This window comes from Calypte anna, chromosome 4B (assembly GCF_003957555.1).
Source record: "Calypte anna isolate BGI_N300 chromosome 4B, bCalAnn1_v1.p, whole genome shotgun sequence".
Lineage (NCBI taxonomy): Eukaryota > Metazoa > Chordata > Aves > Apodiformes > Trochilidae > Calypte > Calypte anna.
Genome location: NC_044249.1, coordinates 21,148,491 through 21,289,361, shown reverse-complemented (window position 1 = coordinate 21,289,361; position 140,871 = coordinate 21,148,491). Strand labels below are relative to the sequence as shown.

General features: G+C 46.4%; 2 protein-coding genes across 2 annotated transcripts; both read left to right on the top strand.

Moving 5' to 3' along the window:
* The first annotated feature begins 26,122 nt into the window (after positions 1–26,122).
* SLC4A11 (solute carrier family 4 member 11) lies at positions 26,123–126,546 on the top strand. The gene is given in 22 exon segments (XM_030450641.1): positions 26,123–26,152; positions 26,154–26,349; positions 39,863–39,913; positions 52,769–52,921; positions 63,470–63,516; positions 67,938–68,169; positions 68,764–68,826; positions 69,376–69,457; positions 77,673–77,796; positions 80,861–81,067; positions 87,219–87,303; positions 95,186–95,311; positions 96,040–96,153; positions 97,007–97,139; positions 97,444–97,517; positions 101,821–102,070; positions 102,782–102,888; positions 104,025–104,193; positions 107,870–108,043; positions 112,810–113,005; positions 115,291–115,460; positions 118,875–126,546. Coding segments are annotated over 22 exon segments (2,847 nt in total). The 3' UTR covers positions 118,939–126,546.
* A 7,565-nt stretch (positions 126,547–134,111) lies between these two features.
* Positions 134,112–138,855, top strand: LOC103526069 (5-hydroxytryptamine receptor 7). The gene is made up of 2 exons (XM_008491087.2): positions 134,112–134,615; positions 138,069–138,855. Exons 1-2 carry the CDS (start codon positions 134,113–134,115, stop codon positions 138,841–138,843), a joined length of 1,278 nt encoding a protein of 425 aa, XP_008489309.1. The 5' UTR covers position 134,112; the 3' UTR covers positions 138,844–138,855.
* Positions 138,856–140,871: the final 2,016 nt, after the last annotated feature.

The window sequence follows — 140,871 nt, the reverse complement described above, 5'->3', positions numbered from 1 at the left end:
ATCTCCCCTGACATCTCTGGGTGATAAGATCTGACAGGAAGGCTCCAGGAACCCAACAGCAAGTCCTAGCAGCTCTTGCTGGCATCCCCTGCAGTGCTAGGACATTGATGTCCCAGAGATCAGCTGAGTGTGGCTCCAGGACAGAAAACAAACCCCAGTCCAGCCTTGCTTAACACTTTTCTCTTTCATGTCTGCCTTCAAAGTGGTCTGCAACTGGGCTTGTGGTCTTGGATCTGAGGCTGTGACACTCCTGGGGTGACCATACACAGCTCTTTGGAGGCCAGAAACAAGCCACATCTGGGTTTCATCAGGGTTTTGGGGCTTTATTTTCAAATTCTCCCTTGCTCAATGGCTTGAGGTGAGACAGAGGACACTTGGTGGAAGGAGGATGACACAGTAGGGAAGTGTCAGGTCTTTTCCTCATCCATCCTGCAACTGAAAGCCCCAAACTCCACCCCAGCATCCCTGTGCTCCTGTTCTGCACAAAAATACCTGGCTTGAGGTCACTCCAGGTGAACTCCCAGGCTTGTTTTTCAGTTTCCTCCAAGGAAAGGTTCTGTTGTTTGGTCTCACTCTGTGCCGTGACTCACCAGGGCATTCAGCAGCAAGAATGGCAGAAATAAGCAGCATTTCTTCCACTGTGATTATTGTTAATTTGGGCAGGATAGAGAAGTCTGGAGTGGAATTGTACTCAGCTTCTGTGGCTGCTGACCTGAAAGGCCAAGTGCCTTTAATTTCTTGAGGAATAAATAAAAAAACCAGAGACTGGCACTCTTGCATTGGTAAAAATGTTCAATTTGAATTGTAGAATAAGTGAGGTTGGTAAGGAAGGTCTGGAGGTCTCTAGTTCAACTCTTTTCTCCAAAATCAGTGGCTTTTAAAGGTTAGGCAGGCCCCAAAGAGCTCTGCTCAGTCAAGCTGTGAATGATTCCAAGGATGGGAGACTCTCCCACCTCCCTGAAATCCTGATCCAATGCTTGAATGCTGCTTAATTCCCTCCTAGTCAAGGTAACAGCATAAAACCTTCAATCTTACTATGAATTTACAAAGGGGTGGGAGTGACACTCCTCTGCCTTGACCTCAACACCATGGGCTCTTGGTTGTCTGGAAGGTAATTCTGCCCTTACCTGGCTCATGTGGTCCAGAAATGTCCCCTAGGGAATACCCCTCATCCATGATCAGCAAATCCCAACCTTTATTTCTCTTGGATCTTCCTGGAGCAAGAAAATGGCTGATGGCATCTTCTGAGGTGGCTTTTGGGGCTGGTTGGTGGCTTTTGGGGCTGGTTGGTGGCTTTCACCTGTAAGACAGAGAAACCAGAGGACTCCTAAGGTGATTTTCTGGATCCCATTGGATGTGTCCAGGCTTGTTAATGTGGCAACTCTGCCTTGTTTCCTAATCTGGTGATGACATTGCCATGACAGATCCTTCTTTCAGCTACAAGTCTCTGCAACTTGACATCTCATTAGGATTTCCACAGCCTCAGGCAAAAGTTTGGTGTTGTCCCAGCAAGACATCTGAACTAACTCCATAAGATTCAGTGGATGCAACGCTCTCTCTTGATGTCCTCAGGTCCAGAAGGTGTCCTTTTAACCTTTCTGCTAGGCTTGTTGTTGCTTTTTTAACTCCAGGAGGCAGATTTTCAAAGGACTTTGCTGTGCCCAGCAGTTCTAAGGATAATTTTGCAGGAGAAGTCAAAGCTCCTTGATGGGTTTGGGTCACCACTTGGCTTGGCAGGGCTTGGGAGGATGACAATCCAACCTAGCTCATCCTTGAAGCCTGGCTCTACAAAGCACAAAAGGATTATAAAATTGCTAATGAGGACTCTGCATGGCTTTGGGGATAAAAAAAACCTCTTTTTCAAAGCAATCTCGTTGTAAACAAGATTTTTTTTAGCCTCAGTAAACGGGCATTAAGTGTTGTGAACTTGGAAATGGTGAAACTGAAGTGTAAGGGGTAAGATTTAGGGTAAACTCCTGTCCTGGCCAAGCTTCATTACCTTTGTGCAAGCCATTAATTCAATAAAGCAATGTAGCAGATCCATTTCTGCCTCATTTTCAGATGCTATCATATGTTTTCCTTGTATGCTGAATAAGGTATGAGAAATGTTGAGTGGATGGAAAGCTGGCAAGGGCTGAGAAAAAAAAACCCAATATTTAAAAAAAATGACATATAAAATTGACCTTCTTAAGAGTGTGGGTTGATGGAAGGGGAAGAGCTGCTGGGATCAGATGGGAGGTTAAATTTGCATTATTCTGGCAAACCTGACAGCATTCAAAGCTGGACATTCTCCTTCAAAACTGAGCCTGAATAAACTGAGGAAATGTGGTCTCTATAGAGAGAAATGGTGTTGCTCTTGGTCTGGGGTAGATGTTCTGCTCTGAGGATCTGGTATGGCAGTGATTAGAAGCAGGGTAACCTGGTTTTGCCCCACAAATGGGTGATTAATGGGTGAGCTGTCAAATCTGGCAACAGCCTCTGCAGCTTCATGAGAAGGTTTTCATTTTAAGCACAGAATGCCATAGCTGGGTGGTAGCAGGCTTTGGCTAAAGCTTCTTGGAAGAAGATAAGATCAGAGTTCTGATTTTACAGCCTCTACAAGTGATAGCTGACTTCTTGAAAGTGGTGGATGTGCCATTGATTGAAGCTTAGGACTGGAGATGCCTCCTCCATCTGAAGGCTCCTTGGTACCAGCTGGCCAGGCCCTTCACTGGATTTTTTTATACCCTTTTTTTCATGCACTTTACTGGATTTATTTAGTTTGCTTCATGCATGGCTGGGGTACAACTGATATGCATCTTTAGTTGTGGTGTAGAACCCCTCACTAGAGCTGGAAGCCCCTGGAGCCACCTGTACCCTTGGTGGTGGAATTCTTGTTGAGTTGATGTGGGGAGATGAAGCCATGGGCAATGCTTTTCCATCTCTGCTGCAAGCCACCAAGGCAAAGCAAATAATAAGCAGATCTAAAGCTATACAAATGTTAAGCTGAGGTCTAGCAGGCACTGCTGCTTTGGATGTGTCCCTGGAGCATCATGCCCAACACTCAGCTTCACGCCAAATTGTTAACAACACCCAGGCCACAAAAGCAGAGAATAATGGAACTACTGCTGTATGTTTTATGGGTGAGTAATTAAAAGCTGGCTTATGCTCTTGGCCTCACAAGTAAGAATAACTTGCAGCAGCTTAAGCCCTGCCTGCTACTGTGAAAGTTTTTCTCAGTGCTCCTTTGGTGCCAGTGATGTCCATCAGAAGGTTTGGGTTTCCAGAGCTGCTGGGCAGGCTTTGCTCCTTCAAATCAACCACCTCCCAACAGCAAAGAGCTTTTCCAGTTGAACAGCACGGGACTTACCAAATGTACTTTGGCCAGCTGAGTGTTCCTGAGGAGGGGAATGGGTGAAATGAAGATTCCTGTATGATGCAGAAAGGCAGGAGCTGTGCTGGAGCTTCTTGTCTCATCTGTCTTGACACTGTCCCTTGGTATAACTCTTGGCTTCCCAAGCTGCTCTTCTGGCCTCATGGCTTCAAACCTGAGTTTTGGATCTCCTTCAGTCCTTCTATCTCCTGCTGCTTCATATCTTTCCTTTTTTTTTTTTTTTTTCCCCTACTAGCTCCTATTCCTCATTACCTTCTCCTTGCCCCATCCCCGCTTCCAATTTTACTCAGCAAAACCAAACCCCTCAAGTCTTAAATTCTAAAATCGAAGGGTTGTTGAGCATATGCAATTTAGCTTTTTTTCCCCATTATTATTATTCCTTCTCCTCTCAAAAGGCTTATAATTTGCCTGGATTTTCAGCGATGACAAAAATGAAATTTTTTGTCACACAAAAAGCTCTCCCCTGCTCATTAATGTCCCAGTCCTAAACCCTGAGTCCAAGGCTTTAAGAAAATAAAATAAAATAAAGAAGCCACCAGAAACTGAACAAAACAATGTGTTTATTCCCATGCTGCTTTCTGAGAAGCAGTTGAGTTCCCATGTTCCAAAACAGCTCTGCCCGAGGCAGCCCTGGCTGGCTGGGATGCAAACTCCTATCTTGAACAGCCAGGACTTGGTGAATTTATAAGGAACTGAAAACAGCCCTGAGAAGGGTTAGTTATAGTTAGTTATATTGTCTAAAGATGGAGTCTTGGAAGGGAGATGCTCAAAAGTCTCCTAAAAAATATAAATTGAAATAATCATCATGATAATAAAAACCCCAAGTCGTGCCCAATTCCCCTAAGAACACCAAGAATTAACTCTGACACAGCCCCTACATCATTCCTCTTGAGTAGATTCCCCCCTTCTTCTTGCCTCCACCACAAGGAGCCAACTGGAACCAGTCTGAGTCTCTTTTCTCCCATGGGTGCATCTCGGGGGTCAGGGGCCGTGTGGTCCTCCCTGAGATCCCAATCAGAACCCTGGGAGAACATTGGCAGCTGGAGAACATCCCCTGACACCACCACCCTCTGGAAGCAGCAGGACAACAAGCCCTGCTTGATTTTTTCCAAGAGCTGCCTTCAGCCCACTTTGTAATTAGGACAATGAGGAGTTTGTATCTCCAAAGCTTTTAATTGTTGATTTATTTTTAAGAATGGGTGTGATTCAATAATTAAGTTTTTTTTTTTCCAAAACTTCATCTCCTACTGGCTGTACCTTAAGGAATAAGCTTGGTGTTGACCTAGTGGTTCTTTCAATGGAAGGCTGGAGTTGGCTGGCTTGGGTTTGAATGTATTTTTAGTGATGTTCTACCAGTGTCTGGGTTCTCCAGACTTATTCCTTGGCCTCTCTGTCCAGCTCATGGTGTCTTCTCCTCATCACCCAATGATCCATCCCTTCTGTTCAACTCTTCCAGGATTTCCTGGCCACCACAGATCTCTCATATTTTGCCTACAGCCTCTGAGGTCCAGCTTTTGTCTGCTCCACTATCCACCTCCTAGATAAGAAGATTGCTTCCTGATCTAGATGTGGATTTTGGTTTTCCACATGGTGAGCTCCTTGTGGGGTTTCACTGGGCCAGTGCTCAGGCAAACTGGCAAATGATGCTCTGAAAAAGAAAGTTGGAAGCTGAGCCTCTTAGGAGAGCCTCATGGCTTCGAAATGGGGGTAGCTTTGCTTTCACCTCCAAAATTCAATAGATGGAAGAAACCAAATGACCTGGTCCTGCAGTGCCTTGAGGAGCAGCTCTTAGATTGGGTACCAGCACTTGGTACCATCTGTGTCATGGGTGCTGCTTGATGCTCTCCAGAATCTCTGGAGAGGATGGGGGTCTGTGCAGCACAAATATTTCCCCATGAGACAGAGAAAGGGAATTCCCATGGCAAAATGTGATTGCCAAACATCTAGAAGGAGTTCCTGAGGCTTGGTCCAGGAGATGGGTGGCTTTGTCCCCTGCTCAAATTCCAGCTCAGTTCTGCCTGCTTGAAGCTGTGAGGTCTTGGGTAGAATTTGGTGACCCTGGGCTGTATGAATGGTGATCTGGATCCTGCTGTGCTGATGTTGGACTCTTCCCTTCTGCCAAAACTGGTGGCAGGTGGGATGCAGGTGCTGTTTGAGGCCTCTGGGAGGAGATGATGTCTGTGCCTGTAACCCTGCCCCTGCCTCCCAGTTGCCATCCAGATAAAAATGAACTGGAGAGGCTTCAAATGGCACGAAGGCACCAGAGTCCCTCAGCCTCCCCAGCTTTGCAGATGGGAGAATGTGAGGCTGACGTGGGTTTGGAGGAGTCTGAAAGGAGAAGGCTGCTTTGATATTGAAATATGCATCCAGGGAGGGGGTGGGAGGTGCTGTGTGTCTTGGAGGAGAATACAAGTTTGTTTTCCTTGCTTGGGTGATGGCTCGACCACCACTTGTGGCGTGAAATGTGAATTTTGGAGAGCCAAGAACAGAAGTGGCTCCAGTGACTGGAGGCAGATGTGGGGTGGGGTGTGCAGTCTCCAGGCTCTGGTTAAGGAGCTCTGTGTTAGGGCTTGGACATAAAAACCCCAACGAGGGATGCACATCTTCAAACATTTACAAGAAAAACGTTTGAGGGGCTGCAGAGTGTTCAGAGAAGGGAATGGAGCTGGGGCAGGGTCTGGAGCACAAGGAGAAGGTTCTGTAGAACTTCTGAGGAGCAGCTGAAGGACCTGGGGGGGTTCATCCTGGAGTGATGGGATGAGGGGAGAGCTTCTGGCTCTCTGCAACCCCCTGAGAGGAGGTTGGAGCCAGGGGTGGTCAGGCTCTGCTCCCAAGGAACAAGGGATGGGACAAGAGGAACTTTTGGCCTCAAGTTGTGCCAGGGGAGGTTTAGGTTGGAATTTAGGAACAATTTTTCGCTGGAAAGGGTTGTCAGGGCCTGTCCCAGGCTGCCCAGAGAGTCCCCATCATCCCTGGAGGGATTCCCAAGCCCTGGAGATGTGGTGCTGAGGGCCATGGGGCAGTGGTGGCCTTGGCAGTGCTGGGGGAAGGGCTGGAGCTGTTGATCTGAAAGGTTGGATGGGGCTTGGAGCACCCTGGGCTGGTGGGAGGTGTCCCTGCCCATGGCAGGGGGTTGGAACTGGATGGTCTTGATGGTCCCTTCCAACCCAAACCAGTCTGGGATTGTATTGTGATAATTCTGTGATTTACGAGTCAACTTTCAGGGCAGATGAAAGTGGAGGGGAAGAAAAAACAGCTTTATCTCTCATGAAGGTAAATTACCTGTAATAAGGGTATTATGTGACCATGTCTGATGGTCCTGTTGAGTGTTTGGAAATTTCTGGTGGAAATATGAGGTATTTGGTGTTTGAAACAACTTTCTGAGACGTGGCTATGTTACCAGGGAATTGTCTCAATATCAAGATAGTGGTTTCATCTGAGCACTTGAAATTGAATTTCACTTCAGGCCTCCCCCCCAGGGAAAGGTCTTGTATCTATTGCACAGCACATGGAACAACTTCTCTGATACCTGACATTCCCAGAGGGCAGCTGAGCCTTTGGCTCAACCCCATGGATTATTCCAGCAAGAATCTTCCAACCAAACCCAGCCTGATCCATTGAAATCAGCTTTTCCTTCATGCATTTGGGGCTCTTCTCTTGAATGCTTCCCCCAGCCTTCTGGTCCCTCGTCTCCTGAGGATGATGAAGGGCTCAGCATTGTGCATCCTGGGTCCTGCAGTGTTGCAGACCAGAGGTGTTCCTTGTTTTCTGCCTCCTCCATCAGTGCTGGCACGGCTTTGGGATGCTCATCCCTGACTGTCAGTGCTCCTCACCTGCAAAATGAGGGACAATGACTGCATTAAAGGAGGTTTTTAATTTTTTTTTCCATAGCAGGGCATCCCCATGGTTGAGTACAGGAGGGTTGAGCTGTCTGGGGTTGGACATCTTGCAGGAATGAGCCTGGAGTCACCTAACACACTCAGAATGTGTCAGCCTGAACCTTTCCTTCCATCTTTGGTGGTGATGGTTCTCTCAATCCAAATGAACTTTGGGATGAAATGCTAAATGAGGCTTCAAAAGCCAATTTCTTAAGCTTAAAGCACTGCAGAAGTCATGCTGGCTTATGAGAGAGGTCTGTATCTGCAAACATCCCCCCACCAAGTCTTCTCCCACATGGAGTAAAAAAAAAAAAATCCAAAGTTAACCCTTGGGATAAACGCCCCTTGTCACAACTGGAGGAGGGATTTCTCTCTCTCCAAGGCACTGAGTGGTTTATCCCTACAGATGCTCTCCCTGGGGAGGCAACTTGGTGATTTGGAGCAGATTTTGAGAGCCATTTGAACGTGGGCTAAAATGTCCAGCCTCAGATCTGATAAACTTTTAGCTGGGAGCACGAGAAAACAAACTCAGAACTTCTCCATCGGCCATCTGAGAGGGCAGGAGTTCAGGACCACTTCAGAGGGGTTTTTTCTCCTTTCTTTTTCTTTTTTTTTTTTTTTTTTTTTTTCTTTTTGTCAAGCTGTCCTGCTTAGGGCTTGGATGGCCAAATGGTTCTGCAAGCCTGTAGGCTAAGGTGGTGGTGCAGAGGAGGGATGAGAAGGAGGCTGCGATAATGATGTGTGAGGTTGGCAAGGCTGCAAGGGCTAAATGGTGTGTGTAATCTCACAGGAGGCTTTGCTATGAAACAACAGATGTCCTAGCAAGGCCAAGAGAGGAACCTGAGCCAGAACTGAGCAGAGCAAGACCAGAAGTACCTATCTTGGACTTGGGTTTCTTGGCTTCCAAAAGCGTGGTGCTTGGGGTCCCTTCCTCAACGCTCTTCTGGCTGGACGAGCATGACACCCCCAGAAAAAACCATGAAAACCCCAGAAAAAAGCCTCTGACACTCCAGGGAACTTGTGCTGGGAGATGTCAGCTCTTTTTATTTTTTTTTTTTATTATTATTTATGGGGGAAGCAGAACTCAGCTGCAATTAAACTCAGTCAAATTCAAGATGTGCAGACCAGGGATCCTATGGTGCAGGACAAAGCAGGGCATGCTGTGCCATGTGTTCTGCTGGGCTTGCCTTTCTTATTAAATGATTTAACAGAAGGAAGACATCACCCTCTCAGCATTCCCCTCTTTTGTCTGGAAGAGTTAAATGTGCAGCACAAAACCAATCCAGCCCAGCAGAATGACTGCCTTGAGTGCAAAGGAGAAATCCATTTGCTTAAATGGTGGCTTTCTAGGTGGTTTTGCAGAATGCCTCTTTCTCTCTCAAAAAAAGACACTTTTGTGTTGCTGAAGGGTTTTTTTAGATGTGGCAAAGCCAGTCTGGACAAATTCAAGGTGTTAATAGTGTGTGACCTTGCTATAGACTGTATTAAAGTGGAGCTTTGGCAGGGGGGTTGGACTGGGTGATCTTGAAGGTCCCTTCCAACCTCAAACCAGTTTGGGATTCTGGGAGAGGAGGAAGGGTCCCACAGACATGGCTGGGACTGAAGACACCCTCGTTTTGCTCCTGTTACTCTATTCCCCTCTTGAATGTGAATAGGTAAAGCCAAGTGGCTTTATTTCTGCCTCGGTTTCCTCCAACCCTTTTTGGGGGTCACCTCCTCAGGAGCTGCTGAAAGGACAAACCCTTTGGGGACACATTTCTGCTCTCGTGGCCTCATTCCCAATAACCAAGTGCAGCCTTTGGGGATGTCCTTGGACTTGGGTGATTTGATTTTATTTTTTTTCTCCAAGCTGAGACAAAAAGAGGTGGCATTCCCTCTCCAAGAGCTGCCAGGACAAACATCTTCCCTGGCTGACAGAGCCAGGAAGCTGCCGAGTGAGCGCTTCCCCTCAGAGCTCCTTCCGGAGCCACAGGGTCATCCTGCTTGGGGACTCCAGGTCCTTTCCCAGTTCTGTTTTGGAGAATCCATGAGGCACAACCCTGGGGAACTCTTGCAGCATTGGGCTGCTGTGGTGGAAGAAGAAAAACCTCTTTTGGGTTAGGATGAAGCACGGTCTGCTGGAGGTGAGGGGGTTGCGTGGTGGTGGAGTGGAGCGTGGTCATGGTCTGCCTGCTCTTGGGAGAGGTGGTGATGGCACTGGTTTGGGATGGGGAGGCTGGAAAATTGCTCAGCTTGTGTCTTTCTGCCTCCCCAGTTTGGGTACAGAGGTGCCAAGCAGGCTGGGAAGCAGATGGTGGGAGCTTGTCCTTGTGGGAGTTGACTCTTGTTGCTTTGGAACTCGTTATCCAAAGCCAGGTTGGATGGGGCTTGGAGAAACCTGGTCTAGGGGAAGGTGTCCCTGGCCATGGTAGAAGGTTGGAACTGGATGAGGACAAAGGTAGCTTCCAACCCTGTGGTTTTATTAACCTCATGAAGATAAAATTGCAAACACAGGGTAGTTGGGCATGAGGTCCCTCAGCCCTGAAGCTTGTGGGATGGATGGAAGAGGAAAGGCTTTGGGAATTCCCTGGGTAGCTCCAGCAGCTGGTCCTGCAAATCCCTTCATGCTCTTAGCACATGTATGTAGGCAGCAATCCTAAGTGATCATGCCTGGGTTTCTCAGCCCTCCCCAGCTCTTGGGAGCTTGGGTTGGCAAGGAACTGCTTTGTGAAAAGTGCTTGGAACCCACCCAAAAATTGCTGGTGTTGAACTCCTGGAGAGCTCCCAGCTCTGAGGAGCTGGCTTCAAAAGGATGAAGGTAGAAGAAGGTTGCTTTCATGTCTTCCTTTGCCAACAAACCATGTTCCAAAGCTCTAATGGTGTCAAGAGGAGGTTTTGGCAGCCTTGAGGGCTCTCCTGGATATTGAGGGTTACCTGGACATCTTGGATGTGGAGCTCCCTGTTCTCTTCTCCTGGGCTACCATGCTTTGTGCCTTCTTAAAAAAAAACCCAAACACTTCCAGGTGGGTGTTCAAATCCCCTCCTTTAGGAGCAGGGCTGCTCCTGCTTCATCAGCACCCAACTTTGGGAAGCCTTTGGTTTAGCAGCAATTGTCCAGTCAGGGTAATAAGTGGAAAATTGTTTCAGTCGTGGCTTGGATTCTGTGGTGCTCTCTGTTGCAGTGTTAATCAACTCTTTGTTTCACAGCTCCTGTGTTGTTACTGGGGCACAATTCACAGGGGGAATTGGAACATAAACTTGTGTTCCTGAGCCAAATTTTCTTAACCTACCTAAAATAGTCTGTGATATTCCTCCAGGGCACCACTGACTATCTCTGCTGCTGGAGATCAAAATATCACAGTAGGATCTCATCTTCCTTTGATTTAATGCCTCTTGCTTACTGGAATTGCAGCAAGTTTTCTGCCTCACTCAGATAATAATAGGAGGGAGGGAAGCATTGTCAGCTCTGGTGGGCAAGGAGAGGTGTCCTCAGGTGTCTTTGCTCCAATATTCCTTGAAATGTGGTTTGTCTTCCTTTGAAATGCTGTGATTCAAAATGCAGAGGGGTCTGTGATGCATCACTGGAGGGGTCAGAGAGGCCACAGGGAGGGTTGAGGTCAAAAACCCCCCAAATCTCCTGAAAATAAATAATAAAAAGATTCCAGTGAACCTGGGAAAGGACACCAGGAAAGAGACTGAGTGCAGCCCAAGGTGGGAAGTGAAGGGACATGATGTGTGGGTTTTATTCTGAAAGCTCTAGGAGAAGGAAACTGGGGCAGAGTGAGGAGGTGTGGAACTCCCTGCTGCAGGATTTTGGAGATGCTGAAATGCAGGTGACCTGAATGAAGACGTGAAGCCTCCTGTAGAAGGCAGGTGTGGTGCAGGTTATGGAGCAGAGAGGCTCAGCTCTAACTCTGAAGGTCTTTGGTGTCCTGGAGGATGCCCCAGCAGGACTCCCTATGGGCTGGGCTGGAGCCAGATCTCTGGTTTAGGTATTTTTTGGTAGCTCTTCTCTAGTCCAGGACACCAGGCTGGAGCCAGACTTTGCTGAGCAATGGAAGGAGCTGTTCTTAAGCTCTTGAAGTCCTTTCTTTGCACCATCACCAGCAATTCCCAGGATTTTCAGAGCTCATGTCCTGCCAGCAGCAGTGTCCCAGGCCCCAGCTTTCCCTGCAGGACCAGCACCTTGTGGGATGTTGGTGTGGGAAGTGTGGATGTTGTAAGGAGCTGGGTTGTGTCTTCAGCTGTCTGCATCCTCCTTTACATCCTCCTTTCTTCCTCAGTTCTTATCAACCTCTTCCTTCTGTTTTCCACGGGACTTGCTAAACTCTTTCCTCATGTTTTCCAACCCTTGTTGATGATGTTCCTAACTCTTCTCAAAGAGGAAATGTACCAGGTGAACTTCTCAGTCTCTCAGAAAGTCAAATAATAACCTTGAACCTGGCCTTGTGGGGTTGGGACACTGCTAGTTAAGGGCTTTTTTATCAGTGGGCTTGAAAGCACCCTGGTGACTCAACCCACAGCAGATGTAGGCAGTGATAAGTTGGATACAGACTGAAATAAACCACTAATTGTGCTAAACTGTGCTGAGCTGGAGCATCTACCTTCACCAAGAAGGGATGAGTTCTTTGCACTTGGCCAGGGCTTTCAGCTCTCTCCCATGGCTTGGGTCAGAGCTTGACTGAATTGGTTCTGGTGTTGGGATAGAAAGAGCCTTGTCCTTGGTGAGGACCCAAACTGGTTTTCCAGTCTGGTGCTGGGTGAGACTCAACTCAGATGTCACATCCAGGGCATTTTCCTGGGGGAGGGTTTGCTCCTGGGGAAGATACTCAAATTTAAATGAATGTTTCTTGCTAAGCCTCAGAGCACTGAATTTATCAGTGTGAGCTGAGACATGGGGATCTTCATCCCAATCTGTTGGGCTCCTTGTGTCCTGAGGAGGTGACAAAAGGACATGGTCTTCATCAACATGACCACAACTGGCTTTTAGTGCTTAGTTATCCACATAGCAGCTGCTTCCCAGTAGGGTCATGGGATAGTTCAGGTAGGAAACATCAGCCTCCCTCAGTTGTTCCCTTCAAATACTCTCATTACTTTTTCTTTTTTTTTTTTTTTCCTGTCAGTACACAGCCCGTGGGTAGCTTGGTCTGAAAGAAAGAATAAAATTGAATATCAGTTATCACCCAGGTTGGGGAGAGATGGACAACTCTTTTGAAAGAGATGCATGGCCAAGGAGGTCAAATATATGTGATGAAACTTTTACCTAAATATATCTAAATGTTTTAGGGAAGAGCTGTGCTGGCTCCTTACTGGGTAACATGAGGGCTTGGCATGTTCTTGGATAAATATAACAGATATACTACTGGGTTTTGACAAGGTATGGGGAGCTGGAAGGGGATGGAAGGTCAGAGTCTCAGGAATTTTGCTCTGGGAAAGGAATCATTGGATTTCTCCTTCCTTAAAGCTCAGAACATTGTGGAGTGGCACATCTTGAGGCCATCCCCCCCCTCAGCAGCATCATGCTTTGGTTGATTTAATAATATCAACTCTGTGACCCCAATTCCAGGTGCTTTTCTGGTTCCCTGCAGGTCTCGAGGTCTCAGTGCTCAGAAGCAAAAGGATCTGAGGCTGAGCAGGCTGTGAATAGTGGAGGTGTTGCTGGCTCTGAACTTCCAGTGTTCCCAAAAACCCAACTGCTGTCTGGCTTCCCGGGGGGTCAAAATATTCTCTTGTGGGAAAAGCAATTTCAGACCATTCTGAGCTTGAACCCTCTTCTCACCTCAGCCTCTTGGAGGTTTTCAGACACTGGAGGTTTTCAGAAGATTCATGATTTTTCTCAGTCTCTTTTTTGTTCCATCAGGGGAGAGGAGCAAAACCTTTAATTCCCAAGAAAATCTGACTTCATTTAGAGGCCAAGGGGTTGTTCTTTAGAGGGTGTTAAACCCACACAAAGGAATATTCCCTTTCAGCAGAAGCAGCCCCAGTTTTTTTGGCTGTTCTGGAGCTGTGAGATCAGAAGTGGCATCCAGGCTCCTTCTACCAACCCATCCTTGTGGCAACTTCCAACTGGTTGAACCCTTGTGAGACTCTGACAACTCCTTCCCCAAAAAAAACCCAAACAAGAAAACCAATGCAAAGGAAGGTGCAAACAGGGTGCAAACAGGGTGTTGTAACAAAGGAGCTGTGCTCCTGACATGTTTTACTTACTTTTTGGGTGTAATCCCTTGCCACATCCCAGGACTTCTTGCTCACTGGAAGGCTGGGAAAAGGGCAGGGCACATGGGAGCTCCCCAGAGGAGGAAATTGCTGTCAAATTACTCTCTGCCTTAATTTCAGCCTTTTCTACCTACTTCCTCAGGATTCCTAGCCAGGAGCCAGCCTGTCTGCACAAGGCAACCCTCTGAATGGATGGTACCATGCCAGCCCTTCTGGAGGTGGCTTTTTGAAGTCTACTTGTTATCTTCAGCTAGGACACCCAAAAAGAAAAAAAAATAAAAATCAAAATCTAGATGTGAAGGACAAGGGGGGAGGTGTTGCAATGCAGCTGCCTGCAGAACAGGATCTGCAGCTTGGCATAACCCAAGCCTGGCGTGGAGAACAGCTTTGAATGCAGCTCCCAAACTGGCAAATAATTTTCCTTTTGGTGTATCCAGCACGTTTCTGCTCGTTCTTGGTAAAAGCCCCTCCAAAGAGATTGATGCTTAAGTATTTCGTGTATTTCTGCAGCCTCAGGTGGAGAAGAGGGAAGGGCAGAACCCATGAAGTGTGGCTGTGCTGTCTCAAACATAAATTAAATTTTAATGGAGTCCCAAAATCTTTTAATTGAGGCTTCCAAGCTTGGTTGGACACTTTGTGGGTTCAGGGTTGTGCCTGAATGTGCCCGTTTAGATCTGTGTGAGCTGCAGGTACCTGGCTGGGTGACTGATTCTTGGTTAGAAAAACTTGGAGGTGCCTTGGGGTGTTTGTGTCTGAGCTTTGTTATTCAGAAATAACAGAAATAATTCAGAAATTAACCCAATGCTGAGCATCTTGCATCCCTTCACACATAGGAAATCTTCCCTGTGAAGAAGGAATCTTCTTCTGGCACAGGACTTATGGTAAGACACTGAATTTGGAGATGAAAAACAACTTTTCTCTCCCAGCTCTGCTATAAAAAAAACCAAAACAAATCCACCAAATAAACCCCTTGCTGGCTGTATGGCAACCTTTGGGTTTTTCCCAGTTTGTGGAGGAATAACCTTGTCCTGGGAGAGGATGATGGGCTGGTTCCATGCAGGAAGCTTTGAGTTGATGGCACCTAAGATGCAGCTTCACAGCATGAAGTTGTGTCACCCATGAGGGGTGATGGGCACAAGTTGCTCCTGGGGAGGCTCAGATTGGGCACAAGAGGAAAATTTTTCACTCTGAGGACATCCAGACATGGGAATGGTCTCCCAGGGGAAGTGGTGGATCTCCTCACTCTGGAAAGTTTGAAGTCTCAGCTCCTGGGGTGCTGGGACATCTCATAGGGACAATTATATGGGAAGGGTTGGAGCAGAGGATCCTTGAGGTCCCTTCCAACCTGAAACTCTGATTCTCTGATTATTTCCATGAGCCAAGAGAAGAGAAACTTGGGTGTGTGCTTGAAGGTTTCTTGTGGTGCCATCAGACTCTTTCCAACTTGATTTTTCTCCTTCCCCACTAGGAGCAGTGAGCAGACAAGGTGACACCAATACTCTGCCATTTAATGGGAAAATCTCATTACATGAGTCCTGAGCTGCTTCAGCAAGGGCTTGATGTACCCAGTTCTCCAAGGTGGGGATGCTGCTGGTCCAGACCAGTTTGAAAGGCCAAGTGGTGTCTAATAGCTTGCAGAATGAAGTCAGGTTTTTTTTTAACATCAAAAAAACTTGGGTTTTGTTTAATCTGACAGTGGGATGGGTAACTCAGGATTCCAACCCCCTGAATTTGCTGCTAAGAGGTGCTCCCAATGCTTGTGCTGGAGTGATGGGCAGCACTGTGGACCAGCAGCCTAAACCACAGGGGTGATGATGATGATGATGATGATGATGAAGAACCCTCTGCAACCACTTTGCCCCCCTCTGTGTGGACAGGAGGGAAAGCTGGGGCTGTGTCTTCAGGCTGTGGCTCCTGCAGTTTGTTCTGCCACTGGCTGTCAAGCAGCTGATTAAGCTTTTGATTAATGAGAGCTCATTTAATGGCCTGTGCTTCAGTATGTGCATCCCCAGCTACTGCTTTCATGCTCTAATTAGCTCTGAAAGGTTTGCTTGGAAATGGGAGCATTTCCATCCCATATCTTCAGGGGTGAAATGGAAATCAAAACCCAGATCACCTCTAAGTTAGTGACTTTATAAAGGAAGGAAATGCTCTGTGCTAGAGTCTCTCTTACAAAGAAAAGTGATGAAGGTGGCAAATAGCTCCTGGCAGCTCTACACTTGTCCCTTAGGGTCCCCAACCACACTGACACAGGTGTGCAAAGGGTTTTGTCCTCCCTGTGCCACTGAACTGTGTTGATGATGGTTGGACTTGATGATCTTGATGAGGTTCCTTTGATCATGGGGGCTTGGGGTAAATATTTACATCCTAGGATGTTGTGTGATCCAAGTGGTTGTGTTGGGCAAGGGACTTTGCAGGTGTGTGCTGTGAAGGTTGAAGGTTTTTCCTCATTGCATCTCTAGATGTTGCTGAGTGTTCCTGGTTTTTATCCCTCGCCCTCAGTTGTGTAATTCTTGATTGCTCTGTTCCATGGCATAGCTCTGGTGTTGGCTGAGGAGAAGGACTTGGGGGTGCTGGTGGATGAGAAGTTCAACACGAGCCATCAGCAGCCCAGAAAGCCAACAGGATCCTTGGCTGCATCAGGAGAAATGTGGGCAGGAGGTTGAGGGAAGTGATTCTCCCCTCTACTCTGCTCTGCTGAGACCAAACCTGGAGTACTGGGTCCAGTTCTGGAGCCCATATTCCAAGAAAGCCATGACGTGCTGGAGTGTGTCCAGGGAAGAGCCATGAGGATGATCAGAGGGCTGGAGCATCTCTCCTGTGAAGACACTGAGAGAGTTGGGGTTGTTCAGTCTGGAGAGGAGAAGGCTCCAAGGAGACCTTATTGTGGCTTTCCAGTGTCTGAAGGGGCTACAGGAAAGCTGGGGAGGGACTTTTTAGGATGTCAGGGGGAATGGATTCAAAATAAAGGTGGGTAAATTTAGATTAGATATTAGGAAGAAGTTCTTCACCATGAGGGTGGTGAGACCCTGGCACAGGGTGCCCAGAGAGGTGTTTGGAAGCCCCATCCATCCCTGGAAGGTTTTAGGGCCAGGCTGGATGGGGCTCTGAGCAACCTGATTTAATGGGAGGTGTTGGCAGGACCTGGATGATCTTCAAGGTCCCTTCCAACCCTGAAAATTCTGGGGTAATTTGATGACATCACCTGGATCTGCTGCTCCAGTCTGTCCTCAATGTCATAACAAGTTCAGCTGAGGCTTGGGTAAGGACCATCATCTATTTCTCCATCCATTAGTGCTCTGACAAGAACCAAATAAGCACCAGGTTGAACTCCTGGTTGTCAGCAGGTTGCCTCCAGCAGCAGTTAAAATACTGATATTGAGTTGTGGCAAGCTGGAGGAGGGGGAGATGCTGGGCTTGCAAGTGGCTGAAGGAGTCACTAAGATTTTTTGGGGTTGGTTTGCTTTATTTTTTTCTTTAAATTGTACTCTTGCACACACACACACAAAAAAAAAAAAAAGTCTGGCAAGTGTTTTCTCTACTGAAATCAATAATCTGTGCTCTGAGGCTGAACTGTGGCTCTGTGCAAATCTGTTGTGCCTCTCTCTGGATACTTCATAGAGCTCCAACATCATTTATGAGTAGTTTTGGTGTTTTGGGTTTTTTTGTTTGTTTTTTTTTTCCCAGGATGTTCTCTCCATAGAAACCAAAGCAGTGGGAAAACCATCTGGTGCTCAATGTCACCTCTTGGGTGACTTCAGGCCTTGGCAATCCTGCTGTGATGTCCCTGTTGATGTTGGTGCTCAGGCATCTGCTGGTAGGAGGGAGATGAAGCCCAAGCTCTTGGGTCCTTGGTTGACCAGAGCTAAAGGGTCCAGGGAGCAATGATCCAGGCAGAGACACAGAGTCCTGCTGCTAATGAGCCATGAAATAGAGATGAGCTCCATGGAGATCTCCTCTGTTTAATTGCTGCAGGAAGGTAAACTGACACTGGGCTGGTAAAGTTGCAGGCTAGAGCTTAAGCTACTCTTGGGAGGTGGATTTCAATCCCCTGCTCCCTTAAGAGTTTTCCTTTATAGGAAAATAGCCAGGAGCAATGTTCCTTCAAATCCTGGTTGGAATCTGGGTGGAGCATCCTCAGGAGGTTCAAGAGTAAGAAGTCCCCATGGGGTTGCTGCTCTCTCCACCATCTCCTTTGGCTCTCTTCAGCTCTCCGACCTTATTTAGGTTTGATGCACCTCTCCTACAAGAGGTTGAAAGTCTTGAGAGGGCATTTGGTGCATTATAGGTCTCCAAGGAGCATCCCTTGCTCCTGGGCACACAGGAAGGGGATGGCTTTCTCACCCTGTGGTCCTGGTGCCTTCCAGGGATGGCCAAGTAGGCTCTAAGCAAGTTTTGGCCCTCAGGGTCTTGGAGAAGAACAGGATTCCCTGCTGACCAATGGGGTCAAGAGAAAAAAACCCGGGTGGTGTCAATGTCCAACACATAAACCCTTCATCACACCTTGGTGTTCAACCCTTCTGGCTCCTGCCCCACTCTCAGGTGTGGGATCTTCCCATGGACAAGACCTTCCAGGTTTTGTTAGGGAATTCTTGTTCCTGCTGCTCCTCTAGAGGCAAGACACACTTGGAAATCCTTTCCAAGGAGCAAAAGGCTTATTCCTGCTGCTACCCCCTGCTCTTTAGAAAGGCTGGAATGGGAACTTAGCTGTCAGATCCCCTCCAAGCTGCCATTCCCTCAGCTCCTCTCCAAGAAGATGATGTCTGGGTGAGAGCTGCCCCCTTTAAATACCCCCTGGAGGTGACACCACCTTTGTCCCAGGGAAAATAAATGATGTTTTGGGGCATGGAGAGTCGATGTGTCCAGGGTAAGGACTGTCCAGCAAACACAGCCATGATGTTGGAGCCCTTGGTCCAACTTGCACCTCCCTGTCCCAGCCAGTGGTAACACAAGTGTTGTCCTGGTAGAACCTTGATGCTGATGTGACTTTGGCCAGGGAGTTTTTTTCTGCCTTCAGCTCTGGCAGAGCAAGCTGGAGAGCCTGCCTGCCTTCCCCACCTCCTACCAGAGCCAGGACATCACCATCTGGGTGCCATCTGACCTCAGCAGCCCTTGGGTTTGGGCCCCAGCTCTGGTCCTTGCTGGCCCTGTGGAGCTCCAAGCATCTGCAGGAGGGAGGTCTGGGAAGGAAGGAGACAAAGGAATGAGTATTTATGTATTTCTTTATCAAATATAACTTTTGTTTGTGGCTTTGCTGGGGGTTGGAGCTGGGAAAAGGTGATAACTGCTGGACTCACCCCAAGGTCTCCATCTGCAGCTGCTCAGCCTGCAAGGTGATTGGTTAAAATATGGATATATAATAGTATTCTGAATAATAATACTCTTCCAGAGAATTCCTTGAATCTGGTGTCTCCAACCAACCTGGCTCAGATGATTGTACCCAAACAACTTCCAATGTTCTCTGGACCAGGGTCCTGGGTGCTGCAGGGAGAGTAAAGATCCCTGAGGCAGCTGCTGGTGATGGGCTCAGCACTCCCAAGCCCCTTCCAAATGACACAGAATTCCAACTGGAGCTGCTCCCCAGTGGTTCCCTGCCCTTGGAAAGGGGGGGTTCCCACCAGGACTCTGTGCTCCCTCTGCTGTGCTGCAGCATTTATTGCAATGGTCCTCCTGCAGCTCCTGGTTCCGAGTGGACCAAACCATGGGAGATGGGATTGGGAAGCTAAAGAACCTTTGGCTGGAGTTGCAGGCAAGGCAGCAAGGAGGTAGGAGAGGATTTAAAGAGTTCAGGACATGATTAAGATAAAAAAAACCCAACTGACTGCAGGTATGGTGGTGCTTGATCTTGTTTTTAAATCCCATCAGCATCCTTTTGGCTTTTTGTTTAGAATTTTTGTGTAAAGAGTCCTTGGTTTGGAACACTGCAGGGGGCTTCTCTTGGGTCCTGAGGGAGATGGCACTTAGCATTTGAGGCTGGAAAATAAGTATTATCTCAAATCAATCTCTATAAAAGTAAATTAAAATAACCTAGGTATTAAATAAGGATGAAAACTCTCTTCTCCAGGATCTGCTGGATCTCAAGCCTTCAGATTTTGCCAGGGGGTTTCCCACTTCCACTTGTAGTGCTATCAAAGTCTTCCTATATGTTGTGGTGTTTGGGGTTTTTTTTCTGGACGTGGTTTGCTGATTTTTGAGGGTGCAGAAGGATTGCTCTGGACCTGCTGCCTTGACCCCTTAGCACAAAGTCTTGATGATTTCTTCCCTAAGATGGATTTAGCTTTCTTTAACCCCCTCTTTGCCCTTAAAATCTGAATTTCCCAAGTTGTTTGCAGCACCTCAGACACTTTGGGGGAAGAAAAGATGGGGAAATGTTGAAGCAAAGCAGCCTGAGCCCAACCTTTATGCACTAGAGCAATTTATCCACACCCTGCAGGCCATGCAGATGTCCTCTTGCCACCCTCCACTTGTCACCTTGCTTTTCTTTCAGCAGAGGAGAGTGAAGTTTTATTCATTCACCACTTCCCCAGCTCCTCCTTGGTCAGAGCTCCTGGGGGGGAGCACTTGCATCCTTCTGGGAGAGGGATTTTGAGCAGGGAGGTAAAAAAAAAAAGCAACACCAAAGCTTGTTGGGGCTTTGAGTGAAACAAGAGTGGCTGGGGAACCCCCACTATTAAAAAAAAAAAAGCAGCTAAGTCTCTATGAACTTAAAAAAAAAACCAAACCAAACAAACCCCCAAAAAACCAAACAAAAAAACCCAAAACAAACAAAAAAAACCCCCCAAAAACCCCAAAACAAAGCCCAAAAACCCCACAAACCAGGCACATTTCTGGTTTTTTCCTTTGTTTTTTTTTTTTTAAAGCAAAGGCTGTAGGTTGGAGACCTCCACCCTAAACCTGCTTTTAAACACTTCATGGTCGTTGCTGCTTGGTTTTTGTAAAGGAACTCGAGGTCCTTGGCTCTGCTGTGCCCCAGGGATTTATCCTGCATCCCAGCTGCCTGCTTGCCACCCAAATTTAATCACCCAGCCCTGGTTATTTCAGAGGAAGCTTGGAAGAGGACAAGAAAACCTCTATGGGTAGTGGGACCCCACGATGTACAAGGTGTTTTACTGGGAGAAAAAAAAAGCTTTCCCAGCCCTGATGCTCTGAAGTTAGCAGGAAAGTTGGCAGGTGAGATGCTGCAGGAGCTTCGTACCCTTAGGACAGGGAAGGATGATTTTTATTTATATTAATTGGAAGCCAAGCTCCTCAAAATAAGTGGGAGAAGAGGGAGAAATAACTTGAAATATTTAGCGTGTACCTGGGGTTGTGCCGGGGGTGCCCGGGGCGGGCACTAGGACCCGGGCGGGGTGTGACACCGCCCCCCCTCCCCCCCTTCTCCTCCACTTTCGGTATTTTTTTATTATTAATTTCAATTTTTTAATTTATTCTAAACCCTCTTTTTTTTTTTTTTTTCCCCTCTCTATGGCGAACGGGGGTGGAGGGGGGGGAAATAAATAAAGAACCCCCGACCTCCTCCTTTCGAAACCGCAAGAAAGCTCCGAAAAGTGCGGAGATGGAGCAGAGGGGATGAGAGGGAAAAGCCGGGCAGCCATGGCAGCCAGACGGGTGTTTCACCTCCAGCCATGCGGTGAGGGGTACAGCTGGGTTGGGGGGACACAAATATCAGGAGTTTTAGGGGACCCCTTCCCCTAATCCTTTTTTTTTTTCCCTTTTTTTTTCTTTTTTGGCCGGGATGTGCGGGCTGGATGGGATGGGGTGGTTGATGGGGGGATGCTGCATCCCCCTTTTTCCTCTTGGCAATGTGCTTAGGGGAGGTTAGAGATTTGGGAAAGCTTCGGTTTGAGTCGTTCTTTAATTTATTTCTTTTAATTATTATTATTATTTTGTGGTGGGGAGGTTGGGGACGCCCCGGAAATTTTGGGTTCCTTGGGATGTTCGCGCAGATGCAGCGTGAAAAGAAGACCCGAGGGTGAGGAGGAGGGGGGGTAAAGGAGGGATGTGAAGCTCGGTGGGTTGGTTTTGGGGTTGGTTTTTTATTTTTTCCTTTTTCTTGCAACTTGTTGATCCCGAAGTTGGGGCAGCGAGCGGTGTCCGCTCCGCAGCTTTGCTGGCGGCTGCCTGACTTTGGGTGGGTAATGGTGTAAAAACCCTAATAAAAAAGGCAGAAAAACCCCCAAAAGTGCAGCTACAGCCTTAAACTAAACCGGTGTGATGGGTTTGGGATATGGAGTGCGTTGGCAAAACCCCGAGCGATGTGGTTTTTGGGTGGTTTTTTTTTTTATTTTTTTTCTTTTGAAAGCGTGGGTTTAAAAGTGCTTTGAAAAGGGTGATTTACACTAAAATGTTGGGTTTTAAAGTTATTTTTCTGAAGTGCCTCCGCCTTTAGCAAAGGAAGCACTTCCTTAATCAGCATGGCTGCGACCGAGCTGCTTTAACATGAAATTAAATGACAGGGACTTGAGGGGGGGGGGAAGGAAAGTTTGGTTGGTTGGGGAGTAAAAGCAACTGTAGGTGGCACAACAGCTTTGCTGCCTAAGGAAAGCCTGGTCCTGAAACTTCTCCTCAAGATCTTCTCTTCGGGACGATTCTGCCTTTTTTTCCTTTTTTTTTTTTCTTTTTTTCTGCCCCTTTTCTTGCCCCCTTTTCTTGCCCCCTTTTCTTGCCCCCTTTTCTTGCCCCCTTTTCTTGCCCCTTTTCTTGCCCCTTTCTTGCCCCCTTTTCTCGCCCCCTTTTCTCGCCCCCTTTTCTCGCCCCCTTTTCTCGCCCCCTTTTCTCGCCCCCTTTTCTCGCCCCCTTTTCTCGGCCCCTTTTCTTGCCCCCTTCTTGCCCCCCTTCTTGCCCCCCTTCTTGCCCCCCCTTCTTGCCCCCCCTTCTTGCCCCCCCCTTCTTGCCCCCCCTTCTTGCCCCCCCTTCTTGCCCCCCCTCCTTGCCCCCCCCTCCTTGCCCCCCCTCCTTGCCCCCCCCTCCTTGCCCCCCCTCCTTGCCCCCCCTCCTTGCCCCCCCCTCCTTGCCCCCCCTTTCTTGCCCCCCCTTTTTCTGCCCCCCCTTTTTCTGCCCCCCTTTTTCTGCCCCCCCTTTTTCTGCCCCCCCTTTTTCTGCCCCCCCTTTTTCTGCCCCCCCTTTTTCTGCCCCCCCTTTTTCTGCCCCCCCTTTTTCTGCCCCCCCTTTTTCTGCCCCCCCCTTTTTCTGCCCCCCCTTTTTCTGCCCCCCCCTTTTCTGCCCCCCTTTTTCTGCCCCCCCCTTTTTGCCCCCCCTTTTCACCCCTTTTTTTTTTTTTCTTTTTTTTCCCCCCTTCCTCTCAATTTTTAAGCCTTTCTTTGAGGTTGCTGAGACATCTCCTAACATTACCCAGAAGGGTTGGACCAGATGACCCTTGAGGTCCTTTCCAACCTGGCATTCTGTGATTATATTTTAATTTAGATTATAAATTTTCCTTCTGCTCTGATGCTCCTCAAAGCTTCCGTGCTGCTGGTTGTCCTCTCCAGGACTCTCCTCTTGCTCTGCTTCTCCCTCAGCCTGTGAACAATCTATGGGGAACAGACAACTTTTACCCTAACGTGGGATGTTTGCAGAGTTTCTGGGGTTTCTCCTCTTGGTGTCAATACACCCTGCTCCCTCCTTGCCTGGATTATTGTCCCCCAAAAGCTGTAGAAATGCTTGGAAGTTTATCCAGGGCTGGATAAATCAGAGCTGCTTCAGCTTTCTCACCTGGAGGGGTGTAGGGAGTTCAGTTTTGCAGCTGGGTTGGGTTTGTTTTTTTTTGGGGGGGGGAGGTTGGATGGAAGAAGTGATGCAAGGTTTTAGTCCTGGTCTATCTTGCTCAGCCAGAGCCTCCTTGCTTTGAAGTTTCTGTGGCTTTTTAGGCAGTTGCCACTCTGGAAGAGTTCTGCACCACAGAAGGTCCCTCTCTGGTGGCTCCCCTGCCTTTCCTTGGCAATGTGAACACTTTGGTTCTGTGTGAATCAACCCAGGAGTTGGGATTTTTAGATAGGATTTGATGCCATCCCGTTGGTGTAGGGTATCTGGGAACTTGGAGTGCCTGTAGTAAAGCTGTAGTAAATCATTGCAAGGCTCTGAACAGTTCCTAAAGCAAGATTTCTTCTTCTGTGGAGGCAGTGGGAATACAAAGATGGCTTTGGTTTTAAAAGCCAAATGATCCTAAAGAGCAGCTTTCCATATTATCCTAAGAGAAAAAGGAAAGTGGCAGTGGAAAGGCTGAAGTTTCTTGCAGAAGGGAGCGTGAGGTTAGCTGCAAAGTTGGATTTTACTCCAGAGTTAGCAGGCTTAGCCTGACGCTGGTTTGTTGGTTGTTTTGGGTTTTTTTGTTTCCTTGATAAGACTAAAAATTGAAACCTTTCTATTGCAGAACTGTGGGGATGCTTATAATTAATTCCTGAAGACAGCTGCTGAATCCCATTACCTAGGGACAAAGTTGTTGGGCTGAATCCCATTACCTAGGGATAAAGTTGTTGGCTTTGTTGTTGTGGGGTTTTTTGTTTGTTTGGGTTTTTTGGGTTTTTTTGGTGGGTTTTTTTGGTGTGTTTTTTGGTTTTGGGGGGTTTCTTATTAGTATTTCTCCCACCATGCTGGAATCTTCAGGTGGCATTGCTATCCATCAGCTCTCCACCACTCTCCCTTGGGTGGCTCTTGAGTTCCCTCTTTGTAACCCCTCACTTGCCTCTTCCTAATGTGAAACCACTTCTAGAAAAGCCCCGTTGCCTTCTGTCAGCTTTCTCAGGGAGCAAACAACCCCCTGGGACACTTTAATGACTTTTCATCCTTCTGAAACTCTCATCTACCCTCAAAATATGGAAGTTATCACCAAGCATGTGAAACCCCAGGTACCTCTGGTGCTTGCTGAGGGATGGTGTGATGCTGAGGCTGCCAAACAGTGGTTGAGAAGTCTGCTGAGAAGGATGTAGAGCTGGAAGTATTAAAAAGTGGGAATGCTGAGGCAGTTCCTTGAGTTCCTCCAGTTCCTGGAGGCTGAGGAGGGTTTTGGGGTGAAGTCTGCAAGAGCAGCTCCTGCAGGAGTTGGTGCTGGGACCTGCTGAAAGGGAGCAAAGTCTTCCCTTTGGTTTTGAATAATGCAATGTCACTGTCTCAACATGACCTAGGAGAAGGTCCCCATAAAGCCTGGCCCCATAAAGCATCTGCCAGGGTTGGCTTTGATATCAAAGCACTCAGCTGCCACTCAGAACTCCCTGGGTTTATCTGTTCTCCCTTTCTAAATTAAGCCTGGGCTCTGATTTGTAATTAAAAACAACAACAGGGGAGAAAAAAAAAAAAAAAAAGCAATATTAAGGGCTTCAACCTGTTAGTGAAGAAGGGTCTGCAAGCTCTGATGGGGCAGTGGGAGCTGTGAGCTGGGTAGGGCATGGAGGGAGCAGAGTCCAGGTTATTTACTCCTAAATATCCTGCTGAGAAACTGCATGAAGATGGGGAAGGAAAGTGGGGAAATCTGGTCCAAGCCACTGGAGTGGGTAACCCTGACTTGTGTTTCTCTTTATTCCCCACGGGTGCTGTTTTGTTTTATTAGGATTGAAGGAGCTGCTGGAAGTGGCAGCAGAAGGGTTGGTGGGGTTGTGGCTGCCCTGGGGACATCCCTGCATCCACGTCATGGTGGGATGGGTGATAGCAGGCTCTGGCAGGGGGGGGGAAACCTCAGATTTGAAGCTGATGGGGAGAAGATCTCTGCAGGTTGGTGCTTGGAGCTGGGAAGCCTTTGGCTTGAGATGCTGTGGGTGGGTTTGGAACAGTGGAGGTGATGGAGTGAGGTGGTGTGGGGTGCTCCCCACTCTTCGGGGCCAATTAGGAGGGGGACAATCTGGGGCTGAGGATGAGGTGACCATCCTCCCTTGTTTGTTTGTTTGTTTTTTGATGGTGGGGTAGATGCTGGTAGGAGTGGAAGGAGCTGCCACTTGGGGGGAAGAAGCATCCCAGGAGGACAATCTGGGGATCTGGGGATGAGGTGACCATCCTCTTTTTTTTTTTTTTTTTTTTTTTTTTTGATGGTGGGGCAGATGCTGGTACCTTCAGTGGAAGGAGCAGCCACTTGGGAGAAAGAAGCATCCAGGGGGCACCAAGTTGGGCGTGGGGTTGATTCTTTTTCCTTTTCCTTTTCCCTGCTGCCATCTCCTTCAGGAGCTAACTGCCTCTTCCCCCTGCCCCGAGCCTAATTGCATCCCCAGGGTTTACCACACGTGTGTTTGTTTTATCCAACGTGTTGGCTGTTCCCACCGGAACAGTCTGAATTATTTTTTTTTTTTTTTAGAGATTGGGCTTTTTTTTTTTTTTTTTTTGCTTATTGTGCACAACAAGCTACTGCCCAAGATATTCATGGGGCGGGGGGGGTGGTGGTGGCAGGGGAGGAGGGAGGAGGAACTGTAGTAATGCCAATACTTCTTGAATATTATAAACCTGGCTTATCAGGCTGACGCAGGGCTGGAATTTGTCTCTTCCTGTGCTGCATCTCTGCTCTCTGAGAGGGGCGTTTAAATACAGGCTGGAGACACAGCCTTTCCAGTGTGCTCTGCTGGGCTGGGACAGCAGCAGCAAGGCTGCTTGAGCAGCTCTTCTTTTAAAAAAAAATATTTTTTTTTAAATTTTTTTTTGCACTAAATCCCCCCTTCTCCAAAAAAGGAACTTGTTGGAAAGAAGGCTCTGAAGCTGCATGTCCCAACAGTATCCGCTGAAGGAGGTGAAAGGGAGACGTGGTTTGCTTTGTACCTGCCTCTCCTCTCTTCTCAGTCCTGATGGAGCCAGGTTCTTTTTGCTACCCCAGGCTCACTTTTCTCCGCTCACCCTACGGCCAGTTTGGGGCAAGTTCTGGCTCTTCCCAAGATTTGGCCCCGTGGCCACAACGTTTGGTGACCCAGAGATGGACCGGGCCGGTGGACGGTGCGTGACCAGGGGTGAAAGGGTTTGGGAGTGGAGAGAGAGAGAGGGGTGGGTTTTGGGGTAGCAAAGGAGCCCACCAAGATTTAGGGAGGCTTTGGAGGTGTTTGGGATGCTTTGGTGTGGTTGTGTTGAGGGATTCTTCTCTTGGACCTCTCCTGGTGGAGCACAGTTGGCTGCTGTCATCTCCAGCGAGGAGCAGCTTGGCTCTGGCTGACCAGGGAGAGCCAGATCAGGACCCTCAGCACGGAAAAAAAAATAAAAATAGCAACTGATCTTAGCCAGTCTTTTGTTTCATGAGGTTGTTCACTTGCTGAAATGAATCCGGCAGTGTTTGAAACCTGAAATACCTGCTGGAGGCTGGGCAGGCTCCTCTCACCTCTGAGGTTGTGATGCTGTCACCTGCCCTTTCAACTTAGCAGAGGTATCAAGTGTGGCTTTAGGGGGAGGTCTGAAGATCCTCTTAATTATTACAGGTTTGTCTGGCTGCAAGGAAACCCCTTAGAAGTATCAGCTTGGCTCAAAACTGTACATGCTGCTTGAGTGCAGACATGGGGGGAACTTGGTAGTATCTTAGGTGAGCTGCATGGGCTGATCCTGAGGCTGCCAAACTTTTTTGGGGGGGAAGGGATGGGACTTGTTGAGTTCTTCAGCCACCTTATGGAGTTGTGAAGGTGATCCTGCCTGGAGCAAGGAGCAAGGCTTGAGATCTCTGAGGGTCTTTTCTGCTCTTGGATGCTTTATGAAACATGGTATCCTGCCTTTACATCTTGGTTATCCTTTCTTTATATTTCAGCTCTCCTTTCTTTACATCTTGGTCACCCTTTCTTTACATCTTGGTCACCCTTTCTTTACATCTCAGCTCTTCTTTCTTTATGTCTTGGTCACCCTGCCTTTACATCTTGGTCACCCTTTCTTTACATCTTGGCCACCCTTTCTTTACATCTCAGCTCTTCTTTCTTTACATCTTGGTCATCCTTTACATCTTGGTCATCCTTTACATCTTGGTCATCCTTTACATCTTGGTCATCCTTTACATCTTGGTCATCCTTCCTTTACATCTCAGCTCTTCTTTCTTCACATCTTGGTCACCCTGCCTTTACATCTTGGTCACCCTGCCTTTACATCTTGGTCACCCTGCCTTTACATCTTGGTTATCCTTTCTTTACATCTCAGCTCTTCTTTCTTTATGTCTTGGTCGCCCTGCCTTTACATCTTGGTCACCCTGCCTTTACATCTTGGTCACCCTGCCTTTACATCTCAGCTCTTCTTCCTTTACATCTTGGTTATCCTTCCTTTACATCTCAGCTCTTCTTCCTTTACATCTTGGTTATCCTTCCTTTACATCTTGGTTATCCTTCCTTTACATCCTGGTTATCCTTCCTCTCCATTTCAGCCTGGATCTGATGCACCTTACCTGGAAAATCTGGTCAGGTGGCATGCAAATAAAACAAAAAGCCAAATAATGGAGGAGACAGATGAGCAGTCTCGGCAGGGAAAACCGCGTGGGAGGTGTTTAAAAACACGACTTGCCTGTGGGTTTCGTGCAGCGGAAACAAGTCTGCAGCAGGGACTGTGAAAGGGGGGGGATGTGGCTCTGAATCCCTCTGCTAAAGCCGATGCCTCCTCCCCAAGTCCTGCCCTGCTCGGCTTTGGGCTGGGAAACGTTTGCTGCCTCCTGGGAAAGATGGATCACCAGCAATTTTTATTTGTTTTTTCCCTCAAGTCATCCCAGGAAACAGCAGAGTTACTGTAGGGGACTCGGAGGTGGAAGTGCCCTGGTCTTGTCAGCATTTGGATGATTTGCTGTTTATTCTTTTTTCTTTTTTTTTAGGGATTTTTGCCTCTTCTAAGGCTGACTCGGTGTTGCTTTGAGGAGTTAGGGGGTTGGAGAATTTCTGTTTATTTCTTTTTTTCCCCTCTTTTTATATTTTTTGGACCGTTCCTCCGGGCTTTAAATATCCAGCTGGGGGAGACTCGTCTGATTGTTAGGAAAATCTGGAATTGTAAGGAAAAGTGAAGCAGGAGGATGGGCTGGAGGGAGAGGGGGGCAGAGGATGTGGCATCTTCCCTTTGGAGCTCTTCGGGAGCTGCTCAGTGAGCACCGGGCAGGGGGGTTTGGGCCAGCCGAACTCCTGGGATGAGGTGAGGTCTCCTTCAGCTTTCTTTGCTCTAACTTTCCCGTTCAGATCCCAGCCTTGCTGCCCTGTTTCTCCTTCCCTTAGGCGGGCTCCTCATGTGCGCCTTAACTCTTGCCCTGCCGCTGCCCTTGCAGCTCGGCTGTCGTGATGGGGAGCAGGATTTTTTTTTTAAAAAAAACCAAAACCAAACCTATTTTAATCGTGTCGTCTCGCTGAGTACAGCAACTACATCTTTAAGACATCGGTATCTACCTCTCAGCAGCGTTTTAGGGTTTTTTTATTATTTTTTTTTTTTTACTCCCCCACCCCCTCCTCTTCCCTGTGATTTTCCTGCATCTTGGCATCCTCTGCTTTTCCCTGTACTTCTGTAAGGTACAGAAGCATCTTCTCACTTCACCTGAGCCTGCCTGCCACAAAGCTTCTATTTTTTTTTTAAATTTTATTTTATTCTTTTTTCTTTTTTTTTCTTTTTAAGGAGGCACAAGAGCTTTCTCCATAACAGCATCCAGCAAAAAAAAACCCCACCAGCTCCGGAGCGCGGGGTCACTTTAATTATTCTAAGGGGAGGGGGAAGGGGGGCTTAATTATTTATTTAGTATTTATTTATTTTATTCCCACCCCCTCCTTGTTACCTGAGAGCTCCGGGAAGCAGCACCGGGAGGGGGGGGAGGCTGGAGGAGCCGAGGTTGCGCTGTGGCGTGCGGAGCGGTGCGAAGTTGTCGACTCCTTCCTTCCTGATATCGCTGCAGGGATTTCGGGAGAGGTTTTTTTTTTGTTTGTTTTGTTTTTTTTTTAATTTCTGGGGATCGGAGGTGTCCATCTGGGAGCTAATGGGTCAGGTTCTCACTCCACCCATCCGCCTCTCGCCAATTGGAAGTGAGGGAGAAAGATGCTCTGGCTGGATTAAGATTGGAGCTGCTGAAAAAACCCGAGCCATTGCCACCTCGGCCACCTGAGCAAGTGGTGTTTTCTTTATTTTTTTTCTTTTTTCTGGGGTGGGGGGAACCAAGTGGTGGTTGGGAGCAGAGGCTGGTTTTGCACAGCATCTCCGTTAAAGTAGTGCAGGTAAGTTGTGGTTTTTAAAGAAAAAAGCAAGCAAACCCAAACTGAAGCACTACTGTTGCTGGGCGATGTGTTTCAGAGAGGAAATCTAGCAAAGCAGCCCTGCCAGCTCTTTAATTATTTAATTCACTTAAGTAAGGCAGGACTTGATGTATTTGCAGTGGGCTTTGCTGCTTAGTGATGAAATCTCTTGCCTGTGCTGGATGTCTCTGTGCTGTTGTGTTTAAAGGATGGAGAATACCTTTTTGAATTGGATTTACATTAAGCAGAGTGCTGCCTTGCAGGGCTTGGATGTTGGTTGCAAGATGTGCATGGGGGAGATGAGCATAAAGAGAGAGAGAGAGCTTGAACCTGTGCTGGATTTTCTCTAATTAATGCTAAAACATTTCACCAGCCTGTCTGCCAGGCTTTCCATACTGATGTTTCACATGGGGAGGGAGGGAAAAAAAAGTGCAGAGCTGAGTGAAAGCAAAATGTATGTCTGTAATCTGTCTAAAATGCTCTTGAACATCCCCCCTGTTGCTGTAGCCATGGAAGCCATGTAGACGAACCATAAACAATCTTCTAATGAATAACACTTTATCCTGGATTGTCAGGCTGCAATTATTTCCCTACTAGACCCAGGGCATTTTGATTTTTTTATAATATTTTTTGGGGGGGTTGCAGATAGTGGAAAGCTGATCTGGTGCTGCTGGGTCTCCCCTTGCTCATGGTGGTGGTGGCAGGGCTGCTGTTTGGTGGCTCCTGGAGAAGAACTGCATGAGGTTGTTTGTGTTATCCTGCTGAGGCTGTTGTGATGTGGAATCTCTGGGGTTTTTCTTATGGAGGAGGGAAGGTTGAGGCTGCAGAGGCAGCTGGGCTGCTGTTTGGGTTTCCTTTGGGTTGTGTTTAATGGTAGGGAGAGGTTTTTCATTGGTGTGTGGAGAGGAAGAACCAACCTGGAGCCACAGCTGAAAATGTGTTTGGTGATCAGGTGGCTGGGCTTGCTGCTCTTCTTCTGTGTCTTTCCATGTTTCCAGTATAGACTTGATTTTTTTCTGATGGAATTTGTGGTCTTAGGTGAGTTAGAGCTGTTCCCTTGTTTCATCTGGATGCTTTTTGGGTGGTGGTGGCAAAGGGTGGGCAGGAAAAAGTTTGCTGCAGAGCTTGGCCCAACCACTGCTTCCTCCTGAGCAGCTTCTTGTCATGGATAAAATAGATAAAAACTTTCTGGTCATGCATTTTGCCCTCTAAATCCTGCTCCTGAGGAGATGCTGGAGTGTGGGACTGGTGGTGCTGGAGCATCTCATCCATGTAACCCCAAACAAGAGTCTGTAGCTGGTTTGTACCATGCAGCTCTTTATTGTTTTCCAGTATTTAACCCAACTGAACCACTTCAAGGAACAGCTCCTTCCTCTGGCTAGCCCCAAGCAAGTGAAAAGGTGATAGAGTGTCTTTTAACCATTTTTGCAGGTTTTACACTGTACCACTGCAGCTAAGTGGCAGGTGGTGGCCTCTGGAAGACCTGATTGTACAATGAAAATATTTCAGCAAAAAAAAAAAAATCTCCTGGGCCCCTTTTCTTTTTTTTTTTTATATCCACATTTAACCCTGATCAAGATTTGGGGCCATTGCAGTTATCTTTTTATTTTATGAAGAGTTAGGAGGGTTTTTTGATAGAGCCCTGCAAGTGAAAGAGATGTCTGAAAAGCTGTCAGTAAGAGTTAATGCTTTCTAAATTATTTAAATGGATCAGGAAAAGTCTACTGAAAAGCCTCAACTGGTCTGTTCTTGGGCTTTTGCCAGCTTGTGGGATCTCTGGAGGTATTTGCTTTCTTTCCTTTATATGTAGCACTTATGCAAGAAATCCTTGCAAGTCTTAAATCACTTTTTTTTTTTTCTTTTTTGAGGGCCCAACAGCATGAAACCTCCCCCTTCAAACTGGGGGAAAATAGAAAAAAAAAGGGGGGGAAATAGCCCAAATTTTCTGTCTACCAGCCAAATCCCAAAGTGTCTTGGTTCCTCTACTTCTCAGCTTGTCCTGCTCACCTACAAAATGCTGGCCAAGAAACCTGGTGGAGAAAAAAAAATGCAACCCAAAACCTGGTTAGCAAAGCAGCTGCAGGGTTCTCAGTTTACAGGGTTTTGCAGCTCACCTCTGGGAGGCACCCTTGGATGTTTTGAAGTTATTAATTAATTAGGTGGGCTAAATTGGGATGAACCAACCTGGCCAAGCCTGGTGCTGCTGGTGAATCCGAGCATCACTGAGCCCAAACTTTCAAGTGCATGGGGTTGGTTTTTGGTTGGGTTTTTTTTTTTTTTTTTTTTTTTTTTTGTGGAGGGGAGATGTCTGGGAATTGTCACTGCTGGAACCAGGGATGTTTGGATTTGGATGGTTTTCTCTGGAGGAAGCTGAGGAGGAATTGTTCAAGGCAGTGAGGAGAATGGTTGGCAAGCAGAGAGATGTCTGATCCCTGAGCTGGTGTGTGTATGGGGTGTTTTCCTGGGAATTAGCAGGCCAGGAGGATGTTTTCCTACTTTATCCTTCAAATGGGATGCTTCCCATTCCCCCAGCCAGCAACTGTGAATATGAGTTCTGGGGTTTTGTTTGCCAGAGTGCCTGTGACATGATTTAAGACCCCCTTGTACCATCTGCCTCCGGCAGAAGGCTGTCCAGCTCCTTGCATCAAATCCCTGCTTTGATACTTGATGGTTTCGTGGTTCAGGAGGCACTAAAGTTGTGTTTTTCACCCCAGGATGGCAGTGTCCTGCTCCAGGTGGTTGTGCTGTGGTGGAGGACATTATTGGGATAAATCCATGGAGCAAAGGTTCATGTCCAGCTGAGTGGTGAACCATGGGGTAGCTGAGGAGATGTCAGGGGGTTGATGATGTGTCCTTCAAACATCAGAGAAATGGGACACTTTCCAGGATACTTTGGGAATTCAGACCTCTTTGTACCCAAAATGGGGAAACCTTTGCTTCTTTTATGGGAAGTGAAAAGTCCTGAGAGACACAACTTCAGGTGGGGGAGCAGGGCAGACAAGTGACACATCCATGCAATTCTGTGGAAGCAGAGCATGTGCAACATACCTAAGTTCTTCAGGGTGTTTTTTACTAAAAAACCTCTCCAAAGGATTGCTGGAGGTTTGGTGTATCTACACATAAGCTGCTGTCCCTCCAGGTCTGAATCCCTTGCCTAAAGCAGGAATTTACCATTGGATTGGGCTCCTTCAAAGCATCTCCCTTCTGAGTATCTGCTCAGGCCAAGCCTTTGCCATCTAAAAATCAAGGTGAGGAGTTTGGAGCAGACTTCAACTTTGTGGCTGTCTCCCAGGCTGGTTGAGACCTGGTGAGCTGGGTTCTTATAGGAGTTTAACCCATTTAGGTGAAGGTCTCCAGCCCAACTCTCTGCTTTAGTCCAAAGTGGTGCCAGTGCCTGCCTACATGGGACCTGGAGGATGCCATGGGGGCTGCTGCTGAGCTCCTCATCCATCCTTCAGTGTCCAGCTGGGTTTTTTTTCCAAAGGCTTGAGAGCTTCATGAGGAGGAGAAGAAACCAAGAGCAGGGCAGCAGGGCAGAAGGTGGGGTGTGAGCAGAGCCTGGAGTGTGCCCAGAGGCATCACCAGCATGCTGCTAACTCTTGGGAGGATATTTAGGTGTGTGTGATGGGTATAACTGGGGAGGAGGAACCCAGCTGGTCCTTTTTGGAGCTGGATAGGTTGTAAGGCTCAGCTTTTAGCCCCTTGCCATTGCTACAGCACTGGAGATGAATGAAGGATAAGTTGAAGAGCAATAGGGCTCTGATGTGCCTCATAAAAAAGGGTTTATTCTCTTCTTCTTCTGCTGGGCATGAAATGGGGATGGATATGGACAGGGAAGCCACGTGTGGTCCTTGAAGGGGAGCAAGGCTGTGATGCTGCAGTGGAGAGGAGTCCTTTGATCAATTTTATCCCTTCAAGATAAAACTCTGAAAGGCAGCAGAGTGCTGCTGTTTCCCATCTGATGGTTTACAAAAGGTCCTTTTATCCCTCGAGTCTTTTCTGTCATGTTTCCCTTTGCCTTTATCAATCCAAACGGGGGGGATTTCTACATCTTAGTTTGCCACAAGGCAGCAGTGCTCAGACATTGTAAAAAAGTGCCCCATAAATAACAAACCTAACTCATCTTGTACCTCTTGGTGATCAGTTTGGAAACCCTGACTGGTGTGGTTTAGTGTGTTTTGTGCTTTTTTTTTTTTTTTTTACCTTTTGTCACTCCTTCCTAGGTGTAGGGAAAAAAAAAAATCCCCAACAGGTAATATCTGAAGTTCTTGTCCTGTGTGTTAATTATTACTGCCCAGAACAGCAGCACAAGGGGCATCCCTCTCATCTCTGTGCCAGTACGAGCTGTGCTTTCACCAGTGTTCCCCAGCTGGAGTGTGCAGTGGGAAGGCATCAGCTGCTTAAGGTGGAGACAGAAATGGGAACTTGAGGCAAAAGAGCTTTTTACATGCTGCTGTCTGTTTGTTCTTGCTGACTCAAATGGATTTAAATGATTCGCAGCAAATGTCTCCACCAGGAGACCTCACTGCTTCGTTTTTTCCCTGAAAACTGCCAAAATCTGGTGCTTTATGAGCACGAGCAGTGCTGTGTGAAAGATTCCTGCGATATTGGTATGTTTGAATCCAACCAGCTAGTCGCTGGGATCAGATTTGCTGCTGTCAAACTCTTCCTTTTCCTCTCTGGTGCTGCTGTTTTGTGGTGTGAAAGGAGCCAGAATATGTTGGAGGCTTCCTCATCCTCCTGCTGTTGAGCTCTGGCTGCATGGAGATTAATTTTTAAACTCTCAGTTGCAAGCTCCTTTCAGTCAATGCTCCACGTAATTAAAAAGTCCTCTCCTGCAGGTTTCCCTTGGGATATTATTCCTTGTCTCTGTGGTTTTTCTCTTAAGCTTCTCTGCTTTTCTGCTGACTTTGGGAGGAGGAGAGGAGCAGCATCCCTTGGTTATTAAGGATGTGAAGCATGGAAATTGGGGTTTCCCCCTGTCCCAAATTACATGGACCTGGTTGCAGCTCCCTGGTCACCTGGACAGCTGGAAACCACCTTCTCCTGTGCTCTTAAACTCATGGAGGGGGTGGAGAAACCAAAGAATGAGAGGTGAATTGGAGAGTTTAAATACCAGGTCTGCTGTGAGCCCTGGTTAGGGTTTGTTTTGTCATTTTTTCCCAGATCTGAATCTTGGATGAGACAATACACTGGTTCAAGCTGGACTTGCTGTTTGAGGTACTGCAATGTTCCCCATCATGTGGGGAAGATGCTGCCCAATTATTTAATGGTAGTGATGGAAGCTTTTAGCCTTGCCTGAGAAACTCCTGGAAGTCAACATGAAGTAGCCAAAACCTGGCTTCAGAGCTGAAGCCCTGTGTGTCTTCTGGAAAGTAGATTTCTTTCCAGAAAATTCAGTTTGTCATGCTGAGAACTGCTACTTCCAGAAACTGGGACAGTCTAAAGGCTTTTTCAGTTGAACAAGTGGTATTTTAATTGTTGTTGTTGTTGTAACTTCTTGCTCAGAGACTCATCTCCCCTAGCTTATAAGAGATGATGTTGGATTTGTTGATGAGTTTCTGAAACATCCTCAGAGCCTCAGTGTTGAGGAAGGTGGTGGAAAGTGGAGCACACCATGAGTAAAAGCTGTTGAAGGTGCCTGGTATTTTCTGATCAGTACTTCCAGAGGTCCAGGATGATGGTGTTCAGAGACAACCCAAGAGCAGCCCACATGAGAAGGCCTCTAACTGCAGAAGTTATCTTCCCCATAACTTTTTCCAAGTGCTGTCATCTCAAATTAAAGGGCTCTGAAACCTCAAGATGCCAGAATTTGGAGAGAGGTCCTAAAAGGCTGTGGTACCACTTTTAGAAAGCTTGTTGGAGAGCTGTGCCTTGCTTCAATATAAGGCTTGTGCTGCAGAGAGCTGTTTATGGGGGAGATGCCAGCAGCTGAACATCATAATCGAGTTACTGAAGTATCCAGAGAATGTGTTTTTATTTGTAATCCACTAATATTGCAAGGCTCAAGGGAACTTATTACTGACTTTAAAACAAAAGGGTTTGTAATGGTTATTAGATCTGAGCTGCGTTTCCCACAGGAATTTAATAATGGGGGATGGCATGGTGGGGTTTGGTCTGTTTGTTGTCTTAAATGCAAATGTAAAAATGGGAAGAATGTCAGAAAGCAGGAGGCATGCCCACTTCTGATCTGCTGCTTCCCACTGCCCATCATCTGATTTCTCCTGGCTCTAAGACTCAGCACCTGAAACTACAGCAAACTTGGCTGTCCTGCTAGCTAAAAAGTATATTTCCCAGCTTTTCCCCTTTGGTGGCTTTTGGGGTCCCTGCAGCAGCTTCAAGTCAAAGGGCAGTGACTTGGGAAAGCTTCAGGTATATCCCTGAGCCTCGAGCAGGAGGCTTTGTTTTTCATTTTGCAGGGCTTTACTTTTGCCTTTGAATTCAGTGCTCATGAAGGAATCAGAAACTTGTCAGAGCTGCTCTGTGAAAAATCAAGTGAGTGGTGGCACTTCCAAGGCCTGTCCAATTTAGTCTCATCTAATAGGCATCCCTGTAGGGAAGCAGCTGGGGTGGCAGTAGGAACTTATTTGCTGGAGTAAATTAACTCTTAAAAATGAAGAGCACTGCCTCGGTTGTCAGAAGAGCTGTGGCACATGTTTTCTGGCAGATAAGGGGAGATTTGGACAAGGAGAGCAATTAGAAAGTCCAGATGTCCTTGGAGGTGTTGGATGAGATGTCCCCAGAGTCTGGAGAGTGAGGATGGGGACATTTCAGTGAGAGACCAGAGGCATGAGACTGAAGTTTTGGCTCCTGGGGACAATGGTCCCCAGCTTTGTCCATGGAAGCTTGAAACTATACAATAAATTATAAAATATTATATATTTTTTTTTTAATTGCTGAAATCTGACTGAAAAAACCTGGGGGGAAAGGAACTGACAGTCTGGGTTTGGTGGAACTGTGGGAAGTGGTGAGCTGGTGTGGAGCAGGGGAACTCCCATCCTGTGGTCCTGAGGTGCTCCCCAGCCTGTGGGTCTTTTCCTCCAGCCTGCCAAGGCTCATGCAGGCTCTGATTTATGGAATCTCTTCATGGAAACACTTCTGCAGTTTCAGATAAACCCTGGAGTGTCATAATGTTAATCTCTAATGGATTTGAAGACTCTTATTCCTGCTCAGGCTTCCCTAAGCTCACCAGTTGCATTGATAAAGCAGCCTCTTGGTTGAGCTCTTCTTTTTATTATTTTTTTTTCCAAGGTTTGAGATGAGGAGAGGAGATGCAGGTTGATGTCTGTGTATGTACTTTCTTGCTAGAGGAAAGAAGACTTTGTGTCAGTCCTCTACAACCTTCCTGCTGTCTTCTGCAAACCATGACCAAGGAGCTAAGAGCTTGGATATTAAAATCCCCTCAGCTTTGTGGAAGGAGGCACACATGGAGCTTGCTGATGTGTTTGTCTTGCTGACTGGTCCTGAGCATGCACTTCAGCACAGCCAACTTGTCCTCTGCTTCTGTTTGAGCCCATTTGAGGCTTGAGCTAAATTAAGGGGGGAATTATGGAGAAAGAGTTGATGCATAAAGAGGAAAGCTTGGAGTTGCCCTCTGATTTTGCTGTGGTCAAAGTTAGGTGAGTGGCACTTTCAGAGATGGAGATGATGGAGCCCCCAATTTACCCTTTTTCCCTCCATTCCTGCTGACACCTTGACCTTTCAGCTAGTCCCATAGTGTCTGTCTGGGCATGTGGAAACACCCCAGCTCACCTTTTCCCTCCTGGGCATGCCACAACCTGATGTTAATGGTCCAACCAGCACGGAAGGGGCTACGCACAACTTTGCAAAAGGCTCCAAGGAGGTTGTTTGGGAAGTCTGAATCCCATTGGTGCCATGAGGACAGCATTATGTTGGGAGAAGGCAAATTACCAGGGCTGGACTTTAGCCAGGACATAGTAGGGTGAACGCCTGATTTTTTTTTAATTATTTTTTTTTTCCCCAAACGTGCCACTGCATCTTTAATTACAAGGTTAAGACCTCTGTTTCATGACTCATCTGAAAAAACAGCACCTCCAAGATAATTGCCTGAGCACGTTGCCAAGGGGACTGTCGCTCATTAGTGACTCAGAGGAGCAAGTGCCACCTAATGAACTGGCACTGCCTCTTTTTAATACCCCCAACCTTGCCCTTTTCATGCCTGGTCCAAGCAGCCACCAAAGTGGAGTCTTCCCAGAAAGGGGCAATGTCAACCCAGGCAACGCTGGAGTTGGGAGCTCTAATGAAGGAAGCGACCAAGTGAGGATTCATTAGGCACCATCAGCCTGGAAATAGGTGTGCTCAGCTCCAGGAAAACAAACACTGGCTCATTGTGCCTACTGAAGGATGAACGTGTTGCTTCAGGCTCCCCTCAGAAGCTGGAAGAGAAATGAGAAATTGATATCCCATCCTGGTGGGAATGGCAGTTCCTTGGGTAATCCATCAGCTTAGGCGGATTTTGTTTGTTTCCCTGAAAGACGTAAATGCAATCATTACACAATGAGAGGCTCTTGAAAAACTTTCCTTTGATCATTAGCATGCTAATCAGCCGGGATGGATCTTCTCCTTCCCTTCCAGGTGGAGGGAAACAATTGACTCGTGTAATGGGTGCCCCTTGGCCACGGTGCCTTTGTTCCTCCAGCCCATTGTTCTGGGATGAACTTTGGAACATTGTGTTTCTCTCTTGGACCTGACACTTGAATTGCCCTCATTTTTTTTTTTCTTTGTGGTGTCTTGTTGGTTTTTGTTGTTTTTTTTTTAATGCTCATCAGGGTGTTCCTCCAGGAACCTGTGCAGCCAAATGCTGTCTGCATTGAAAGGTCTGGAGCCATCCTGGGCTGTAAGAAGCTTTAGGGCTGGAAGGTGCTGCCATCAGAGATGTGACTTGTATCCATCTGGCAAACAGCAGCTCCCAGTGGCCCAGGAGGAGTTATGATGCTCAAACGTGGCACACTGTAAAGGGAAAAAAAAATAATTAAAAACCAACCCCCAAGCCACATAACCTGTTAGCCAAAAAGTTATGGGGTAGGGAAAGGGTCTTTGGGAAACAATCTGATAGCTCAGAGGAAAAGCAGGAAGCCTAATCTGTAGAACAATAAAGCAGGCAAAACCTCTTTCCTTGTTGGCCCAAATTCATCTCAGGCTTGCGTAGGTACTGTTTGATTAGCCTAATGAAGTGGGGAAAGACAGAGCAGATCTATTCCTCTTTCTGATTGCATTTTGGCTGGGAAGAAGAATTACAGAGAGGCAGCATCCAGCAGCAGCTTTCTGAGGGACTGCTTGGGTGACTCTTGCTCAAAACTTGAAATCAAGATCTCTGTTAGCTCCCCAGAAAATGGGCTGAGCACCTGTACAGCAAAGCTGGGGCTTCTAGCACATGGTCTGACCTGTCAAATACTGTTAAAGTAAAATCAGCCTGGCTGGGTTTGGGTACCAGGCTTCAATGACACCTGAAAGCAGGTGCTCTGATGCTGTTTGAATATCTCTTTGCATGGTAAATAACCCCATTTGCCAGCAGTTAATTGCAGAACTGAATCACTGGCAAATAAAGGATGTTTCAGAATGAATCGTGGGGGGTTCAGTCCTGGTGCTGCTGTGTTTCTGGGGTTGCTCTTGGTCAGCATCATTTTTCATTTGTGGCTTCCTCTTCAGCCCCTGTTGGGGCAGATGGTGTTTGCTGCAAGACCCCAGCTCAGGAAGTGGGCCAAGGAAAGCTCCAGTGTTCTGGTGCTTATCTTCCCATGCCAAGCACTGTTTTGGGATATCCTAATGATTAGGAGCAGTAGAATAGGATGTGAAGCCCTGTTCTCACCCAGTTCTTTTTCTAACTTAAACTGTGGAGTTTTTAGCTGAGCAGAAGCTACAGCCTGGAATTCATTATTGCCTGTGCTGTTTATAAAAGCTTTGTAGGTGCTTAGTTTATATTTATTTGGGATGCACTTGATCAAATTTAATAGGTGACTGAGATTATCAGGCTTGTCCTGATCTTGAGTCTTCCAGTTTTGTGGTCCCAGGCCAGGATGTCTCAGACTGCTGAACTTTTTTTTTTTTTCAAGCAGTGACTGTATAGGATGTTCTGGTAAATACTCAAGTCAATAAACAAAAGGTTAAAGTGGCCACATTTCAGGGAAATCTGATGCCTGCACTATTCTGGGGCTGGCTTTCAGCTCTAATCCAGGTTTACAGTGAGGTTAGCAGTGAGATGAAGGCATTTGACATCTTGATGAATTCTTATGGTTCCTTTTTTTTTTTTTTTTTCCCCTCTGTCTTTTTAGAGTCTCCGCCAGCAGCCATGTCAAGAAATGGATACTTCTTTGAAGAGAGTGGCAAGTATTATTTGACTTTATCTCCTTGTTGGAGGGAGAGCTGTGCTACAGGGTTAGCTGAGAACTTGGAAAGGGCAATAAAAAAAAACCCTCTTTTTATCCTAAGCAGCATGTGAAGGCAGCCTTGCATGGTGGTTGTGTAATCTTGTACTGGAAGCAGACTCTGCATTTTTAAATCCTGTAGATGTTCCAGATAGTCAAAGCAGTAAATAATCATCTTCAGGTTGTCATCAGTGACTATTCTGGGTGGCTCCTTGTTTGTCAAGTTCTTTCAGGATGTTTTCCTGTAATGCAGGCTGGCAGGTGTAGTTGCTGGTGCCTTTCTGGAGTGGAGATGATGTGGAGGTGTCAGATCCCTTTGGAGACATCCTGCCAAGGAGCATCAGGAAAGTTCTGGTTGGTTCTGGTAGTCACATCTCTTAGTGCAAAGAGTGCTCTCTTAATCTTGTCTCGAAGAAAAATCTTAAATTGTGGCATTTGGAAGCTTTTTTTTTCCTCTTAAGGTGGCTGAGGCCTCAGATGCTGTACAAAGGGCCAAGGGGTCATGGAGTAGAAGTCAAAGTGCAGCAAAACCCCAACTTTTGTACTGGTTCTGGAAACACAGCATGTGGGGGGCTTATTAGGGAGAGATCATCTTCAGAGTTCAGCTCAAGAGCAGACCCTAGGATGTAATCTTACAGGGCTGCTTGCCCTTGAGAGGGTGCAGTGCTTGGAGTACTCAGGACTTCCCAGTGATGAGAGCAGATGACTTAAATGCTGGAGTTCTTTAGGTCTGTAAATGCTTGTATCTGTCACAATTATCATCTTTCTTCTTCCAGGCCAAGTTTTAGGTTAACATCTGGGGAGGGGAAGCTGAATGTCTGCCAGATGTCAGCTGCAGGTTGTTATTGACAGCACTCCCTTGGGCAGGGGCTTTTTTGCCTTCTCTGGAAGGGTTGCACAGGGTTTCCACGAGCAAGAGGATAAAACTGGAAGTACTCTTATCTCTAGGAAGAAGTCATGGCTGAAGGGTGGTTTGAGGAGCAGAAGGGCAGAAATTGATGCTTAGCCTCAGGGAGGTTGTTTTTCTGTAGTATTTCCAGGTTTTCTAGGGCCAGGTTGGCTGAGTCCATGTGGAACTTGGTCTAATGGCAGGGGGGTTGAATCTTGATGACCTCTAAGGTCCCTTCCAACCCAAACCATTTTATGGCCTGCATGGCAAGAGGTCTGGGTAGTCCTACTCCTTACCTGGTTTGCTTCTGGCCTTGGGATGGGGTTGGTGCTTCCTTGGGGGCTGGGAATGTAAGGGGATAGTCCAGGTTGGGACCTGGAGAGATAACTAAGAGCAGTGTAAGGGCTTGGGGAGGAATGCTGCTGGTTTTGGAGTGTTCTGGAGCTGCCCATATCATCCCAAGCCCTCCTTCCCCAGGGAACACAGGGCAGTTGTCTGTCCTAACATTTGATGTGGAAAGGTTCTCCATGCCCTCTTCCAGGACTTGATGTCCTCAGACTGTCCAAACAAACAGAAAAAACAGATCTCTGGATGTTGTTAGTTTTGTAGTTGTGGCATTCCCTGTGCAAAGCTCTCCTGTGAGATATGCAGCTTGGTGCCATGGCAGTGAGCTTTTATTTCTGCCCTGTTTGTGTTATTCAACAGCTTCCTCTTTTGTCTTAAGGAGCCACTACCTTAGAGCTACCATAAAGGACCTCAGGAAACTGTGGGTGCTGCTTTTCCTGTTACCCTTTAGGGTGGTTTTGGAGGGCAGGTTGCTTGCAGGTTCCTCTTGAAGGCTGCATGTGGTTGGGGCTGCTCCGTTTAATTGTGATTGCAGCTACAGTGGATTTCTCGGTTGTTTCATGCTCCAATCTGCTGTCGTTCTTGTTCCTCATTACAAACTGACCTTTTACAAAAGTTCAGTTGCTGTTGAGTGATGAGTCACCTTCTGCTGCCTGGTTTAGCTCCTGCCTTGTGTATTTCTGCACAAAATACAGGGTCAGAAAACCTCGTGTGAATATTCTCCTCCTTCCACGAGGCAAAGCTTTGGCTTCGTGTGGGTACAGAAGTTTCAGGCACTCAGATTCTTGAAGACTTGACCCCCAGAAAGTTGATCAAGGCATGGAGGAAACCACAGAGAAAGAGGTTAACATCTTGCAGAGTTTCAAAACTGCTGGTTTGGAAATGGTTTGTAGGGCATCACTTGGTTGGATCTTGATAGTCCTCTATGGAGACCAAGAGATGGTCCTGGCTCACCTTGAGAACAATAAAATTGCCCTAAGATGTGTATTGGGGAAACAAAGAAAAAAAACAAAAAAAAAACCCCAACCAAGCCTTCTTCCTTTGATTCCCCCCTTAAATTTTTCCTCTTTCTGACTAGAGAAACATTTTTTGATACTCTGCAGTGGAGCTTTTTTCCTTATCTCCCCCTGAGATCTTGCATATACATATGGTTTTCTCTGTCCTTAGTAATTAGAATGTTTTTGTTTCTGACCATATCCAAGGCTCTGCACACAGTCTGTGTCTGTCTTTTGCCAACTAACTTTTTTTTCTTGCCCTTGTTGTGTTCTCAACAGCAGCTGCAGCAATGTTAAAACTGAAGGGTTGGTTTTAGTTGAAACCATTGCAGTGGGCATAGTTTTGGCTGCAGTGCTTTGTAAGAATTTCCTGGATATTTATTTATTCATAAAAATCTACTGAACTGTTTAATTTGTGGCTCTGACAGTTGCTGAGGAAAGACCAGGAAGGTTTTGGGGTTTTTTTTAGTGCATGGATGTTAATATGATATTCTGCAAGTTCAGAGTTGTTATGGTCCCAACCATGAACCAACCTATTTGATAACTTCTTAACTGGATAAAAATCTGGGAATTTACCCAAAAGCTCACATGTCACCATCTCTGGTGCTGTCTGAAGATATGTAGAGGTGTTTAAGGACATGGTTTAGTGGGGGACTTGGCAGTTGGACTTGGTGATCTTAAAGGTCTTTTCCAACCAAAACAACTCTGTGATTCTATTTAGCTCCAAGTTCCAGTTTCCAGCATTCTCTGGTTTTCCCCTGTTGCTGAAAGAACTTGACTAAAAGCCATTTTTGTGGCCTTTGATGCATTACAGAAGGTAGATTGCATACAATGTGGATTTGGGGGGGAAATGTGTTCAGTAGCTTCCTCTCTAGAGGCAGCAAGAAGAGGAAGAGTAAGGAAATAAAAATGTCTGGAGAGCGTGGTGGCAGCAGGGACCTTGGCAGCTCTTGGCCATGTTCTGTTTTCAACCCGTGTGTGTTGTCAGTTTTGATCCTTGTCCTCTGACCCATCCTGCTGATGAAAATCCTTGGTGTTACTCAGCCTTTGGAGTCTGCAGAACAGGATTTGGGCATGAGCAAATGCATGGAATCTGAGCTGGCCCAATAGTATTTGGTGTCCCCCTACCCACCCCGTGAGGCTGTGTGTTTAAAGTCACTTCCATCTTCAGCAAGGTGGTTCTGTCAAATGAGTTTTCTTCCTGGGTAATTTAAGTGACTAAATGAGATGATTGTGTAGACCCAATCCAAACCTGAAGATAATTGGAGGCCTGATGAAATGCAGCTCAGCAATCAGTGTTCAGAGTAACTTCTCATCAAGCCCTGGCTCTCAGCCTCCTTGGTGGCAGTGGCATCCAGTGCCTGCTGCAAGTGGATTATAGCTCCAAAGGCACTGGTGTGAGCTGCAAGTGACTAAACCCTACCAATGTATGGTGAGCTTTTTTTTTTTTTAATTGACCCAAGAACTTTCCCTGATAAGACCCAAAGCCAGAGGCTTTCTAGTTCCTCTTGCAGAATCCCAAGGAAGGAGTCCCAGCATAGTGTGGGGATGTCAGAGTTGTTGCCTTCTTTTGAAGCTGGCTCTACAGATAATTTATTTTTCTTTTTTTGCTTGCCAGAGCAAATCCCTCACTACTTGGTCTTTTCTGACTTATTAATTGGCTTTGCTGGCATAAGAAATTGCAGTTGTGTTGAAGGGCCCCAAGGCTCCAGTCTGGCTTGGGATGTTTGGCTATATTTTATCTGCTTGTTTTTGTTTTTCACTTTGGTATGTGTGCTGTGGGCTTTTTCTTTTTTCAATTTCTCTCTCTTGGCATTGTTTGCCTAACTAGGAGATTAATCTGATTGTCGTTCTGAAACAAATCCTTTTGCAATGGGTTTCCCCCAATGAGATGGCCAGTTAACCAACAGGAGCTTCCCTGCTGCTACCTATGGAGAGCCTAAGGGGGTGGCAGCTCTCTTGCAGCTTTTTGAGAAGTGTCTTACGAGGAGGTTTCTAATAAAATAAGCACTCCTGATTTCTGTGGGTGCTGGTACAGTACTGAAATTCCATGTGCTGCTGTGTGTTTTGTGAAAACAAAATATAAAAACAAAGCCCCATGGAATTACTTGGATTATTCACAGTAGTTCCTAGAAATCTGGCTGCAAAATAACAGTACTGGAATTGATTCAAAAGTGCCTGAGTGTTGTTGGGTTGTTTGTTTGGGTTTTTTATTATTATTTTGTACCAGATCTGGTTTTTTTTTTTTCAGTTCTGTTATGAATTATTACTGGAGTGGCAGGGGAAACTTTATGCTTCCCTTTGGCTCTTCATGGCAAAAGGCTGACTTGTAGTAGGGTTAGGAACACTTGACTCAGCTTATGGCTGGCCAGTAGTAGAGGGATCTGGGCTTGGCGACTTATTGATAGACACTTTCTACCTCTTCTGTTAAAAAGAGGAGGCTGTGGTTTGATTTGTGGTTTCATCTGTGGTTTTGGGTGCACTGAAAGGATTGACATATCCACTGTCATCTTCATTGACATCTCCATTACTCCAAAAGGCTGTAAGCTTTTGGGCTCCCACTGACTGCTCAAGAGCCCAGAAGCATCACCCAGCATTTCCTTAGCTCTCCTTCCCCTGAAGCTACCCGTGGAGAAGCTGAGATTGGAGGAGACTTCCCTAAATCCCAGCTAGCTAACCCAGAGAATTCATGAGTCTACCTGTGCCTACCCATAATACTTGGCCTGGTAGGAGGTCTTCCAACAAAAGCAGGGCAAATAACTTCTGGAGCCCTCTTGCCAATCAGTTGTCAGCAACAAATCCTCTGTAGCTCAGCAATGGACAACTCCTACCTCTGGTTGTCTTCTTCTGGGTTGGCATCAAGGATGTTTCTTGCATGCTTCCTAATGGCTACATCTCCTCCTTAGGACAAGAAGAGTCAAGCCTTGCCAGGTAGTCTCTCAACTGGGAAGCAAAGGAAAAGCTTAAAGTTCTAGCCTGCATCCAGCTGCATGCAGAACTGCTTTCTTTAATCAGCGTGGCTGAAATCTTTAGGTTTGTGGGAGACAGCTTTGCAAAATGGGATTTTTGGAGTGGCTGCGGCGCTGCCGTCGTTCTTGGTGGTGCCATGGAGTAATTTGTTAGGAAGGAAAGAAGTTTTCAGGTCTGCTTTGGACACCTGGGATTCAAAACAGTCAGTAACCCCCTCACTTTGAAGTTTAACCTCAGGAGGAACGTGTAGAATTTGGGCAAATATTTAAAGATGCTGATCTAGTGATACAGCCACTCTCTTTTTGTCTGGAAAAGCAGAGTTGTTTGGGTAAGCAGGTGGTTATCTTGAAATCAACATAAAAGATGTGACGAGAAGCTTCCCTTGGTTAGTGTGTGAGTAGAATGCTGTTTAAACCTTTTTTTCTCTTGTTCTATCATCTTGTGTAGGTTGGAGAACTGATAACACTCGCACAAAAATCTCCCTGGTCTCTCCTGATTCCTTTGATTGCTTTCTCCCTGCCAATATTAACCAAGTGTAGGTTATCTAACCTTTGGAGGCAGCACGTGGCTGTGTTTCTGTGCAGAGTGTAAAGGTCACCCTGGAGGTGGAGGCTCCATGATTAATTTCCTTTTGCACCCATTGTTGGGGATTTGGGGATTTCCCGAGTGACGCAGTGAAGCTGCAGCCCTGCAGGACTTGGGGAACAAGGAGAGCCCTCTCCTAGCTGAAAGCTTGGGCTGATTATTTTAGCTAAAGTTAAAGAAAACCTCCTGCCTTTCTTGGAAATGAGTGGCTGTTGTTGGTTAGAGCATGGGGAAAATCCATGAGTGGCAAAACTGGATGAATCTGATTTCTTTTAACTCTGAATGTTTGTATCATGATGAGGGTTTGGGTAGATATAGAGCTTAATTTCCCTCTTCTGAGTTGCTTAACATTGTATTAACCTCAAGACCCAGATCCTCAAAGAGCCAGACCTGATTTTAGGGTACTGCCCATGTCCTGTTTGGTAGCCCCTTGGCTTTGGGGATTTCCCGAGTGACGCAGTGAAGCTGCAGCCCTGCAGGACTTGGGGAACAAGGAGAGCCCTCTCCTAGCTGAAAGCTCAGGCTGATCATTTTAGCTAAAGTTAAAGAAAACCTCCTACCTTTCTTGGAAATGAGTTACTGTTGTTGGTTAGAGCATGGGGAAAATCCACGAGTGGCAAAACTGTATGAAGCTGACTTCTTTTAACTGAATGTCAGAATCATGATGAGGGTTTGGGTAGATTCAGAGCTTAATTTGCCTCTTCTGAGTTGCTTAACATTGTATTAACTGCTGAGCACTGGGATCCTCCAAGACCCAGACCTGATTTTAGGGTACTGCCCCTGTCCTGTTTGGTAGCCCCTTGGCTTTGGGGATTTCCCGAGTGACGCAGTGAAGCTGGAGCCCTGCAGGACTTGGGGAACAAGGAGAGCCCTCTCCTAGCTGAAAGCTTGGGCTGATTATTTTAGCTAAAGTTAAAGAAAACCTCCTGCCTTTCTTGGAAATGAGTGGCTGTTGTTGGTTAGAGCGTGTGGAAAGTCCACGAGTGGCAAAACTGGATGAAGCTGACTATAACTGAATGTCAGAATCATGATGAGGGTTTGGGTAGATTCAGAGCTTGATTTCCCTCTTCTGAGTTACTTAACATTGTGTTCACTGCTGAGCACTGGGATCCTCAAAGAGCCAGACCTGATTTTAGGGTACTGCCCATGTCCTGTTTGGTAGCCCCTTGGCTTTAGAAGCTATTGAAACGAATGATATATTTTATATAATCGAATATATAATTATTATTGCTTCTGCTGCCCTTCTGTACATGACCTGTAATTCTTCTGAGAAAGTGGGTGCAAGTAGCTCCCAGGCTCCTCCAAAACAAGAACTTGCAAAATCTTTCCCTTGACTGACTGCTGGCTGCTTGGCTGTGTGAGGTTTGCAGTTTGAGCTGCTACGAGTGCAGCCAGCTGTTGGATTTCAGTGCTGAACAAATCAAGATCAGTGACCAAAAAAAAATACCTAAAGCAGTGATGTTAGAAGGAAAACCTTTTGCTTTTCCCCAGGGCAGAGATGTCTGAGGCTGCTGACCCCAGCAGGAGCCCAGTGCATTCCATTGCTCCCATGTTCTGCTGGGGTTGACCACAAGTGCTGTTTTGCAAAACCAGTAAAAAGGTCTGGCCTGGAAATTTACTGCCTTCTGCACCTAAAAACTCATTTGAGAAACCTGAGATGGCTTTTAGAGTGGGTGGCTGGTAGTGCTGGATTGCCAGTCACATCAGCACAAAGGAAGGAACTCTTCGCTGTCACTTTCTGGTTTTGTTTGTTTGGGGTTTTTTGGGTTTTTTTTTGTTAGTTTTTGGATTTTTGCTTTTTTTTTTTTTTTTAGATTTCATGGAAGGGGGCAAGTACCATCATTTCTGGAAGCTGGAGCTTGGATTTGGCTGAGGGAATAGGCATTGCTGTGCAACAGGTGCTATCCATGACAACATTTTCCAGACTTGTCGTGTATAGACTTACCTTGGAAGTTGAGGGTAAAATCAATGATTTCCACAAACTTTTTTTGGGGTATTCAGTGTTAACATAGTGCATGTTGTCCTCCAGAAATAAGGTCCCCAGTTCTAGTGGGTGCTTGGCAGAGGATGATCGTTTTGACAAGCTTTGATCTTAGCTTTCCAATTTTGCCCTGCTACTCAAGCTATCATGTGCATGTGCCTTAATCTCATCCATGTAATTGTTGCAGTAACAGTAGCAGCAATCTATCAGCCTAAATAAAAACTTTGCAGCATGTAAAGCCAAAGGGAAAATTGCTCAGTCTGACCCCCAAGTCCCCTTCTTAAATGATTTTCCTGGCTTGCTGTGCTGAACTGAGTTTTCAGCAACGTGTGGATAGATGCTTTTCACTCTTAACCTCCTGGGCAGTGTGAATACCTGCAGATCCTGATTAAAATACCATGGAATAATTTGGGTTGGAAGGCACATCAAGTAGATGAGGCTTCTCAGACCCCTGTCCAACCTGACCTAGGAGGTTTCCAGGGATTTGGGACATCTCCCACCTCTCTGGGCAGCCTGGGCCAGGGTTTCCCCCACGCTCGTTCTGTTTCAGATTATCTCTTGTACCTACTGCAAATCTCCCCTCTTTCAGTTTAAAACCCTTGTCCTGTTGCTGAAAAATCTGTCCAGAGCTTTCTTGTAAAATAAAGGATTGGAAGGCAGCTCCCCAGAGCCTTCTCCTTTCCAGGCTGAACACCCCCAACTCTAAGCCTGCCTCCAGAGCAGAGCTGCTCCAGCTCTCTGGTCATTTTTGTGGCCTCCTCTGGACCTTCTCCAGCAGCTCCATCTCTGTCTTGTGCTGAAGGCTCCAGAGCTGGATCTCCTCTGAGCCCCTTGGAGAGGTGATGCTGGGGCTGCCTCTGGCATGAGGCTCCTAACCTGGGATGTGAGATGATGATGTTAGTGACAGAGCTGCTTTTCTCCCAGGAAATTGAGTTTGGTGATAAAGATTTTGGCTTTCTTGGAGAAGCCTGCAGCCCCTGGGCTCTGAGTGCTGCTCTCATGGAGCAATTAAGCTTTTTCTAGGCAGCATAAATGGTGTGGTTGAAGTTGTGCTTCCTGCTAACTACTACTCTGCTGATTTTATTACCCCAGCTGCAGCTGCCAGGTGCCACTAAGGCAGCAAAGGGAGAGGTAATGTCACCTCTGATTGCTGCAGCTCAGTTCCCTGCTTTTAAGAGCCCTGGGCTCTTGAAACTCAGCTCAAAATCAAAATAGCTGCAGGGCAAGCACCTTGTCAGAGTTGTGAGAGGGTTGGTAGCAGCAGAACCAGGGTGATGAAGTGGATCTGAGGAGGTGATGAGAGTAAGGAGGGATGGGGATGGCTATTGAGATGTTAGAACAAGGCAGGCTTGGGCCAGGCATGAATTACAGGGGCAGGGGTGATGTTTTTTGATGGGAATGGCTGGAGAAAATGCATATTTCTTTCCCAGCACCTGTGTAAAATGGGGGGAGAACTTGTTTTCATGTTGCATGAGATGGGCTGAGGTAGAGGAAGATTTAGGATCAAGGCATCTGCTACTTAGGGCAGATTTGATTCCTGCTGTCCTTGGCTTTGTGTGCTTTTCCTGCTTTTCCATTTCTCTTTCCTAAGAGATGATTCCTGCTGGATGGTCTGAGGGATATTGTCCTGGCCACAAGGTGTTCAAGGTGCAGCTTTCATCTTCTCAGCTGACCTTGACTCAGTTCCTGACCCTGACCTCCTCCTATTCAGCACAATCTCTCTTTCTCTAGTGCTTTCAGACCAGATTTCAGGCTGAAGTGGCATTTTCTCTGCTCAAGATCTGACTCCTCCTGTCATGTGCCTCGTGGCACTTCAGCAAACACTGCGGTCATAGGGAATTGTAGGTATTTCCAAATGTAGGAAATTGTGGAGGGGCATTATTTTGGGGACTTTAAACTCATCCTCAAGGCAGCCTGCAGAGGTGTCTGACCCTCTCCTCCATCTCCCTGAATTACTTGCTCATAGCACAGGCTCTAGAGGGTTCCAGAGACTGTGCTTCCATAGGGCAACCTGCTTTGATATTTACACACCTTCTGCAGCTGCCACATCAGATCCTGCTCTGGACTTGTGCAAAACACCAACCAAACTTCCTGAGGAGCTGAGCAGCTTCTGCTGTCATTTGGGGCATCTTCAGCTCTTTGAGTATTGGGAGAGCATCAGGGATGGAGGGGGGGAAACAGCTGCTGTGGCTGGAGGCAGCTCTGGAGCTGTGCTCAGAAGGAAGGGATTGGTGCATCTGCCATGCACAGAGCTCTTCTTCTCACCTCCAGATGACCCTGCCTTGTGACAGCAGTGAGTTGCTGGCATTTTAAAATGCCTGGCAGAGCAATAAGCTGCCAGATTCAAAACAGGAGTGGTTTGAAGCCCGAGAGGTGGTTCAGTGACAAAGCAGACACCTGCTTGGGAGTGCAGTTCCTGCACGGCCCAGGTTGGGGATTATTTGCAAGCTGAGTGTTTTGTCAGTCTCTTGCCCAAGGGACAGGAGGCTGGGCTGCCTTTTGTTCTGCTCTTTCCTCCCCTAAAGAGGGAGGAACAGAGGATGCTTCCCTTGCCAGAGTCCTCGCTGACCTCTGCCCAACCCTCTGATCTTACTCCACCCTTGCCCTTCTCCCAGCTCCTCTGCTGCTTCTCTCCATTCTCCAGCCCTCTCCACTTCCAGGGCTGCTCCCCTCGTGCCAACCGAGTTCCAGTAGGATTGGGAAGTGAATAAAGGAGGCTCCCTTGCTTGGCTTTTACCCATCTGTGTCTTTAATTGCATTAGGGCAGTGGGGAAGAGCTCAGCCATGTGTCCTCGAGCCATCTTGTCCCCATGTGCTGCCCATCCCTCTCCCCAAGTGGGAAAGGATGGTGAAGTTGTGCCAGCTTCCCCGAAGGTGCAATGGTCAAGATGGAAAAGCCAAGATCATGGATTTGAGGCTACCCCAGGATGGTTTTTCCTCTGCTGGCCCCAAAGGGGCTGTGAGCATTGGTGGGGCAAGGTTATAGTGTCCATCGTGTACTGTCCAAGGGATGAACCCCAAGTTTGGCACTTTGGGATTAAATTGGGGGTTTTATAGTACTTTGAATGCCAGCAGGCTTTTGTCCACCCCTCCAGGACGCAGGGCTGCCCCTCAACCCCAGTAACCTCCAGTAACCAGATGTCACTGGTCATGCCCCAGTGTTGCTTACCATGTTCAGGTTTTTTTCTACACTCTTTCTTCACTTATTTCTGGCTGTTTTGGGCAAGTTTTCATCGTGCAGGGATGGAAACAGCTGACTAAGCTCCTCCAGCAGCAGAGGATGGCAACCTGGCAGGCTGGGTGGGGACAGAAGCATCCCTGGAGATGCTTTTTGAAGCCTTCAGAGCAGTGCTGGCAGGGCGTATTTGTATTTATTCCTATCAAGTGGGGAGATGAAGGAGACAGAGATCAGGGAAAGGGATTAATCAGAGTGTGGGGGGGGGTTGGTGTTTTGGCTTTTTTTTTTTTGGTTTTGTTTTTTTTCTCTTGGGCTTCTTATTTCTCAAATAAGCAGCTCCTGTCCTATGTCACAGAGTTCCTGGTGGTGACCTCCCTTTTTAGGGTTTCTTGTCTGCCATGGTGAGCTCTGGGCTTCAGCTCCCTCTGAGCTGTGGCCACCTCTCCATCTCCTTGAAGGAGGCTTTAAAAAAACCCCAACTCATCAATATTTTAGTTTCCATTCAAACCTCTTCCTTGCAGCTCCCCCTTTTCATTTTCCTCCAGTGCCCAAAGCCAGCTCATGGAACGCATCCCTCCTGCTTCCAACGAGGCACAAAAGACTTGTCAGAAGATGAGTAGGAGCTGCTGAATAATACTGGAAATGTAAAAACTGATGTTCTACAATGTCCCTAATTCTCCTAATTAAACAAGACACCCGAGACCTCCAACTGCTTTGTAATAATACATTGCTCAGAACCAGCCTGGTGCTGAAGGAGGTTAAACTTGAATTAAAGCACTGAGAAAGACCAAGGGGTTGTCCCCTGGAATTAACAAACTTATGGCTCTTCCTCTGGCCCCCGGGGAGCTGTGGGTCTCTCCCTTGGGGTTTGATGTTCTCCTTGGAAACCTTTTTTTCCATCTTTTTTCCCCCCTCAGTCTCAAATCGCTGAATCCCAAGCGAAGCGGCCGCACACTCGCCCTGGGTTGGGTTTGGGCTTGGGCTGTGGTCCAAACCCTCGGTCCAAACCCCTGCGGATCCTCGGTCCAAACCCCTGCTTGGGTTTTTTTATCACTTCTAATCCAAGTTTTTTTGGGTTTATCTGAGAGGAGAGAGGGGGTGGCCCCTTGAATCTGCTGCCTGCACCCTTAGCAGCAGCCAGGCCTGCAAAGCCCATCGTGTCCATGGCTACGCCACGCACCTGAGGCCCTGGAACAGGCCTGAGCCCTCGGCTTTTAAAATTAAACTTTAATTTGATTTTAATTTTTTATTTTACTTTTAGTTTTATTTTGTAATTTTTGATTTTATTTTTAATTTTACTTTTAAACTTTAAGTTCTAGCTTTAAGTTTTGACCTGGTTTTGGCTTGGTTTTTGACTCTGTTTTTTTGACTCTGTTTTTTTGACTCTGTTTTTTTGACTCTGTTTTTTTGACTCTGTTTTTTTGACTGCTTTTGGCTGGGTTTTGGCTGGTTTTTGGCTGGTTTTTGGCTGGTTTTTGGCTGGTTTTTGGCTGGGTTTTAGCTGGGTTTTAGCTGGGTTTTGGCTGGTTTTTGGCTGGTTTTTGGCTGGTTTTTGGCTGCTTTTTGGCTGCTTTTTGACTCTGTCTTTTTGACTCTGTCTTTTTGACTCTGTCTTTTTGACTCTGTCTTTTTGACTCTGTCTTTTTGACTCTGTCTTTTTGACTCTGTCTTTTTGACTCTGTCTTTTTGACTCTGTCTTTTTGACTCTGTCTTTTTGACTCTGTCTTTTTGACTCTTTTTTTTATGTCAGTTTTCCATTTCCACGAGTGTACGGGTGCTGCCGGGTCCTGGTGGCCACATGGAAGCCCAGGCTGTGCGGGTCATGGCGGCCCCCAGGTCCCTCTGACCCCTTTCCCTTTGTCCTTTCCAGGGTACCTCAAGTGTGACACGGACGATGGCTGCGAGGCCAAGGAGGAGACGGGGGGTGAGGAGCTCTTTGATGCAGTGAACTCCTCCATAGTCTCTGGGGACAGCATCCGCTTCTTCGTCAACGTCAACCTGGAGGTGCCACCAAATGCCACCAGTGAGTGACACCATCACCCCCCTCCCCAAACCCACCTTTATCCCTCCTGGCAGTCATTATTCCTTGGGGAAAACCCAGTCAGAATCAGGCTGCTGGGATCTGTGTGAAACATTCTAAATTTGGTTGGGTGTTTTTTTTTTCCCCGCCATCCTTTTATGTTTTCAAGAAGGTCTCAAGGTTTGGGCTCTGGGGTTTTGCTGTCCCTCTCCCCATTGTGGCCTGGTGGTCATTTTTAGGGAGAAATAGGGTTTTTTGGGTTTTTTCATGGTAGACAGCTTAAATGTGGCTCTGGGGCTTCCCAAGGTGTATTTGATCGTGTTTTTTATTGCAATATTCTGTGTTTTTATTGCAATATTCTGGTTTTTATTGCAATATGCCGAGTTGAAGCTGTTGGATCCACCCAGGTCAGTTGCTTCAGCTTGTAAAGGAAGGCAGAGTGTGGAAGGGATTTTTGGGGCTGGACACGTGCTTTTTGGGGTCAGCAATCCCTACACCTACTGTGCCGAGGCAGGCAGCAAAAATGAGGAGAAAACCAACTTGTTCAGTGTCTCTGATGGAGGTGAAACCCCTACAGGTACATCTGCAGAACAGGGAGATGCTGGGGTGTGCCAGGCTCTGTTTGTAAAAAACCAGCTCCTATAGGAAAGGGTTCAAGTGCTCAACTCCCCCCAAAGTTTTCTCAACTCCCCCCAAAGTTTTCTCAACTCCCCCCAAAGTTTTCTCAACTCCCCCCAAAGTTTTGCTGAACCTGGGCAGCAAGGTGAAGGGGACTTCCAGCACAAACTCTGAAGATATTCCTTGATTTTTTAGGTTTTCTTGGTTTCAAATCTTTTGGGTTTCAGTCTTTTGGGTTTCAGTCTTTTGGGTTTCAGTCTTTTGGGTTTCAGTCTTTTGGGTTTCAATCTTTTGGGTTTCAATCTTTTGGGTTTCAATCTTTTGGGTTTCAATCTTTTGGGTTTCAATCTTTTGGGTTTCAATCTTTTGGGTTTCAGTCTTTTGGGTTTCAATCTTTTGGGTTTCAATCTTTTGGGTTTCAATCTTTTGGGTTTCAATCTTTTGGGTTTCAATCTTTTGGGTTTCAATCTTTTGGGTTTCAATCTTTTGGGTTTCAATCTTTTGGGTTTCAATCTTTTGGGTTTCAATCTTTTGGGTTTCAATCTTTTTACCTTTTTTTTAGTTTACTTTTTTTAGCTTCAACTTTTTTTTTAGCTCCAATCCCTAGCCTGCTCTTTTTGCCTCTAGCAGGCTAAGGCTGTTTTACCATTCTCTGTGCTGCCCATGGCAAATGTTGGAGGAGGAGGAGGACTGGCAAACCTTGCTCTCCTGCTGTGTGCTTAGGAAACTGCAGCTTTGGGACATGGCAGCAGCTTGGGTTTTGTCCTGCCAGCCTGGAGCCTGCCTTGTGTGGGCACTGACTAATTTGGAGATTAAATGTGAGAGCTCTGGATTATCCCTGGCGTCAGAGGATGGGAGAGCCCCAAAGTTGGCTGGAAGTTATTTTTGGAGATCAATTGGGATTTGATTGGAGTTACTGGGAACAGTCGTGCAGCATAGGGCAGGAGCCTGACCTCTGCTTCACCATCTTGAGAGGCACTTTCAGAATCAGAGCAGTGACTTGGATTTAAGGAATAACAGTGAGCAATTTTCGAGCCTGCAATTTCCCAAATGCCATCTTAATTGAAAGATTTAGGGGGAGCTGTGCTCTGCTATGACAAGTCTGGGCTTAATGCCTTGGGGTGCATTGTTTGGGGGTGAGGAATGCAAGTGCTGTGGATTCTTCTGTGTCTGAAGGAGCTGACTTTCTTTCTGTGTCCTCCTGGGCTTTTCATAAGTGCTTTTCCCTTCCATTCAAAACAGGACAAAAAAAAAAGGCTTCCTTATTTTCCCCCAAGCACTGATGGTTATGATGGTGGTATTAGTTGCATCCTTTTTCTTCAGCTGAGATGTTTAGGATTTTTCAGGAAAAGTGCATTTCTGATGTCCTTTCAAATGCAAGGATGGTGCTTTTAAAAACAGGCTCCAGGCACAACAAAAACTTTCAGTGAGGGCAGGTTTAAAGTGAATTTTTTTTTTTCTCTCTATAACAACATGGAGGTGGTCCAGGTGGCCAAAATGCAATTTCTCCTCTATCAGGCATAGAATTTCTCCAGGTGTTTAATTTAGCAGGACTCTTAACTCATTCTCAGAGCTGGTTTGGCTGCAGCATCCTCCAGATTGGGTTTATATAAACTAAATCAGTGTTTGGCTGTAGAGGGCATAGCTGATCCTCCTGCAAAGCTGACTTCTCAGGTGGCTGAAGGAGCTGAGATGAGCTCCTTAAGATCATCTAACAAAAGTAGCCTGAACTGCTGAGAAATAATAATAAAAAAAAAATAAATTTACCCACTTCACAAGTTTCTTAAACCTCATTTCTGGAAGGACCTTGGCTGAGGTCTGTTTGGGAGGAGACTGTTCCTTGTCCAGCCCTGCAAGGGGACACTTTTCCAAAATGCTCTTGCATAGCTGCTGCTCTCTGGGAATCTTGTTTTATGTTCAGACTTTGCATTCCTGGAGAAAAAAAATGTGGAGTTGAACACTTGCAGTGCTTGTCTCCAGCAAGACAAGCTCAAAAGAGGAGAAAACCCAAACCAACCAAAAAAAAAGCCATTTTTTTTACCCAATCAGTGCAAGTTCCTCCAAACACCCCATTTTGACTCCCTAAGGCACCTGGAGCACCAGGATTCCTGCAAGGTCCTCTGGAGCTCTTTAAACCCAGTGGAAAAACAAGTGTAGGAATGAGTTCTTTTTATCCCTACCTTTTTATTTTTCTTGCTTTCTCCTAGCTGGGGGAAACCTCTGAGCTGGGAGGCTTGAGGCCAAGGGCTCTGTTGCCCTCTTGTGTTATGGAACCCATTGCAACACTTTCTGGGACTTGGGCAGTTGCTGCCTGGCCAGAGAGGGACTGACCACAAGCCATGGGCCATCTCATGCAGAGAGGGTTCTCCAGGGCTGCCTGTGTTGATTTGCTCCCTTGTGGCAGCTGAATTTGCTGTGTGGAATAAATCTGCTTCATCTCCAGCAGTAAAAAAATTAAAAAAGAATTCCCAAGGTGACTTGACAGGAGATAAATTGCTGCTCTGTGACACCTGTGAGCCTCTTGTGGTCATCAGAGTTTGGATTGTTGGCTCAAGGTGGTGTCCAAGTTCTCTCCTGCTGGAGACCTTTCCTGGCGAGCTGCTCTGAGGTTAATTCTCACCTCAACACAGGGCTAAAAGATCCAAAAAATCCCATCTGGGGAGGGGATGAGTTGATACCCCAGGGTCTGGGTGGTGGCAGGCAACCAAAGTGGAATTACAGAGGTGGTGACAGCTCTGCCGTCATCCTGTCGAGCTGTTAATCTCTGCATGATGGATGCAGAGTTTGCTGGGAGAATAATTGGATGCACTTTGCTGTAATTCTGGTTTTAAAAAGATCACTGCATGGGATTAAGTGTTGAGCCAACAAAACATGGCACGGCCCATAAAACTCCAACAATTCCCCATTGTCATCAAGCCCTGGGCTGTGTGCACAGATGTGGGTAAAGCAGGATAAGCTTGGAGAAATCTGGGCTTTCAGGTATTGCCCATTTCATTTTTAATTAATACTGTCTGCTGCTGTGTGGAATATTGAGCCCAAACCAGTGCAGGTGCTCAGGCACTAAAATACTTTGCAGCTTTGCCACTTGGGTCCTTTCTCCTTGGTGTTTTGTTGCTGATGAAAAGCAGTTTTATTTCCTCTCACCTTTCCAGCTTGGGTTTTGGTGGCGAGGCTTCTGTTTGCAGCACATGTTAGTAGCTCCTACATGAAGATGAATGGTTTTGATGGAAGGTGGGTGGAAGGACTGGATGGTTTTGAACCTGGAATCTTTTGGGGGGAAAGATCAGGATGCTTTGGGGACACTCAGACTTGTTTTGAAGTCCCCATCAACATGGACAAGGTGTCCTGCTGCATCTACTTTTCCAGGAGTCAGGACTGCATTCCTGCCCCAAATAAAATCCCTTTTCCCTGACACCTTTGCCTCAGGCTGGAGAAGGATTCCCTACCCCAGGAGTAGTGCTGATGCCTTTCCTGTGCTGGAAAATCCAGCGTGATGCTTTCTTCCTTGGGAATTTCTCCCAGAGAAGGGGAACACCAGTGAGTTTGGTGTGCAGGGAGGGGATCTCTTTCTTCTCCAGACCAAGGTGCTACAAATCTGGCTTGTTTCATAGCTCCCAGCTTGGCTGTCTTGGTGCCTTGCAGGCTCTTACATGGCTTTACAACCATTTCCCAATTCTCTCACCTTGCTACAAGTGTTTTAACCCTTCCTAACCTTACCTGGATGTTAATTTTTTCTCCTTTTTGATATTTTTTTATTTTATACATAAGCTTTTTCCATAAATTCCTTTGGAGCCTGGATTGCAGGTGTACCTTACCTCCAGCTTGTTGCAGAAGCATCAAACTAGGGGAGCAAACCCCTCTCTGCTTTGCCAGCAACACACTTGGAAATAAATCCCTGCCAAGTAACCCAGCAGTGTGGTTTAGGTTGAGCATCCAAGTTGGTGTTCAAGCATTAAAACCTCACTTATTGGAGAGGGGCTGTGAAGTGTGTAGGGCCACAACCTTGCTGTGGCTCAAGGTGTTCTTCTTGGCAACTCCCTGAAATCAGCCAGGCAAATATTTTCATCATTTGGACCTTTTTCTTGCAGCCTGGGGGTTAAAAATGATTCTTTAAGCCTCGTTCTTGCAGCTCTGGTTTTTAAACTAATTCATCTTCTCTTCCATTCCCCAGCCTGCAGTTTGAGGGGTTTGCACAGGATTTTTTTTTTTATTTTTTAAATTTATTTATCAGGAGTTTTTGGAGCTGTAGGTGCTCAACTTGTGCAGTGTGCATTGGTACTTAGAGGTGATGCTGGCACCAGGGGCTTTCAGCTGCAGAAAGGTTCCTGAAGCAGGGTTTTTTTTTGGGGGGGGGAAGCAAAAAAAAAAAAAAGCCTTATGGCAACTAAAAGCCAATCAGAAAGGAGGATGTAGCTTTGTGTGTGTGGGGGGGAAATAACGGAACACGATTTAGGCTTGATGAGAAATTAAAGGCAGTTCCACCCTCTGGACAATTGATCATTCCTAGATAGGGAGAATGAAGGGTTTCCTGTAATCTGCTCCAGAGACACGTGCACACCCGTTGCTGCTGCTGGGAGCAAAACACCCTCCTCTTAATTCATGGCCCAGCCCCTTGCTGAGATGACTTGTGGTTGGGTTTTGGGTTTATTTTTTTTTATTTATTTTGTTGTGGATTTTTTTTCCCTTTTTTTCTTTTTTTTTTTTTTTTTTTTTTTTCCTCTTGAAGGGGGACGAGGAGAAATGCTGGATGCTGGCGCCAAGGATATTCCAGAGAGAGTAGTGTCCAGAGACAAGTGGTCTGGGCCTGAATGGGTATCATTCTGCACACAATAGTCACATTTCCTCACATTAATACCAAGGTCCTTTTTATGTCTCGAGGCACAATGCTGACCCACGCGTTCCATCTGATAACTCCTGTTTTAGCAGTTTGATGTCAGCGTGGGATGTTGGGCTCCCAAAGCTTCCTATCCTCTAATGGAAAGTGGATACACCAATTGTGTGGCAGGCAGGGTGTAGGGGGGGGGATGGCCTCCCTCTGAATTTCCTGGGGAGGGTGTTTTCAAAGCAGAGCCAAGGGAGGTGCAGGGTGTGTGCTGGGGGGGTTCCAGACAAAGGCAGTGTTCTCCTTAGGGTAGCTTCCCTTTGGGGGGGTTTTGGGTGCTTTGTCCCTCTGGTAGGCATGGTAAAAAAGACACCTTTTTGCCCTGAATTTAATGACAAAATCTTGTTTTTTAAAAAGTTATGTATTTAGTTTTGTGGTGTATGCTTATCCGAGGGGCTGGGGGGTGTGATGGGTGATGCAGTGCTCAGCACTCTTGTCTCTGACTCTATTAAAGAGCCCTGGTTTGTCTGGCTGTCATTTTCCAATTCCTCAGCAATAACCAGAAAGAAGAACAAGGTGATAGCCCTTCAGCTGCCCCTCTGTTCTGAGGGTTCCTCAGATGAGGTTTTTCCTGCCCACCCTTGCTGCTCCTTTCCAACTTGCTCCAAACACTTGCAGCTTGGTGCTTATTCCCAACCTGCCTTTAACCTGGGTGCTGGTTTAAGAGGGATAAATCAGCTCACTGCCTCATCTTGGGAATGTAGGATTGCTGGGGCACAATTATTGATAATATTTATCCAGTATTACTCAAATCCCTGGGGAAGAGGCCAGGCTTGGCACAACCACAGTGGAACAGCAAAGCAAAGGATCCCCTTGGGGTCCTGCCTGTGCAATCCTCTTGCCTTTGAGTTAGAGGCATCTCCACTGCTTCTAACAAGTTCCTCTTGTGCCATGTGCTGCTGGGGCTTTATTTGTATTTTTTAAACCAACACAGTCTAAGAGCAGAACAGATTTTGCTGCTCACAGTGGGATTCAGCACCAGTGCTTGAGGCTTAGATTTGCATAGAAGCCTGAAGAAATCACCAATGCCCAGATAAAATAGTCTTTTTTTGTTGGTTTTTTTTAGGTTTTTTTGGTAATAAAATCCCCCTCCAAACCTTAAATACTTCCTCTGACCCTTGATATTTTTCTGAGACAAGCATGGAAGTGCTAACTTAGTATTCTGCTGATTTATTACCCTGTTTGTCATGCAGATGTTCTGGGGAGTCTACATAGACTCAAGTGTGCACTGACACCTGCACAGCTATAAAGTTGCTGCTCTCTGATTTCCATTCCTCTATCCAAAGAAAACATCTCCTTAGGATGCTCTGGACATCCTCTGCTGAGTTGTTTCCCTCCAAAGGTTTTGGTGTCTTCTCAGGTGTTCAGGGCACCACTGGGGAACCTGTAGCAGGGAAGGGACCTTCAGTGAAAGGAGATCTCATAAGGCAAGAAGGTGAAAAACCTTAAACTTTGGGCATTTGTCCTGGCTGGGTTTGTTTTTCAGGGCTGCTTTTGCATAGAAGATGTCATTATCTCAATGGGAGGTGTGGGGGGGAAGCAAGTAGAGGATTTAATTCCTCCAGATTGCTATCAGGGATGTTGTGGAAAGGGCAACTGGGATAAAACTGCTTTGGAATACAGCAAATCAATTTCCTGCTGCATTTTTTATTTATTTTTTTTTTTACTTCCCAACTATAAAATCTCCTTAATCATTTCAACTGTTCTTCTCCAAATGGTGAGAATAAAAAAAATAAAAATAAAGGCATGTCCCAGTGCCCTGGAAAAGCTCAGGAGGTGCCAAGATGAGGCCACAAGTGTAAGGCTGAGGTGTCCTCAGTGTCCCTGCGTGCTGCTGTGCGTGCAGCCTCCAAGCTGGGGATGTGACTTTTGCCTTGATGTGGCTGCCAGGGGATGTTAGAGATGAGTTGCTGGCTTTTTGGTTTTCCCTTGGGCAGGACCTGGAGCACAGCCTAACAGATAAGGTCAGGCACCCCTGGCAGCTCTCCTTAAACTGGGGGTGAGGCTGGAGACAACAATGCCCATCACTAGCTAGCTTGCCTAAAATAGACTTTTGCAGCCTGCTTTTTTGTCCAGCAAAGGAGGACCACAAAAATAGATGTGAAAATTCAACGTGGCCCTGACCTCTTCTTGCTGTTGAAGTTTCCTTAATCTTGATATTCAGGTGAGAAATCCAGTTGTTGGTCCTGGTAGTGAGAGATGATGGGTGATTGATGGGTGTTTTGATGGGTGACCCTGCTCTGTCGGGGGGGGAGGTTGGACAAGATGATCTTTTGAGGTCTGTTCCAACCCCAAACTTTCCCTGATTCTGTGATTTTCTTCCTCTAGAGGGTGAATCCATGGTTTTCTGTATCCATTTTGTCTTCATGAAGGTCTCCTCCATTGGGGTGCAAGGATCAAAAGTGCTGCTCCTCCTTCCAGGGTGCTGCTCCTCCTTCCAGGGTGCTGCTCCTCCTTCCAGGGTGCTGCACCTCCTTCCAGGGTGCTGCACCTCCTTCCAGGGTGCTGCACCTCTTTCCAGGGTGCTGCACCTCTTTCCAGGGTGCTGCACCTCTTTCCAGGGTGCTGCACCTCTTTCCAGGGTGCTGCACCTCTTTCCAGGGTGCTGCACCTCTTTCCAGCTTCCCAGAACTGGAGGGAAGCAGTGAAAGTGCCATGAAGGGGGAGAAACATTCTGGCAAGGCTGGTGGTGGTTGGTCTGGAGCTTTAGCTGAGCCATCTCCTGGTGGCTGTGTCATGTCCAGCTTCTTGCATGGTTTTTATCCCACATTTCCTCATGGATTCCCTCCCAGTAAATAAATGGCTGGTTCATAAGCCAGGCAGAGGTGCCTGTGGGAAATCTGGGCATTTTTCTCCCTGTTTTTCCAGTGGGCCTGGAAGATAAGAGCCCAGAACCATGATGGCTTTATCAGTCTCTTTTCCTTGAGTCCAATCTTGAGTGTTGCTTGGCTGAAATGATCAATGAGGTTCTGGGCTTTCCAAAGCATCATGTCCATGCCTCAAACAGGTTATTTTGGGAAGTTAAAAAGACTCTGGTCCAGCAGATCTAATTATAGGTTTTTGCTTGTGTTGAAAAAGCTGCTAAGATTGATACACACCTGAAATTGATAAGAGGAACCAAGAATTGCTGCCTATTAAAGGCCAACATCAAATCCTGCTGCATTTGTGTCTGTAAGGATGGGCTGCAGGTATTACAGATAATTCTTTTTAGCATGTGCTGGGTATTGTTCAGGGCTGTGGTTATGGGGTTTTGTTTTTCTGGTTTGTTTTGTTGTGGGTTTTTTGGTGTTTTGGGTTTTTTTTTTTGTCTCTAGAGCAATTTGCCAGAGCTGAAAACCCAAAACATGTTTTCTCCTCTGCATATTTATGGCTTCCAAATCTTCCAGCTTACTTTTGCATGTGTAATTAGGCTGTGAGTTGAGTCAGTGAGCAGTGGAGAACTACAAATGTAAGAGCCTGGGGAAAATGCTTGATGCTTCTGGTTTATTTGGGTGCTTGCTTTTTAATAATAAATGGCATTTTTTAGATGAAACAGCTTGTGCTTTCCAAAAGATGTGTCAAAAGCCATAATAATTGGGACTGTTGCACCAGCAGGCTTGTTTAGTAAGTGATGCTTTTGATCACATGTGCAGGGTCCAAATGAACTTTGGGTGAAGTTGGGTGATGTAACCAAACCCTCTGAACCATCTTCTTTTGTTCAGTGGGAGATGGAAGGAATCCTTTCCCTCTTCACAGCTGAGGTCAACTTTATTCCCTGTTTGAGTTTTAACCCCCCCTAGGGACACGACTTGGATTCCTATTAAAGCAGGGATGGTTTTGGTTCAAGCCACTTTGTACAAAAAAAAAAAATAAAAAAAAAAAACCTGTTTGTAGTTCACATTTAGCTGGATTTTGGGGACCATCACAGTGCTGGGCTTGAAAGGTGCCTGTGTGTGGGGAAAAGGAGGTAATTGTAGGTTAGGATTTGGAATCCAGCTCCAGAAAGGAATCAAACCCCTGGTCTGAATAGCTGTAACTCTGTTACATCTCTGTACTTTTCCACAGCTTGCTCTCTGGAAAGGTTTTTTTTGTCTTCAGTGGGGTTTTTCCATGCTGTCACCATGCTCCTGTGAGGGAAACTGCTGATGTGTTTTGTGTGTCATTTGGGTAGCAGGTCAGGGTTTTTCAGAGAGCTTGAAGCTGAGGACTTGGAAGGAGCAGGATGCACTCTGGCTCTACCTGTGGTGCCACTGATGCTTCAGAGATGCTACCTTGGATGCAAGCACTACAGATTTGCTTCATGGCAAAGCCTGGCTCTGATTTATTTTATTTTTCTTTTTTATTTTAGCTTATACCCCCCAAATTATTTCATAGATACCCCAAGAACATGTTACCACTGATGCTTGGAAGCTGAAACTGCACGTTTCCTGGGAACCCCCATCCCTGTAACTCAGCCACATGTTAAGTGACATTTAATAGTCTCCAACCAGCAGTTTTCTTTCCCCAGAGCTCTGTTGCTTTACTCTTAGATTTATGGAAGCAGCGTGGTGAGTTGACAGGACATAAATGTGCTCATCTTCCAATCACTGCCTGTGATCTCTTGCAGGCTGCTCCCTTGGAAGTGCCTGGGTGTTATTGTTGACTCTTTAATGAGGACAAGAATGGTTTCCAAACGAGAGTGACTCATGCAATCTTAGCCTCAATCTATCAAACAACCATGTGTTGGATTAAATGATTACCTAAAGGATTAGGAGTTAGATTTTTTTTTTATTTTTTTCCTAGGAGATGGGGGAGAAAGGAAGAGTAAAAACACATGGGGGCATCTGAAAGAGCTGCAAGACACAAATACCAACTGATGAGAGGATGCCAAAGGTTTCTTCTAGGCTTGGTTTAGTTTTCCAAAATGGGAAGTGCTGTAAAAATTGAATCTCTGCTTCTCTCTAGAGAGCATCCTCTGTCAGGAGTGGTCCTTCACCTTGTTCTGAGCCTTCTGCTTGGTTCCTGCTGCCTGTCAGGTACCTGTGATAGTAACATCTTTCTGATTTGTATTTGATGTTTTTTCTCCTTTCCAGCTGAAAATGAAAATGATGGCTGCGTGTTACTGCACACATCAAGGAAGGTGAGTAGAAATTCTGTGTGATAATTTGTTTTTACTGGCTAGAAGCAGAGAAAAGACTCTTAAAACACTCTGTGGGGGTGGGGGAAGGTGGATTTTACTGGCCAAAACAGAAGGCATATTAATCCTTTTTTTTCCCCTGCATTCTGCTGTCTGTCTTTAAGCCTTCAAACAAAGCCCAAAAAAAAAAAAAAAAAAAAGTGGTGTTTGTTCTCTATAATTCTGATTGTTCCACCACTTTTTGTCTCAGACACTTCCTTGACATGTTGATTCATCACTTTCTCTTCTGCAGCTGCCTGCAAAGGGATCCCAGCTCACACCAGTGGGATTCAGGCTGCTGAGCTCCTCTCCAGCCCAAAGCAGAAAAGCCCAATAAAGCCATTGCTGGGATTTGCTTCCCTTCTTAATTCCAGCTAATCAGATCTGCCTGCAGGGTTCAGCAGCAATGAATTCCCTGGAAATCCACAGGCTGGGAGGATGACTGGGACACAACCCTTGGTTTACCCTTGCTATTGAGACCATAAACTCAAGAGTAGTATGGTGGAAATGCAAAAAAAAAACCCCAAAACCCTCGTGTAGGCTGTGTGGCTCCAAACTTCCAGTTAGGACAGGGCAGGGAAAGTATGGAGAGAGGAAATGGGTGGATATTTAAAACCAGGTGAGTTTTGGTCTTTGGGGTTCTGAGGAATGGCTCATGGTGCTTTAAGATATTTGCTTGGTGTGTGGAAAGCTGGAGCAGCACTGATACTGGTAAAGCAAATATTGCAAATGGGGTTGGAGGTGGTGATTTGGGACCTTAAACCTGGGTTCTAAACCCTTGTGAGCTTTTTAGGGAAGCCCAGAGAGCTTTTAATCCTGCCTTGCTTCAGGCCTCTGAGTAAACTCAAATCCTGAAAAGCTGCTTCAGCTTTTGGGTTGGTAATGGGAGGAAAAGGTGTTTTAGTGGAATAAACCTTCCCCCAAGTTAAAAACTCAAGCAAACAAAAAGCAATCAACCCCCCCACCAAATAAAAAAACCAAAAAAGCCAACATAAACCCCCTACCACCACAAAAAAAAAATAAAATTAAGACATTGTTTGATTTTAAGTCCTAGAGGTTTAAGATATTCTGTGCTCAGGACTGAAACTGTCAATGATTTGTCTTGTCTAATTAATCCTAGTGCCAGGGCTCTGAGTTGCAAGCATTTGACTGGAAGTAACCTAAGAACTTAATCACTTAAAGTGCAAATTCCAAGCCCAGATGCAGGATCTGCCTCTGCTGAGCAATGATTGGAAACTCCTAACACACGAGTGTCTCTTCTAGTTTATTTTTCAGCACTGTAGGATTCCTGCTTTTCTGACCAGAAGTTGATTCCTGAGCCTTCCAGTGTGCTGTTGAGCAACAAATACCAGAGAGCTTTTAGCAGGGCTTGAGAAAAGAGGCTTTTTTTGCCAGTTTTTGCCTCCAGGGAGGACAAGTGGAAATTTTATGCTTTAAATGCAAAGGAAATTGGGACCTGAGTCATGGAGAGAGATGGCTCCAAGTGTCTGGGAAGGGGGAATCACTAGAAGAAAATTGGTCAGAAGATTTGTCTGGAGATGTTTCCCTCCTGGGTTGTTCCTGTCTTCTCTTGTGGTTCTTGTGTCCCTTTAGGGGTGCTGCAAGGGCAATCTTTGGGGCAAGTTGCTGTCTGGCATGGCACGTGTTAGGGATGAATACAGAGAAGGTCCTTGTACTATTTAATCACCATCAGTGTGTTTCTGAGGGAATTGGCCCAAGCTTTTGGGATACCACATTTTAGGAAGGTTCTTGCAGTGCCTGTCAGTGGAGGTGGTCTCCAGAGCAGCCACCCAGAAGCGAACTTGCATTTTGGGCCTTCTTGATGAGTGTTGAGAGCTCTTTTTATTATTTTTCTTTATTTTTTAAACTATGACTTTGGTCAGAAGACCTGCCTGAAGTTGGGAAAAGCTGTTTCAACACATTTCCCTTTCTTTGGCCTCTCTTCTTGCCATGATGCAATGTGCAGCTTTGCAGGCAAGGATACTCCATGCTATTTAAGTGGCTCTTGGGTTGTTGTCTTGGGTTTCTTGCTAAGCAAGAAACCCAAGTGAGCTGAAGCCTGTTTCCAGCCTCAGGTTTCCAGCATCAAGTGTCCTGGGGTGACTTGCCTGGCTGGCTAAAAATATTTGCAGAGGAGCAATCATTAATCTGAAACCACTGGGTGCTCTGAATGGAACAGTTTTGTGTGAGCTATCTCTGGCCTTGCTGTACCAGTGCTTTCCCTAATTTAATTTTGGTTTCTCTCAAGGAGTGATGTGTTTACATCCTTTCTTGGTGGGTAGCTGCCTTCAGGGGTTTCATGTGTGCATCTTCCCCAGTGTCACCAGAGTGATAATGAGGATGGGTATAGCCCCTGTTTCCCTATAAAGAACCCAGGAACCGGGGAACAAAACAGGACTGGGGCATGGAAAATCATTTACCCAAGGCATTGCCTGAAGCTGGGGGTAGAGCTGGAGCTGAATCCTTGTGACTTGCAGGAAGGTGCTGACAGTTCTGTCCACAGCAAGCAAAGGATGCTGTCACAGGCAGCTTGCTTGGGGGATCAGTGGTGATTGAGATGATGTGGGCAGATAGAGCTGTCTGCTGAGGGCCTCTGCTTCATTTCTGCTGCCCCTCAGCTTCCTCCTTCCACTCTTCTGCTTCTGGTGGCTTCTCCCATGCATGGGGGAAGTTGTTGACACAAAGCCACTCTTCCTTTTTCTTGCAAGTTCTTCAGCACTGTGGCACTTGTGATGCTCTTAGTTCTCCTCTTACCTGCATGGCTACTTCCTCTGCCATCCATTTTATTAATCCTGGCTAGCATTTGTTGATTGAACCTGCATCCTTGGGTGGACTCTGCAAAACAGGCAAGTTTGGGAGGTGGCTGCTGGTTCTGTGGTGACCCCAGGAGCACCAGTGTTAGGATAGCAATGGGTATTTTAACCTGCTGTCTTGCAGGGATGATTTGAGACTGACTTGGCCACTTGAAGTTCTCTCTCTTAGGTGGAGCTGTAACACAGCTGTGTCCCTGCCATCTCTCTGAAACAGCAGAGGATAACAAAGCCTTGGGGGTGGGAGCTGAAATCCTTCAGAGAATCCTCCCTCTGGAGGATGCTGTGTAAGGAGTGATTGATGCACAGTAAAACAGTGCTAATTGCAATGGATGTGTACTGACAACTTGATGGTTGCTGTGATAATTACAGCAATTAGTCTGATGTTGGCATTCTCTTCCCCCCGTGTCTAGGCTAGAAATGGAAAAGGTGTAGAGAAGGTTTGTGTGAGAGGAGGGGATGCATGAGTCAAGCTCTTGGGTGGTCCTGTAACTTGGGGGAGAAGGTTCAGAGGTCCTGGTTATGGAGGCAGCTTGGGGTCAGCTTTGTAAAAGCAAGTCAGAGCTTGAGTCCTGCTGAACTGAAGGGCAACTGAGGGCTTAAAAATGTATCTTGACAGTCTGGTCCTCAGCATCGTGAGCTGAAGCCTGGCTGGCTTCCCATCAGAAGGAAGATCCATCTAACAAAGTGCAGTTCCCAGTTTCCTCACTCGTCTTAAGCTGTTGAGTGAGAGGACAGACAGGATTGTCAGTCCTTGACTAGTACTGTGAGTGCTAACTCTGGGTCTGGGTTTCCAAGGACTGGGAGATGGGAAGGAGGCAGCTGTAGTCTGCTTGTTCAGTTAAAGAACTTGCTAGCTGACACAGAGAAAGGAGCTGAGGTTCTGGATGTGTGTGGCTGGTTTTTCCAGCTCAAGGCCAGCAAGACTGGGATGACAGATTCAAAGCTAGAAAAGGAAGAAAACTTCTTGGGACTGGGAGCAATAGAGATTTAGGAAGTGTCAAAAAAAGGGGGATGAACTGGGTGGCATTTCCCATCTCAAGGTCCCCAACTGGGAGCATTGGGTGGTGGTGGTTCCCAGTTGGAGGAGAGCTGAGTTAGATTGCATTCAGACTCACACTGGTAATTTTCTTTCACTGCTCAACTCCAAGTCCATTTCTTCCAAATAACTTTTCCCATGTTGCTGAGAACTTCTTGAATTATTTAAGCCCTAAAGAGGATTTTAAATGCTACTTTAAGCATTTTTGCTCAAGCTCACTTCTGTGCTTTAGCCTAGGCAGCCAAGCTAATTTTTTTTTTTTCTTAATTCTTCTTTTTCTATCAGGTTATAAATGGTGCCCAGGCATTCACCTGCAGTGACTCTGTTGGAATAAGACTTGAAAATTCAGGTCTTCAGTGCTTTAATAACATAACAACATAAACTCCTTTTCTAACATGATGCGAATGGTCCAAGTGATTCCAGAATCACTGGTTTGGTGGCAATAACTTCACCAAAACTGAACTACACGGATCCAAAGCCTTTGCTGTTGGGTATTATCTGCAGCTGTCTAATCCTCTGACCTCTTCTTACCACAGTACCTGAAATTAAAGAACTTTGAAGAGGAAGTCAGAGCTCACCGGGATCTGGATGGGTTCTTGGCCAGGGCCAGCATCATTGTGGATGAGAAGGCCACCTCCTTGGATGATGTTCTTAGGGAGATGCTGAAACGTTTTGCTAAAGATTCTGAGAACGTGGAGCCAAGCTGCAACTTTGAAGAAATCATGAGCACTTTATTCACGGATTCAGGGACCCCACGAGAAGGGAATGGTAATCAACTCTTGATTTGCGTTTGCCTGCAGGTTGCTATTAAGTTGTCATCCTTTCTACTGGTGGTGTGTTGTACTACTCTGTAGTCCCCAGACTTGCATGTGACACTGGGGGGTTATTTTTCTGTGTCACTCAGACTCAAGGGTCTTGTTTCTCCAGGGTTTTCATGTTTTGGTGGACTTTTGCCTCTGTTTCATTAGGATGACAGAGTGGTGTCCTCTGGGGTCGGAAGTCTCCAGCACTGGAGTCTTGGCTTTCTGGACCCATTAAGATGTGCTTGTCCTCAGACAAGTCTCTGGTCTTTTCAAAGAGACACTTCCCAGTGTCTCTTCAGAAATGGCTCCTTTGCCTTCTGAATTCTCCCTCTGAATTCCCACAGGCTGGGAGAGGGCTGAGCCTTCACTTTTCTCCCAGCCTACTGGAAGGAAGGAGAAGCACTTTCTTTTCCTCCAGAACCTCAGCTGGGGTAACCCTATCCACCAGGGTCAGCTCAGGTGTCACCTGAAGCTATCAAGAAATGTCATAGCATAATCTAAACCATGATGTGTTAGCCTGAGATGTAAAGAAGCTTAACTGAGCATTGTTTCTCTGTAGGCACCCCTGATGTTTCAGAGTCAACAGGAATGAATAATCAAACTCGTACATCGCACCTCAAATGTAACTGTCACAGCCTGAGTGAATTTGTTTAACAGATATGTCAAGTCGTAAGCATGTTCATGCTTTGGTTTCTTCTTGCTACCTCTCGTAGAGCTTTGCATTTGTAATATCTTGAATTTAGGCTGTCTGCCAATAAAGGAAAAGAAATCAGTGCCATAAAATAATCTGAGAACGGTAATTAGGGAGGGGAGGGGGGGATGTGGGGGAAGAGAGGGCAGGGGAGTCAGCAGATGATGCCTCTTCCACTCCTCTGTATGTGTGCTAAATAATGCTAATCTAATAACCTAATATTGCAGTAGGTTGATGTTGGGAGGAGAAAACAGCTGCCTTTCCAGGCTGAGAATAATTTTAAGACAGAATTCAAAATGTCAGGACAGATGTTTCCATCTTTCTCTCTCGTCACCCCCTGCCCTTGCATCAATCCACTCTGCAGATAAATAAGCTTGTTATTAGTGTTCAGCACCCATTTGAAAGGAAATGTTATTTGCAGTTGCAAACCAACCACCAACAGCCTGTACCATTTCCCTCTCTCTTTTTTTTCTTTCCTAGTTCACCTCTTATCAGACACAATTCAAGGGGTCATGGCAACACCCACAGGGGTGCAGTATCAGCAGTCCTGGCTCTGTATCATGTAAGTACCTGGGTTAGATGAGCAGAATCCATTGCTTCTCAAAGCTTGTAACTGCTGGTGGGAGGAATAGGAGTTCAGAACAAGCTTGTTAGTCAAGATTGTGATGCCCTTTCCATCAATCCTGGATGGGATCCTGTGGGATCTTAGTCTCAGCACTGAGCTGCTGCTCTTGGCAAACGGGCAAGCAGTAGCCTGGGCAGAGATGATCAATCTCTACAGAGCATTTAGCTCTTGGATGCTATCAAAATCTGGTGTTAACAAGCTAAGAATGTTAAAAAAAAAAAAAAAATCTGAGCCAGAAAATGCTAATTACTGGGAAATGTTATTGAGAGAAACTTCTGAAAGAGACTAACAAACTGGTTCATGGACTGCTTTGCTTGCCAGAGTCTGGGAACTTGTACCAAAAGATTTCTTGGGCCCTTTGATGAAAGCATCTAAACTTTGTGACTAAGAATTGAAGTTAGAAATTCTGCCAGTGTTAGACACTGATTGCTTTGTCTGACAGTTAACTCAGACACTGCTTAATTGTCAACACTTCTGAACATTAGAGCAGGCCCTGAAGACAGCAAGGACTTGGCCACCTGGGATTTACAAGCCATGGTGGCTTCATCCCAGCTTCCACTTGACCAAAACTGAGGTTTGAAGCTATTGTCTCCAAATCCAAGCATGTTGGGTGAACCAGATTGTCCCTTCACAAGGGACCCTGAGTCACTGAGCCAACCAAAGCAATGAGATCTGACTCCTGCCTGTTGCTTTATGCACATTCAGGCTCCTAATCAAGTTGTCAAGAAATATGTTAATTCCCAGAGAAATCACCAGGGTATGTTGGAGAGGTGCCTGAGGGCTTGGGAAGTGCATACACATATTTTAACCTTCACAGCCAGTTTGCTAGGACAACTGGCACAATAATTTCCCTTCTGTTAGTAGTTGTTCTCCTACCTTCTGCTTATGGCTGGAAAAAATGTGGAGTATTCTGTCTTGGAAATAGATAAAAAAAATCAAACACCAACAAAAGAACCCAACCTTGGTTATAATCTCTTAGGAAAGAGGAAAATGAGGTTTCTGTGGGAAGAAGAAACTCTCAAGGCTCTGTTCTGTAAAAGAAGTGAACTGGGTAATGTTGGTGCTGCATGTGCACCAACACACTTGTGGTTCTGCTCTTACACCAGGAGTGTGCAGAGCAGCTTGCACAAAGGAGATGATGAGTTCATACAGTGAAATGGTCTTTCTCTAGTGATCAAGGTGCTTTGGAGCAGTTTTATTCACTTAGGATGCCACAGGTAGGAGAACAGCAATAAGGTTATGTACAGCATAGTCTAGGAAGGGTTGAGTAGATGTTTCTGCCATGGCATGTGACGTGGCTCTGGGGAGGGTTCTGAAGAGTGATTTGATAACAAAGCAATCCCAGAGGTCATGATCCAAGTGCTGTGATTATACAGAGGCAGCTGAAAAGGGCAGGTTCTGCCTTTCTGGGGCAAGTGAGCCAAAGCTTTAAATGCATCCGTGTGAGTAATAGCAGCTTCCATGACAAGACATGATTTGGAAAATAAGCTTACAGCCCGAAGGTGTCTTGTGCAAAACTTTCCTTGTTTCTTCCTTTTGTTATGCTGAAGAGGGAGAAGAAAGTGGTGGGAAAGCAGCTGATGAGTTATTAACTGTAATTATCTAATTATTGCACTGTATTTCTGCTGTAGCTATTGTGCAACAGATTGGGAGCCGTATTTTTAGATCTTACATTTTTCTTGTAGTCAGATTGCAAAACAACTTCCAAAACTCTGAAGTAAAAGGAATTTGTTGATGAAAAAATTTTCCATGGGAGTGTGGAGAACCTTTGAGAGATCTCTTGCTCTTTACCCTGGCACTTCAGTCTGTGCTCTTTGCTAAATTTGAGGTCAGCCCAGCTGTTTGCTGTGCACCTTGACTGGGTATTCCAAGTGGATGAAGTAAGCTTGAATTTCATGGCAGGGTTACATGAATGAGGAAGAGCATCTTTGGTAGTGCTGCTTCTGTGTTCATTTTAAATGAAAAAAAAAAATAAAATTAAAGCCCAAATCAGCATAGAATCAGAAAGAAACTTGTGTAGGACTCGTGGAGGATTGTTTTGGAGATGTTCAGAGCTTGGCTGCAGAAGAGCATTCCTAATGGACACAAATTTGGTTCCTTCTGTTTTCTGTGCTGGAGAAAGGGCTGTTCTTTGATATCTGACTTAGGGTGAAAAAGCTACTCTGCTTCTGCTGGAATTGGTGCTTTCCTGACAGCTTCAGGTCTGGTGAATCACCAGTGAGGTTAAGATGTACCCAGTGGATCTGGGCTTATAGCTACAGGACTGAACAAACCATTGGGGAATGGAAGATCTGAAGGTCTGAATGTTCCACTGCAGCCCAGGAAAACAAAAACCTGGCTTCTGATTAACAAGAGGGTGTAGGACTGTGTGTGTGTCTGTGTCCAGACTAACCAGCTAGGGTTTTGTGTCTGTGATGGTTTTTTAACCATCAGAGTTACAGATGATCTTCATTGGTCAAGGACCATCATCTCACACCTTAGAAACCATGGATGTGTGGTTTCTCTTTGTCCTATTCCTGGCATTTGCCAGAAACCCAAGACAAACTGGGATGGAGATCTCTTGCTGCTTCACTCTGAAGCTGCTGGTTGATTGTTCCATTAGAGAACTTGAAGGATCCTCAGACCTCTCCCAGAACAGGGAATGCTGAACTGTTACCCTCAAAATTAACCAATTATTTAGCATGAGGAAGCCTGGCTGTCAGTGGAAGCTTGGGAGGGGGTACTTTGGTACCCCTCCAGCATGCAATGACTGCATCAGGGAGATGTGCTGCCAGGAGTGTGCCCATGAACCACCCAGATCCACCACCATCCAGAGCCTGGAGGGTGGAAATGGGATGTTTTGCATGTCTGGATTAGGAAGGGTGGGGAAGAATCCCCCTGTGAGAGCTATTGGTTTGGGTGTTGGATATCTGGGGCTCAAAAAGCCCAGGGAAAGGCCCCCTTGATCTAGTGGGGAGTGGAAGAAAGCAGCAGCCAAATCCTTGCACACCCACTTGGGTTTTTTTTGCTGTCTGACAAATGAAGATTCAAATGCCTCATTGCATTCTTTTTTTTTCTTGGAGTGAAGGATGCCTGCTACTAACAATGTTAAAGTAATTGTTAACTCTGACTGCTGGTGGTTCTCTCTCCTTGATGATGTCTTAGGAGAAACACCAGCTGGGGAGGTTATTGAACAAATGCCTCCTCAGCTGAGTGGAATTCCCCAGGCATCACAACTTGCAGGATACTTCTTGCCAGGAGATACATATCACTGCTTTCTTCCAAAGCTGAATCCATAGAAAAACATGAAACCAAGCTGCTGGGTTGTCTGGATTGAGTCGTTAAAGAGCAATTTCCTTTGGCTGCTTTGATGAGCCACATGGAGTGGTGTGATGGGCTTATTTTTCAGTGCATTCAACTGATTTGCTAAGCTGCTTTAACAGGCAAAGCAGAGAAAAAAAAAAGCCTCTCTGCAAGCAAAGAGTGGTTTGATGGTTTGTGAGCTCTGTGCTGCTATAAAATGACTTGTTCTGCTGTAGTGTGTCATTGCACTGCTTCCCAGGGAGGAGTTGGACTCAGAGAACCCCAGGCAGCCCTGCAAAACCAGGTGGTGTGAGGTTATTTTGGGTGTCAAGCAAGACTGATTCAGAGTAAAGTTGGAGTGGTAGCTTCTCAGATTTAGTGCACAACTGATGGTGGTGTGACACGTGATGGACATCTCAAGAAAAATAACAGTAAAGCTCATGGTGAAGGATTTGGCCAGACCCAGAGGTTTGTGGGCATAGGAAAGCCATGTTGCTTCTGATTTAGCTGTTGAATGGTTTCAGCAGGGTTTTTTCAATTTATTCCTTATTCCTTCCAAAGGAAAAAAAAAAAAGCAGGATGCTACAGGAAATAAAGAGTTCAAGTCCTTAAAACTAATATTGCCATTTAGAGGAATGATTACAATATTTGGAGTCTTGTGAACAAGAGCCTCTTCTGCAGTGTTTACACCCATCATCTCTCAAGTGTTCTTTGGGTTCAAAGAACTGATTAATTTCCTTTTAAATGCCTAGCCCCCACTTCTTGTGCTCACCCAGCTGAAGCTCTCTCAGGTGCTGCATTACAAAAAGAAATTCTCAAATTCAAACCTTTGGGTGGGAATTTGGGTCCCCAAGGAGATCTCTTGGAGAAAAGGATGAGTTGTTTCATGTGTACAGAGAAGAGGAGATGTCTCCTTGTGCATTGACCTGTTGATTGAATAACTGCTAGAGAGGATGGGTCTTTCTGGAGCCCAGCAAAATGCATTTATTACTCCAAACTGATATCCAGCTTGGAGCAACTTGGTTGCTGAAACAACCAAGCTGGGGGTGCTGGCTTGCTGGTCACAGCTTAATTTCTTGTTTGGAAATTGTGATTTTCTCCAAGCTTGTCCCTGGAGCTGCTCTGCAGAGGAAGATTTATTTGCAGGGGATGAGAACAAGAAGTGTCATTGTTGTTCTGCATCAGGACAGGAAAAGGCTGGCTAGCTGATTACCTCTGCTGGGCACTTTTTCTTACTGCAGGGGATAATTTGTTCCTGAATTAACTTCCTTTCTTGCCCTGTTTAAAGAGGGTTTGTGTTTCTCTTGGGTCCTCCATAGTTTGACCCTTTTTATGATTTGTTTGTGAAACGTGTTATTACTCTGATAACATCTTGGGCGTGGGGCAGACCTGCAGCATGTGTGTCTTGGTGGATCAGGGATTTTGGTGGAGCATTGCCAATTCCCACCATCCCAGTGCCACGTTCAGTGCCTGGATATGCAGCCTGGGAAGAGGGAGAGAGGCAGGAATGAGTGCTGTAATTTAAATGTTCTTTTTATGAGCTCAATTATTTGGAGGATCAAGATAAAATTGCTGAGAACACGACCTGGCATCTCATTAAATCACAGCCCAGCATTTCCTTCTGTGACTAATACTGGGTGAAAAGAAGTTTTTTTGCAGCTTGTTGGCCAAACCAAAGAAGAATCAAATTTAGCTCAACCCCAACAGAACTTGGAGGCTTTGGCCAAACCAGAGTTGGTTCAGAGACAGCTGAAAATGTCTTGCTTGTTCTCAGGTTTTTCAGGGCTTTGCTTATTTAGCCTTTAGAATTTATTTTTTTTTTCCCTTGGTGGGAATTTACTTAAGTGCTACTTGAAAAAAAAAGTGGCTTTGTTTTGGAAGTGGCTCTCCTCTTGGTCTGAACTGTGCTGAGTTTTACCTGCAGGCTTGCATAACTTGAGATACATCCATGAGAACCAAGTGACTTTTTTTTTTTTTTTTTTTTGTCCTTTACAAATATTTACACTGGTCTAGCAGGGACTGCACTTTTGGTTTGTATTATATCTCCAGTCTGGAATTAAAACAAAAGTGGGAGCTGCAAGTGGTAGCCTAGAGAGTAGGATTTGAGTCACAGAATCACAGAATATTTAGGTTGGAAGAGACGTCCAAGATCATCCAGTCCAACACCACAGTCAACTACTAAACCATGTCCTTAAGGACTAGGACCAAGTGCCTTTTAAATGCCTCCAGGGATGATGACTCCACCACTGTCCTGGGCAGGCCATTCCAATGCCTGACAACCCTCTCAGTGAAAAAATACTTCCTAATATCCAGGCTAAACCTCCCCTGGTGCAGCTTCCATCCATTCTCTCTGGTCCTATCACAGTCCACTAAGGAGAACTGTGATTCCATATCCAGAATCATCGAATTGTTCAGGTTGGAAAAGACCTTTAAGATCATAGAGTCCATCCTTGTCCTAACCCTATTACCCTATTCCCAATGACCCACCCTTAAACCATGTCTCCAAGCACTGCATCCATGTGATTTTTAAACACAATCAGGGATGGAGACTCAGCCACCTCCATGGGGAGACTGTTCCAGTGCTTAACAACCCTTTCTGTAAAGAAGTTTCTCCTGATATCCAGCCTAAATCTCCCCTGATGCAACTTGAAGTCAGCTAAATAATGGCTTAAATTTGAAGACAAACTTGAGATGCTTGGCAAAAGTGGCTTGGCCTTGCACTAAAATTATTGAGACACCCAAAGGTGGGGTTTTTTCCTCAAAAATAAATGGATATAATAACAGAGCAAGCCTGGTGCAGATGAGGCTGTATTCTGCACAAAGCCCCTCAGGTGCATCAGACCAGCTCTGTGGCAGATGTTTAAATCTGCTTTTATTCTGGTTTACCCTTCCTAAACCAAGTCAGGACACTTAAAATGTGTCCATACCTTGACCCTAAACTAGGCTGAAAATTCTTCACTCTTTTACTGGTGTGATACTGGGATTCAGATGCACGTGTCAGCATCCAGGGACTTTTTACAGAAGAACCAAAGAGTGTTTCATAGGTGTGAGAAGTCTCGAATTCCAGCACTGTGGAATAAAAGCATTTCAGGTAAAAATGGTTAAGGGTGACAGCAAGTTTCTTGGTGTCTTGTGAAATGGGCTCATCCCCCAAACTTCTCTTCCCTATTCCTTGCCCATAGCTTCCCAATTGACATGTATTCCCAAACTTATGCTCCCTGAAAGCTGTGCTGGTAATGGCTCCTGAAGATCTTTGTCTGAAGACATCCTAATCAGGACTACTTTGTATTTTATAGTAAGTTCTTAGTCACACCAAGTATTTCCTTATGGGGTTTAACAGCTTCTTCTCTGCTCACAGACTGGAAGCAGCCTAATGACACAGATCAATCTGACAAAGGCAACCAAACAGCTTAATTAGAACAATATAGGTCACAAGTAAGATGACAGTATTTCACTTTTCTCCTAACTCCTCTCCCCCACAGCCCCTTATCCCTTTTTCTACTTGAATCATCTTTGGAAGGGAAGAAGAGCAAGGCAGGTGCTAAGGCTGGGAATAAATCTCTTTTATAATAATTGAAAATAGAGTGCAAGCTCTCTTCCCAACTAAACCTACAGCTTGGATCTCAAACAATCCTTGACCTTCCCTCCAAGAGATTAAATATGCACAGACAACACTGATTTTTCCCAAGCAAATCAAAGCTGCCCAGCTTACAGATCTCCTTGTGCCAACAGGGAAAATCCATGGACTCCAGGCTTTTTATTAACAGGAGAACCTTCAAGTGATCTGACACCTTCACTTTTCTCCCTGTCCACCAGCACTGAAGAGCTAATGCACCATTAGGAAAAATGGCCCTTAATTTACTTCCTAAAAAGTAAAAAGGTCATTTAAGGGCCATTTTACTTGAAGTGATAGACACTTGCTAGGTGAATAAAAGGGAGCAACCAATCTGAGGGACTTTAAACCAGAAAAAAAAATTCACTCTGAGGCAGGAAAACACAATTCCATCTTTCTTCTGGTGTCATTGTGTAAAATCTCTGTATCTCAGTGCTTTTCAGAGGAGCTGAGGTGGCCTCGGGGGGAACAAGGGACCTGAAGTCTGGGCTGATGTCAACTTCTTCCTGCAACTGCACCAAACCATTTGGCTGCTTTGTTGGAATTTCCCAGCAGGAAAAACGAGGGTTACTCTGATCACAGCTCTGCTTAAATATCCCAGGGTGGAAACAGGCCTGGTCTTTTCATGGCTTCCACAGTTGATGTCTCTGTTTATTTCAAACAACTTGTTGTTGGTTTCTGTTAGGGAGTTAAGCAGCTGTCACATGCCTAGAGGGGTTGGATGGATTGCAGCCAAGGATTTCCCTCTGAGCAATCATCTTGCCTGCTACAGCCTCTGGAGATCTTGAGCAAAGAGGTTAGCTTGGGTTTTGGAATGCACCTGTAGCAGAAAGGAGAAAAATAACAGCAGAGAGGAAACGGGATAAGTCATCCAGAGAGAGATCTGCTCAAGGCAAATAAATTGAAGTATGCTGGTTTGGCATCTTGCCTTAATGTCTCCAGAAGTACTTTGGAAGATCAGGTGAAATGAAGTGTAAGCTGCTTTCTAGTAGTAGGTGTTGGTTTTTTTTGTCTAAGGGTGTTTGGGTTTTTTGCAGAAGCTTCTGTAACACAATTCTGTAGTCCCAGGTATGTTGCCTTCTGTCGTGATTTCTTGGCTCTTCAAAGGCAGGTGGGGGAAGAGGGAGAATTCAGCACATCCCCAACAACACTTTGAGAAATACAAAATTGAACTGTGTGCTTGGAAGCCTTGTGCACCAGGAGAGAGTGTGCCCTGGGTCCCATTGCCACGTGTAACCATGCCATCTCCCTTGACAGTTGCACTATAAAATCCCTTCAGCGACGTCACGTTTGCATCAGCCGCCTGGAGAAGCCTCAGAACTGGGGGGAAAACTCCTGTGAAGTGAGATTTGTGATATTAGTCCTGGCTCCTCCTAAAATGGTGAGTAGTAGCACTCTCTTGTTTGCTCTGCTCCTTCAGAGGGTTCTCCTGAGGTCGCTTCTCCTCCTTTCTCCTTCTAGGGTCAATGGCAACGTATTATTTGTAAAACACAAGGGTTGTGAAAGCACTTGAGAAGTTCTCAGCAGTTGTCAGGATGAATTTTTCTGTGTCTGTGAGAGGTAGATGAGCCAGCTGCATCCTCATCTCCAGCATGATGGGGAATAGCCCCTATCCTGACTGGGAGGAGGACACTGCACATCAGGAGTGTCTTGAGCCTCCATACACTGTGCTTTTGGGACCTTCTTGGTACAATTAATACCCCATAGATTCTCCCCTTCCAGCTTGACCCATTTAGCTATTATTTTTAGAGGTAAGAAAGGCTGTTCCTGGTTAAAGCCATGCTTGGGAAAGGCTCTTGTGAGGCAGCAGCTGATGCTCCACTGTGAGGGCTGGGTTGCTTCCCTGCCAACTCTCTTGATGGGACTGACAGCTACACTGCAGATGTGGTTGTGGATGGACTGATGTAAGCAGGAAAAAGACATGGTTTTGTATGGGTGAGACTGTTTGTTTGGGAGCTGAGGTGCTTGTAAGGTCAGGGGCTGTGCTGAGATCTTTTGGGATGTGTTTTCACACCTTTTGGTGCTCAAAACAGCACCAGTGTCACAAGGGGCATCAAGGTCAATTGGGGATCCCTGTCCTGTCTTCCTAGAAAGCACTGGCTCAATCAAGATGGTGTGTTTTCTAGCTAATAGTTGACCAGATCAAAGCTCAGGACCTTTTCACACTGTTTACACCTTGGGGCTACCAGGGCTGTGCTTCTGGGAGGTGCTGGAGAGGTTGGGGACCTTGTCTGGAGCAGAACATATCCTGATTTGGTTTCCTGCCCACAATGTGATCTGTGTGACCTTGGGACCTTCTCGTCTGGTCTGGTCTGGTCTCCTCCTCCCCTCCACCACCACCACCACCACCACCCTTGTTTAAATGGAAATACTGGTGTTTCCTTCTTTCCCAGGATTCATGGCAGATCTTTTCCCAGCTGACAGCATTTCCAAGGCTTTTTTGGCATGGCTCTCGAACCCAACAGGCTGAAAACATATTGATGCTCCTTCTGAAAAAGCAGGAGGCAAACAACTGAAGCTCTGCATTGATCTCTCTCTTTTCATTGTGCAGCACTTTGCTTATCTCCAGCCAGCTACGTGCAAAGCACCCAGCAAACAGCTCTGCATCCGCTTGGAACCTGAGAGTTTGCAATTCCAGTGGACAGCATCAAATTAAGGAAATGGTGTTGGAGGCCAAGCAGAGCTGCAGTTGCCAATAGGCTTTTTATTTGAAATGAGTTTATCCAGCCAGCCCTAAGTACGCATTTCTGGTACAGCAGTTAAAATAATTAACCTGCTGACAGTAAAAGATTAAACGAGTCTGGCTTGGGGGGGAGGAGGGTGTGAAAAAAAAAGCCCAGAAAATGGGCATCTGTTGTGTTGTAGGATGGAAAAAAAAAACCTGAGTTCCCTCACAAATATCTGCACTCTTCCTCTAAACCATTTATGTCTCTAGGAAAGCAAAGAAAGGGAGCATCACTGGGCAGCCTGAAGTAACCCCTTGCAGCATCCAGCCCAAGGACTCTGCTGCTGTTTAGGGGTGAAAGAACAAACCTCCCCTTGGCAAATCCAGACTGGTTGAGTCTGAAAAGCTTCAAAACCATGAAAGCAATTCCCAGATCATCTTCACTTAAATCTAAAACCTTCCCTGGAAGCTTAAATTGAACACAACTTAGTAAGCATGTCTGAAGGGTTCCCTTGGGTTGGAGACAGGGTGATGGAGGAGAGGGGAAGTGATGACTTTGGGATTAGTGCAATGCCACCCAGGTGTCCATGCCTCTGTGTCAAGCAGCACTGAATTATTTGGTTGTGTTAATGAAGTTCATCCACTTTGTTTCAAATCATAAAAACTAATTCAGATCCATCACATATGCTCACTACAACTCCTCACAGTAATGCAAGGAGCTTGGAAGCTGTCCAAAGAAGGGTGGTGGTGGTTTGGGTGTCTCTAGCAGCTGCTGTATATGATGAGTGTTCAGTGTAGCTAAGGCTGGAAGGTTAAAACTTTGCATAAAAGGAGCTCTTAATGAGCTATGACTCTGCACAGTTTTGCCTTGGCAAGTATCTTACTTGTCATCCTGACAGATGCTGGACAAGCAGCTGAGCACATCAGGATTTGCAGCGTTTGGATTTGGTGCATTTGTGGGGGGGATGAGGAGCTCAATCTCCTTTACTTTTGCCTTTGTACCTAATATCTGGGGTGTCTGGAGCACTAGGAAAGTGGGCTTGGATATTCTTGAAGCTTGGACCCTCAAAGATCAGGCAGAAATGTCACTGCCTGCAAATAGACACTTGTTCCATTTTCATATCTGGGAATCTCCTGTCCCTTCCAGACAATTGGTGAAGATTGGTCACTACTGCTTGTGTCCAATTCCTCTGGGCCTGTAGTTACTTTCAGCTGAGAGTTCTAAACTTTTACTTTTGCTGCCAGAATTACCCCAGAGAGGCCAACCAGTGAACTGATGAAGCTGTTTTGCACAACAGTCTCAGTCTTCCAGAAGACACCAAGAGACAAAGATGTCTCAGAAAAGACAAAAGACATTTCTGCCTATGGGAACCTTGACTGTGGTGTTTTTCCACCCCTGTAGCAGTAAAGTTGAGATGCTGGAGGGTGGCAAAGACTCTTTCTTTGTCTACTCTTAGGAGCTTGGAAGGGATCCTGAGGATAAAATGCATGCTCAGCATGATTCAGCTTTGGATCAAGTCCTGGGAAATGGGTTGAACAAGACTGCTCGGTGCTTCTGGTCAGGGTTGGGTGTTGATACCTTCACAGCATCCTGCTTGTATTGGTGTGTTGGTCTGCAACAATCTCCACCTGGGAGAAGTCCTAGAAGTGGAGTAGCTTTCTGTTCATGTAGTCCCCAGTGAGGGAAAGCAACGATTTTACCTTTCAGAATTAAATAGTTTTACATCGTTTTTTCCAATCTCTCTTTTTCTTCTTTTTTTGTGTGTCTCTTCCTGCTCAGAAAAGTACCAAAACGGCCACAGAAGTGGGCAGGACCTTTGCCACAATGTTTTCAGACATAACCTTTCGGCAAAAGCTCCTGGAAACCAAAACTGATGATGAGTTCAAGGATGCCTTAGTCCACCAGCGCCAGCTGCTGACGGCAGTGAATCAGAGACCCTCAGGGATGAGTGATGGGCACAAGTCAAATGGTCCTAAACCACTGAAGGTAAGGCTGCCCAAGTCCCCCATGGCCCCCCCAACTTCAGGGCTGTCCAAAATGCCTAAATTCAAAGGATTTGAGTAAAGAGATGAAGCTCTTGTGCTGCTTGCCTCGTTGGGGCTCTCCTACCAACCTCCTTGCTCTCCTAGCAAGCTCTTGGCACTGAGGTTTCTCCAAATGGCTCCTGTTGTAAATCTCCCAAAACACTTCAAAGAGGGCAGGTGCTGAAGGGATGCAGAGCACTAGGGGGTTGAAATGGTCACAGGACTTGGATTCCAGATGCTTAGTCAAGGGTGGGATTAATGGATCACTGTGCCTTGTCAGTGCAAAGCACTTAATCCTTACAATCAGGAGTCTCTGAAGGAAACTGCTGCTTGTCTTTCCTGCGGCCAAAAAGGCTTCTTGGCCATCCCTGTAAGGTAATATCACTTAAAAGTTGCCTGTCAGTAGTTGGCCTGGCTTCTCACTGTTTGATCTGGAGCTCTGTAAAACATTACTTGCTTTGGACTTTCAAGTTTGAGGGAAATGCTGTAACTCAGCTTTCTTTTCTGGAATTTCCTGTGTGTTGGTCATCACTTTGCTTTTCCGTTCAGAAATTCATTCTTTAACCAGACAGCATACCTGAAAAACAAGCAGTGGCATCTCCAGCTCCTGCCTCTGAATTACAAATAACCTTACAGCTTTGGGTTGCCTACAGTTCAGAAGCTGCTTAACTGGGTAACTTACCACTTTTTTTTTTTTTTAACTTGGAATAGACTTAAGGGGGTTTGATCAAAAACATTCAAAGCTCATGTTTTCCCTACAGAATCCCCATGCTTATAGGTGGCACTTTGAACTTTCCTAGACCCAATACCTGCTCCTAAGTTTGCAGAACAAGTCCTGAAACCCTCTTTAAAGTCAGATCTTTCAGAGTGGTAATTTGGAGTAATTCAAGCAATGTAACTTTGTAAAGTTGGTTATATCCTTTGCACTTGGCCATTCAAAGGAGTTTTTGTTAGAGCAGTGAAGTGTCTGACTGTCTCCTTTTATTAATCCTTTTTAAGTATCTGTAGAGGAGCTTCTGCTCTGGTTTGGTGTGCTGGAGGGCTGGATGCAACACAGGTTGGTGATGGTTTCCTCTTTCCCTTCCTGGGCAAGGAGCCTTGGCCAGGCAGATTCTGAGTGTCTCTAAGGTAGTGGTGTAGCTAGTGAGACTTGTTTCTTTAGCACTTGCTCTTGGCATTGACCTTTTTTGGTCTGGATTTGGTAAATTGTTGTTTTAAAAACATTTTTTCCTTCAGCTCTCAGGAGGCAGCAGGCTGGAGGAGTAACTCTCATGGGAGAAGCTGTCTCCCAGCCCACCTTGCTCGTGCAGACCTTAAGAGCTGGGATGGAGAGTTCTGCTCCTGGCAAGCAAAGATTTAGCTGGAGAAGTGAGGTTGGGTTGAGATCAGAGGCTGCAGTCCTCTGAGAATCAGGGCAGCATCTCCTCTCCCTCTGCCTGCCCTGGGCAGGAGCCTTCTAGAAAGGAAACCTTTAATATGACCACAAGCTCATACTCCTGCTCTCACCTATTTTGAGATGCAACCTGTGAACAACCCAATCTGGAGCCTCAGTGTTATTACAAGTGAGCCCTCAGGAGGATGGAGTAGCATTAAAAAAAAACCAAAAAAAAGCCTGTTTCCCTTTATCCCTTGGTGATGGGGGAGAAATGGGCCTCAGATGCTCTGTGGGATTTTTGCAACTGCTCATTTTCACCCCTGCTAAAATCCTTTAGGGGCCATGGACAGTAGAAAGCTGTGCTGTGCCTCCTCAGGAGTCAGTTTGCTTTGGCTCATCTGGGTGGATTATTTAGGCAAGGCTACATACTCAGTCAGAATTAAGTCAGCCTGAAATCCTCTTGTTTACTGAGGCATCTCACAGTGGTTTTATTCATGGAGGAGCCATTAACAGCTGTGATGCTTTCAGGCTGTGATTTTTATTTTATTTTTGTGTGTGTGTCTGTTTGATACCTTTGTGGATGTATTGAGAGGGGTGGGCCAGTGTCAGCATGGGCAGGATGGAGAATAATGTGTGTCCCTGTGTAAAAGAGTTGTGCAGCCCCCCAGGACTTTAGGGGAGGACTGAGAAGGAGTTGGTGGTGTTGGAGCAGGAGTTTTCCCTTTGGCTGTGTTAGCTCCTAGTGCTGGTTTAGCCTCTAACCCCAGCACTGGTCATTTGTAGCAGAAAACATGAAGGGGGTTGTAAAATGGAAAGTAGAAAATTCATGAACTGGGGCTCAGATTGGTTTTTTCTGTTTCTTTTTGCTCTTCATATATTGGGAGCAACATGGGCAAAAAAAAAAAAAAAAAAGCCCTGGCAGGGCTTGCAGAGTAAGAGGAACCTGAAGGAGGGTTTGGTGATGCTGGTAGAAGGATGTTAAATCAAAAAGTCATGAGAATGGTGCTAGCATGAGCAGGAGTGGAAATCCACTGGGTCAGCCAAGCTTTGACCCACTAAAGGAGAGGGAAACAGGGAATGGCAGTCCAAGAAATTCCAAGCACTGGAGTGCATGAGGAAGCAAAGGAAAAAAAAGGGCAGGAATGAAGTGTCAGCATTGTCCCTTTCAAGATTTTTTGGAAACCTCGTGAGGTGCAAGCTCAGGAGATGGCAGGAGGCAAAAGCCAGGCTGAAAGGTGGCTGGAGTAGGGTTAGACAGAGAAGATGCCTGGTGGGCAGCTTGGGAGATAAAAGTGAAACCACCAAAGGTTTCAGAGGTCAGTAAAGTTTGTTCTTCTCTCTGAGTGCAACCCAAGGTGAGTGTGAGGTTGGGTAGGGCAGAGAGGAAAGGAAGAGGAGGATTAAAAAAAAGACTGGATGTGGCACTCAGTGCCATGGTCTAGCAACTGCTCCGGTGGGTCAAGGGTTGGACTAGATGATCTCTGAGGTCCCTTCCAACCTGGCTAATTCTATGATTCTATGATTCTATGATTAACCATCCAGAAGAAACAGCTTTCCCCATGCTTAGCCCTGATGAGATTTCATTTGGCATCTCCAGGCCCCACCCTTGGCTCAACCTCCCCACATGCAAAGAAATAAATGCTTGAAGGAATCATGGGGGGCTTGGACACACAGCCCTGTGCCTCCCCTTCTCTGGCTGCCTTGCAGGATGAGAACTGAGGCAATTCTGGTTTTTTTCTGCACACTCAGTGCTGCTCAGAACCCATGGGTGTGCATGGGTGCCCCTTCCCTTCCCACCCCAGGCCAGCACCAAGTAGGTGGCTTCTTCCCCAGAAAATGAGATACCCTGAGCATCATTTTCCCTGTATTCAGTACAGCAAGACAAGTAAACATATTAGTCATGAAAGCTATTGTGACTCTCTGGCTGACTGGTGCCTTCAGGAATGTCTTTCTTGAAGGGAGGGGAGGGTGGAAATTAAATTGCTTTTCAAGTGCATGTGGCTTTGATGTCCAAATATGCCTCCAAATATGATTTAAGCTCATGGTTTTCTCCAGGAAATGCTTAAAATGCAGATGATATCCTAGTGGCTGTCTTCATCCTGGTTGTTCATGTTAGGGAGCTGAAAGTCTCCTGAAATAATACAGGTGTAGTGGCAAAATGCAAAGGGAACCAGAGTTGACTTAAGTAGGTGATAATCACTGATAAGAGGGCTGGTCCCACTAATCAACCCAATCCCTTCCTTGTGTTTGCTGTGCCTGGTGTGTTCCTTCTGAGGGAGATTTTTTCTGTGCTATTTCTAGCTCTGATTTTGAGGCACTAGAGGCAGGTGGGTACCACCAGAAAGGGCAAAAACTGTGTAGAAAGAAGTAATTTTTATCCATGTTCACATAAAACCAGCCACAGTGTGAGGGAGATGCCCATGCTGTTTGGGGGTGAATCTTGGATCTGTGGTTCCCTCACCACCACCCCCTTGCAGTCCTTACAAGAGGTTGGAAGTCTCTAGTTCTTCAGCAACCATGCAATGTTCTAGCTGAGCCAGCACTGTGGAAATCAGCACTGTATAAAGGTTCATTTGATTTTCAGGGTAGTCTGTGTTTCCTTTGAGCTGAGGACAACAGGAAAAAAAAAAAACCAAACCTGACAGGTGCCTCATTTGCAAGTGTTACCTACTCTGATGCTTTCCATGTGCTTTCCATAAGGATGTAGTTGTGAGAACTGGGAGGCTGTAAGTCAACAGCAGCTGTCACACATTTCTGAAAAGCTCCTTGCTGCCTGTGCTGAGCATCAGATCATATAAATAATCATCCTGCACCTTGCAAGCCCCCAGTCCAGAAATAAAAAGGAGTAGTTTGGGGTTTTGGTTTTTGGCTTTGTTTTTTTTTTGTTTTGTTTTTTTTTTTTTTGGAACCCTTTCAGAACCATCTGACTGCCTTTTAATGGGCTGAAATTACAGTTTGGTGAGATGAAGTTATTCCTGCTTGTTCCCTTTCCCTGGGATTTGGGATGCAGACAGCATCTCCCTTTTCCCTGCCAGTGCCAAGGGAGGGAGCATTTGCTGGGGATCCTTTAGAGGCTTCATGTGGATTTGGGGGAAGAGTTTTTTATGGTGGCATCTAACAGTGTTGGTTGGAGAGGTGGGAAAGTCATCTCTGAGCTCATGTTTTACCCCCTAAGTACCCAGGGTCTGTCCCTGTGTGAGCCTGGGGGTTTTTAGCAAGTCACTTCCCCACTGTGCATCCTTCACCTGCAAAGCAGGGATGCAGAGATGGATATAGGAGGGAAGGAAGGGGAAGGAAGGGAGGAAAACAGGGTGGTCTGGGGGGGTTTTTTTCCCTTTCACAATGCTTTTGAGGGTATCAATTGAAGGGTGAAGGGTTTATTTTTTATTGTTACCATCTCTGATTTGAATGCCCTATTCAGGCTGCCCAGTTCTGCTCCTCTCAGTGGTGAATAAGGAGCAGTCCAGAAATAAAAAGGATTATTTGTGTTGTTTTTTTTTTTTTTTTTGGAACCCTTTCAGAACCATCTGACTGCCTTTTAATGGCCTGAAATTACAGTTTGGTGAGATGAAGTTATTCCTGCTTGTTCCCTTTCCCTGGGATTTGGGATGCAGACAGCATCTCCCTTTTCCCTGCCAGTGCCAAGGGAGGGAGCATTTGCTGGGGATCCCTTTTTAGAGGCTTCACGTGGATTTGGGGGAAGAGTTTTTTATGGTGGCATCTAACAGTGTTGGTTGGAGAGGTGGGAAAGTCATCTCTGAGCTCATGTTTTACCCCCTAAGTACCCAAGATCTGTCCCTGTGTGAGCCTGGGGGTTTTTAGCAAGTCACTTCCCCACTGTGCATCCTTCACCTGCAAAGCAGGGATGCAGAGATGGATATAGGAGGGAAGGAAGGGGAAGGAAGGGAGGAAAACAGGGTGGTCTGGGGGATTTTCTTCCTTTCACAATGCTTTTGAGGGTATCAATTGAAGGGTGAAGGGTTTATTTTTATGATTGTTGCCATCTCTGATTTGAATGCCCTATTCAAACTGCCCAGTTCTGCTCCTCTCAGTGGCGAATAAGGAGCAGTCCAGAAATAAAAAGGATTATTTGGGTTGTTTTTTTTTTTTTTGGAACCCTTTCAGAACCATCTGACTGCCTTTTAATGGGCTGAAATTACAGTTTGGTGAGATGAAGTTATTCCTGGTTGTTCCTTTTCCCTGAGGTTTTGGGATGCAGACAGCATCTCCCTTTTCCCTGCCAGTGCCAAGGGAGGGAGCATTTGCTGGGGATCCCTTTTTAGAGGCTTCATGTGGATTTGGGAGAAGAGTTTTTTATGGTGGCATTTAACCATCTAAGTGTTGGTTGGAGGGGTGGGAAAGTCATCTCTGAGCTCATGTTTTACCCCCTAAGTACCCAGGGTCTGTCCCTGTGTGAGCCTGGGGGTTTTTAGCAAGTCACTTCCCCACTGTGCATCCTTCACCTGCAAAGCAGGGATGCAGAGATGGATATAGGAGGGAGGGAAAGGGAAGGAAGGGAGGAAACAGGGTGGTCTGGGGGATTTTCTTCCTTTCACAATGCTTTTGAGGGTATCAATTGAAGGGTGAAGGGTTTATTTTTATGATTGTTACCATCTCTGATTTGAATGCCCTATTCAAACTGCCCAGTTCTGCTCCTCTCAGTGGTGAATAAGGAGGTTTAGCTCTTTAACAATACATGAGCCTTTCAACTGACACAGCACTTCCTTCCTTTCTCTAGCTGCAAGAGTTTCTCAATGTTGGCAAGGGGATTGCTGATGACATTGCACAAAGACTTCCAATGTACGCTTTGGACTTCACTGATGGTGAGTTGGGCAGTGTTTGTGGAAGCATTGGCTTGATTCTGAGTTTTTGGTGATGAGATGTCCTGTTTACAGCATGCTTTGTGTGCTTTGATACGGGTAATAGCTCTCTTTTATTTCTTTGAAATAAGACTGTTTTGATAAAAGCTGTGAAGAGGCAGCTTGGCACGTTGCAAATGAGAACCTTGCAGTGTTCCCTACCCTGTCTGTAGGTAGATGAGGATTTGAATTTTTCTTTTATTTTATTTATTATGAACGAGGTGATGAAATGGTTGCTGTGTGTAGATCAACTTATTACAACCTAATTAGTCCTGACCTAATAGGCCCTTCCTATTAGGCCAGGAATCAATAGCAATCATCATGATGCTGAGGGAGTTGAGAAGACCTAAACAAAATCTGAGCTGCATTAACCTCACCACAGGGCCTGTAAAAACAGGATATAGCTTGTCTGCTGCAGCCAGATCACAGGAGCAGCAACACTGAGCCTCAGGTTTCAGGCTTTATATAGCTCCCAGAGTGGCCTTGTTGGTTTTAAGAGTGACTTTCTCCCTTTTCACTTCCAACCTTTCAGAGCTTTTCAAAGGCTGTGGGAAGTCTGGAGGACAAGGTGTGGTTACAGAGCCTCAGCCTGACATCAGGACCTGCTCAGTCTCTCATTGGGTTGAATAAGTAGAAAAAAGTAGAAAGCCCAAGTATAAAGTAGAAAAAGTATAAAAACCCCAACAGTGTTTATAAAATGAAGACACAGAGTGTAAGCAGGGAGAATCTTGGAGCTTTATCAGTTACCTTCCTACTGCTAATCCCTCCTTAGCTCAAACCCTCTGCTGAGGGCTCTCTCCTTGGGAGTTGCCATAAGAAAAGAAGATGATCACCTGAGCCCTGGTTGGAGCAGGTTCAGAACACTTCACCTCTAGGATGATTGCTTTGTAAGGCTGTCAAAAGTCTTTTCATTATAAATTATAAACTTGTCATTACCATTTCATCAAATTAACTTCTCATTGAAGTGCTGCAGAAGCACCTTGTGGGGACCCATGTTCATCTGAAGACAGAGCAGTGTCTGCTGTGGCTCTCAGTGTCCTGGGTCCCATCACAACCCCATCCTGGGATGGTCCTGCAGACACTTTGGCCATTAGCAGGAATGATTATCCCATTTCCAGAGAGTGGAAGAGGCAGCAGTGAGCCAAGTGAAACTGGAGAGCTACTGCAGCTCAAATGTGGAGTACTCCCCTTAGGAGCATTTGTGCTCTCAAAAAGGATATGGGGGAAAAAAAGAAAAAAAGGGTTTCTAAAAACCTTAGGTATGTTAGTATGTCCCATTTCTTCCCAGAAACCAGAAATTGGGATTAATTCTTTAAGGAGCAGCATGGAATGAAAAGCAGATGGAGCATAAAGCATCTGATAGAAAGCACCAAGAGCAGAGGTGATGAAGACTGAGATTCCTGGAGAGTCCCAAAGCAGCAGTGTACCAAACACTGGGGATTTGAGCTATCCAAGTATCTGCACCCCAGACAACCACAGCTGCATCATCAAAGAGTTCTGAGTTACAAAGAGGCCTTTTTAGGATGGCTGGAGTTGCTCAGTCCTCAATCTGAGAAGCATCCTGGGGTTTTGGTTTAGGCAGATAAACAGATTAAGGGCAGGATGATAATAAGGTGTTTGTAGGGCCAGCAGATGTTTTGTCACTTGGTTTTTTTGTGGAACTGGTTTTTTGCACATGCTGCACAAAGCACCATTGAATTATCCCTACCCATCATGATCTGGGAGAGGAAAGAAAAGCATCATCTTGCTCTCTTTTTTTCCTGTTTTCCTCCAGATTAGGAATTTGTCCATTTTAGGTCTACTTTGGACTGTAGAAGTCTTGTAGATTTTACTGAACACCCAGGAATCAAAGAAGAGTTTTCCAGACTTTTGGTCCAGAACTTCAGCAATACGGATGGCTTGTAATAGATGCTTCCTAGCAGGAGTACCTGAGGATGAGCAATAGGATCCTGCTGAGCCTAAGAATACCTAAAAATTTTCCTTTTGAGTCAGGATGAACACGATTTGATGTGTAGTTTTCTCTTGATGACCACAACCTTTGTTTATTGGATTCTGCTTTCTTTTTTAAAGAAAAAGGTGTTACCTAATGTCAGCTGGTCTTGTCAAAAAGAAAAGCATCATCTTGCTCTCTTTTTTTTTCCTCCAGATAAGGAATTTATCAATTTTAGGTCTACTTTGGACTGAAGAAGTCTTGTAGATTTTACTGAACACCCAGGACTCAAAGAAGAGTTTTCCAGACTTTTGGTCCAGAACTTCAGCAATATGGATGGCTTGTAATAGATGCCTCCTAGCAGGAGTACCTGAGGATGAGCAATAGGATCCTGCTGAGCCTAAGAATACCTAAAAATTTTCCTTTTGAGTCAGGATGAGCACGATTTGATGTGTAGTTTTCTCTTGATGACCACAACCTTTGTCTATTGGATTCTGCTTTCTTTTTTAAAGAAAAAGGTGGTACCTAATGTCATCTGGTCTTGTCAGAAAGAAAAGCATCATCTTGCTCTCTTTTTTTTCCCTCCAGATTAGGAATTTATCAGTTTTAGGTCTACTTTGGACTGTAGAAGTCTTGTAGATTTTACTGCACACCTAGGAATCAAAGAAGAGTTTTCCAGACCTTTGGTCCAGAACTTCAGCAATACGGATGGCTTATAATAGATTTTTCCTAGCAGGAGTACCTGAGGATAAACAATAGGATCCTGCTGAGCCTAAGAATACCTAAAAATTTTCCTTTTGAGTCAGGATGAACACGATTTGATGTGTAGTTTTCTCTTGATGACCACAACCTTTGTTTATTGCATTCTGCTTTCTTTTTTAAAGAAAAAGGTGGTACCTAATGTCAGCTGGTCTTGTCAGATGGGCTCAAAGTGTCTGTGCATCAGTATTAAACCTCAATTAAACTGTAGGTTATTTTTTTTTAAAGTCTGAGGTTTGTTTGAGTGAAGGAGGGAATTCCACCTGGACTCAGCTATGAGGTTCCTGAAGCCCCTTCCAATTTCTGGCTCTTATTCTTCAGTGTGTATTTTCTGGTACAACCCTGAGGAATAAACATTTATGAATGTAGTGCCTGGGGGGAAATTTGAGGTGCCTGAGGTTTTTAGGATGAGCTTCAATGGTGTGTTCTGCTTTATCCCTTCACCTCTTGAGGAGGGAGAGTGAAGTTAAGAGAGGAGAGCTGAGATTTAGTCTGTTCCCTCCTATTTTTCTCTACCTGTGTCTTTGGCATTAAGCTGTGATAGGTGATAAGGCTTATCTGGTGATGTGGGTTCCTCCATGTCCTGCAGGAGGTCCTTAACCAGCTCCTGAGATTTAGACAAGTGTCTTCTGGCAGCATCCTTGAGATTTGGTGATGGTGTTTTGCCAGGAGGGAAATCTCCAAAGCTCCCTGTAATGCAGGAATGCTTAGAAGGAAGCCTTTGAGGCACTGGAAAAATGACACTCAGGACAAAAAAAATAGGATTTTTTGAATGGAAAAATGGGATTTGAAGAGCAGGTTTTGTCTTTCTGGTTGTCTAAAGTAGCACAGAGCTTAACCCTGCTAAAACATTGACTGTGGGTTGGATGGAGCATGTCCCAAACCTTGGACTCCCCACGTGGTTGCAGTGGTCACCTTGTTTGTCAGAGTTCCAGAGGGAAGAGGGGAAATGCAGGGATTGCAATCAGGCCTTTTCCCTTCAGTGCCTCTGCTGCCCTAGGTTAGAGGGTGGGGTAGCTTCTGCATCACTCTGCAGCAGGTTTCATTCCTGAAAACCACCTTGGTGCAAAAGTTCAGCTCCCACTTGCACCCTGACTTGGATGGTTCAGGACTTCATGACCTGGGTTGGCAGCTCTGATGCTTTTGAAGTCTCTCTTAGTGTCAGTGGTGGATGGGAAGGCATGAAAGAGGCATAAAAACATCTTGTTGTGTCTGTGGATGTTTCCTTCCGAGAGCTTTGCACTTCTTGGGAAACGAGCTGAAAGGAACAAGAGAAGGGAAAGTTCTGAGCCCTTGATTTGTTTCTTCATTCCTCTCTAGTCTGAGCATATGCTTGGCTTTTCTGCTCCAAAAATCAGTAACTGAGGGGGTTTCCTTTTCCAGCTCAGTTCTTAGCCTTGCTTGTACTCTAATTTACTCTTCCCAGGACTTCAGGGAAGATTCATCTTCTGTCCATCTGCAGAAAATTGGGCAGAGTCCAGCAGCTGCAAGTGAAACCCCATCTTGAGGTCATTAGTTTGTAGAGCTTTGAGATTTTTATGAACTCAACTTCTGAGCAGCAATCCTTCAATCCTTACTGTGTGTTTTGACTGCTGAAAGGTGCTTTTTTTTAATAATTTCTTTTTCAGTCAGGGCTTTGACACCTCCTGCTGCTGTGCTGCAGATCAGGATAATTAAACCTGCTTTGCATTGGCAATTTCAAAGAATTAGGAACATGAATAGTCAGATGTTTCCTAGAATGTCCATCTGGCTCAATTTTCATGCAGTAAATGTACAATTAATAGGCTCAAGGAGCTTCAGTCCCTGTCTCTTGGTAATTAACTTCTTGATGCAGCAAAGCAAGGCCAACTCTTACCCTCACCTTTCAAAACAAGGACGTTGCAGAAATTCAAGCAATTCAAGTAAAATAGAACTGTCAGGTTGATGAGCAGAATTGCTTCCCCCTGTCAACGTGTAGATGTACCTTGATTTCCAGGGATTGCTTCTGTAATAGCCACCTACTCACATTTCACAGCTGGACAAATGTACGTGGTGCAGTTGGAATGACACATTTTTCAGTGGCTTTTTTTTTATTTATGAGCCTGCAGCAGATGAAATGGCATCATCCTCCAGCCCACCTTCTTTTTACAGTGAGGTGATGTCAGTCCCTGGGTTGCAAAGAGACCCTGAAAACATTTAGCCAGATGCTGACTATAAAAAAGCAAATTGGGTGGAAAAAAAAAAAAAAGCAAAAAAGGTAAATTGTGGCTTGGGTTTGGTGCTTGGCTCAGGTCAACCTGTACCAAGGGGCAGAATTTGCTTGTGATTTTTAATTGCAATTAAAGAGGGATGAATCAGGTTTGTTTCATCTGCTGGAGTTATTCTCTCTGTTAGGAAGTGAATTTTGCTGCCTGCCCACCTGTAGGGATTCTTTGCTCCTTGTATCTCCTGGATAATGCCCAAAATCCTGCTGGTGCTGGAAGGCTTGGAGCCTGCCCTGGTGTTGGGATAAGGATCTCCATGATCAGGGAGGATTCCTCTTGGCTTTGCAAGGATTGAAGTTGAAAATAAAGCCAGGCACGAGCTTTTCACGGTGTCTTCCTTCCTCTGCCCTCTCATACTGGGGTTTATCTACCTGAAAGTCTTTTCAGAAAGCATCATATCACTTGTGTAGCTTTTTCTGCTCAGCAAGTAAGCTTTTTTTTTTCTTGCTCCTTCTCTCTTGCTCCTTCTCTCTTGCTCCTTCTCTCTTGCTCCTTCTCTCTTGCTCCTTCTCTCTTGCTCCTTCTCTCTTGCTCCTTCTCTCTTGCTCCTTCTCTCTTGCTCCTTCTCTCTTGCTCCTTCTCTCTTGCTCCTTCTCTCTTGCTCCTTCTCTCTTGCTCCTTCTCTCTTGCTCCTTCTCTCTTGCTCCTTCTCTCTTGCTCCTTCTCTCTTGCTCCTTCTCTCTTGCTCCTTCTCTCTTGCTCCTTCTCTCTTGCTCCTTCTCTCTTGCTCCTTCTCTCTTCCTCCTTCTCTCTTGCTCCTTCTCTCTTGCTCCTTCTCTCTTGCTCCTTCTCTCTTGCTCCTTCTCTCTTGCTCCTTCTCTCTTGCTCCTTCTCTCTTGCTCCTTCTCTCTTGCTCCTTCTCTCTTGCTCCTTCTCTCTTCCTCCTTCTCTCAATCTCTCTCCTTCTCTCTTCCTCCTTCTCTCTTCCTCCTTCTCTCTTCCTCCTTCTCTCTTCCTCCTTCTCTCTTCCTCCTTCCTATGATTTTTTTTTTATACTAGATGTTTCTGTGACCCTTTTCTTATGAATTACTTCAAACCTTTCAGGCATGGCCTCTTACTGCTCATGTTTGAAGGACTCCTTTATCTGAAAAGCAGAGTCACAGAGTCCTCTGAACAAGGATGTGACCCTCTCTAACTACAGAACTACCCCTCAGTCCCCTCTTTGTCCTGCCAAGTCTTTCCTTTCCTCTAAAGGTCTCAGGGACTGTGAGACAGGAGCCTGCAGCTCTTGGCCTCAACATCACATGAGCAAAAGTTTCATCTGTAAGAAGTAAATTTGGGGCTCTTGGGTTGCCAAGAGTGGTCAGGAATGTGGTCTGTGGTTTCTGAATCTTCACAATAAATTGAAAGGAATCTGCCCTGAGACAGCTGGTCCTGTGACTCCTGGAAGGTCAGGCTCATTTTTGTATGCTTGAGTAGCTCTTGTCAAGTTGCAGCCCCTGCCCTTCTTTTGAGGATGCTGAGCATCAGAAGCCCAATTGATGTCTGTTCCTCTCATGCCAGCAGAGGAACAATTGCAAAGTGTCCTTCTCCTTACACATCAGCTTTGATTTTTGGTCTTTGCACCCTTCTTCTCTCCTTATCTCTGCACTACAAATGGTGCAGAAAGCAGATGTAAGATAAGATCCCAAAGTCACTGAGTTGGGTTTTTTTTTACTATTTTTTTTCCAGTGATACAGTAAATCTGTTGTGGCAATGCCCAGATTTTCAGTGTTGCATCAACAACCTCTGTCCCTTCTCTGATCCAACTCCATGGCTTGTGGCTCCCTCAACAAGGGACCAATTCTAGGAAAAGCCTAAATATGAGAGATTTCAGAGGCAGATGGCTGTGTGAGATTTCCCTGCTCAGGAGACTTCCAGAAAAGGGAACTGAGCAACTCCAAGCTTGTCCAAGAGCCTCACATCAGTGGTGCCATCAAAGGTGATGGTCTGGACAGGCTGAAAACTGTTCCAAGATTTATTTTGTTTTTCAGGGGTCCTCCCTGGTGTATCCTCTCTAAAGAGGTTGGTGTGGGGAAAAACTTGTGTTCTCCTCGAGCAAAAGCAGCTGTTGTCATCTCTCATCCTTTCTCCTGTGTGACATGAGCTCACTGGGGATGGACATCAGTCCTGAAAACAGGAAAAGGAAGGGAAGCTACTTCAGAGGCCCTTAAATTCATATTATGACACTTTAATTCTCTTTCTGGCTGCTTTTGTTTTGGCCTGCTGTGGTTTTTTCCGATGGAGATGAGTGAGAGGGGGGGAGTGGATGGAAAAGAAAGAATCCATTCTTTCAGAAAGGCTTTTTAAAAAGCAAAAACTCTGGATGTAAGCATTCCTGACCTCTTGTGCTATTTGTTTTTGTAAGCCTGCTAGCACTAATTGCCTGAGCATTGCATAGCATTGATTCCAGCCTATAACCTTAGATTTCTGTCTTGGGAAAAATGAAGTGCTCCATGGGTTTCCTGCCCAGAGCATCATGAGTTGAGAAGATGACTGATCATCCTGAAGCTTGTTAGGGGCAGAACTCAGAATACCTATAAATTGGTATTAAAAAGGCCAGGGGATGGGGTGGGGGGGTTTATAAACCCTAAATTTATGGTTTATTCTTTGATCCACTTCCAAGCTTTTGGGGCTGGCAAAACTGAACACAAGGCTTTCAGGATTTCCTGTTTGGATGATGCCAGTAATATCTGTTGAAGGAGTCTGGTGGCATGTTGGAGCTTCTACTTCTGGTCCCAGATGAACAAAAGCATGTAATTGTGCATAAACAAATATTAAAAGACCTATCTGTATGTTTTAAGACTCAAGTGTGGATTGAATTTCTGCTTTTCAGCAGTAAAAGAACTATTGGTACCTATGGCTGCTGCAAGGAGGGCTCCAGTCCTTTGCAAGGGGACAGAACTAACATGACTTTAATTATGATTTACACCAGGTGTTATTGGAAACAACAAAGCTATAGGAAAATACATCACAACTATGATCTTTCTGTATTTTGCCTGCCTCCTTCCATCCATTGCCTTTGGGTCACTCAATGATGAAAACACCCGAGGAGCTATTGGTAAGTTGGTCAGGTTTGTGTTCCTCTTGTAGCATCCTGTGTACTCAAAGCTGGGCAGCTTCTGGTCACAGGAAATTCACTTTTATTTGATGAATAGAACACCACTGAAGGCTTTTTTAAATTGTGAAGTTCATGGCTTGTTCTCAGAAGACCAGAAAAAACCAAACCAAAACATTAATACTATTTTGGATGGTATGATCTGACTTGGATTGACCCAGATGTATGGTACCATATTTTTAAGTAATGTTCCCTTTCTCTAATTGCCTGCAGATTTTTCCTCCTACAAGCTCCTGTGCTTTTGATCTGAATTTGATGGGCAGTATCCAAACCAGTGGGATAGCAAAAGATTCTTTGCTCTATCTTGGTTGTGGCCCTCAAGTAGTTCATCCTGTTGGTACAGCCTAGAGGAGTCTTGGGTGAAATCCTGTCCTGAAGGCCTCCACCAACACTGGTTATGCTTTTATAGCTGTTTAAAATAAAATTTAAAATCAAAATTATCAAAAAAACAACAAAGAAAAAAGCTCCACCCAGCTGTCATAGTTCAGCATCTGGAAACCTGAGGGCAACCTCAGTTATTGGGACAAGTTTCTGGCAAAGAAACTTGTCACTTTGTTGTCAGATTGTCTCTCACCTCTGCACCCTTTAAACTTTGCTCTGTGAGTTATCCTTGGTCAGAAAGGTCTTCATTAAAAACCTTGTTTGTTTTCCTCCTTCCTAATTACCTGTAGATGTGAAGAAGACAATCTTTGGCCAGTGTATTGGGGGGATGCTTTATGCACTCTTTTCAGGGCAACCTCTGGTTGTCCTCCTCACTACAGCTCCTTTAGCACTCTACATTAATGGTAAGTCTGCTAAATGTGTACAGCAGAGCTGCTTGCAGTGGGTGGAATGGGACTTTGGATAAGAAAGAACCTTGCAATCCTGTTAGAGCTTTAGTTGGGTTTAATTTATCAGTATTAAATGGCTGCTATTGGTGCTGGGGGGAGGGGGGGGGGGTGAATTTAATTCAGATTTAGTTAAATTTGGTTTCTAAAGGAGTCAGTTTGAATAGAAAAGACATTTCCTGAGAATAAACCTTTCTTCTGCTTCAAGGAGGAAATTTTTTTTCATCTGATGGATTTCTCGTGGGGCTGCCTTGAGCCTGAGATCATGGGGTTTGTGGGGTTGGTTTTCCTGTTGGTCTGTTCAGGTGTGATCAGAGCTGTCCCATTCCAGCTGCAGGTGGGTATTAGTGAAGGAGCAAACCCAAAATCTATAGGAAGGATCAGCTGAGCCATGAGTAGCTTGAAAGCTTTAAGAGAGGGTTTTTCCCCAATGCAGTGACTGAGTTAACAAGGGGCAAAGCATGTGTGAGATCCCTTGCTCACCAGCATCCCAAAATGTCAAGGAGAGCAAATCCTAAGGGCTGGTTTTTGTGGCTGAGATCCCAAGGAAAAGGTTCTTTGAACAGTGTGGGAGAAAATTCTCCCAAGTGCTTCTTCATTTCTGGAGAAGGAAGGGGATGGGCAAGAGGAGAGCAGTTGGAGGTTGATCCAGGGTTTCTCCAGGGGTGTAAGAACAGGGATTAATGGTTTCTGCTCCAAGTGCATTGCACTGAAGGCTTGAAATTGGTTCTTTTTGCCATCAAGCAGATGGAAACCCCAGGGTGGTAATGACAAAAGTTTAATCTGACATACAAATGCTTCATTTTTGCAGTCATCCGAGGAATCTGTGATGACTACAGATTGGATTTCAGTGCTTTCTATGCCTGGATTGGACTGTGGAACAGCTTTTTCCTTGTGATCTACTCCCTCTTTAATTTCAGTCTTCTGATGAAGCTCTTTAAAAGGTAGCTATTTTCAAGAAGTCATTTTTTTCATCAGATTATTCAGCAAATGGGAAAATTACACATTTGACAAGCTCCTTAATTAACAAACTTGCCACCAAATGTATTTTGCAGGATGAGGCTAGCAGAATTTCACTTTATTGTTCCAGTTTGAAAGAAGCTTTTAGAGAATCACTGAGTTTTGTTTCCTGAGTTGAAGTCTAACTAAAATCAGTGTAATTTCATGCAAATGAATGAATATGCTGATTTTTTTTCCTCTGAATAGAGTTGAACTCTGCTATATTTAATTCCTGGTATTTTTCCACAGGTCAACAGAAGAAATAATTGCACTTTTTATATCCATCACATTTGTGCTTGATGCCATCAAAGGTATAACTAAAGGTAAGCCTTGTGACAGGGGTTTTTGGTGCAGCTCTCTGCTTTTGCTGCCTTGTCAGGAAGGCTGCAAATATGCTTGATGTTTGCTTGTTCCATGTTTGCTGAGGGTTAAAAAAAAATAAAATATGAGACTGAAGCAGCCCTTTGTCAGCAGTTTACCTGGATGTGAGCAATCTTTTTGGTCTTGGCAAAAAATAAAAAAAGCCCAGGTTAAATGCAGTGCATCTAGACCTCTCTTTTGCCATATAATTAAAATTACATAGAAGGGAGCTGAAAAATGGGTGAAGTTTGCCTGCTCTTCCATGATCTCTCAGACCTTTCTTCCATGGCAATGTAAAGGCTGCAGCACCTTCCAGCATGCTCCTGGAATTATTCTGCCTTTCCCAGCCCCATGGTCCCTATTTTAGGGGTTATATTCCTGGTGAGTATCCATGAGCAGCCTTGGGGTTTAACAAACTTCTCTGGCACCTCTCTTTTCTCTGAGCTGGACTGGCAGGAGGTATTTGGGAAGGTGAAAGACACTGGGAGAAATGCCACGTGGATGGTAACCTCTCTGTTTCATCCCAGTGAGGAACTGGCCACGTCTGCATTCCTTGGTGATGACAACCTCTTGTCCAACAGCCCCAAAGCTCAGGTTATCCTTTGAAATCCCACTGAACACAGCCCTTGCTTTCAGGATTCTCAGCTCTTGCTCATTCCCATGTCTTGATTGCACCTTCAGGGAGCAGCTTTGACACTGCAAAGCAAGTTTTGAAGTGAGAGATTTTTTTTCTCCCTCTATTTGGAATCCTTCATTTGGCTCCTTGGGCATATGCTTGGGTTGTGCAATCAGAGTGGGTGTTTTTTCTCAGCACAACACCTGCATCTTTCAAATAACTCTCCTTACCCAAAGCTTGGTGAAGGAGAAGCTGTTCTAGGGAATTTTTTTTGCTTTTTTTCCTTCCTTACTGCATAGCTCAATGTGTGCTGTTAGTGTTCTGCTCTAGAGGAAGGAGGTGACCTCCCAGTGGCCCTAAGCTGGTTCCTTAAGGGGCTGTTCAGCTGCTCTGTGAAAATTAATAAATGGGAATCTTCACAACCCTTCTGTGGCAGAGAGCAGGTTTCCCATAGCAGGGCAATGAGATGTACAGAAAGGATCCCCAGGCTCCCAGAAATCTTCAAGGAACAGCTCCGAGGATTGCCGTGGGGGCAGGAGAGGATGCTGGAAGTTAAATAGTCTAATTAGTCAATGAGTGTAATTTTCCCTTCTAGTTGGGAAGGGCTGAGTTTATAGGAAAAATGGTCATAAAATCAAACCAACACTCCTCTGGTTTGCCAGCTCGTGTTGGCCTGAGCTGTGTCTGGAAGTGTTCAGTGTTTGAACAGATGGAACCCCTGGTCCAGCCACATTCCCTGTTGCAGAAGGACACGGATGCTGTCAGGCACAGGCTTTATCCTTAACCCTTTCAGTGCTCATACACATGACACCAGTGCAGCTCCCAGCCCCATGCTTATCTTCCAAACACCTTCCAGGAGTGCTTTTCACTCCTCTGCTGTAGCAGGAGGTGATGGTTTTCTGTAGCAGGAGGCGATGGTTGCTGCTGCCATCTCCCCTTCCCACTGAAAACTTGGAGCAGTAAAGCAGAAAGAGAAAGGTGGTGCCTTCTCCAGGCTGTTAAATATATCCTGGGAATGATCAGCCAGCTGACAGCACCTTTGGGTTTGTGTTCTGGTGTGTTTTCCTCAGCCTGATCACTGCCTGGTTTTGCAAGGTGCTTGGAGACGTGCAGGAAAATAAGTGGGGAGGGACTGATGGTGTCCAGAGGAATCCATCCCTGGGTGTTTGTGCTGTCCTGGTGACACTTTGTTTTCCCCCTGTGGCCCTGCTGCCAAAGCTGTTGTTTGTTTGCTATTGACCCCTGCTCTCTGCAGGAAACAGAGGTGAACTGGTGCTGCAGACAAAGCCAGTTCATGTTGTTGGAGGGAATTGAGCCTGGACTTGGCTTGGGAACAGCCACCAGCAAGGGCACCACCTGCTTTGCAGCTTTCTCTCAATTCAGGCAACAAGATTCACTCAGCTGGGTTATAAAAGCAAACCATGAAGGAATCAAATACTTCAGAACAAGTCTGTGGTGAAGGATAAAGGGGAAATTGCTTTACTTAAAATGGAAGCAAAAAATCCAAGTTTCTTCCCCTATATCCAGGACTGGTGGGAGCAATCCAAGGTAGTTTTGAGGTGGGTGCAAATTAAAGGGAGGTGGATTCAGTCAGGTTGAATGCAGAGTACCAAAGATGTGTTTAGCCCTATCATAGCCAAGGGAGGGGGAAATTCATTTCCCAAAGGAGAAAATTCACAAAACCCAAAGCAAAGTAACTGAATTCTTTTTTGTTCCAGCCCAAATATAAATACAGAGGCGTGCAAATGCTTTCTGCATAGTTGCTGGGTTGTGTGTGCTGTTGGTTTCTCATATGCTCAGGAATAGTGTGTGCCTCCAGGACTTAGGAACATTTAGGGTCAGCTGAGCTGGTAACCATGCTTTTTAGCTCAGCCCAGCTGCTAATCCTCAAGAAATTCTGCCACAATCATTTCTGAGGACAAAAAAAAATACTCTGTGTATCTCTATTGAGAGCTGGAAGCTCCAAGTCCTCCAGCAACCTGTTCAGTGCTGATGTACAGGTCGTGTCAGTGCTCTGTGCCTCAGAGCACTTTACCTGTTTGCAAAGCAGGCATGGGTGTCCTGCCTGGGCTCAACGCAGCTGCCAGGATGCAGGGATGAAGTTTTGGCAGAGCCTTTATGCCAAGCACACGATGTAGGAACAGCCAGTGGTGATGGAGGTGGCAAAGAAAGTGCTGGGGGAAACTTTCTCATCCTTTAGAAATGCAGTGGTCTCCTCAGTTCTGGCTGCTGCCAGCAAACTGAAAGCTTAAATCTTGAGCTTCTGTGGTCTAAATTCCTCTACAAAATTGGGGAATGTGAAGTAACCAGTCTTTGTACTACAACCCCTACCCCATCCATTAGTTGGATGCCCAGATTCCTTTTAAAAGGTGGAAGCAGAAGGGTTATCATCACCCCTCTTAAAACACAGGGAATTTTACATTGGGATGAGCTCCAAACCAGCAGGAACACAGAGTGTGTTTCAGCCAAATTCAGGGGGGTGGCAAGTACCACATATGCTTTGCAATAATATTTACACTTTGTTTTGCTGCTTTTCAAATAATTCACTTACAGGTTGTTCCCCCTGCTTTCCTTCTAGCTGCTGCAGAGGGGAAAATTAACAAACTGCAAGATGATTTGGGGGTGGGATGGTAGGGTGAGCTTTATAGCTCCAGATTGTTGGGTTTTACCAGAAGAGAATGGTCCTGCCCTAAATTTTTGACCTTCCCTTTGTGGAGCTTGAAGGGAGAGTTTGAAGCAAAGAAGGGTAAAGGGACTTCAAGAGTTAGAAATTATTTCCATCCTCCTCTATTTCCCCACTGGTATGGGGGAGAGTGGGTGCTTCTTACTGCCCTCTGCTCATGTTCCATGGGATTATCAAGCTTACAAAGCCCAGCCCCATCTTTTTTATTCTGTTCACTCCTTGCAGCACCTCAAGCTCTTTTTTCCCCAAATCATCCCCAAAACCACATTTACATGCTTGGAGCCAATCAATGCCCTAAAAATGGGAACATAGCTGTCTAAATGCCCAAAAGCATGAATGTATTTACAGCTGTAAATTAAATAAATACCCCTGAGCTAACCTAGAACATGGACGGACAGTTTCAGAGGCATCTCAGGGTGTTTCACTTCCCAAGTTTACTTCAGTAACTTGTTTTCAGTTTGCTGTGTAAGTTTCAATGTTCTGCCAGGTTTTGCATATCATCAACACTTAGCTTTAAAATCTGGACCAACCTTGGAGGAAAAGTCCTTATTGCATGTTTTGTGTGCATTTAAGGAGCTGGGCAGCTTGACTGCTCTTAAGTTTTCTCAGCAATCATGATGGAGTTTGTTTACCAGGCTGCTGAAAGTAGGTATCTTTTTGACATATATAAATATTTAAGAGCAGTGGTTCTTAGGAGGAAAAAAAAAAACCAAAAAATCATGTAAATAACTAGCACTGGAAGTATTGCTTTTGAGAAATTAAGCTTTCCTTTATTAAAGTAAGTGAAAAATAAATTTCCCAAGTGCTGGCTTTGTACGAGCTCTCCTGGCTTCTTCTCCCAGGTTTGAGGAGCTCTAGGAGCATAATGTTAACACTGCATGATCAAGCAAGAGCAAACCACTTGATTTTTACTTGCTTTGACTGTCACAAACCTATCCTAATGCTTGCCTGTTGGTTGTTTGCACAGTTTTTAAGAAATATTACTACCATGGGCGCACAGGAGACATTTACTTGGAAAAAGCACGAGCTAATGCTATTCCAAGCCTCGGCATCAATACCACCTTCTTGATGAACTCATCAGTGAGCAGATCCATGTCCCTAGAGAACCAAACAGGCACCCATGATGTGCATTATGGGCGTGAAACCGCCGTCCTTAGTCTCATGTTGATGTTGGGTACCCTTTGGCTTGGTCATACGCTCTATCAGTTTAAGAAAAGGTGAGTTGCTTCAGCCTTGGAGCTCAGGCTCCTGATTGTTTCATGTTACCCGGGAGGAATCTCTCTACTGGGTTAGGTTTTCATGGTGTAACCCAGAAAAAACCCAGGTGGAACTCTTCCCTTTGTGGTGAACTCTTCCTTTTGACTTGGCCACCTGGAAAATGATAGGAGCAGCACAAAATGTTTGGTCGCTGGATGATGCTCTCCCATGTTTGGTTTGGTGTCACAAGTGGCTCTTTGGAAAGCTTTGGGTCTGCCATGTATTTCATGTTGGAACTCCTGTAGCTTCCCCCAGACAGGAATTGAACCACTCTGGGAGAGCAAAAATCTCTGGTGCTGGAAGGACTCCTGGGAATTGGGTGTCCAGCTCTGATCTGGGTTTTACTCCCATTGCCCTTTTAGTTAGAAATCCTTGAGTAAGCAATTAAACTGAAGTGGAAATTAGACACAAATTGGTGCTTGGAGGTATTTTTTTCTAGCTTGTATCTTAGTTTCTTGATGGGTTTTGCTTATTCATTCATCAACCTTTAAAGGCTGTAGATTCCTGAGGATTGAGGGCTGAATGAAAGACTAATTCTCCACTCCAGATACCTCTTTAAAATTGGACTAAATTGTCACTTGTTAAAGCATTAGTGTTATCTGGACTGAGTGATTGTCTCTACTCTGTGGTGTTGATGGAAATTTATTTATTTTTTTGTCTTTAAATTGCAGCCCATATTTACACGCCACAGTCCGTGAAATTCTGTCCGACTGTGCCTTGCCCATCTCAGTTCTGACTTTCTCTGTTGTGGGTTCCTACATCTTCAAGGAAATTGAAAGTAAGTCATATTTTTATTCTCTGGAATACTGGGGGAAGCTGTTCAGGGTGCATGAAGAAGAGAAATGAACTCCCAGAAAGGTTTTGCTCAAAAGTAATCAAGGTCTAATAATTTCACAAATCCTATCTGTACCTCCCACCACCCTGAGAGCTTGAATGTACTCAATATTAGGTTTAATTCATTCAAAACACTCATCAAATGAGGCCAAATCAAGTTTTTTCTCTAGATAAATTATCTCAGTGTGTCTTTTAATTTCAAACTGATTTAAAGTGTGTATCTCTTGCAATAAAGAGGATCAACAACTTCTGGCAGAGCAATCAGCAGGCAGGAAGGGTTTTTGCCACTCGTGCAGACGTAGAGTTGATGATCCTGGTCTGTCCTCTCTGTCTCCAGTTTACCTTTTCCTAATTTAGGTGGAATGGTGCAGAGCATCTGGGCAGTTCTAAGCTGCACAAGGAAATCTAAAAATGAGACACCATTCATTGGCCAAATAGATCAGCTTTTCCATATCAGGAAGTGATAATGGGGACAGGAATTGCATTGTCCTGTGGTGACGTGAGTGGGTGATGTGAGGAAATGTATGGAAACAAATAAGAAATGGCTTTTTTTTTTTTTTTTTTTTTTTCTGATGGCCATTCCATCCAGTTGGATTGTAATAGAATGTGTCGCCATGTGTGATTTATCCCTAGCCAAGGATTTCTTCCAATGGCAGGAAAATAGGGGCATGTTGCACAGCTTGTTGGCTATGAGGAAGTTTGAAACCTCCTCGTTAAGTTGATGAATTGAGCAGGAGGAGTAGTTAGAAGTCAGGTTTTCTAATCTAGAAAGTACCTCACATCTGTGGAAAGCAAGTTTCCCTCTTTTGTTTTGCTCAAATGTATGGAATGCCTCACTAGAACTAGCAGTAATCTGTCAAATCAGGATGGCAGCCAAGTTCTAAGAGGATGGAGGAAAAAAAAAGCAGCCAGGTGAGCCTGTCCCCTCCAAGCCTTCTGGTTCCCACATGCCAGCCCATCAGGTCTGGTTTGCAGCATTGGTTTCCCCATAGTTTGTGGTGTGGGTAAAATGTTACTTGGGTCCATGTAGATGATTAGACAAGAAGGTGCCTCCTAATATCATTTTCCTCTTCTTTCCAGTGTCCAAATTTAACTACAACCCATCTGACAGCTTGTTTGTTCTGGCCCCCGTCCAGTCCCTCTCCATCTGGTCAGTGATGAGTGCCATGGGGCTGGGGTTCCTCCTCTCCATGCTCTTCCTCATAGAGCAGAACATCGTGGCATCACTCACAAATGCCCCAGAGAACAGGTAATAACTCCTACTACTCCTCTTCTTTGTGGAGGGGAACATTCTTGAGTCTCCTCCCAGGACCTCTTCAGTTTGTCTGAATATTGGAAAAGGTGTTCTGGATGTGTTTTTCAGAACTACAGGTGTCAGAGAGGAAAGTAATCCTACGGCTTACATGGTCCCCAGAACCCAATATTGTGGCCGTGAGTCAAAAATGTAAAGTATCAATGACCTCTTGACCTCAGCCTGCTGCTTTTTTGCCCAGGGGTGGCTGGTACACAGATAATTTGTACAGTTTTAGGTCTGCTGGATATAACTTGGGATGTTTGGGAAGAGCCTGACCCATGTGGACACTTCCATTGCTCTTGCAGTAGAGGATAATGTAGAGAGACATTGTCAACCAGGTGCCTCGCACCAGAGTGAGCTGAGGTGCCTTCTGTGGGTGTGTGTCCCACCTTTATTGGCCCCCTGGTCTTGCTCATGCCCAATGGGGGCCTGTCCTAATCAGGCACAGGTGGACTCACACCCACTCTTTGGCAACTCAAGGCACCTGGTTGACAATGTCTCTCTACAGGATAATTTTTGGAAATGAGGAGTCAGTGACCTGAATAAATGTCCTAGCATGATGTGCTGCAGCTGAGCATCAGGAAGGTGTTTGGAGCTGTTAGTCTGGAACTGAAAAAGTGGAAGTGAAGCAGAACCCTGACTGATAGGTCTGATTTATGTGCAAACTTGAGTCAAGATGTTGCTCTCTTAAAATATTCCCTCTGATGTTTCTGTGCCAGCTGCAGTCAGATATGCTGGCAAGAATGAACGTGTATAACTTCTTTCCAGGGAAACTACCATGTCTCCAAGGATTTTTTTTGCTGATGTAATGCGTGGGAGGGTTCTCTCCTTGCATAACATACATTAGCATTCTCTGCAGCTGGAGTGACACTCAACTGGGGGAAAGAAGACAAGCTCACATTCAGTTGTAATAATTCAGTTTTCTTTGACCACTTGATTTTTCCTTTTATCTTGATTATTTCCCTCTAAAGTGGTGCATAAATCAATAATGTAAGTGGGTCATCTCTTGGCTTAGTGTCTTCTAAACTCTTGGTGTTTTCTACTAGTGTGTAAAATATTCTTTGGAGTTGGTCATAGTGAGTTGGTTTGGTTTGGGGTTTTGTTTGTTTTTTTTTTTTTTGATGCCTTATTACAGGGCTGAGGTGTTGTGCAAGTTAGGTATCAGGAGATGGTATTTTAGAGACTGAAAAACCTGGCCTTCACACCTTGTGGTTTGTGGTACCATCATGGACCATCCATGGAGCAAACCATCACCAGCAGCCAAGTGGAGAAAATGCTGTTTGGTGTCTTAGGAAATACAGTGCAAATACACTGATGTGCTTTGGTGAAGGACACCCCACACTTGTGGGGCAGTCCAAGGAATATTGGGCTGGTTGGAAATGACACCCAGATCTTGGTGTGTGTGTGTGTGTTGATGCAGCTGAGCTGAGTGGAACCTCTCCACTGGTCAGAGCAGACCATACAGGGTGCTGTAAGACTGCAACCAGTGTCCCAAGGGAACAAAGATGTTGCTGCTCTTAGCTGTTTGGCCTTTGTACATAGAAAGGACTCTGAAAAGGGCTGGCAGGACAATCAGATGGTAACCCTGGGGGTGCTTTTGCTCTGAGAAAGCAGCAAGTGAGCAGGGAGCTTGCTTTCAAAGGTTGAGCCAACACAGGAAACGTGGTTCCAATCCCACCCTTCCTGCCAGCACCTTCCAGCTTCAGAGGCATTGCAAAGGAGACATCTACCTGACCTAGTCACCCCGTGGCCTTTTCAGTCAATAGAGGTGAGCACTTCCAGTGAGATGAGTCTTTGTTCCCAAGCTCAACCCCACCCAAGATTGCTGCAGCCCAAACAATGGCATCAGCTGCTCTTGGAGACAGACACAAGGCAGAGATCTTCACGTGCTGTGCCACATCTGTGAGCTCCATGCACCTTATGTCCTAGGTCCTTGGGTCTCATGGCTCCAAGTTTCTGCTTGGGCACTGAGTGGAGCTGGTTTGGGTGGCATTAAAATTTAGAACAGCCCCTGTGGAAGACTTGGGAGCATTGGTGGATGGAAAGCTCAGCATAAGCCAAGAACTGCACTGGCAGCCCAGAAAGCAGCCCAAGTCCTGGGCAGCATCACCAGCAAGGTCAGGGAGGGGACTGTCCCCCTCTACTTTGCTGACACCCCCCTGCAGTCCTGTGTCTGGTTCTGGGGTCCCCAACACCAGAAGGACATGGAGCTGTTGGAGCAATTCCAGAGGAGGGCATGGAGATGCTGGAAGGGCTGGAGCAGCTCTGGAGCCAGGGGCAGAGTTGGGGGTGTTCAGCCTGGAGAAGCAGAGGATCCAGGGAGACCTTAGAGCATCTTCCAGTGCCTGAAGGGGCTGCAGGAAAGCTGGGGAGGGACTTGGGACAAGGGCTTGGAGGGATGGGATGAGGGGGAATGGTATCAAACTGGAAGAGGGGAGATTCAGGTTAGATGTTAGGAAGAAATTCTTTGGTGTGAAGAGGGGAGATTTAGGTCAAACATTAGGAAGAAAATCTTTAATTTGAGGGTGCTGAGCCCCTGGTTGCCCCCAGAAGCTGTGGCTGCCCCATCCCTGGCAGTGTTGAAGGTTGGATGGGGCTTGGAGCACCCTGGGCTGGTGGGAGGTGTCCCTGCCTATAACTGAGGGGTTGGAACTAGGGGATATTAAAGGTCCTTCCTTTCCAACTCAAACCATTCTATGATTCCATGGTTCAGACACCCAAATTGTGCTCCCTTTCTAGTTGATCATGCCTGGAGAGCAGTTCAGCTGATCTCTTGTGTTTCATTAGGGTGACAAAAGCTCTGCCCAGGCAGAAACTCAGCTCTAGACCTACCTTTAAGCAAGGTATCCAACTCTGAGAGCTGAATCCTTCTCCAGCCTTTTTCTGAACCTTACTTATAGTACCTGTTGGCACCAGGTGGGTATATTCAGGAATGGGGCATGCAAAAAAAAAAGATAAAGGTTCAACTGGTTGTGAGTTCAGTGTTAGCAAGGACTCTGTGTAGTCCTTGCAAAGTGAACATGGTCAGGTTCAGTGGTGAAGGGTCCCAATTTCCCCCTCCCCTAAGAAATAAAATTCCCCAAAGCAAGGAGCACATCTCCTTGGTTGACTTCTGAGGAGCTGCAGCTTCATGAATTCATGGCCCCTTTTCTTATCATGCAGAAGCAGCTCCATCACTGGGGGATTCCTGAGTCATACGGAGCACATCTTCTGCTGGTGGGGAAGGAGGGGAGATAAGGGTTAAAAACCAGATGGGTGGGAAGCTTTGGTGTGAGGAATTTGCCAACCTGTGCCTGGGTTTCCACTGCTCCCCAGGTGTGCTGTGCCAGCAGGTAGACACATCTGTGGGAAAGATGCAGTAAATGGAGTGGCAAAACGTTGATGCAATTTTAATGGGCTGTTATTTTAGTGTTATTTTTTATTTGCCTTTCTCCTCAGCCTTGTTCTTTCCAGGAGATGACTGCTTTGGGAGCAAGCCATCAAGTTTTATTACCATTCATGTAAAGCAGGGGGAGTGTGAAATCATCCCAAGGACATAGAAATGCACTTGGGTGTTGGGGATTAGAGCTGGGGTTCAGGAAGAGCATCCTCTTGCAGTTTGTAACTTCTGTCAACTCCAACCTCCTTGCAGGTTGGTGAAAGGCACAGCTTATCACTGGGACCTCCTGCTCGTGGCTCTGATCAACATGGGGCTCTCAGTTTTTGGTCTCCCCTGGATCCATGCTGCCTTCCCCCACTCCACCATGCACGTCCGTGCCCTGGCCTGCGTGGAGGAGAGAGTGGAAAATGGACACATCTATGAAACGTAAGTGGGAATTTGGGGTCTTTTTGTGGCTTCCTAATCCTTTGGGTATGGTGGGTTGGGGAGTGAGCTTCTTGTCTTGAAGGGTCTACAAGATATGGAGGTGGAAGGGAGATGAACACAAGTTGAAGCCACCTTGGTCAGCGTGGCTCCTGACCCCTCTTCTTTCCCCTTTCCCCAAACTCCTTATTTTTAGGACAGCCACAAACTTTCTGTTCCCAGCAGTGGCTGGTGGCAGCCTGCAGGGTTTCCATTTTGCAGTGGTAGTTGTCCTCTGGAAGAGTCAGCCCCAAGGCCTTCCTCAGGTTTATCCATGTGGAAATGCTGAGGAGATGCTTTGGCCAGATCTTCCCAGCTGTCTTCACCAGAAAAAATCCAGTCTGATTCATTGCTTGAAACCTGTCTGGTGGTTATTACAAAGGGCAGGAAAAATGCAGCATTATTCTAGTTTTCCCATAGCATCTTCCACCACGTTTCAGGGAAGGTGAGAAGCTGATTAAATTCTCTTTGTTTTTAAGCAAAAGCAACTCTGAAGCCCTGCCTGAGTCACAGCTTTCTCTGTCATATCTGTTTTTTTACTCTTCTGAGTTGTCCAACATGCTCTTATCTGGGATGTATTAAAAAAAAAATAAATTAAAAGCTGATTTCTTATGAAACCAGTTCCGGAACAGAGATTATCTGGTCTGTTTGATCTCAGGCTGTTACAGTTGAGTGCTTTTAGCTCAGAAGTGGTAATTTCCACTCACGTGCCATTAGTTTCAATTATCCTGTCTTGGTTTCCACTTTCAGGGTTGCCACTTATCAGAAGTGAGGCTAAGTGGTCATTTACTTTGGGGAATGGAGTGGGTCTGTCTTTTAATTTCAGTCTGGCCTTCATACTTACTGTTCTTGGGGCCAGCTGGCCCAGCCTGACCTGGCACAGCTGCTTTTTTGGGTTGCTGGGGGAGAGATTTCACCTTCTACATCTGGAAATTCTCAGTCCTGCTGCTCCCTGTGATGATTTTACAAGATTTTACAAGACCCTTCCTGGGAGATCAGTCCCTTGAGCTTGTAATCCCATTAGTACGTGTTGGTATTAGTTGTTTCCACAACTAGAGCTGTTTGGAATAAATCCTAAACCTTATTTTATAAAGATTGTTTAGAAATAATTTTGTATTTTGAGTTCTAGGGTTTTAATCCACACCCTGGCTCTTGGTACCCATGAATCTGCTCTGGGCCACCTCTGCTTACTCATTTCTTTCTGAAATGCAGAATTCACCCACTCCCGAGCCTCCCTCCTGTGTCTTCTCTTGTGAATTTTGATCCTTGGTGGTTTTTATCCTTTTTTTCCCCCCCACTGTCTTTATTCTTCATTCTGCCTTATCCTGAACGAAGTCAAGTCCCCTGCCTGACTTCAGGACCACCTTCTGCCCTTGTCCTCTGCTTCTTCTCCCAACTGCCCCAAACGATCCCAGGAGAGCTCTTTTTTGGCCAGGATGACCCAGGGCTGGTTCAGTGATCATCATGAAAGGGCTGAGGGATGCCCTGATCACCCCAGGTGTGTTCCTTTCCAGCACATCTCTTCCTCTGCTCCAGGCAAGTCAATAGGTAACCGAGTCAGCTGGGTGTTGGGAATGAGGATTTCCCAGTTATTTGAACTCCCTTGGAAGCTTTTTGTTCTCTGCAAAGCACTGAGCTATAAACCAGGAGGCTTCCAGCAATGCTATCACCTTGGTTTGGTGTTTTTTTTTTTCTTTTTTTACTTAGCCAGCTCTGCTAAAAAAAGGTAGGAACTGAAGGTCAGCTAGAAAATCAGGAGTTGTTTCAGCACTGGCTCCCTTGGCAGGCTCCTTTCCTGCACTCAAATCCAAGCTCTCAGTGAGGGGGGATGATGAGATAAACAAGGATAAAGACCTGTCACAATGAAAGCAAAATTCTTCTTCTTTACTATAGAACAACCACTTAAATTTCACATGGCACTCAGCAAATAGGCTCCCATTTCCTCACGTGGAGGTGGTCAGGAATGGCTAATCCCATACTAGCTGGATTGAGAGGATTCTGGGGAAAAGAGCCTGGATTATGCTCTTTAATCTCCATTCATTACTTCATTTCCATTGCAGCACAGGATTTCTGGAGCTGTTTCCTCAGGAGCCAAACCATGTGCAAATTTCTGGATTTCCTCTGGTGCCTTACTGACTGTTCTTGGTGTCCTTACCCTGGAAATAAGATGCTTAAATCGACAAAAGAGCAATTTGAGGCTGGGAACTTCTGCTTTAAAGATGCTTAGTTGGGTCAATTATCAGCAGTTTTAATTATGTTCTGATCAGAAATTCCAAACTGCTTCAATAAGTGGCATTAGCAGGAGCTGAGAGGAGTATTTGCAGTACATCTTGTATGGGATCAAAGACTCCTCAGAGCAGTGATTGCTGCATCCCCAAAAGATGATAAGCAGCAAGTTTTATGAGCTTGAAAAATCCATTACCAAAGGGCTGCTGCTCTGAGCTCATCTTCTGCTTGCAAAGTGACATTTGATTGAAATGTGATGGCTTCATATCTAATTTTGAGTCTGAGCTCTTTTTGGTTTCCATGACTTCACTTGCTGGGAACCTGGCAGAGTTGTGTGTGCATGGACTGACGTTTGCAGGTCAAGAGCTTCCCCAGCAGAGGGTGAAATCTTTGCCTGAAATAAGAGGTGCAGGTTCCCCAGGGATGAAGCTGTCCCTGGCTGAGGCTAAATCAGGGAATCCATCCCTTCCCTGGCTGAGGCTAAATCAGGGAATCCATCCCTTCCCTGGCTGAGGCTAAAGCAGGGAATCCATCCCTTCCCTCCTGCTTCCTTGGGCCACTCGAGAGGCTCAGGGTTGTTCTGGCAGCTCTGCAGGGGTCTGACCACTTCTTATCAGACTTCCAAAAGCCTGAATTAAAATTTGCAGCTGCTTTTTAAGCTGTTTGGTTCTCTCAGCTCTGAGACTTCAATCAGCCCTGGAGGTGGTGATGCAAAAGGTGTCAGATTCTATCCACTGAGGGGATGTCCCTGGCCAGAGCAGGCTGCAGGTGACACTGAAATGCTCATCTCTCCCATCCCTGGGTTTCTCCAGGCATTAGCAGGGAATTCTTGACATAAGGAGGATCTGAATAAAATCAGTGTAGCAGGAGGAAAGCTGTAGTTCCTGCTCTTTAAACCTAGCCAGAAAGAGAGAGGTTACTCAGAGGTTACCACCTCCTGTTCCTCTCCTGTGCATTCTTTCAGTAATCCTGGATAACACCTAAGTCCTGTCCCATTATTCACCAAGAAATTCAAGTGGTGGCCTCTGGATTTGGTGTCCTGTTTGTGACACCTCTTGTTCCTTTGGGCTCATGATTCTTCTGGTTAATTCTGCCCCGTTATCCAAACCCTGAGAGCAAGGCTTGGGCTGCTTCCCTTCTCTCTCTAAATACAGGTGGGGAAGGCTCCTCCATCCCCACACCTTCATTTTACTCTTGAATATATGAACAGATTTGAAGACCAACCTGACTTTACTTATAAGCAAGACTCTCAGAAACTTAATCTTGGAAAAATTCAATAGGAGGCAATCTTTATTTAGGACAGAAGGGATTACAGAGTCCCAGCAGTGCATATGTAAAAGAGGGAAATGTGGTTTGGTAGATCTCTTGTGTTCATCTTCAGAGTGGTTTGTGCCCAGGGTTAATTTGGAATATCAGGTCTTGCAGTCAGGGAATGAGGCCACTAGATGCCACCCAAACAGCCTATGGACAAGAATTTCTCCTGGTAGGAGGGGGATTAACTCACTATTTTATCCACCAAATTGGTGGTTTTATCTTCTGGAAAAAAAGTTACACCAGGAACCCTCCTTTTCTCCATTTATAAGTAGTCTTGAAAGATGAGGGTTTTCTTTCCTCCTGTTGCTTCTTGTAATTCTTCTTCTTTTATTTGTTTTTATTTATTTTTTTAAGCAAGTAGATGCTCACAGGTTTAGCTGAAGTGAAAAGAAACCAAAGCAACCTCCCCTCACCCTCTACCTATCCCCCCCAAGCAGTCTCAGAAAATAGCTGCATGCTTTCCTCTCAGGCTATTTTTTTTTTCCCCAACCCCCATGTCAGCTCTGCAACATTTGCATGAATTAATTACAGGTTTTGCATGGCAATAGGCAATTTGCAGCCCAACTGCTCTTATCCACAGCAGAATGAAATGTATAGCTCCCTGCTCAGCTTTCCCTTCCATGCAAACAAGGAGATCCTCGTGTACATCAGAAATGCTGATGTGCAGTCAAGAAAGTCCAGGTTTTATTTTTTTTTTTTCCAAGAGGTTGATTGTTCCCATGGAAGTCAGTGAGTGTTTGGGTTTATTGCTGTTTGGTTGGTTGTTTTGTTTTGTTTTTTACTAAAGGCCAATTGCATATGCACTGGGTAAAGCAAGGATTACAGTGCCCAGAAAGAGAATTCTTTCCTGGTTTGGTTTTGTTTGCGATGTGCTGAACAGAATTAGTCGAGAGGGCAATTCAGTTCAGGAGCAGATCCAGGGAGCTTTGCAGAAGGGGAATCTGGCTGTTTTCCAGCTGTTCTGTGTGATCTGAGGATTAAAGTCCCTGGCCTGGGGCCAGCAGAGCTTCTGCCCTTCTCAGTGTCAGCACGGGGCCAGGAGCCGTGATCTCGGTGCCGAGGAGATGGGTTTCCCTTTCCCCAGCAGCACATGTCCTGCACCTCTATGGAATAGTGAACCCCAGAAATAGGTTTATATGGATACTGGGATGGTAACCTCCTTCCCTAATCCCTGTTTTCTTGCCTTTCAGGATTGTGAGTGTGAAGGAGACCCGGCTGACAAGCCTGACAGCCAACTTCATGGTTGGCCTCTCGCTTCTGCTCCTCCCTTTCCCTCTCCAGTGGATCCCAAAGCCAGTCCTCTATGGCCTTTTCCTCTACATTGCCTTGACCTCCATTGATGGGAACCAGCTCTTTGAAAGGGTGGCTCTCCTCCTCAAAGAACAGGTAGAGGAACTGAGGCACCAGCCTGGTGGAACAGAGAAAAAAAAAGGGATTTGCAACCTTAGCACCAAACCGTGCTGGGAGCTCCTGGGGTTGGGAATGGGGTTAGTCCCAAATTCGTGTTCTCAGGAGGCTGATTTCCAGCTCTGACCTAAGCTTTGCTTATCTATTTCACCTTTCTCAGCAAAGGACTGTAGGCTGATGGTCTCTAGTTTAGCCTGGCTGCCAGTGAGACATGAACAAGAAAAATCTTTTCCATAAGCAGATAAAAGAGTGGGAGAGTAACATGCTGCCAGGCAGCAGAAGTGGCACAGCTTTTGTTGGGCTCAAAAAAACAAAAAAAGTGATGGCTCAACTGCTCCCAGAATTGCACTGCATCTTGCCTGGCTTCCAAATTGTGCATAAATTGCTTTCTGCATTTCCCTACCACAAAAAAACCCAAAAAAAAAATCCAAAACGTTTTAGCTTTCTTGCTCAGAGTGATATCTTGGATGTAATCCTTTTTCTTTTCAAGGAATTGCTCTGGAGAGCAGTTCTCCAGAGGCAAAGACAAGTGTGTGCCTGGAGCCAGGATAAACTGCTACCTGTGAAGATGCCCCTTGAGCTGTGTAGGGTGCAAACTAAAAAATATGTTCAACCAATGTTATGGGGTTTTTTAAAAAAGAAAATTACCCAAACTGTTGCTCACTGAGTGTAGGGAGTTTGGAAATGATAAAAACCCTCTGTGGTGTCTGTCAGCTGCAGAGTACATCCATTTTAGGAAGAATAATTAAATGTTAGCACATGCATCATGTCACTAAATGAGCTTTGAAGCTTTGTGGGGGAAATCAGAACAGGCAGAATTTTATTTTTTGCTGTGTTTTAGACTGAGGTGACATGCCACGAGATAAGCTTTTAAACTCAAAACAAAGTCACTTGCATTATTGAAATGCTTCTGCTGCAGGATGAAAACAAAGCTGGGAGATAGGATTTCAAGCCAGTTCTGTTGCAACTTCTCAGGAGGTGTTACCTGCAGTACTGGGAAGAGATCATGTCTCCAGCTCACCTTCTTTTACACAATAAGGGATAAGGGTTTCATAAGCCCAACATTTGGTTTTGCATCTCTGCTAATTTGTTTTGATCTCCAATATCACATCCCAGAGGTTAAAACTCTGGAAGCTGGGTAGAGATTCCATTTGTCATGTCAATTTTTGCAGGAGGCTTGAGGAGTGGCTGCTGGACATGGAATATTACTCCTGGGTTTAGTACAAATTTAGGTGTGGAATTTTCCAAGCTTCAGCTTGGAAAAATTAAGAAATATTCTCAAATATGGAGATCTCCCCTTTCTGGGAACCTTTTAATGAGTCATGGCACAATCTGAAATCCACTGGGTCTGTATGGGTGCCAGCAGACAGTCCCTCATCCTCTTCATTGATGTATAGACAGTGAGTCAAAGCCCCTGCTCAGATGTGAGCAAGGAACTGTCAGAAGAATCTGGGAGCAATATTGAGCTTATTAATGTCACTTTTTTTCCTCCTCTTTCTCAAAAATGAGTTGTTGATGAGATAATCACTGGAGTTTAAATAACAACCTCTTCCCATACCTTCCTAATCTCATCTCCTGGTCTTCCCCTACTGGGGTTCAGCCAAGTAATGAGACCACCAGGGGCAAGCCTGCAGAAGACCAAGGCTCTAAAATAATGAGGAGCTGGGATTTGGGTGGAGAAACCATCCAGCAGTAGCACCACCTGAATCCATCTGCTTACCATAAAATAACAGAATGGTTTAGGTTTGGAAATGCCTTTAAAGGTGATCCAGTTCCACCCACACTCTTCCATAGGCAGGGACACTTCTCACTGGACCAGGTTGCTCCAAGCCTCATCTAACCTGGTCCTGAACACTTCCAGAGAGTAAAACGTGTTCTGTGCAGACCCCCACAGGCACTTCATGTGTGGCTGCAAAGCCCTGGTAGTCCTGCTCAGGAGAATCTCATTACTCTACTTACCAAGATATTGTCTTGCACTCCAGATGCTCCCCAAAGCAATCCTAGCTGTGGGCCAGGAGTTTTCCTCCCCAGGTTTCCAGTTCCCAGTCATCCTCTGTATAGTGATGCCAGTGCTGTGGTTTAAGGCTTTAACCCCAGAAATCCTACATTAAGGTGCTGAACCTCTTAAGGACTTTGTTGATGCCTTGAGTGTGCGAACTGATGAGTTCCTCAAACCTGTTTTCCCCTTCCAAACCTTGTGCCACCTCCTGCACTCCCAAGTCCAGGTCTTTGCATATCTAACGTGGGAATTCTTCTCTTCCCAGACTGCTTATCCTCCAACACATTACATCCGCAGAGTGCCCCAGAGGAAGATCCACTACTTCACAGGCTTGCAGGTCCTGCAGCTCCTCATCCTCTGTGGTTTTGGCATGTCACCATTGCTCTACATGAAGATGATCTTCCCACTCATCATGATAGGGATGATACCCATCAGGTATGAAGCTCTTCTGGGCTGTCTATTTTGGTTTTTAGCTGTCTTTTTTTTTTTTTTTCCCATGTCTCCTGTGCCTTTTGTCTTCAGGCTTGTCCTGAGTGGTGTAGAAGGACATCTGGTGCTTCCATGAGTAGGCAGATCCTGGAGGAAGGTGATGGTGACCTCTTCTTCACCAGCTGCTCAGGCTTGAGGAGAAATAGTGCAGAGAGCCTGTGGTTTCACTGCTGCTGGGTATTGTGCAAAGGGTTCTGGACTGGCATGTCCTTTCCTACAGCTAGCAGGGAGATAAATAAGGTTCATTCTGCAGTTTGGGAGATAGCTTCTCTTCCTGAGAGCCTGAGCTTTCCCTGCAGGCATTTGATAATGTTCTATATTGCTTTGCAATTTGATTTCCTAAGGGGTATCAACTTTTCCTAAGAGGAATGCTTAGCTCTGCTCTTGACCTTCCAAACCTCCTTCACTGCTGAATGCCATGGCACATAATCACTTAAGTCAATCTGGCCACATTTGGTCTTAAAATGCATTTTAAAACTGGCAGGACCCTGCAATGTCTTGCAGCCTTGAGAGAGGAACACTGAGAAATTTAACTGATTTCTTAATGTTCATTAACAGTTCTCCAGTTAAATCATTCATGCTCTCCATCCTTTGGGTATAATGAGAAGCCATAATAAGATCTGGGAAGGAAAAGAGCTGTTTCCAGTCCATTTGATTTTTTTTTTTTTTTTTTAAGGCCAGCATGGTGTCCAGTGATGTCTGTTGGCTTTGAGCTTGCAGTTTCAGAGATTTTTTTTTTTTATCTTACCTTAAAGTTGAGGTCTACCAGCATGATCATCTCCCAAAGCAGCTGTTGTGGTGTTTTCTTAGAGTGGTCAAGATGGGTCCAGTTCTTTCTTAAAGACAAGTTGAAACTACCATGGCTTTCAACAGGACCAGGTTACAGCCAGTTGGGTTGGGGTTTTGAGGAAAAAATCTTGGAAAACACTGAAAGTATTGTTCCTCTGGTAAGAGGATGTCTGGTGAAGGAGGTGGGAGATGCTTCAGCTCTGTGCAGTGACCCTTGGGGGAATTCCAGGTCTCTGAGAAGCTCCATAAAGAAAAGAAACCATGGAAGACTCTTTTCCAAACATTCAAGTATTGGATAGAGTGTAGTAAGTGTGGAAAGAGTGCTGCCAAAGAGCCTGATTCTAGAGGAAGGACTAATGCAGATATATATTCTTTTGGGTAAATCAGATACTGTCATCCTAGCTCTGTTGCTGCCTCATTGCCCTTTCCAGAGCAGTTTTTTTCCCAGTTATCTGAGGGAATCAGCCCTGCTGCTGCTGGGAAGATGATGCTACCTGCCACAATACAGAAAGTTGTTCTTGGTTTTCCTTTTTCTGGTATCTTTTGAGGAACTGTGGACTCCAGCTGAGAAGGCACCACTGTGATGCATGAGCCCTATAGTCAACAATGACTTTTTCCACAAAGATTTAGCATTCTAAATAGATGAGACAGAGTAGAGGAAATGAAATATCATATTTATTATTATTTTTTCTTTCTTTTTAAGCGAAGGAAGGAAGAAGAGATGGGAGAGTAGCCAGGGGTCAAAGTCAAGAATCAAACCCAGCTGAGTGAGTCATGGCTCAGTGTCCCATCCAGACATCAGCCATGTCACTTGGCTGTCTCAAAGCTACATTCCCATCTGTCTGACAGCATTAGACACATGATTTGCATTGGTGGTGGGGGAGGGACCTTTTCTTTTATTCCACTGGGGTGGTGTTAATGTGAAAAATAATGGCTTTCAATGGCTTCTCAATATTGCAGTGGGGAGCAGCCTGTGGGGAGAAAATTGGGTCTTTTTGGGGCATCCCTAGTTCCTGGCTTTGATTCAGAGGTTTGGGGTGATTGGTTTCTGGTTACACCCTAATCCCTGCTGGGGGGAGAGCTGGGGTTAAAGTCCTCAGAAAGGAAGAATCCAAGTTCTCTGTGATGCTGCTCTGTGTTCCCTCATGCCTTGTATTTCATGGCAGACCTGTTGAAACAGATCCTGGTATTTCTCTGTAGTGAATGTTGGTTGGGATCTCTAGTTACTGAAAAAAAAAACCAAAAAAAAGGCCATTCCAAGTCTTAATACCAGCTTCCTAGTGCTTTGTGCCTTATTTGAACAGCTGAAGAATAGCTTCCTTGTTGAGCAAGGAGAAGTGTCAAGCTAAATGTGTTGTAGGATTTAATGAGAGCAGCTTCATAGGGTGTTGTCACAGTCCCTTGCCTCTCATCCAAATGTGCTTGTTCATGAAGATGTTCTTGCAAGCAAATAAAAAAAAAAACAAACCAAAAGCAAGGGAATTACTGTCTCCCTGACCCAGTGGAAAGCAGGCTTCAGGTGTAGAGCTGAAGGAATGAATGTCAGGGAATCATAAAATGATTTGTGTTGAAAGGGACTTTTAAAGGTCACCCAATCCAACCCCCTGCACTCGGCAGGGACATCCTCACCCAGATCAGGTTGTTCAGAGCCTCACCTTGAATATCTCCAGGGATGAAGCCTCAACCACCTCCCTGGGCAGCCTGGTCCATTTTTCCACCACCTTTCTGGTGAAGAACTTTTTCCTAACATCCAATCTAAATCTCCTCTTCAATTTATAACCATCACCCCTTGTTCTATCACCCAGTTCCTCTCCAGCCTTCCTGTCACAGCCCTGCTCAGCCTCTGACCATGGTCTCAAGGTTTGGAGATATATCTGGTGTTTCTCTAAAACCCCAAAGCTGCTGGAATGTCTGTTAAAGCTTTTTTATGGGAGAACTTGAAAGGAATGACCTGGGAATGTCTGAAAGGAATGTCTGAACTGAGAAGTCCAAGATAAATAGCCCACATATAGAGGTCTTTGTGACAGCTTTGTAAATTTAGAGGAGGGTTTTTCTTGTGAGCTCTCCCTGCTTGGTGTTGACAGTGTTGTGATGACTGTAAGGCTGTATCAGGTGTGTTGGGAAACTCCAGGGAAGTGAAGAAAACAGAATCTAGAACTAAATGGGGATCCTTGGCAAGGTGACCCATCTCCTGGCAAACTGGTGGCAGCAGGAAGCTTTGCCTGCCTCCTTCCACAAACCAGGAGCAGAGCTGTGGGTTGCATGAGGTCTCCCTGTTTGTGGTGACAGAGAGGTCTGGAAAAGTGACTTTTCTCTTATAAGATGAGGAAGTTCTCTTTCTTCTTCAGCTGAAATGAGGAGGCTTCTTCCAGGGTGAGCTCTGCACTGTTATTCCTCTCAATGCTCCGTCTGCTTGTGGGATTGTTGGGTTTATTCTCCTCTAATTTATCTCCCCTTCAGCTGGGCAAATCTCTTGTGTGCATGGCCACAGACAAACTCAACTGAGAGTCTTGGGCAGGCAAATCTAAAGCCAACCAAACACTAATTCCATCTCTCTGGTTTGATCCCCAGGTACAACCTGCTCCCTAGGATCATCGAATCCAAGTACTTGGATGCTATGGATGCAGAGCATTAAATGAGCTCCTCCACCCCCAGAGCAGTGAGGACACCTCCTTTGGAGCTGGAAGGCAGCTTTGGCAAGGCATAGAACAATCTCTTTGCAGTTCTTTCTTTCTCCACTCTTCTTTCTGCTCTAATCTGGCGTTGGTAATGCACACATAGCAGAGACCACTCCAAGTGTCAGACCAAAACCAGCCTTGGACTTGGGAGGCCGATGCTCTTTGGAGCTGTAAGGCAAGCAAGCTTTATGGAAATGCCACCTTCCACATCCCCAAACTGGAAACCCCAAAGATCAGCATGTCCCTGTGGCTGGAGTTGCCTTCTCAGAGCTGTTGTGTGTTCCCTTGCTTGAAGGGTGGGGGGAAACTCTTTATTTTTTTTAGACACCACGTCCCTTTTTTCCAAAACACTACAAGGACAGCAGCTGACCCTTCTTTTACAGAGTGGCACTCCTCTTCTGGCCTTGAAATTCAAATTTCCCTCTGCATCCAGTATTCCCAAATTGGTATTCCCTGTGGGATGGCCTGATATTAAACCACTGATGGCAGGAGAGCTGTCTGGCCATCTCTTCACACGAGCAAGGTTGGAAACAGAATGCACACTGATCCAACCCACAGCTTTGGATGGATATTGAATCCCTACAAGTGAGCTGGGAATGTTCTGTTCAGAGGTTGGGCTGCCTGATGGTGTTGATGAAGCTGCATCTGGGTTTAAGCTGTTGGGGAAATATTTGGGATCTTTCTCCCATTGCTTCTCAAATAACAAAATTGTGGTTTTGCACAACTGCAGCCTTCTTGCTTGCACCCAGAGTCAGATGTTGAAACTGAGGGCAGTTGTGTGGGTGATTGCATATACATATGTACAGTAGTGCCTATGTGTACATATATACATATGGATTTGTGTATATATTTTGCATAGATATACAGATAGGCCTGATTCTTTCAAAATATCAAAAGTGTTTTGTGCAGTTGATGTTACCTGTGATGTCCTGACCAAATACTTGTTCTTTGCTTCAGTGCTGCTTTTTCTTATTTGAGATATGGTCACTTTTTTTTTTTTTCCTTTTGAAGCTGCTCAGTTCCTGATTTTGTTCATGTGTTGCTTTGTTCAAGGTGTCCCTTTGCTTTGTTCAAGGTGTCCCTTTGCTTTGTTCAAGGTGTCCCTTTGCTTTGTTCAAGGTGTCCCTTTGCTTTGTTCAAGGTGTTCCTTTGCCACCTTCTTCCCATGGCTCAAGACCTTCATCATTCTGTCTTGATGTGAATTTTGCCTTTCATTTTACTGTACAGCATGCAATGGAAGTTTTCCTCTTTCACCAAATCAATATTTGTTGGCCATTTAATTGGTTCTGTTTTGTAGCTAAGCTCCAGTTTCCCGTGCTCCCAGACATTATATTACATTTCTGAATGAATCTAACTCCTGCTGTCTTTTTATATTTCAGTTTATTTAATTTCCTTTGTACTATGGTCAGTTTTTTCTTATTTGGAGTACTGTGAAACAAGCTGCCCTTTAGTTCAGTGCTTGCCCTTTACTTGCAGATCACAGGTAAAAAGTGTTCAGAAAAACGTGGACCTCTGAAGAGAAAGAACTTTGAAAGGAAGGAAGAGGAGTATTCTAAAATGAAATGCAAATGTAGTATTAGCTCAGAGAAGTGTTTCTTACCAATTGCTTGCCCTTGAAAGGTGCTGAGTTTTGATCAGCATGTGCCCTGCTGATGGAGTCTTCCTCTGCAGGAGGAGGAAGACCAACCCTGTGAGGAGAGAGGAAGGCATTGGGTCAAGAGCTCCTGTGCTGACACTAAACCAGACCCAAGGCACTGAAGATTTGGTGGTTTTGCACTAAATCTGTAGATGGTGTTTCATCCCACCAGAGCTGGCTTTGAAACACGTATGAAGACCTCAAGTTTTATTTTCTTACCAAAAAAAACCCTTCATCTCTGTCTTGATACTTGATGGGGGAGAGCAGTATTCCCAAGGAAGTGGCTGTGGTTTCTGTATCCCTGTGCAATCTCAGCTTAGCTAACCAAACACCACCTCTGCATCTTGAAAGCATGACCTTCATGCCCCACCAACCCACTCTTGTGGGGCTGACAAGAAGTCCTCAGGGCCAGGATGACCACCATGGTGCATCAGAGGAGGTAATGCCAATTTTTGGGCTGTCAGTCAGGTTTGGAGGCAGCAGAGGTAGCTCATGCCCTGTCTGATAAGTGGTGGGACATCAGATCTAACCCCCTGCGTGGTGTCTGATCACCCTTATCAATATTTCCTGGGTTTTTTGAGTCATTTCTGGGGTGAGCTCACCAACAGCTGCTGCTCAGGTCTGCATGTGGAGGCAGAGGGCAAACAGCAAACAGGATTTGGGGGCAGAGCAAAGGCGGAGGTGGTAAAAGTACATCTGATCTTCAGTCAACAGAAAAAGAGCAGGTGACAGCAAACAGTTCAGTACCTGTTGGAAGGCAGGGAGTGTGAAGGCCTGATGATGCTTAAATAACCTGTTTTTCCCACGGGTGCCAAAAGAATTACCCAAAGGTAGAATGAAAAGCATCCTCCTGTGGTTAAGCCATTAAATGGACGTGTCCCGGGGATGCACTTTTGGTGGCTCAGTTCTTGGCAGGAAGAAGTCACCCTGTGGATTAACTGAACTCATTCTGCAGATGCTGCAGCTGGAGAAAGGAAAGGATGTGCTGAAGGGAATGTGGCTCTATGAGGAAGGACAGAGGCCCTGGGTGAACTTCATGGTGGGGTGAGCTGGTCTTGCCAGAGGAAGTAGTTTTGAGATGTACTTTCCACTCCCCCAGACTTAGAAAACCTAAAAATGTCCCCAAATAAACCCTCTCTGAGAAAAATCCTCTTTGAAAGCATCAATTCCAATAGTGTTGAGCGTGGCTGAGAGATCATTTGCTCGGAAGGGTTTGATTATCCATCACAACTCTACTTTAGATCTTTTTTTTTTTTTTTTTTTTTTTTTGGCTGTTGCTTTCCTGCCATGACTTCAGTGTTTCCTTTGTAGCATCAGCAGGATTCTCTTCCCCAGGGTTTTCTTTTGACAGACATTGAGGGCCAAAAAATCAACTGATGGGAAACCAGCACAACTTGGGGATGCTGGCTTAGACTGGTTGAAGGTTTGGACCCATGTCTCAAAAGAAGGGGATGTGTGAGATGGGTGAGACTCAACACCTCTTGGCTCATCAGGGTTTGTGATGATCCTGCAGAGGATTTTTTTTTTTTATGGTTTTTTGGTTTTTTTGACACAATACCTTTTCTCTTCTTGTTTGCTTCTGGTTTTCCTGACTTTTAAGTGCAGGTGCTTCCAGGAAGTAGGCTAACTAGGGAAGGAGAGTTTGTTCTGAGTTGATTGAGCACTTTAATACTTCTGTGAAGGTGAAGACAATTCGAATGTAAAAGAAGTTTTATTATAAGCTCTTTGTATACGCACAAATGCTTTGTGTAACTGTTGCCAAAGAACTGTGTTGGAAAGGTGGTGGTGGCTGTTAAGGGAGTCCATGGTGTTCAGCAGGAACCACGAGGTGTAGTAGTAAAAAAGTTCCTGAAATAAGTGGATTTTGGGAGTTATCATTTGACGGCTGCCAAAGCGATCGGAAACGGGGAGGGAATAACCTTCTACTCTCAAACTTGTTGGTTTTGATCCTCGTGTTGAATGTAGGAGCAAGAAGTTAGCTTGGCAATTAAAACTGGAGTTAGACCTGAAAGGTTTCCTTGCTCTGAGACTGATTTTGTTGCCTTCAACCCCCCTGCTGACACTGCCTACGGAAATCGCCGTTTCTCCGCGTAAATGAAGGAATGTTGGTGAAAACATGGACTGCTGAAGAGGCAGCACAGCAATTCCTAGATTTGTTCAGGAAGCAAATCTGACAACTTCATGAGCAACAATCCCCAGATTCTCTGCTGCCCATGTTTGAAGCAGTTCAGGAGTGTCAAGCTCTGCTCGGATCCGCATCGGCGCGTGGCTGCGAGAGGATGGGGCTGGGGGAAAGGAACACGACTGCTTTGCTTCAGAGCTCCTGAAGTGCTTTGAGATGAGCCCAAGGACTGTGGGATGGGAAACACCTTTTCTTGTGAGCTGTGTGACCTGGGATGCTCTGCAGACAAACACAACAAGTGGTCACCTTTCCACAGGCTGCAGGTCAAACCATTCTCCACAAAAAGTCCCCATCTCCAGCTGCAGCTGTTTGGAAACGTTTGCATCTCATGTCTGGCTGCTTTAAGAACTGCTGCTGAACTGTGGGCATTCTTTGAAGAACCAGGAACTTGCACAAAGCTGGAGAGAGCTGGAGGATGCTTGGGGGTGGGAGGGAAGGGATGGGATTTTTTTTTCTGTGGAGTTCTCAGCAACAAAAAGAGGGACCTGAGGCATGCCCTGTCACCCAAAGCACCTCCCATTGTCCAGTCTGTGTCCCACTAAGCATGGATGTACACTATCTGTTGACACATGTTCAATTTTTTTCTCTTGTTCATATTGTCCTGTAGTGTTTCTGCCTGCCTGGAAGCTGAATGGGCACAATCAGGGTTGGCTGAAGCTCATCTCTTGTCTCCATCTCCCTGAAACTTCAGTGTGTCCCATTTGCTCTCTCACCTCCTGACCCAGCTCTCCTCTTCTCCAGCCCTTATCTGGAAGTTGGCTCTTGACATCCCAGCTGGGGAAGTGCTGCCAAAGTGCCCAGTGGGGTTTTTTTTTCCCTTCTAAAGAACTTGAGCCTGTGTCTGAGCAGCAGCGTGGCAGTGGCTGCTCCCCTGGGGCTCTCTTTGCCATAATAAGAAGTTAGGAAGGATTCATAATTGTCCTACAGTTGTATTGTCTTCTGCATCTCTCAAGATGATTATTTTATGGCCTAGTGTTCCAGCTGGGCTGTTCTTTCAGCTGTCAAGCTTCTAGAAGTTCTTTAAAATAGACATTCATGGGTCGGGTTTGCTTCATTTTCTATCTGTGCTGAGGCCTTGTGGGTGGTAGAGGAGAATAGTCTTCTCTCTAATTGTTTTCATATCTAATTAAGGCATTTAAGTACCAAACCCTGGCCATTACACTGCAAAGAGCAAACCCTCAGTATTGTGTCAAGAGCAACCAGATGAGGGAGTTGCCAGAGTGAAGGCTTCAGAAACCCAAATTAGCACTTTTCAGCTTTTGTGATGTTGTAATTTTATTTTATTTTTTTTTTCCCTTCAAACTAAGACAATCCTTGGCTGTGCCTTTCCCTCGTAGAAAAATGCCATGAGCTTGGGTCACTTGGCACTGTTCTGATGTCTTATTAAACATGAAGATTGTGTCCTGGGGGAGATGCTGCCTTCTGCTCCCCATCTGCAGCTCTGCTGCCAGGAGCTGTGTCCCTGGAGAGCACAGATCAGCTCTGGGAGGATGGATGGGATGGAGAGTCCATGTGGCATCTCAGTTGGTCACCTGTGGGACAGATTCATCTCTGGGACAGATTCTTGCTGCTGCAAAAGCAATTGGTGTCCCTCACTTATCTGCAGGTGGGTGTCCCAAAGGTGAGCAGAATGGCAAAGAGTTGGGGAAAAAAAGAAAAAAAAAAAAAGGTTGCAATCAAATTCTCTCCCTCTCGACCTGAGCTGTGCTGGCTTTTTGCTCTGGGTAGTTTTTTCTCCTGCCCCCCATTAAAAAAAAAATTTAAAAACCTCTTTGTAAAGTATTTATGTGATCAGAATTTAAGAGAAAATCAGCATAGCAAGTCCAACAGCTGGTGGATCAGTTTGGGTGCCTGGGAGGCTTGCTGAAGGGCTGAGTTCTTGCTGTGTGCCCATCAGGAGCCATCAGTGCCTCGGGAAGCTTTTTCCAAGCATCAAATCCAGATGAGTCCCAAGGTATTGGATGCTCCCTGCAAGCATCCATGCAAACCATGTCAGGGTAATGTGGCCACACTGAGCTGGAGCAGGAGATGCAGCCCTTGGTGCCATGGGAGGTGGCATCTCCTTTACAGGAGGTGGTTGGGTTGGTTGCCAGCTGAGTGGCACAGCTGAGCTCAGACATTGTACCCTGAGCTGCTGCCCTTGTTGTGTCACTCACCTTTCAGTTATTTCAATATTTTATAGCATCACTGATTTCTGAACTCCTCAAAACTTGGGGCTGGTGCCACCAACTTCCTCCTGCATCCCCAGCAGAGCCCCAACCCGTATAGAATGGGCTTTAAAGTGATTCCTATCTTTTTTGCAGAGCTTCCTTTGCTTGCCCAGCAGCTGCCTCCCATCTCCACCACTTCTGAGGTCAGAAATCTAAGTAGGAGCCTGGGTTTGATGTGTCCGTGGCCCTCTGGCTGTGTCCATGCCCCTCTGGCTGTGTCCATCCCCCTCTGGCTGTGTCCATCCCCCCCTGGCTGTGTCCATGCCCCCCTGGCTGTGTCCATCCCCCCCTGGCTGTGTCCATCCCCCTCTGGCTGTGTCCATGCCCCCCTGGCTGTGTCCGTCCCCCCCTGGCTGTGTCCGTCCCCCCCTGGCTGTGTCCATCCCCCTCTGGTTGTGTCCATCCCCCTCTGGCTGTGTCCATCCCCCTCTGGCTGTGTCCATCCCCCTCTGGCTGTGTCCATCCCCCTCTGGTTGTGTCCATCCCCCTCTGGTTGTGTCCATCCCCCTCTGGTTGTGTCCATCCCCCTCTGGTTGTGTCCATCCCCCTCTGGCTGTGTCCATCCCCCCCTGGCTGTGTCCATCCCCCTCTGGCTGTGTCCATCCCCCTCTGGCTGTGTCCATCCCCCTCTGGTTGTGTCCATCCCCCTCTGGTTGTGTCCATCCCCCTCTGGTTGTGTCCATCCCCCTCTGGCTGTGTCCATCCCCCTCTGGCTGTGTCCATCCCTGGCAGGTGCTGGGCTGGGATCTGAAGCCCCAAGCAGCTAGGAGAGGATTTATTCCCCTGGGAGAAGTTGTGAGTCACTTCCAAAGCACAACAGCTGCTGGAAAATGAGCAGCTCTGTTGTGCTGTTGAGGATTTGAGCTTCTTAGGTTTGGCAGAGCCGTTCTGATTTAATTAGTGAGGTGGCTTCAGTGCTCTGGTATTTTTGGAAGTGTTGAGCCCCTCTGGTTCTCTCTGTTCTCTTTATTGAGGGGAAGTTGTTCCTCAGTCCCATGCAGGTGTCACCCCAGGAAAAAAAGGACCAAAAAAAACCCCCAAAAAAACCAAAAAACAAAACCCAGAACTTTGATCCAACCTGAGCTCCTGAATGTTGGCCCAACCCAAGGAAGGGTTTGGATCTGAAGTGCTCCCTCATTTCCCTTTCCTTGGAGGGAGGGTGAATGCAGGATAAGGTGATAAAGGAGGGAAAAGCTTCCTGAGGCAGAGCTGGCTCATCCCATTCCCATGCATCCCATTCCCATGCATCCCATTTCCATGCAGGCAGATGTTTATGGAGCAATTTGGGGTGGTCTGCAGCCCACCAGGAGAAGAGGAGGGGTTGGTTTGTTTCCCTACATGTCTCATGGCATGGAACTGGTTAAAGATTTCTGTCCTTGGTGACCAGGGAACTATTTTAAGCAAGGGAAAGCACATGTTCCTGTTTAGGGAGATCTGGCCTATAGATATTGCACTTGCTAAATCTGCTCTTGAAGCATGCTTCTATCTAGTGTTGATTTTCCAGTGAATGATTTCTTTTGATAAGAGTTTGCTTGGGGCGGGGAGGGAATTCCTTTCTTGTATAAGGAAAGCCTGTATTTAAAAAGAAAAAAATAAAAAGAAATATACTGTTTCTATATTTCTACTTTGTTGCCTGCTCAGTGTCCTTTGTTTCACCTTCTGCCTCAGCTGTGGATAGAAGCACAGGTGTTGCCTTCCCTTTGGGGCTCAAAAATGGGGTTTTTTCCTGTTTTAATGGGGCAGTGTAAGAAATAATTGCACTTTTTATCATATATGTGCACTGAGAGCATCCAGGCCTGACTAGCAGCCTGGCTCTGACTTCCTTGGCATCATCCAAACCAGAGGTGAGCCCCAAATGGAATTCATTTTGTGTCATTTGCAGCCTGAAAATAATCCCCTTCTTTGAGGAGTAAATTCATTAGGAACCTACCAAGGGACCCAGTAATTGCCCTCCAGCTCCCTCTAGCCCATCAGGATGAGGTCATTTTGGAGGAAAGAAAGGTTTTTTGCTGGAGATTCTGGTAGGATCATCTAAGAGGAGCCAGAGTATGAAAAATTTGTTCTTTTCTCTGTGTCCTGTGGGATTTACCTTCCATGCAGAGGGACAGTGAGGGCCCTAAAAGCTGCCCTAGAAGGGATGGTGACCACCTAGAAATACATATATGGAGAGAGAGAGGGACTTGTATGTGAACAGACCATCAAGAAGAGAGGAGGAAACAGCCCTTGAGGTGTTAATTTTGGAGAAATATTGAGCATCTGGACAGCCTCAGATCTTTAGGACCTGAGATGCTCTGGCATGGGGACCTCTCAGATGTGCCAGTCCCTGGGCAGTGAACGAGTCCTCTGGCATTGTCTGGGGACACAAACAGCCCAAAAAGGGACCTCTAAAAGGTGGCAGATGCTGGGATTATCAGAGTGGTGGAAGGACCAAAGCCTTGGGAGCTGGAAGTATCTTGGGGTGGAAGGGGAGTGGGGCAGATGGAAATGCCTCTCCCTTTTGGGGTTTAGGTGAAGGTTTGTGCATGTGGGGTGATGGTCCTGGACCAGCTGGGCATCTTCTTGCAAGATGAGTGGGAAGTGGGAGTTTGTTCCTAGCCAAGACTGCTCCCTCCTGGCCAAGGAGGAGGAGATCCCAAGAAGAGCCACAGGATGGGTAAGAAGTGGCTGTGACCCCATCAAGAGCCGTGGGGTCACTGGGGTCTATCATTTCCCTCTCTCAGCTTTCTGCTCCCCATGAGGATCCCTCCTCAAGTTCCTCAGGAGCAGCTTTGGAAGCCTGAGAAGCCCCTTTGGGTCCCCAAGTGTCCCCATTCAAAGCAGGTGCATGATAATAACTTAAATGTTGGTGGCATTTGGTGCAGGTCTGGGCTGGGGGAAGGGATGGATCAGATGAGGATGTGTGTCCCCCACCCCATGTCCTTCCTTTCCCACCAGGATACAGGTGGGATGCACTGCCAGGAGCTCTGCAGGAGGACTCTAAACATCCCTTGGCCAAAAATGAGATGGATAAACTGTGCCAGAGAGGTGCTGGGCCCCAGGGATCTGAGCTGCAGGACTCTCAGAGCCTCTTTGCCCCAGGTTCATGGGGGAAAAAAGGGGGGATTTAGGGTGGCTGCATCTGGACAAGATCAGAATATTCACCTCCTCAATGCCCAGCTTTGATTTAAACTGGGAAGGGTGTTGGTGTGTTCCTCCTTGAGATTCCCCATCCTGAGAAGGACTGAAATACCTTCAAGGGCTGATGGGGTCCATGGCTGCCCCCAGATGTTCATCTGCTGGTGGCAAAGGGCTCAGCACCCCTCTTCACTGTGTTTTAGGGGTGCTGAGCATCCTGAGAGGGACCAGAAGGGAAAGCAGCAGCAATGTTGCAGCCAAGAAGGAGTCATAAAGCTCAAGTTTTAGGTCTGAGAGCCAGAAGAACAATTTTAGCGTTTTCTTTTGAGTTTTGGATGTGGTTTTTTTGTTTGTTTTCTAGCAAGCAGTTTGCACCCCTGAGCCCTCCCCAAAAGCCTTGCTGGGTTTTTTCATCAGGGATTTGATCTGCTGAGATCCGGTGCCATCTAGGGGACAGACAGCAGAAGACAAGGAGGGTTTCCAAGCTGCCCAACTCACCTACAACCTCCAAAGGGTCTCAGCCCCCCTTCCACGAAGCCCTCCTGGTCCCATCAGCTGGGGGTGGGGAGAAAGCAGAGCACAAAACGGGGAGGTGGTGGGTGCAGGGCTGGAGCTGGAGGAGCAAACATCTGCCTTCTAGCTTCCTGGAGTGGTTTGGGTGGAAAAAAAGACTTTTAAAGGTCACCCAGTCCAACCCCCTGCAGGGACATCATCATCCAGGTGAGGTTGCTCAGAGCCCTGTCCAACCTCACCTGGGATGTTTCCAGGTATGGGGCATCTCCCACCTCCCTGGGCAACCTTTCCCCACCCTCAGTGTAAAAAATTCTTTCTAACATCTGGCCTAAATCTCCTCTCTTTTAGCTTAAAACCAGCAGCCCTTGACCTGCTGCATGCAGCACTTGTGCCCCAAGCCAGGGACTGGAGAAGCCTCCACCAAGGTTTGTGATTTGCTTGGAATGGATGGAGAAATCCAGAGGATTCTGAGCTCCCCTCTCTGCAGGCACAGCTCCCATCTCCAGCTCTGATGTCCTGAAACAACCTCCCCTCTTCCTGCTCTTCTCCAGGGGGTTGTATCCTGAGGGATTTTATAAAAAGGTTTGGCCAGGAGCTCCTGCTCAGCATCTCCTCTCTTGGATTTTTATGGTCCCAAGGTGCCAGCCCCTGGCTGAGGGGACCAGTTTGATGCTGTGGGACTGGATTTGAGCCCCAAAAGCCATAAATCAGCACCTGCTTCACTGCAAGTCCTTAAAATCCTGCTCTGATCCAACTCTTGGAGGTGCTGGATGGGGGAGCAGGAGGTGGAAATGCTGCACATGGACGTGCATTTGAATAAATAATGAGCACTAATGATACAAACTTGCTAATGAAAGTCTGGCAAATGGGGGACTACAGCTGGGAGCAGGAGCTGCAGGGCTGCAGAGTTTGTGTTGGAAACGCCAGATAAATAATTCAATAATTTTAATTTTTTTTTTACCCTTTCCTCTCTCATTTCAGGTTTTGGGATTTTTTTTTCACCCCCCCCCCCCTCTGCTGATTTCATCACACAACCCACCCACCACCTGGAATTCCTTCTACCACCCACTGTGTGAAGCTTCAGGATGGATGAGGTGGGGTTGCCAGGCCACAGGTTTGCTGTCAGGAGCTCCTCTCCCTCCACCTCATCCCCATCCTGCAAAGGTCCCTTCATGGAATCATAAAACCTCTCATGCTTTGGGTTGGAGGGGACCTTAAAGCTCACCCAGTCCCAATTCCCCTGCCATGGGCAGGGACACCTCCCACAGCCCAGGGTGCTCCAAGCCCCATCCAGCCTTCAACACTGCCAGGGATGGGGCAGCCACAGCTTCTGGGGGCACCCTGGGGCTCAGCACCCTCACCCCAAAGAATTTCTCCCCAGGATCTCCTCTCCATCTCCCCTCTTGAAGCTGGAAACCATTCCCCCTCATCCCATCCCTCCAGGATGTCCCAAGTCCCTCCCCAGCTTTCCTGCAGCCCCTTCAGGCACTGGAAGATGCTCTGAGGTCTCCCTGGATCTCCAGACTGAACACCCCCAACTCTCCCCCTGGCTTCAGAGCTGCTCCAGCCCTCCCAGCACCTCCATGCCCTCCTCTGGAATTGCTCCAACATCTCCATGTCCCTCTGGTGTTGGGGACCCCAGAGGGTAGAGCAGAGCAGAGGGGAACAATCCCTCCCTGGCCCTGCTGGGGATGCAGCCCAGGACAGGGATGGTTCTTGCTCACCCCCATCCTCCCCTGGGACATTCCCTCCTCCCCTTTGTGGGAGCTGAGGTCGGACTGGGGGTGCTGCCAGCACGGGGTTCGCTGGGGCTTCCTCTGGGATGGGCACCGGGAACCCCCCAGGGAACCCCCCGGGAACCCTCCGGGGCGATGCGCGGAGCTGCGGCTGCTGCTGCCTGCGCTGGGTCCGGCAGAGGGAGCGCGGCTGCAGCCCGAACCACCCGACCCGAACCCCATTCTTTCCACATCAGAGAGGGCTGAGATTCCACCAGTCAGTTCATTAGGGACAAATTTTCTGGAGGAATAAACAGTCTGCAGTGATTTTCCCCCAAATAATAAGTGATTTTCCCCCAAATAATCAGTGGTTCACCGGGTCCTCCCAGGCAGGCTCTGCCTGCTCAGAGGGAGAAATTGCTTTGGGATTCCAGTCCTGACAAGATCAAGAGGCTTGAGGGACCTTGGAGATAATGAAAATTCTCAGAATTTGCATAATAATACCCGTGCCTATTACCTGGGCCATTAGAATCCATCAGGTGTCATATTAACAATTAATAGTCAACAAAAAGCCTCCTTAATGGTCGTTTGTACAGGAAGATGGGAGAATATACCTGGGCATTGGCTTCATGGCATGGCAGGAGGACTTTGACCACCTGAAGCTGGAGGGAGAGAACTTTGGCTGTTTTGGGGTCTTCAGCTTCTCAGCTTCCTTTTTTGAGGACAATTTTTTGGGGGGGTTCATCCAGCAACATCTCTGCTCCCCCAAACCTCTGCTCCCTTCTCAGCCCAAGCCAGAAAGCCCCAGTTAGTGGCTCAGCCAAAGTGTGCTGGCCATCTCCTCCCTTAATCTCCATTAATTGCAATTAGCACTTCCCACGGGTCTTAACGAGGTCCTGAAGCTGGAGAAATGCTGCATTAATATTATTATTATTATTATTATTATTATTGTTGTTGTTGTTGTTGTTGTTGGTTTTAGGATGGAGCAAACAGCTCTGAAATCCCCAGCTTGCACCCACTGCCCCCAGGGGTGCAGGATGGAGCCTGTGCAAGGGGAAAAGCCCCCAGCAGCCCTGGGGAGGAGACAGCAGATGGGCTGAGCCCCTCCGAGGAAGCCCCCTGAGGAGGAAGCAGGGCAGGGGGAGATGTCTCTGCTCCACTTCTTCCCCTAAAGGGAAGAGGGAGCAGCAGCAGTTGGATGATGCCCTTGGGCTGAAGCACCAGGGTGATCCCAGCACCCAAGTGCCCGTGAAACATTTGGCAGGAAGGGAGGTGGATTTGTTTATTCTCCTTGGTTTATTTCCCCTCTTATGTTTGTTCTCCCCGTTTCTGTTTCTTCTCCTCTTGTATTTATTCTCCCTCTGTTTCTCTTCCCTCTTTGGGTTTTCCCAGGCTGAAGGGAAAGGCTCATCCTTAGAGCTTTGGCTCTCCCCGGCTCTTTGCTGCTCTTTAGCACCGACCTGAATAAAAAAGGGACCTCCCTGGAAGCAGTGGAGGTGGGGGAAAAGAAAATAAAATCCTGAAATAGAATCATTTTGGTTGGGAAAGACCTTTGAGCATCACCAAGTCCAACTGCTCACCCAGCGCTGCTAAAGCACGAAGCTGGGAAAGGGGGGGGGGGGGGGAGGAAGAAACCTTCTCCTGGAAGAAAAGAATTAAAAATAAAAATTAAATTTAAAAAGGGGGGCAGGGTGCTTTGGAAAGAGCCCTTTCTCTGCACCCTGCTTGCCGTGTTTCGCGCTGCTCCTCCTGCGCTGCCTCCCCGCCCTCCAGGACCAGGACCGCCTCCCAAAGCATCTCCTCAACTTCCAGCCTTGTCCTCCAGCTCCTCACAAGCTCCCCCCATCTCTGCAGGGCTGGGGTGGGGACAGGACCCAGTTTAAACCTCCTCCTCTCACCCTCCTCCTTTTTTTCCCTGTTGGTTTTTGGTTTGGGGTGGTTTTTTTTTGGTTTTTTTTCTTGCTTCTCCCTGGGGCTCGCAGGGAGCCGGGGACCATCTGGGTCCCTGCCCGGGAAAGGCGAGGGGAGGGCGGGAGGAGGGACCGGGGAGGCGTGAAGGATGCTCCGGGGGGAGCTCTTGGCTTTCTCGCTTGCCCGGAGCTCGCAGGAGATCTCCTGGAGGATGTCTGACCTCTCCGGCACAGGTAAGTCCGGCAACCCCATCAACCCAACCCTGGGGAAGGGGGCTGCAAAAAGGGAACAGGGAAGAGGTTGTAATTCTGCCTGGGTTGCAAATGAACTCTTCTTCAAGGGGAAAAAAATACCCAAAAAAGGAGGGGGGGGGAGGCTTTGGAAGAAGAGGATGGTGGTGGTGCTGGGTGAGCTGTGTAGGGGTGAGCCCTGCCCCAAAGTTATCCTGGGGGTGGTGGGAAATATTGCTCCGGGGGAGAACCTGGGTTGGGGGGAGCAGAGCAGCTGCTTTCGGGGGGTCTGGGGGTGGGATGGTCACATCTTGGGGTCCTTGGGGTGTGGGTGTGTGGTAGGGGTGTGTGTGTGGTAGGGGTGTTCAGATCTCAGCGTGTTTGGGGGGTGTGGGGGGGGGTTATGGTCATATCTCAGGGTGCTTGGGGTGGTGACGGTCACACCTTAGGGTGCTTGGGGCGTGTGTTTAGGAGTGATGGTCACATCTTAGGGTGCATGGGGGGTGTGTTGTAGGGGTTATGGTCACATCTTGGGGTCCTTGGGGTGGTGATGGTCACATCTGTGAGTGCCTGGGGTGTGTGTGTAGGGGTTTTGGTCACATCTCAAGGTGCTTGGGGTGTGTGGGTGGTGGTGATGGTCACATTTTGGGGTGCTTGGGGTGTGTGTTTAGGGGTGATGGTCACATCTTGGGGTCCTTGGGGTGGTGATGGTCACATCTTGGGGTGCTTGGGGTGTGTGTTTAGGGGTGATGGTCACATCTGTGGGTGCTTGGGTGTTTGTGTGTGGTAGGGATGTTCAGATCTCAGCATGCTTGGGGGGGGTGTGATGGTGATGGTCACGTCTTGGGGTACTTGGGGTGTGTGTTTAGGGGTGATGGCCACATCTCAGGGTGCCTGGGGAAGGGGTGGGGGGAGTGTTGGTGAAGGACACATCTCCTGGTGTTTTGTGTGTGTGTGTGTGTGGTGCTTACACCTCTGGGCACAGCTGAGATGTCCTGACTCTGATCTCCTGGGGGGGATGTGATGGGTAAGGTCCCACCCTGAGCTGCAGCTCCATGCCAGGCTCCTGTGTGCACACAGGCTCTCATGTTGCCATTCCACAGGGATGGCTTTGGGGTGGCAGCTTTGAAGTTTGGATGTTAAAGCAGCTGGTGATGTGTGACACCTTTGTGGCTGTGCCTTGTGTCACCTCCTCACTCTTCTCCATCCCCTTGAGGGAACAGAGAAGGGCTTGGAATGGATGGAGAAGTACAAGACCAGCAGGAACACACGGAACCATGGGCAGCAGAGCTGGATGGCTGCTGTTTGTCCTTCTGGAGCAGCAGGCAGAGGATCAGGCAGGAGCTGCTGCTCCTTGAAACCTGGGGACCACCTTTGCCCGAGCATCCTCCAGCAAGCTGGGTGTCTTCAAGCAGACTTTGGGAGGCTGCTTCTCACCAAGCACCTGAGATCCAGCAGCAGCTTTGGGAGGCACAAGCTTGGGGGGGTGGGTAGGGGTGGGTAGGGGCTGTTTTCTTATTTTCTTAGCTTGTCTGTGATGAAATATTCTGGTTTTTCTCTTTTTTTCCCCTGGAGGTGCCATCGCCAGGAGAAACCTGCCCACTGTGGTGAGCTCAGAGCATGCTGCTAAGGTCCAGCCCCAGCAGGTTCCTGGCACACCATCTCCTCTTTGTGGAGGACTCAGAGCAGCAGCACCCAGCTTGGAAATCCCTCCCCAACCCATTAATGCCTGAGGAACATCCCGTCCCAGCCCACCCAACCACCTCCAACCTCAGCAACGGGACGGACTGCGGGGAGGAGATCCTGCTCTATGGGGACACGGAGAAGATTGTCATTGGAGCAGTGCTCTCCATCATCATCCTCATGACCATTGCTGGCAACGGGCTGGTCATCATCTCCGTGTGCATTGTCAAGAAGCTCCGACAGCCTTCCAACTACCTGGTGGTGTCCCTGGCAGCTGCTGACCTCTCGGTGGCCTTGGCTGTCATGCCCTTCGTGACCATCACGGACCTGCTGGGGGGAGAGTGGCTCTTTGGGAAGGTTTTTTGCAACGTGTTTATTGCCATGGATGTTATGTGCTGCACTGCTTCCATCATGACCTTGTGCATCATCAGCGTGGACAGGTAAGGGAGGACGAGGCACCTGCCCGTGGGTTGAGGATCAGGGGGGTTCTGGAGGGTGAGGGCCATCAGAACCATGTAGAACCAGTTTATCCAATTTATCATTGGATAAATGCTGCTGCAGGTTGTGGTTCAGGTGCATGGGGTGGCTGAGGGGTTTCTGTAGGAATCAGGTGCCTCAGTCCCTTTGGAGAAGCTGGGGTTTAAGGTGGTTTCTCAAGGAGCTTCCCTAAGTTACTCGCTGAGTCCTCCCCCTCCAGGCAGCTGCTTCACATGGTTCTTTCTTGGCTTGAGGAGCAGAGTCCTGTGAGCTGAACTGCTCTTAGGAAGGAGCTTGGACCAGAAAATGAGTCACCAAACCAGCCCAAACCCAGATGCACTTTGTAAATCCAGGTCATGGACCTTCTGTTCCCTCATCCTACGGGATGCTCTGCAGCTCCCTGGACTTTTGCTCTGGCCAAGGCTGTCTGCAGCTCCTCCCACCCCATCCCCAACCCCCCAGAACTCCCTGGTTTAGCACAGCTGAGGATTTTCTGGCTTCAACTCCCACACCTGGGGTCGGGAGGGAAAGATTTGGTCCATGAGGCAAACTGTCAAGGCTTGGACAAGTCAGCACCCCCCGGGTCTAATTATAGCATCCTGCGTCATGAGGGACACGGTGCTGACGAGCTGGTGGGCTGGATCCAGACCTGACGTGGGTGCTGGCATCCTGGGGGTGGTGTGGGGGGGGTTTGGGTTGACGTTGGTACCACCCAGCAGGGCTGGTTTGGTGATGAGCAGCAGCTCAGAGGTGGGAGGCAGCCCCCAAGCTGCTCTCTGGTCCCCAGCATCCCTGGTCAGAGAGGAAAATTGCTCCCAGGTCTCGTGGCCAGGTCCAGCTCAGCTGCTGAGCTTGCTTTATTTCATAAAAAGCTTTAAAAAAAACAAAAACCACCAAACCCAGGTGCATTCAGAGCTGGCAGAAGTCTGTCTGTGTTAGAGGGAAGGGAATAAATGCAGTAATGAAACGTGTCAGTGCTTCCTCTGGGGAGAGAGGAGAAAGAAAGCAGCTACACACTGAGCAGGCTGGCTTTGCTTTTTAAAAATTCCTTTTCCTTTTCCTTTTCCTTTTCTTTTTCCTTTTCGTGCCTTCCCTTCCCTTCCCTTCCCTTCCCTTCCCTTCCCTTCCCTTCCCTTCCCTTCCCTTCCCTTCCCTTCCCTTCCCTTCCCTTCCCTTCCCTTCCCCCCTTCCTTTTCCCCTTCCCTTTCCCCTTCTTTTTCCCCTTCTTTTTCCCCTTCTTTTTCCCCTTCCTTTTCCCCTTCCTTTTCCCCTTCCTTTTCCCCTTCCTTTTCCCCTTCCCTTTCCCCTTCCTTTTCCCCTTTATTTCCCCCTTTATTTTCCCCTTTCTTTCCTTTCCCCCTCCCTTCCCCTTTCCCCTTCCCTAGAATCAGAACCCCAGACTGGTTTGGGTTGGAAGGGACCTTCAGGATCACCCATTCCCACCCCCTGCCATGGGCAGGGACACCTCCCACCAGCCCAGGGTGCTCCAAGCCCCATCCAACCTGGAACACATCCAGGGATGGGGCAGCCACAGCTTCTCCATCTTCTCATCCCCAGGGCAGAGCTGCTCCAGCCCTCCCAGCATCTTTTTGGCTTCCTCTGGACTTGCTGGTGGGCTCAATCCCTACTCAGGCTTAAGGGGTCCAGAAAAAAAAGAGATATTTTCTGATGCACAAAGGAGGTGAAGGTGTGTGGGGGGTCCCCATCCTGCTGCTTTCTGCCCTGAGGGTTCCCAGGATGGGGCTGTGCTGGTTGCCCATCTCCTGAGCATCCCATAAATCACCATCACCCCACATCATCCTCATTGCTCCCCAAAGGGAGGTGGATTGAGGTTGAGCATGGATCCAGGACCATGCTTGGATCTTCCCTCCTCCACACTCATGGGATAGGCAGGATTTGTGGTTTAGCTCCTGATGGAAACATCTCCAAGCTCTTTTCAGCTTCTGTGCTGGTAGGGAGGGAAAAAAAAACCCAAAAGCTAAAGCTGGAGAATAAGCTGAGGTTGCAGAGAGCCAGAACCTCTTGCTCCAAAGGAGATGAAAGAGTTGGACATCCCAGTGAGCTCTTACCTGAAATTTCCCCCAGTGATGATGCCAAGAAAGCAGAACAACACTTGGTGCTTCACAAAACCAGAAATACCTCCTCTTATTCCCTCCTGAGTTCCCTCTTGGTCAGCACAAGCAGCCTGGTGCCTGTTTCTGCCAAAGAGGAGGTTGCAGCTGTCCTGATGGTTGAAGTGTCCCCATTTTTTGGTAGCTTTGCCATGGAAGATGCTGGGTTAGCCCAAGCTGACAGCACAATTAACATGCAAGCTGCTGCTCCTGGTTATTAATGCAGAGCACTTCCTAAAAACCTCTTGATTGAAGCTGGTAGAACCAATCTTGTCTGAAGGCTGGGGGGAAGTTGATTGATTTACTTTTAAATCCAAAGAGAAAAATGTTTTTTTTTGGGGGGGGGGAAATAAATCCACCTTTCTTGTATGTTTTTCTTACATAAAAGCCTGCCAGCTGTATAGATTCTTTATTATCACAAACCAAAAGCACAAGAGAAAATAAACCAAAAACCTCTTGTTGAAGCTCTCCATAAAAATGCCAAGCAGCTGAGATAAAAAAACCCCAAAAATCTCCCCCCAGACTTCAGAGATCACTTGAGGTTTTTCTAGTGGAGGAAAAAAAATTCTCCATCAGTTTCCTCCAGAGCTCCACTGGGAATCTCCTTTTTATTTAAAAAATAAAAATAAAAATAAAAAATTTTATTAAAAAGGGATGTTTTTACCTGATTATCTGCTCCCAATTGGCATCGTTCTCAGTGCACAGGATTCCTCCTGAAAGTGTTTCTGGAATAAAAACCTCCACAGCCTTTGGCTGGATTGCCTGTCCTGTGGCCTTCATCCAAACATGTCCCAGGTAAGATGCTCCATGCATCCCTGGGATATTCCCAGCATCCCCAGCGTGGGCAGATGAAGCCACAGGTACCTCCATCCCCCACCTGGAGGTTTCCTCTCCTTTTTACAGGATGGGGCAGGCAAAACATCAGCTGGGAAGCAAGGTAAAGAGCTTAAATTTGTCCCTTAGGAGATATAGGATCATGGTAGAACAATGGGGTCAGGGGAACCACAGTCTGGGCTCATTTTGGGCTCATTTGGGACTCATTTTGGGCTCGTTTGGGGCTCAACCAACCTGTGTGAGTGGAGATTTGTCCCGTCCCTGTGTGCCACTTGAAGGATGGAGGCAGCACCATAGAATCCCAGAGTGGTTTGGGTTGGAAGGAAAGGTCAAAAGGAGGGTGAGGGACCTGCAGGGCATCCCACACATCAGGGAATTCCTGTCTTTTCCCTACCCAGGGCCCAAATTCTCCTGGGAAGGACAAATCACAACCCCAACCTTTTAACCCTTTCCACCTCTTGCCTTTCCCAGGTACCTGGGGATCACCAGGCCACTGACCTACCCCGTGAGACAGAACGGGAAGCTGATGGCCAAGATGGTTTTCATCGTTTGGCTCCTCTCTGCCTCCATCACCCTCCCTCCTCTTTTTGGCTGGGCCAAGAACGTGACGGTGGAAAGGGTCTGCCTGATCAGCCAGGACTTTGGCTACACTGTCTACTCCACAGGGGTGGCCTTTTACATCCCCATGGCTGTCATGCTTGTCATGTACACCCGGATCTACAAAGCTGCCAAGCTCAGTGCTGAGAAGCATCGTTTCATGAACTTCTCCAGGCACTACCAAGAGGAAGGGGTCTACTGCCTGGAAACCTCTTCCCACCGGAGCCACCGCAGCTCCAAGAGGACCAAAGGGATGGAGGAATGTGCTACCCTCTCCAAACTGCTCCGGCAAGACAGGAAGAATATCTCCATCTTCAAAAGGGAGCAGAAAGCAGCCAGGACCCTCGGCATCATCGTGGGGGCTTTCACTTTTTGTTGGCTCCCCTTCTTCTTGATGTCCACCGCTCGCCCGTTCATCTGTGGCATCCGCTGCAGCTGCATCCCCCTGAGGCTGGAGAGGACCCTGCTCTGGTTGGGATACACCAACTCCCTCATCAACCCCTTGATTTATGCTTTCTTTAACCGAGACCTGAGGACTACTTTCTGGAACCTCCTGAGGTGCAGGTACAGGAACATCAACAGGAGGCTCTCGGCCACCAGCATGCACGAGGCTCTGAAAGCCACGGAGAGGCACGAGTGCATCCTGTAGAGCTGTGGCCTCTTGCTCCTGCCTCTCCATTTCGGGGTCCTCAGCACTGGCAGAAGCCACAGGTGCCACTGTCCCCTTGCCAGACACCAATGCTGAGGGTGGCACCTCCCACCCCTCACCCCAGGAGGAGGGAACCCCTTGGTTCTCCTCACCGTGGGAACCACTGAGCATCCCTTCCTCCTCACCCTGTCCCCACTGGGAGCTGAGAAACCATGAACAGGACCTTCTGGGAGGGGAGGGTTCAAAGTCTACGACTGACTGTGGGCAAGTCACACCACCTCTCTGTGCCTCAGTTTCTCCCTCTGGTTAAAAAACAAACAAACAAAAAAAGAAATGAAAAGAAAAAAGAGAAAAACAACCCTCCCAAGCAAAAAGCAACCTTAAAACTTGACCTCCACCTTCAAAAAGGGCTCTAAGGAGAGCAACACCATCACCCATGGGAAGATGATGCTGGAGGCTCTGTTGTTGATCCCAGCCCTCCCAGTTTCCATGAGCTCTTTCCACCCACACCGTTGTGTTTCCCACCCTGAGCTCATCTCCAGGTTTGCACCTCAATGACCCCACCTCAGGCTGGAGCACCCAAACCTCCAAGGAACCTGATGTTCCCTTCATGGCTGGATGGGAAGTGCCCAATGGGTAAAGACAACCCTGGTGATGCTGGAATCCCTTCCCAGAGCAGCAATCTGTGTTCATCATCTGTGGCTAATTAACCCCATCAGAGCACCCTTTGGTTGGCAACAGAAGTAATTCCCCTTTACAGCTTCACAGTGCTTCAGTGTGATGTCCAGCAAGCTTGAAAAAAAGACACTGAATGATGTATCCTTTTTTATTCTTAGGAAAAAAAAATTGTTTTCCTTATTCTGGTGTCAATTCTTGACTTTAAAGCCTTTATGTGGTGGTGGGAGGCTTCTCTTCTTCCAGTTCTTCTTTAATCCTGACTCTGTTTTGCCCCTTGCTCATTTGCAGATGGGGTTGGATGCCTCCTCTCTGGTTTCTCTTGTCGAAGCCAGACTGTCCAGAGGCTCTGGAATGGGGTTTAATTCCACTTATTATCCCTATATTGATGGTATTTCCAGCACTGCTTAAAAGTATCCTGCAGAAAAGCTGCAGGTTTTGAGCCTTTTAAGTGAAGTCACCTCACTGGGGTTTGTTTTTCTGCTTGGTTGTTCTTCCAGAAGCTGATGGGCAGGGTTAAAAATATGATAATGGATGAGCTACAACCCAAACTATATTTAAAATGCTTCATTTCTCTTCAAAATCAGCATTTTCTTTGACTTGGAATTAAGTGGTTTGTTCTGCTCTGTGCTTACCTGAGAATTTTTAATGTTTTTTCCCTTCTATCACAGAGCTTTGGGTTGGGAGGGACCTTAAAGATCATCCAGTTCCAACCTCCCCTGAGATCCTTTTATTTTCAGACCTAGCTGTGTGAAAAGCTTTGCTCCAAGAAGCAATCCCATAAGTTTGCACCTCCAAAAAGAAGCTAAAAAACCCCAAACCCACCTCTGTTTAAACAGAAGAGCTGCACCAAAACAAAACGTTTTGCTCAAAAAATAATCAGAACACTCAGGTGTCAGGGTTTAACACTGGCCTGGCAATTAAACCGAATACCAGACGCTCTCTATTAATCTCTCTCTCCTTGATAAAGAAAGGAGAGAGAATAAGGGAGAGAGACTGATGGGTTGGAAACTAAACTACACAACTTTAATGAAACAGGAATGATAAATAGGAAAAATCACTAAATCTATACAAATATACAGGAAAATGGAAACCACATTCCTCCCTCCTTTCCCCCAATAACTCTCACGTCACCACCGAGGCTGCAGGGCAGCCCTGGGAAACTCCAGGCTGGACTCCTGGAGTCGGCAGCAGTTGGGAACCGGAGGCAGGAACACACAGATATGGGCTGGCACGGATCAGGACCACAGGCAGACGAACGGACGGGATCCTTCCAGGATACTGGGTGAAGGAAGGGAAACAGGAAATCAGGAAATCCGGAAAAGATCTGGCTCAGCCCTCGTGATGCCTCAA

What these genes read in the sequence shown, in the direction of transcription:
- LOC103526069 (XM_008491087.2), top strand. Translation starts at nt 134,113, where the DNA reads ATGCTGCTAAGGTCCAGCCCCAGCAGGTTCCTGGCACACCATCTCCTC. An exon ending in TGCATCATCAGCGTGGACAG is followed by an intron (nt 134,616 to 138,068) that starts GTAAGGGAGGAC and finishes TGCCTTTCCCAG; the next exon opens with GTACCTGGGGATCACCAGGC.